Raw genomic sequence first — 144179 nt, 5'->3', positions numbered from 1 at the left:
TAACATTTATGCTCTGTTTAAGCACTCTGCTGTTCTTTTAGTTATGGTGTTGTTATAGGAAGGATGGAAGGAAGTTTACTGGAATAAACAATAATTATTACAACGATATTGTGCAGTATTCAGGCCAGAGCCTGTGAATGTGATTCCGAAAATGTGCACTTGTTTTCTGATACTATCCATCTGTGTTCTAGAAAGTGCTGGTTGCACAGCTGGCTTCAGCCATTAGGGTCACAAATGTCAATGTTAATTTGTATAATCCAAATTTTTGTCTGTGTATATGAGTGTGTGTCCTTATTGCAGAGAATGTTAAAACAGTTTAAAGTTTGAAAAGGATATGTTTATTTAAATTATATTTAAAACATACTGGATTATAATCCTGTTGCATGGAACATTTGTTGTCATCATTTATTACATACACTTCTCACTTTAAACACTATTAATTGTTATGAATAATGATAATGATAAAAAAAACAGGAATGATAAAAATACTGGATAGTATTATCATTTTATTCATTCAGAGTTTCTGTCTGAGCTCCCTGTCTGAGATCTGGTACACATAGTAGAGAGATTAACAGTCTTTTCAAAGCATTTTGGTTCTGGCACCTGGTTGTTGAGAGCAAACATATGTCTGTTGCTTTTCTTCCACAAGATGTCACATCATTTGGTTAACAATGTTAAGATTTAACCATATGAGAATGCTTACTTGTCATTGTTCAGTCAAAGTGTAAATACCATTCACCCACACCAGGTTAGCAATTTTGGATTCCTAGGTGTTCTTCTAGAGTGTGAGTGTGAGCCAACCTTTTCTGAAGCATTCTAATCCAACATTACATAAAAATTGGAACTTTCTAATCCCATACTCTGTAACCAGAAAAGTGTGTTTGGTTAGAGGAATCACACACACATGCACAAACACACACACACACACACACACACACACACACACACACATATACACAAACACAAGTGTGGGCACACATGCACACACACGCTGTTTAGACTATTCAGTTGTGTAGAACTAGATAAAGGGAGTGACAATACACAGACACATGGCCATGGTGTTCTCTGGGTGTCTGGCTATGGGTTTGTGTTGTCTGGCTCTCTGGCTTGGGGTTTGATGTGGGAAAGAGACCAAAAAAAGCTTTTCTGACCTCCAGTGTCAACATCATCTTTATAGACACAGACTTTGCATTTAGAGGGTGATGGAGTTAAAAATAGGAATGTCAGTATCAAATTAATTCCTCCATACCTGAGTAAAGCACACAGTTGTAGAGAGAAAAGAGGAAGTTGTTGACAGACTTCACCTGTAACAGAATGGAAACGAGCAGTTTGTGCACAGTGGAAACACAGATGTGTGCAAGAGGACGATACAAGCCTGGACCCCTCCGCCACAGTCGATACCTGATCCAGGATTTTGCCTTGTAGGTGGAACAGGTGAGTGGTGAAACTCAAGTCAAGTCAAATGTATTTATATAGCACGTTTTTTAGAACAATTGTCACAAAATAGCTTTACAAATGTCAGAGTCCAAGCCCCCAGTGAGCAAACTAAGGGTGGTAAGGAAAACATCCTACAGCATGAGGAAGAAACCTTGAGAGGAACCAAAACTTAAAAGGGGCCCATCCTCCTCTGGCCGACAACAGACATCACAACAGTAACAATATATACTATTTGTGTTCATATTATTAGTGTCAACTATCATATTGCACTTTTGGGAACTGGTTCTGCATTTGATGACATTTTCCATTGACCTGGATTAGGCAAACCTGTACTTCACATTATTTTATTTATCTAGTTTAGTTTTGTTTCTCTTCACACCTGGATGACACAAAATCCCAAAACAAATAAAAGAATTGACGGAATTTAACGAACAGTGAACAGAGGCAGGACGCAAACACTGAGGAAAGCGACTTTTATCAGGGGGAAATCCGTTATCCGTGGTCTTAATCCAGTCCGGGGTTGAATAAACTGAGGAATCAGTCAAGGACACAAAACCAGAATACATAATAAAAAAAGAACAGTATACGGAAATTAAACACAAACACGGAGAAGGCGAACTAGAAAAGCAATGGCTACAGATACAGGATAACCAGTAGATAGACCTGTTCTAGTTCTGATCCCTCTACAAGTGCACAGATCAGTTTTGCAACAAGTCTACTGAGGTGGTGCAAACGTCAAGGCGGCCACATTTGAAGCTGTCCTGTCGTGTTCAAGAAGTTGCGATCTTGAATTTTTGTTGTAGAGCCAAAAAAGAATTCGTGTACATTTCGTATTTATCTTGACCATTGAGAATTGAAATGAAGACATTTATGAAAATACAATTACCAACAGCGTTGTCATGGAGAAACATAAGAAGCTGGACAACCAAGCGAAACAGCTGAAGAGAAGCATGCAAGTACATCTGGTGGATCACTCCTGACCTCATACTGTCATCTGGTGGATCACTCCTGACCTCATACTGTCATCTGGTGGATCACTCCTGACCTCATACTGTCATCTGGTGGATCACTCCTGACCTCATACTGTCATCTGGTGGATCACTTCACATGATGCTTTGGGTGGAGAAAATGCTCACTGTACACAGATAAAAATCTAGAAAAAAAGAACCTGATTTCAATGGTTAAATTATGCAGCCTGCAAATTTAAATTTAAGATCGAGCTTCTCCTAAATAAAATGAAACAATATATGAGCTTCTCCTGTAACTATTGAGTCATCTGATTTTCCTTTCTGCTCTATGTACACAGAAACCTCAAAATTATTGTCTGTGACAATGTAACCATGTTGTACATTAGTTAAATAATAGTTAAAGTAATAATTGTTTAACTAACTAAAATAGTTAATAACAGCTAAAAGTTAATGACACACACGTACACACGTACACACACACACACACACACACACACACACACAGACACACAGACACACGCACACACACACATGCACACACACACTGTTTAGACTATGCAGTTGTGAAGAACTAGATAAAGGGAGTGACAAATGTCCACATTTTGGAAGGGCACCATGCTCCATACAGTTTGGCTTTTGTGTGGGTAATATGACAGGCAAGGCTGTGTATAAACAGTTTAGAACATCCCACCAAAACATATTGATGAATGCTAGGCCTTTCCTATTTCAGTTGCAAGCAAATGCCATTTTAAATTGGCAAACATTTTTTGTTGCTGGAATCAACTAGAGTCTGTGAATAGACATATCGGAAAAACATGTATACATAATCCCGAACTGTACATCAATTCTATAGAACAGATATTTACAAGATTCCACAGTATTTTGGACTTTTCTTTTTGGACTCTGACTTTTCAGGGTCCTTGTTTGTAAAGTTTTCCATAAAAAGGACTTTCACCAGGTCTTTTCTTTCATATTATATATTATACAGTGTCTAATATATAATATGACGCAGGTGTCTCCTTCAGTGACCTCTGATATTCATTAGACAATTTCTTTATGTATAGTAGGCATCCTGTAATGATTACAAAACAATTACCTAGTACAATCCTACAGCTACTTAAGCCCTTACTGTACTATTTCACAGTAACATAGTATAGCAAATGATAGTATTTAAGATAGTATCAGATAAGGCATATATACCTGTTTCTGAAAAAAAAAATAGCCTAATCTCTGCACACTAGCTAGGTAGCTGACTATACTGCCACACCTCAGATGCTTTAGACTTTGGCAGAATTAGAGAGCTAGAGACCTAGTGAGCTAAGTAACAAGATACATTTACCAGCTAACAATACTGGAAAGCCAGCTCATCTAAGTTAAACTGTACACAAATAACCCAAACCCTAACTCAAACTACCCCTAACCTTAACCCAAACTACCTCTAACCCTAACCCAAACTATCCCTAACTTTAACTACATAAATGAACCTCTCATTTGAAAGCTCAATACAGGAAAGTAGTGGAATATTAGATTTGTGCTCAGTAGCAATCATTGCTGATTTGTAGTTGATATACTCTTGCCATGCAAAGTTAATTACAAGCCTAAATTTAAGTGACCACCAATCTCAGGATTGTTGATTATCCATGGTGGATAACGCAGGTATTGTTTTCAAGGCAAGTCTAGCCATCTACATTATACTGTTTTGCAGCCAGTACACATTACATTACTTACAATCCAGGTGACATTGGACAGAAGAAAGGAATGAATCATTGGCAGTAGCCAGGCAAACCCAGAAACCGTCACAATCCTTCCTCAAGCTCACTGTCAGGGAATTTTTTGACTGCTTTGTTTTTTGGTCTTTTCCATCAGAAACTCTGTTCTGGAGACGAGATGAGACTGTGGAGGCAGACAGAGTGTGAGAGCAGATTAGAGTTTTTCAGAGTGAGTCCCTCAGTTTCCAGATTTCCAAACAACTGTTGAACATCATGGTTGATTAATGATATGTAAGCCACAATGTAACTGATTTAACAAAAGCAATGCTTTTTTTTTTTTTTTTTTACACAAAAGACTATGCAGATTTGTTGTACCTGTAGCATAGGGAAATTGTCTAAATGGGATATTTGTATTCAAATATAATTACTTTGTACAGGTATGTACAAAAACCCAACAAGCTAACAAAAAGAAGCACACAATGACTACACTGACTATAGTGATACAAACAGAGATAAATCCACACCCAAACAAAATGACAGCCACTCCCTACCACCAGTGTGTAAATACTGTATACAGGACAATATATACAAGATACATATATTAACCAGCATCCAAACCAATGCCTTTCTTCCCGTCTCTTGCTTTTATTTGGTCCTCAGCTCACTGGAAAACCTGGAAAACCAGATCAGGATGGGGAACACTGGAGTGTCAGAGGCAGAACCCAGAAACAGGAAAGATAGATGTGCATGGAAGGCAAAAATTGTTTTTATGATAAACATTGCACAGATATTTACAGAATACATATTGCAGAGATAGAATATGTATTGCACATATAGAATACATATTGCACAGATAGAATGAGGATTGCACAGTTATTCTACGGGATGTGTTGCATAGATGTTGTATAAGGGTAGCACTGTAAGATGGCAGAGCACATACATCCAGTGGCTTAGGACTCCTCAGACTGGCGCTCTTTAACTAGCATTAGTATATTTTATAGCAGTGAATGCCATGTAAGTAAATTCCTAATTACTGTGTGTTCTCTTCTCTTTTATTCTTATCTTCCCATTGTGGAACAGTTGCACTTGATCAGCTTTGACACCCGGCTAAATCAGCCTGGACTCTCCATTGATTTAACAGTGCGACTAAAACACACTGTCCCATACACTTTTCCAAGTACACAATTATTCCGCTAGACTTTTAAGTCTACTCTCTGTAGCTGACACTGCAAAGTCATGGATGTCCACAGCAGTCAGTTCAATCGGGTACTGAATCCTGCTTCACTATCCCACCTTGTGGCCCTGCCTACATAGTTCTGACATGCTCCAACTGCTGGGGTTGTTGCCTTCTACCTGCGTGAACTTTCCAACTTTTTTTAGTTGACTCAGTTCTTTATAAACACTGCTATCTTGTGTCATCCAAAGGAGGAGGAGTTCCCCTCTTCAGTCTGGCTCCTCTCAAGGTTTCTTCATTCATGGTTCCTAACCTGGATTTTAAAGTTGAATTTAATTCATTTCAACTGTATTGCTTACCTTGTACTGAATGCATGTTCTTGTGTTTTAAACCCAGACTACTTCACTTCTTGTGGTGTTACCCCACTCGGCTGTTCTCTGGTATAACACGCACTGCACTGAATGTCAGCTAGAAGATATTTTCCACTAGTTAGTGCTGTGTACTATATTCATTGCTTCATGTAAACTGTTTTCACTCTCATTTAGCAAGCTTTAACAGTTTTTTTCTGTTTTATATAACTTGAAAGATAACAAATAAGATGATGTTTTGAAATTCATTAAAACTACTAAATAAAAAATTTTATTTTCAGATCCCGACATTTTTCCTGAACCCTCCTCCAGTAACCTGGGGGAAACTGGTTGAGTTTTTGAGCTGGCAGTTTTCATATTTTACTAAGAGAGGCCTCAACGCAGGCTGAGCATGCTGACAGGCAGACTTCTGGGTAACCTCACGTACTTTATTTCACTGATAAATATAATATGTGTCACGGGACACATGCTGGAAAAATGCTGGAAATGTGAATGTAAATGCTGGCAATTTGGTTTGCAAAGAATACCAAGAAGTGGTATTCTCACATTTAACTCACAACGTGTGATATGATTATTTATTTTAGAGTTTAGATAAATATTTAGAGTATAAAGAGTAAAATTCATTCCTGATAAATGAATGAACTGAATGGACAAGATTCAGAAACCATGTTAACTCACGTCTTTTTAATAGGTGTACTGGATTCTGATAGTTTGTCTTTACTCCTATGTGACTGCAGGTCTTGAAACTCAAGGAAGTCCTTAAGAACTTGTGTCATGGAGTAAATTTACTAATTTGAAAAGTTAATCTCTTAAGTGCAGTTTATTGAGAATTACAGAAATGATGTCTTCTGCTTTCATTAAAACACATTTTAGTTTCATTTCTAATAAAACAACTGATGAAATGAAACTTGGTGAACTAAAAGAACTTTTGATACTTCTGCCAACTAAACTTTAGACTACTACAGTGCCCTGATCTTATAAAATGAGAGATACATTGAGGAGAGAAAACTGCTGGGTATATTTGTGTAGGGTTGAACCCTCTTTCTATTTCCTTTATGAGGAACAACGGGTCGCTCAAGATGCACTGGAGACAGACTGAAAGATCATGTTGCATGGGGTGGATCATGTAATAATCGGTTTTACAAGACTGGAAGAGGCATCTTTGCCTGATTTACCTCATCTCAACTGTTGAGTATATCAGTTGTGTAAGAACAGAGGAAACTCTAACATGTTCAGTGCTCTGGCTCTGTATGAAGACGGATGCAATCTGAGATTCTGTCTTTGTGTTTGCCTTTAGCCTAATGCCAATAGATTTTGTTTCTGGCCATGAATAGTCAACACACAAACCTTCATTAAACGATACTTGCTCAACATCTGGAATCATGGGGAAGACTAAAGGCTATGGAGAAAAAAAAATTATTTAAAAAGCCAGTTATTTAAAAAAGTTATTTTTGTGTGATATATATGAATACTGTGCTGTTACATTATATTGAAAAAATGGCATCCTAGTTTTTTTTTTAATAATCCTACTAGACTATTTTAACAGAAATAAATATGTGTAGTACTTTTTCTGTGACTGCTTGAGATAAATGTCATAGCATTTCATATCGGAAATACGCCTTCTGTGTCCAGTTGTAGTATGTAACCAGAATGAGAATTATTGTCAGTCAGGAAATACTTTATTTAGAGTAACCTCTTTACAATAGTTGTTATCCACAACTCTCTACAATAGAGTGCTTTACAGCAGAAACAAAAATAAATGTAAATAAACTATTATTTAAATGTATTATTTATTATTTACTAATATTGGGCAATGGTAGCTCAGTGGTTACGGTACTTGACTTGTAAATGGAAGGTTGCTGGTTACACTAAAATAGTTTAACCTTTCAGAATATGAGAGGATAATGGGTTAATGCATTTAATGAGGTCCACAAACTGCCAGAGATGCTCATGGATACTGCCGGACTTTAGTAGAAAAAACACTTTATTCTGAACGATTTTGTTGTGTTGGTAATGTAACATGCTGTGCTCAAAGCTTAAGGAATGATTTAAAATCAAACCTAGATTTTTCACTTGAGATTTATTATTAGATGTGAAAGATTCTACGTGCCAGTACAATTACCTTTGGTTAATTCTGGACAGAAATAAATGTGACATTGACCTTTGGTTTCTATCAAGTAGTGCAGTTAGAAATGTGTTCAACAGAGCTTCCGCACAATTAATTAAAAAACAAATGCAAATCTAATACAAATCCCCAGAGTTAATTTCAAAATGGTCTGAACATATTTATAGTGTGGTATTTTTCTATTCCTTAAAACCTTTTTTTTTTTTTTTAAAAAAAACCCAACAACAATCATTTTTCCAGTGATTCTTCTTTATGTCATGAAACAGGCATTATACTGACACCTAGTGACCTGAATGTTTCAGAGATTCTGTAGTAAATCTATTATAAACATGATAATTTGAGAACTACAAAGCAATTTGATTATTCATCTCATGTGAGATGCACTTTATAGAAAAAAGTAAACATCATAAAGACTCACTTTCAGAAATACTGTTAGCTAATTTTTGGCAGTAAAACTTACTTATTGCTCCTTTATGGGTTTGTTTTAGAAGTGTCTGACTGAGAGAAGTTATGTTAAATGCTTACCCCAAAACAGTGGCATTGACTTTTGTAATGGCTGGTACTAAAATCCTGCAAAGTCATTTTAATGGCTGTTTCCAGCTTGTTTAGGGGTGTGTGTGAGAACTCGGGTGAGGGGTAGAGGGAACTTGAGAAAGAATGTTGCAACTCAAGTTTTAGAAGTCTGAAGGCTGAGAGAAAAAGGAGACCCAAGAGACAGCCCTTGAGGTCCGCACCTGAAACATCTGCCTTGTCTTTTTCCAGAACACTGAGCAAAGACCGAGCACCAAGGAGCCCGCAAGCTGCTCTCAAGTAGGCAGAAGAACAGGTGTGCCCTGCCTACAGAGGCCTCCCTGTGCCTCCTCCAGCAGACAGCCCAGCTCTGGTCTTTACACAGTCCAATTGTACAAATGGGAAAAGTAAACAACAAACAAAAAAAACAACAAAAAAGCAAGTAATTCTGCTACAATATCCTTTATGCAATGACAAGGAAAAACAATCTCACTTTACATGAAAACCATAGCTTTATTTAATATAGTACATCAAAATAAATATACAGATTTTATTTTCATTGCATGGAGTATTTGCACATATACTCACACTCCTCTCACCATGAACTCAGGAAGGTACTATCTAGATAATTAAATTAAAATAAAGTCACCAGATACTGTCATTCTGCTATTCATTCTGTACCATATGCCTCATCTTACTGGTACAAATAGTGGTTTTTTAAAAAGGAGCATGGGACCTTCTTGACAGTATTTTTTGTTATTAGGGTTAGTTGTTCAAAATGAGCAAATTTCTTTGAACTTTCCTTTCATTTTGTCTATCCTTCCTGAAACCATTCATGTTTTTATCACATTTTTTAGATTTACCATTTCTTAAACATGACATTTCTTTTGCGAATTGCAATAGAATATTCACCCAGACTCCAAAAAAAGATAAATTAAAATTAGAATTAAGTGTATTAAAGTGTTGCCTTTAATTTTAAAAAGTGGTTAGGTTACCCTGGCCCATCTACTGTGGAACCACTGAAAAAACTGGAGATTGCATCTGTTTACATCTCAACGCCACTGAAACCTACAATTCCCTTTGTGCTAAAAGACGTTGTCTCATTTGTCAGTGAAACATCACCTGGAGACTTTCACTCTCCAAAGGGGGAGGATGGTGTGATGGAGATGGTCATTTAAGAAGTTTAAATGGGTACTGGGGCTGCTATGCCAGAGAGCTGGCTCTTTGGTCTGGTGGTCAGAGCTTATGTCCTGTCAGACCTGGGTTTGACTTCACACACACACACACACACACACACACACACACACACACACACACACACACACACACACACACACACACACACACACACACACACACACACACACACACACACACACATTCTCTGGCATATTTGGAATCTGACCTGTTGCTTGTCTTTAGTTCACTTTTTCCATATGTGTGCTTGTTCATCTGCCTGGGTGCTGTCTCCATAGTCCATGTTATGACTACGCTCTATTGACTGACCACATAAATAATGATTGCCCACACTTCTAGCCTGCACAGGATTCTGAAGTCAAGGCTAACTTTGTCTTATGTGAAGCGACAGGTAAGTCTATTAAGTTACTAAATGCGGCGCACTGTATCACATCACTCGATAATTGATCCCAGTGGGCAGGGCTGTTTCTAGCTATATATAAGCATACTATGTATAAGCAGCCATAAATACATAACTAGCTAGCTAGTTTGCATTCAAGATACACAAAAGCAGAAAAAAATGTATACACAGAAAGAGCCACTTAAAGCACTTTTTTTTTTTACTGTTAACAAGAGTGCTTATTTTGACTTACTGAAATAACATGAAACAAAGGGCAGAATAAACACTCAAAGGAAGCAGCATTAAAGGAAGCATTCTGTATGTCCAAGTAACCTCAGGTTTATAGGGATCATAATGGAGAAAAACCTTCGAGCTACCTGTCCTCCCCTCAAACACCATCAGATCCAGGTACTTTTCATGATGGGCCATCTTTAAGAGATAGCAAAAGAGCATTGGCAAGATGTGATCATGAGGATGACTGGCATTGTCCAATCATTAGCAGAGATTAACCTTTCCTTGAAGGTTCAGACAACAGGAATTTCCAAAAGGAGGTTGACCCTCCTGCTGCATTTGACCCAGTGATAAAGCCACATATTGATAAAGTTCATAGTGGACAGGTCAGTATTTCTGCTAACCATGGCAACATTATTCAAAATGAAATGATTGGTCCCATCAGTGCAAAAATACTGCATACTGTGGTGACAGAGGTTCAAAAGTCAGAAAAGTCTTCTCTCAACTTAAACTGTACCATAGACAGCGGATGTCACTCATTATCAGATCTGTGAAAATGGAAGAAATGCCAAAAGTTCAAGAGTATTTTCTTCAATTTCTTTCAGTTTCACAAATGGTGGCTCTTGCATTGTCTTAATATTTTGTGAAACTGAAAAGAGGAATAGAATGTCCTACTTGAATATTGCAGGGAATAACCACCTGAAAATGGAGCAAAGATTAAAGGAAAAAATAGGTTTTCAGGCAGGGCTACTGGGGAAAAATAAATAATTTTTAAAAATCGCTGCACCTTGTATGTTCCCTGCTCTGGCCGATGAAGCAAAATCATCTGTAGATGCCTACGGTTATTTTGCTAATGTGTAGAAACTTTTCAACATGTTCTCAGCAGCACTATAGAGGTGTTGGATTCTGACAGACATAACCCTGAAGGCATGGAGTGAGACCAGGGATAAGAGAAGGCTGGGTACCAAAGTCCAAAGGTCCACGAGGCACTCGTAGAGGTCAGGGACAAAGCCACAGATGCCCCTGCATGGGTTGAGGCCCAGTTACTGGCAGGGGAGACTAGGTTCCAGATTTGCACTGAGATTTCCTTTTGGTTGCAGATTTGCACTGTGATTTGCACTTTTTCCTTTAACATTCTTCAACAGGTGCATAATGTGAGCAAGCTCCCAAAATGCAAGTAGATGTGGCTCTTGATATGCTGATAAAAACAAAGGCAGAACTCGAAAAATACAGGCTTTGCTGCAGAACAAAGTTTGGCTAAAGTGTATAACAAGATGAATGTGTGGCTCTATTACAGCACAAGAGGTTTAGGTCAACTCGACCACATTTTGCCTATGAAGCTCCAAATGAGCCAGTTGCAGATGCACTTGCTGTGAAATCCAGTCCACTGAAGATTCAAAGCAGTGGGAGATGTCAAAGCTAAGTTTCACCAACATGGAGACTGAGACAGTAGCCAACAAATATGGTGTGCTCTGTAAAGCTCTGAGAGTGACACTGATGGAAAAGAACTGGTTTATGAAAGCAGAAATCTACCATCCTCACCATCACATAACACTGGTTTACACTGGAGCTTTTTACTTTCATCCAAGATGATCCAGCAAGCCTACCCCAAAATCTCTGGACTGAACTTCAAATTGCATGTACCCTGCCTGTGCCTGCCACCTCAGAACTCCGGTCTCAGGTCCACAACGTGGCAGGAACATTTGAACAGAGCGGTATAAGTGTGAATCAGAATACTGGCAGAAAAAATATCTTAAGAAATTATCTACCTTTGCTTTAAAAATTTTGAAGTGGAGGATGCACATTAACATTGGAATTAAATTTTGTAATGTATTATTTATTTATTTATTTTTATACCAGTTTAATTTTTTATGTTTCCCAGTACAGTTTTGTATTTTTTTGATTATAGTTACATTTATGAAACTTTACACTTCATTATTCTTAAAGGTTTAGTATTATTATTATTTTTGATTACTTAAGATCATATGGGGTGTGAGAAGAGGGTGTTTATGGACCCTAAATGTAGAGAAACAGCACTGCCCCTGGGATTATAGTGCTTTTCATTTATAACACTTTCTTGACACCTGCCAATCAACCACTTTAAAAGACAATAGCTATACACCACTGATATAACTATAAATTGTATATCTATGGCATCTGTATAATAGTTTTTCATAGATTCATATAGAGATACTTTCTCACAAACAGAGAATGCACACAAAAAAAACTTACACATGAATATATGAAACTTCTTAAAAGCAAAGCAAAAAAAAAAAATTATATATATATATAATTTTTTTTTTTTTTTTGAGAAAGTGCACATTTGTAGGTTCACTCTAACAACAACATACCCCACTGACATTAAAACAGGAAATAATCTGTGGGCATGTGCATAAGCAGTGCCCTCTCCTGGTGTGTAGGTCTATGTCTCCAGCATCCCATCCAGGTTCTTGGCAGCTTTCTCTTTATCTGCAGCAGTTTTCTCTGAGGGACTGTATTTATTAAGGTACCCCTCGAGAAGTGCTACCACCTCATGGTGGCCAAAGTGTCTGGCTTCATCCAGTGGTGTGTTGCCCCACCTATGGTCCAACAATTCATTAAGGCAGTGTTGTTGCTGATCAGTTTAAAGCTGCACTGCACTTCGTTGTCTATCATTTCAGTTCAAATGCAATCAGATCAGAGTGCCTAGTCAAGCTATATCCCACTATAAACTATGAACTCTATTTACCAGATAACATCAGGTTAGCAAGTGTAGATACCCCTGGAGTTCTGAAACATTCTTTTTAGGAACACGAACATGAGCTTACCTGTCCTTTGGAACAGGGTTCATCTTGCAGGCCTCCAGGAGAAATCGCACAACATCTATATGTCCTACAACCCCAGAGCAGAGTTCAATTAGGTATAAAACAAACACACACACACACACACACACACACACACACACACACACACACACACACACACACACAGAACAGGGGCCCTGTGAGTGCTGACAGCAAAGTAGGTACCCTCTGCAGCAGCCACATGCAGAGCTGTCCTGGAGTCATAGTCCCTCTGCTCCATGTCCATAGAGGACAGCGCAAACCTGCACAAATGATGAGACATCAGAGCCACAGGTAGTGCAGTGGACTACAGAGAATGCACAAATGCACAGATAATTTACTTCCAAAGGATGCATGGTGCAGCACAGGGAACATGTGGCCATACTGAATACCCTTTCACAAAGCATGAACTACCAAAATGACCCCAGCGCAGCAAAGAACATTCGGTCCCGTCCCATGCAAGTGCACAGCCACACAAGGGACAAGGGCGGTGTGAACCAGGTTAAAAATGCAGCTTTCCTTTCCATTAAGCTCGAAGTCCCTGTTTTCATGCACGAAAGGCCATGTATTCTGCAAGTCCGGACTTGGGAGTCACTGTAGGTATGCTGTTGACAAGTAAACGCCTCCATACCTTCTGAGTGCGGATACATCGCCGGTGTAGGCAGCAAAGAGGAGATTGATGACAGATTTCACCTGTAATGGGATGAAAAAAGGCTGTTTGTGAACACTGGAATTCAGGTCCACACCTCTTACCACCTACTGTAACCTACTGTACTGGATAGGAAACATTCTGTGAGTAAATGACAAAACATTTTTCGAAGTCGCTCTGGATAGGAGCATCTGCCAAATGCCGTAAATGTAAATGTTACCACCCGATTTAGGTAAATTTAGCTTTTTTTGTCTAGTTAATTCAAATGTATTCTGCCAAAAAAAAAACAAACAAAAAAAAACATAGCTGTACAAGGACTGGCAGGGGAAAAGGAATAAGTTAGGAGCCATGCTGCACTGCACACACTTAGGAACCTAGACCTCAGAGCAGGGAAAAAGCTGCCACAAGATGGCGTCAGGCAGCGGTTGTGTTTTTATTGTAATTGCTCTGTTATCACTCTGTTACAGTGCATCACAACAGCAACTATAGAGCACTTGTCATCATTCATTGGCCCATACTTAAAAACTTTTAATATATTGCCTAATAATAAATATAGACTGAATGTTCAAAATAACAGGAGCTTATTATAATTTATTGCAACTATCTTGCTGGAAACCATTCAAAAACAAATGCGCAGCACTTTCTCTTAGTGTCACACGAAGACATACAGAGACACCCCACTTCCCACCCCCCTGGCAATGTAATTTCTGAGAGGGGAAAAAAAAAATCACTGATAAGCCTTAAATGTGGCTAAATATCAATCCCATAACTGGTCCTTTTTATACATTATAAATACCCTTATTGCACTTAATACAAACCATGACCTAAGAGTAAATATAAAACCCATCTTAAGTCTAATAATATGCAATTACCCTTATGAATGATACAAACAAATCTGGATAAGTAAATGTATCGAGTAAATTCTGTGATATTTGATTAAATAACATCTTCACATCAGTGCTTAAACATTATCGAGCCTATTGTACAAAGCTTGATTTTATGAGTTTGCTAATCAATTTATAAAGTTGCTTTATGTTTAATCCATTCCTGTGAGTAGTGGTAGATCAATTGTTAAGGTATTTGACTTCAGAGGTTCAAGTCAAACCGCTGCTAAGTTATCACTGTTGGGTACCTCTGAGCAAGACCCTTAACCCTCAATTGCTCAAAGTTGTACTCAACCATGATTGTAAGTCGCTTTGGATAAAAGCACCAGCTAAATGCCATAAATGTAAATGATCAAAGTGGTTACAGTCACTTTGTCTTGGATTCAAAGTCGTGTATCCCTGCACAGTCATATCGCAACAATCCTCACACACACACACACACAACGAAAGAATTAGACCATCAGAAAAAGACCACACATAGAATGTGAATAGCATGGGATGAGATGTGAGTTATAGGTGTGGACCTTTATAATGATGAATTCTCTATGGCAGGGAACATCCTGGAACATCCTGCAACGTTGTGCAAATTGAGAAACATCGCAAGGTTTTCAACCCTCTTCCTTGTTTAAGATTATATAGGTAGCAAAGGAAAACTAAAAGTGTCATCAGTATGCAGTCTCATGGAATGCAGTCCTATAAAGTGCCAAAATGTTAGTTTACTTCTTAAATTGAATCTTTTGAGTCAACATAAATTATTATAAATAATTAACATAACTGATCATATGTAAAAACATAAATGTGTCATTTAAATTTACTTTTCCATTTAGTCAATGGTAAATACCACTATGGCCAGTTTACCAAACTTAAGCTTAAACCTAGACTTAAACTTACCAATTAACATTACAATTTAGTGCAAGACTAGACTTAATACCTGGATTGGCAAAAATGGTCAGAAAAGCTCTCAAATTTAAAGGTAGAAAAAATGCAGTAGTGTTAGAAGTACATACAAATGTACATATTAGAATTCAGTGAAATAGCAGTATACAGGTCGAGGACCTTTTAAAGGGAGCCTTTTCTGTAAATGTTGATAGATAATGCTAAACTTCTGTTATGCCAATTACACAAAATGAGACCATGCTCTCTGGATAGCCTTCATTCAAGGTGGCTTTGCTAACCTTTCTGGGTAAAGTATTTTAATCACACTTACTCTATATATGCACTCATAAAAGGCTGGCCGATTCGGACTTCTGCTTGTGTGCATGCTGTTCTCAAACACGGAAGCACAGACGCAGTCTGGTTCTGCTGGGGCTTTTAATGGCCCTGCCTTGAGCAACACAGTGTTGTTCATGGCCGTGAGATATACTCCACCAGTCACTCTGGTACTACCTGCTCTACCAGGCGAACACAAAACTGGGCATCATCAGCAGACAGGATCCACATAGTGCAAGATAAGCAAGCAAACACGCACACCCACACACACACACACCACACATACCTTTATTTATTCAGTTTGTTTGAGAAAAACAAGATGATGTATAGCAATGGGACACACAGTGTGTCTATATTGGCCCTGTGACAGTAAAACCTCAACGCCTTGTCATTAGGACAACAGTAAGATATATCACTGGAAGAAAACACATACTGTTAGTAGATGCTGATATTTAGAGGCTAGATGATTTTTTGTGGACGATTCAGAGATGAAACAAAAAGAAAGAAAAAAACATGACAAATGAAAAAAGGGGCCAACAATGGGATGGTATTAAATACATTTATTAAAACAATACAAAAAATGTAAATTATAAGCATGACACTGGAAGTGAAGGGGGGTAACTACTGAGAGCACTAGAGCATTCATTACATTCTTGCTCACTGACACGAATGAAAATTTTTATATAAAATACTACAAATGTATGTTACGGCCTCATAATCGTAGATACTGTTGTATAGTTCAAACAGGAGCAGTCACAATAGAAATACAGAAAAAGATTCAAATTCTCTTCATTATTCAAGTAGTCATTGTGTCCTGCCTTCGTTAATGTTTTCACAACCTGGTGTTCCTGTGGCTTTGTGCCATGCTGTTCTGCCAGAGTGACCATGAAAACACGCATAGCTGCAGGAGCACCAGTCAGGTGACACAGAACCTCCAGCAGCACAGCCAGATACACACCAACTTCCAATCCAGTCGGGTTACATGGACACAGAGCAAATGGGGCAAAACCCTGGTCCTACAAAGTTTGTAAATTTGTATAAAATTATGGAAAAACACAACATAACCAATACATAAAATATATCGCCAGTGAACATAAGCATACATGCACTATACATAACTTAAAAAGTGAGAAACAAGAAACTCAGAAACATGAAAGTAACAAAAAAGAAAAATAAAGTAACATTATCAATTGCCCATGCAGCCTTCAGGCTGCAGTTTGCTTAGGAAAAAACAGTAAAATAAACACTCTAACCAAAGCAATAAAAAATGTATTTTATCACTGCTGCAAGAATGTCCCATTTCCAGATCTCCTAAAATGAAGCGGTTTGAACTGGTATTCCTGCATCACCAGGGAATTGCAACTAAAGGTTCAAGTAGGAATTGCTTCCATGGTGATGACAGCATAGTTTGCAACAACCACAAAGGTTGCCCAGGGTTGTCCACCTTCAGGTAAACCCTAGAGTTTACCATGCTCCACGCTGGAAAACTCAGGGGCAGTCCTGCAGAAGCTGCTGTCCTGTTCCGGCAGTTCCTGATTGGGGCTTTAACTCACCAAACATGCTGAACCATGAACCAAGATGGCCTGGTGGTGTATGCCATTCACTGCTCAACAGTACACTATATAGCAGCTACTGCTCAACAGTACACTGTATAGCAGCAGCATGTTGGTACAGGATCTGGAAACAGCTAAGCGGTGCAAGGTGTAAGCGCACAGCTGAAATACAGAGATGTGTCACCAGGGATGTGTTGCTGTGAACGGAACACTGGAGTGAATGGAACATTGGTCATGGGCCGACTGCTGATCAGAGCCTCATCGCCTCTCTAATGCACACACAGCAGCCTGTAAAAGTGCACCAAGAACGTGGGGTAGAGACACTGAATAGTGCAACGTTCCAACAAGCTTGATGCCACATATAGCTGGTTAGTAAACTCCAAAAAGTCAGATCCTCAGGGCACTATATCTGGTGGTCAGGACCAGCACTGGTTTCTCTTCAGCATCATATTTGAACAGGAGCACCTTCAAAGTAATGCTCTCACCAGTACCCCACAAGATAAAAAAAGATTTTTAAAAAGTCTAGTTCCAAGAGATTTTAACAGCATTCTTACCGCACTAATTGTGAACCATTTTTCCTTGTCTTGGTGCAGTAGCGGCTTTAGCAGCAGGGGGTTATAGAGGCTTTAGGGAAAGCATGCTGAAGCATTTGTGGCGGTCGAACGCAGCACGGCTAGAGGTCATGCAAACCTGCGTCATCACATTTTCTACTGACACAGTGCACATCACGCTGATCAATACTCACTCTGTGGTGAGCCCCAGTGGAGTGTGTGCGTGTGTGTGTTTGTGTTTGCTTGTGTGTGTTTGTCTATTTGTTTGATGGCGAAATACCACTGACGTCACGGGGGACTTATAGGTGGGGACGAAATTTTTGTTCATCCTAACGCATGGACCAAAGTGGCTGGGCAAATCCTTGCAGCAAAAGGTGCAAGAGAGAGCTTTAGTCTCCATCCAGCAGCAGGTCAGGACTGACTTATCACTGTAACACTCACTGGCAGACAAGAGAGCGTACACACAAAAACACTTAATTAAATGCTTGGCCTGTCACTACACAGGTCAGTGCAATTGCAGCTCTCCGTCTTTAACACACTGTCTTATAGTTTTGCAACAAAGGTCTCCATTTGCTTTGGTTTTCTGCAACACCCAGAGGAAGAGGTACAGAGGCAGCACCGCTGTAGACAGCGACAGCTGCACCCATGTCTTCCTCACCTGGGGGCAGGGGATGGGTAAGCTCCCTCACAGAGAAAGACAGATACAATGCCACTGCTACACAATAACACAAACGAAACAAAAGGCTTCAAGCGTCTCAAAGAAAAAAAAAGAAACACTGACATGAAACACTGAAATGAAATAAATAAGCTGGTACAATAAGGGTACAGCCCTTTCCCCTGATGAAGCAGGTCCATTTAGCTGCGTTCTCCGACACTATCCATCCTATAGACTACAGTGGTGGAAGTGTCTTCGTTGGACTCAGTGGGTGAGACTTTTTTCCAGAGAGTGTCTTTGAGAGCCAGCTCTTGCTGAAGGCTCTCGTAATCCATTGGTCCAAAGGTGTGCTGCTGTGTTGAGCAACACGAAGAACACGTTAGTTTCGCTTGCTACCAGGGCATGCGTGTGTGTGTATATGTGTATAATATTTTTATATATATATATATATATATATATATATATATAGAGAGAGAGAGAGAGAGAGAGAGAGAGAGAGAGCGCGAGAGAGAGAGAGAGAGAGCGAGAGAGAGAGAGAGAGCGAGAGAGAGATATGCATGTGTCTGTGTTTGTATATGCGTGCTTAGAATATTCACAATATTAAATGCAATATACCAAAAACAAAACCAAAGGACACAGATAGTGCCCTTAAATCTAATCAAACATGGGAGTGGAGGATGTCTGTACTCACATTTGAAATTGTGAAACATACAAAAAGAATTGTAAAAAAGAATGAAAGTATTTCATCTTAGATGTATGAAAGATAACTAGAACAATTACACCTCTGCACAAAAAAAAACAAACAAAAAACCCCAACCCCTCCTCCCTGGCCTGTAAAGGGGTGCGGGGCACTAGACATGCTGCTAAAAAAGGCGTTCTGATTGGATATTGAGAAAGTTTAAAGACACTATGGTGTTTCCATAATAAATAACAGAAGGGGAATGTTGCTTATGAAACAGGGTCAGTTTTGTTTTATAGGCCATAATGACCAAGGCTGTATGCTCCAGTTTGAAGCTACATTCATGCATAAGCAAAATAACTCCAGCCTCATGTTAAGGTAGCAATGACTTAAGCTGAACAACATTACTTTCACTTCAGCGTAACAGCACCTTAAATTGAACAAGTTACTTGACTAACCAATGAATACAGCTTTGTAGGATATCCCCTCAATCAAGTGTGGACCGATTTACATGTGTGCCCAGAGGCTCTATGAACGCAACACAGACTGGGCCTCTGGCATTTCACAGTGTTCTGACTGGACCTCCAGCTCATCATGAGTACCTGTGAAGTCAGAAGACGGTTGCTGACAGCAGTTTGGAGTCACGGGTTCTCTAGGCAGCATACTGTAATGAACCACAACTGGCTTGCCACGTAGGAGCGCATGCAGAAGGGCGAGGCTCCCCACACGCACGCCTCCACTCTTACTGCTCAGTCCTCGGCGCGGGGGGAACTGCAGTCATTCGTACAGCACGCTGTGTAGCGCACTGATGGAGCATGCAGGCACGGGTAGGTGGTGAGGCAAAGGAAAGAGTGCACTCACCCGCTGGTCCCCGCCCTCCCGCCGAGGGTCCAGCTTCTTGGCAAAGTGCCGCAGGTTGTCATAATTGTGGAAGTTGAATAAAGACACAAGATCCTGCGCCGGAGAGAACACGACAAGACGTCACCAGGGAAACAAACCAACAGAAACACAAGCATGGGCACTTGCATGCAAACATTCTCACGCGCACACAAAAAGAAAGGTCAGACTTTAGAGGGTTTTTATCAGATTTTCATAGGCATACAATGGCAGTTTAAGTTTTTAATATTGTTGTGAACTTTACTCAAAAACTCGTAATAACCATATCATAAAGAAATTGTGATTCAGCAAAGGTTTCAGGAATCAGGAAGAAAACATTTGTTTTCACCATGCCAGTAAAAGTGAGGTCACAGTTCTTGGTTTGTCTCACGCATCATCTGACTCGCTTTTTATTATTACTGAGCCAAGAGGTTTGCTGTTCTGGAATCTCCCAAAACAGCCTCGATAATGAGGAAGTGTTTTTTACATATTTGCAAACTACTAAAACTCTGCACTGTGAGAGAAGGATAAGATGTTTATGTGAGCTCGCTTTTGGCATTTAGTTACTGGAGAAATATTTCCACATGAAAGCAGCCCTTCTGTTAGTGGTTAACATTACATTATGAAATGTGAACCACAGAGGAGAAATACCATCCCTTTATCCAGTTTTATAGCATTTTCTCTCTCTCTTTCTCCATTTCCCAGAGAGCACTGGAATTCTGTGAGACCATTCCTCTTTTTTTCCAACTTCCTCCCTCCCCTGGGCCCATAGCTGACACAGAATGATCAAACAATGCCACCGGTGTGCATATCTTTGTCCTGCAGTTGTGCCTGAGTCTGTACAATGAAAGAACTGAGGAGTAGCAAAGGAGAAAGGGAGAGCTCGTCTCTTCTCTCGCTGTGCTCAGAAAAATCACTGTAGCGCAATAAAACTCACAAAGTCTTGAGAAGGAAAAGTTCAGCTTGGCCCTAGTCTCCCACACATGCTCTGAATCAGACACATGTGACGTGTACATGCGTATGCAGATACACGCACAGATGCACGCACAAATGTGGCTCCCAAATGTTGAATGGAGTTGGGGATTAAGTCATGCAGGCATTTTAAATGGGTTTTCTAGCGTTGATAAATGGCTCCGACTTCTCTGTCTGAGAGACATTATATCTTATTAATCAGACTTCTATATGAAAGAGGATGGTCGACAGTTTTGTAAAGTATCATTATAAAAATCATGAGATAGGAAAGGCAGTAGCATGTTGTACACAACCACAAAAAAAACACATGAGGTGTGTGCTACACTTACAACATGTATGCACAATCCCTCATGACAATCAGCAGTATTTTGCCCACATCTCCTTATTCTCACATAAGATGAACTGGTGGATTTCCTGATTCAGAAGATAACTTAAGAATTTAGCAACCGGTCAAGGAAACAGACTGCTAGATAAATAAAAGCAAACTAGATTAGTGAATTAACAATAACAATAAATAAGGCATTTTGTGTTTATTTGTGTGTGTGAGAGAGAGTGTGTACAGAGGTGTTCACACACCGTGCAGAACTGGATGCCACGGACGCTGTTGCCCAGTTTATCCAGTGGAGGAGACCAGCACACGATGCCCATCACATTGGGCACGACCAGCAGGATGCACCCTGACACGCCTGACTTAGCTGGCAGGCCCACCTGAGACACACAACAACACACAGGGAATCAGAGTCAGTGGCCCAGTGGCTCCTTTGTGAGTAATGCTTTCTCAATAATAATAATAATAATAATAAATAATAATAATAATAAACATCTAAGTCATAGTTTATACATTTGCATATTCTGTAATGAAAGCATGGTCAGGGACATGTTGCTTTTGTTGACAGTAATGTGTACATCGTCACTGTCAGCGTGGGCTGACCTCTTCAAGGAATTCACTGAGTCTATTGGTAAATGCACTGAACAAGCAAAGATGGTTAATTAATTGCAGTTCATGGCATCTGCTGCCATCAGTATTCCTAATGGAAGGGAGAGAAATAGTCATTCTCTGTCTACTGGGAAGTGAATGAAGCTGTGTTTCAGAAATCAAGAACAGAAACCCCTTTAAGAGGGTGCAAAAGAAGCCTGCAACAGCAAAAACAGGTTTCTGAATGAAGTTTTACTTCTTGTCAGTTGAACCCAGTGGTTTAAAAGGGTACATCTTACCAACTAAAAAGGTTTCCGGCTGACGTTGGTGTGAAATGTATTGTTTTGTTCAGACTGCTGGTTTGTCAACAGTGTGCATGTTGTGTGTGAATGACACTGGGTGGGAGGGGAGGGGATGGGGAAAGGAACTGCAATGCAACACTGCCAAATCCTGACATCTGAGTCATTTATCAAAAACAAAAACATGAAAATATTTCAAAACCCTCCCAAGATTTTGCACTGTCATGTTACAGCTGACTGAAGGAACAATCTTGTTGCTGTGAATGAGAACTATAGGGTTTTTATACGAACTGTGCAATTTTCCATGCAATTAGTTACTATTGTTGTTGTCAATGTCGTTATACTACTTGTGCTTATTTGTGCTTTTGTCTTTGTGATGGAATTAATTTCCCTTTCTTAAATAAAAGTTAACCTTGACTTTGACCTCAGAGAATCTCCAACATCAATGACATCAATCAACATCACCTGTTTTGCGTTGGAGGGTGGATGTATGATTTTACGTGTGTGTGTTTGTGTGTGGGTTTGTTTTCCTCAGGCAACCATCATGAAAGCAAGGCAAATGAAAACAAAAGGAGACATAATACAATAAAAGAAAGAAAGCAAAAGAAAGAAAGAAATACAAAAAGAGAGAATAAGAGAGGAAGGGAAAAGAGACCGAGAGAAATAGAGGGAGGGAGGGTGAGAGATAGTGATGGAGAGAGAGAGAGAGAGAGAGAGGCAGATAACAGTAAGAATATACTACACTGTGCTAATGTGAGAGCCATGTGTGTTGCTGGGGGACATACATGGAAGGCGAACTGGCCGGAGAAGTCATACATGCCACAGGAATGCATCAGGCTCAGCGTGTCCCGCACGGACTCAGGACTCAGCACACGTTCGCCCGTGATTGGACAGAATCCGCCATTAGCCAGGGTGGCTGCCATGACACTGGCACTCTCACACGTCACCTCAATGGAGCACAGCTACACACACACACACACACACACACACACACACACACACACACACACACACACACACACACACACACACACACACACACACACACACACACACACACACACACACACACCACCTCAGAAACAGAAACCTCAGTACTATAGCAGCATCTATTGCCAAAGCATTAACCTTCAGACTTAAAGTGCATTATGTATCATGAGCAGACCTTGTGGTGGTTTCCGTTGGAGCTTTGGCCACTAACAACTAAATCTCAGAGGACACTATTTACAAGCTGGATGACTGGTCTAAACTCAGTCATCCAGCATTCCTGTCATGCACACCAGGGGCCAATGAAGCAACAGCACCCCATGTGAGTGTGTGTGATCAGTGTGGCTATCCCGTTACGCATTCCCATCGGGGCACAGGACAGAGAGGAGTCAGGATGTTGTCAGCACGCTGTGTCAAGTCTAACTGATCCAGAGCCACTGCATTAAAGATACAAATCCCAGGACACCAGCAGGGCCATGGAGATTGGATGTCACAGAGGACAGGTTCTGATGATGGATTATCTCCCTACTACCTGTATACCCACATCAATAAGGCCAAAAACTGACACTGAATCAGCAGTTTTATGCTGCTGTGGAGTTTAATAGGCCTGACCTCTCAGTTATTTCCAAGGCCGAATATTACATTTAGGTTAACTTCTGACACAACTCGTATATGAAATCTGAGCTGTATCGTTCTACTGTGGCAACTGTGGCATTGTGAGAAATAGAATATCTTGAAGGTAAAGCACACAGTGGAGGGAGATGTGATGGCTCTCACCTGAAAGTAAAAGTCCAGGATGGAGGTCATATCGGTGCCCTCGGGAAAACACTGTACACACACAAAGACAATTATTTACTGGGACTGAATGCAAGACTATATAACAATGTTTAAAAAGTAAATTGCAGACCAATGACAGATTATATACCAGGGCTTTTTAATATAAAGAGAAAATCAAAAAAGAGGATAAAAGAGCCACACACTAGCCCCATACTCACCTTCTTTTCCTTCAGGTAGTAGCCAATAGCAAAGTTCCTGTCACCCGACTCACGCTCAGACTGGAACCTAGGTAAGAAACAGGTGTGAAAGTGCACATTTTAAAATAAAGGTTGTGCCATGATTTGGTACTATCCAGATAGTTTCACTAATTCTACATGCTGGCTTGAGCTCAGTGTTGCTTGAGTAATCTGTTGAAAATGACAAATTATTCAATAAGTCACACTTATTACTGTACATCTAAGTTACATTTAAAAATCTTAGAAAATAAGAAGAGGACAACCAGTAACCCTTTTGGTAGTAATTAAGTAGTAATTTCATAAAACTAGCCAATCACAGTAAACATTATCAAAAAGGCACAGTCAGTTTAGCCATTAGCTTTACAGCATGACTAAATGGTGTGAAAAACTGTTTTGTTTAAAATGGAGAACTGGTAGTGTAACTGGTAGTGTAGGTATACATAAATTATCTTAAAGGAAAGGCACAGTATTAGCCTTCACACACAGAATGCATGTTGTAAATAGCCTACAATATAATCTATAATATAGTTTATATTAGCAAGTCAGTAACTATAAGGTAAATACAAGAATTCAAAATATAATGTATTACACTACTTAATGCAGTTACAGGTAAAAGTTAAGTAATTGATTACTTTGTACTGTGTTATCCCAGTACTCCTCTCTTGCAGTAATCCTGTCTCCACCATTCACATCATTACATCAGCCATACAACCTCACTGAATATGTATGTCAGACTCATTGTGCATTTTACGTATGAAGCCTCGTCTTGATCTAAATTATAACGCCAGGGGTGTTTCAAGATTGAAGGACTTTTTAGTCTAGGTGTAGGACTAATCTAGGAAACCAACACATTAAATATTAACAGAACCTAAGCAGTTGGATCCCACAGGCTTAGTGAATAATGAAGGTGGTGCTGGGACCTTATGCAACTTCACTTACGTGGCATTGCTGAAACCCACATACTCATTGCCCGACATCGCTTTAAGGAAGTTCATCACCTATGCAATCACACACCAGATAACAAACAAACAAACAAAGGAAGTCAGAACCCAGCTTTCAATTAGCCCATTACCCTTTCAATTAGCCTTTAAGCCTTGGTGTATCTTAGGACTGTAATTGTGTTAGACTCACGTAGTCAAACTTCTCAGCGTTGCTCACCTTTTGCTGAAAGGATGAGAAAAGGAAATCAGTAAACCATGTGACAGAGCAGCTCGTAGCAACAAGACTCATCTTAACCATGTGTGGACAAAAATGTTTATTAGCCAATACTAATTATTACCATATACATACAAAATCACATAACATCTATAAAAAATGCATTTTTTTTCTTATACTGTTATAATACAAATCAAAATGCATTCGAAAATATAACTATATCTGCAGATCACAGGGAATTCTAACAAAAAAATAAATAAAGCAATAAAACACATTGTTATTTTGTTAGGCATAAAGGTGGGAGGAGGCTATAGTAAGATGAACCATATTTGGAATCTTATTAGCTACAATAAGGTACTGTTATTCAAATATTATTAGCTATAGTAATGCACTGCTGTTTTTAAATGAGCTACATGGATGCGCTGTTATTCTCTACAAAGACTACAGATGAACTGCTACAGGTAAATTGCTTCAGTTAGATTCCTACATGATCATCTGGATGACAAACCAGGAGGTCAGTTTAAATAAAGTGCATGATGTCAAAAAGAGCTTTTTGCAGCTGATGTGCAAGTCGTGTGTGTGTGTGTGTTTTTGTGTCTTGTGTGCATGTGTGCTGCACTTGGTCTTGAAGATGGCTGACTCAATGCACACATAGATTGGTGCTAATGTGTGACATTTGTCATTACAACACTCTGTGGGATGGTATCTGGTGGCCTACGTCCTGTGCCACAGTCATATTGCTCATAATCTTGGGTGGGTAACAGGGCTGCACCATATGAATGATAATATTTTATTGTTTTATCATTATGTATTGAGATAAGCCAAGACACAGAAGGAGAATGTCTGAGAATTCATGGCTTTAAGATATAATAGAATTTTATATCTTAATAGAAAGTTATAATAAAAATATAAAATGCCATTTGTCAGACCTCAGCATAAATGCCTATGATTCCTCAAAGTGATCACACAACATTACCTGAGACTGATCAGTGCACCTTCACAGTACACAATGGACATTTTATTTTGGTTTCATTAACTTTTTCAAGTTTTTCTTTGTTTTTTGAGTACTCACTTCCATGCTGTGACATTCATGTGATATCATACTTGAACATAGCAGGGAAATGCAATTAACAACAGTATACTGTGAAACCCACTTAGGACAGTGGCGGGGTGGGAAGTAGGAGTGTTCTTCAGGACTGGGAGATGTTTGGAGTTGGAGGGAGGAGTTGCTGCTGAAGGACAGTAAGGAGGTGGACTTGGTGTGAGAAGAACAGCTACAGTCTACATGAAAAGCAGTGCAGTGCTGTGACCTTTTAGGGCTACAGGAGCACTCCCATTGTCTAGACCTTAGAAGAGGTGTTCACCTCTTGGCTTTCTGTTCTAGTGTTATATTAAGTGCTTAAGTAATATTTCTTTCATTCTTATGTTCTACACCTAAAGTGAAACAAAGTGTAATAGACTGTGTGTTTTTCTTCTTCACATTTATAAGCATTATGGCAAAAAGGCTGACAGAGGTATTGTATTTTGTCATTTGTGACAAGTTAACCAGCACATGAGAGCTCAGTGTGTCCCGGCTTGTTTCAATGAGAGGGGAGGGAGGAAAAATGGAAAGGAAAAATTACCAACGTCATTGACCTGCTGCAGCGGTCAAAAAATCCCACAGTTCCTACGTCTGTAAAATATGCAACAACATAAAGAAAAAAAGCATACAGAGAAAGCCTTCATCACCATATTGCACACGGCAGCCTGCAAGAACCCTCACGGCAGAAAGGGGAAAATCTCATGCGTTAACTTGGTAGAAAAGGATCCTACAGAAACAACAGCAGCAGTTGCTACAGAAGTTCTATGTGAGCAAATACACACGTGCACACACACACACACACAGATGATACAATGTGTCTGTGTGTGCAGGCATGTGTGTGAGATGGGGAGAGAGAGAGAGAGAGAGAGAGAGAGAGAGAGAGAGAGTCAACATTCATTCATTCACAAGTGAGCAATGTAAAACAATGCCCGCATTTTACAAATGAAGAATGATATGAGTGGGTGAGTTTGAAATGATTTAAACCCAGTATGCAGAGGTCACATTCAATCAGGCTGAGGTGGAATTGCTGGTTGAAGACCAAATGTACACAAAACAAAATTAAATTGTGATTTTACTTTTCCAGCGTAAGTCCATTGTTACAATGGATGAAAAAACTTCCTGTTGGCCTAAAATGAATGAGCAAATGGGAGGAGGCAGAAGGAGTGTGTGTGTGTATTCAGGCAGTAGGAGTGGGTATTCAGAGAGTCGATGGACTTTGCGTGTATTCAGAGGATACTTGAGGACAGACTAATGTTTTACTCACTCCTGACTCATTTTCATTCACTTACGTTTAGTCAGCTGGCTACAAACACACATTTATATACCACTATATAAAGTGGTATATCTGGCAGACAAATTCTTTTCCTGTTATCTACTTCAGTAACTAAATTAAAATTTATCCAATGTCACTTCTGGAAGACTACACACAACTCACGTACTCGCACATGTGCACGCACACACCCCCACACCCCCACACACACAGACGTAAGCAATGCACACCACATACATACATGTACACTCATACCCATACCCACCTATTCTGACCCCTGCATGCACACATACACACACACCCAAAATCCCAGTCCGGTACTTAAACATTTCAAATATTTAAGTGTTATCATTCAGCTACTGGCTACCCTGAAATGTAAAATTCACCCAAACCTGCTCAACCAGTACTATAGTGAGTGGAGTCGGCAGAGATGGTGAAAAGGAAGAACAGGCAGGGACAGGAAGTTCAAATGAATTTCACTTAAGAATTCATTGCAGACAGTCATAGGAATGGTCTGTTCTATGTGACTTCCACATTTGTTTTGTTTAGTATGGGAGTGGAGGCCTTTAGTGACAATGTTATAGTGTGGAGAGTGCACAGTTACAAAAAAAAAACAAAAAAAACACAAGGGAATCACTTTGTGATGCATATAAGTGAGCTTAGATAACTTAATCTTCATTTACATGCATCGAGGGTCAAGCTACACCAGGCCAACACCCCAAAAATCTAAATACTTTCACATGACTCACACAAAACACACACAACATAAAACACTTTAAAGCTCATCTTTTCTAACACCCCGCAAATGGCTATAAGTTATAATACACTGCCCTGGTACAGTGTTTGAATCACCGGACTGATTAAATGCAGAGTGACTCTCTGGCAGAACTCACTCAGCGATGGATAATTTTCTACAAAAACACTGCATCATATCAATGTAATTCCAGTTCAATAAGGTCCAATGACTTAATTGATATTTCACTCCAAAAATATTCTGACACTTCAGCGTCTAAATTGTGAGTACAGTTAGGACAAGCCACTGCCAAGCCTTAGCCCAAAACACAGGTAAAAACAGAAACCAGGTGTATGCTTACCTTTATCAGAGAGGTACACACAATCGCACCCGCGTTCACCATTGGATTATGGGGTTTATCTGTAGACAAACAGTGTTGCCTGTTATAGCAATAATCTGTATAAACCCAGGATGACAAAAAACTGCATCATAAAAACAGAAAGTAGTGAGAGGATTTATTGATAATGGGCAAGACACTGCCAACAAAGATTACTGATTAGCTCAATATAATTTCTGTAGTAAATGAATGCATTTATCTCCATTTTTACTCTTCTCAGCTATGGTCGTTTCATTTGCTTTTTTGAATGAACAAAAAGGCCCTGCAAATGCTATAGGTGACTCTAATCAGTTATGTTCACATGTAATGTAATTGATAACGGCCAATAGTATGACCAATAATGGGCATCTCTCAGAAGACTTAAATGACAAGGCCAAAGTCAAAGAAAGCAGGTCAGCCATAAGTGTGGAATTACTGATCACAAAAGCATTCTTTCTTTGCTGATAGTATCACAATTTCTTAGCCACTGCATCACTTCCTGTCACTAATGGTTTCTATTTTCTCGGAAGCAGACCCTTCTTTTTCTTGTCAGTTCAGCGGTTGACCAACCAGACCACTACATTTGTATGGTAATAACATGGGTAAAGAAAAATGTTTTTGGGACTTGGATGAAGAAAAAAATTACAGATCATGTCTTCTGTGGGGAAAAGTTTTAAAAGAAGGGTTTTTATCTTAAAAATGAACAAATTCATCTTGACTTGAGCTTTTAAACCTTCAAAGCCATTGCTGATTTGCGCTAACAGTGCAATAATAATGGAGCATCTTGTAGAACAAGAAGTAGCATTATCATCATCATCATCATCATCATCATGTCTGCTGTCAGGACCTGATATACCCAATCCCTTTTCTGAGCAGCTTCCTAACTCTTAAGCTGAGTCATCACAGACCAGCTTGGTATTCCAGCACTCCCTGTCCGTCATAAAAACACAGCCAAAACACAGCATTGTTATAGGCTGGCTCTCCAGGAGAATTAAAGTTTCACTGGGTCTCCGCAGCACCAGGAACAGCAGGCAGCATGGACAACGGAGCGGCAAAGGCCCCAGAGCTTGTTTCATGCCCATCACGGAACATTTTGGTACGAAAACAGATGAAAGAAAGCAAATCACTCACGTGATCAAAAAGGCTACAGGAAGGTGATGACCTGTTTTAGGAACACTATGGTGTGTGCAGACTCTTGGGTAGGTGAAGTACAACAGCAGAAAAATGATAAAAGCAGAGAGCACTAATGCTTGGAGAGTCACAGTGTATGTGATTATTAACAGAAGGCCGTTGAGTCTGATCCCACTGAGCCAGCTGGGCCTGCTTCAGCTCTATGCAATGTGGTTCACTATAAACTGTCATCAGCCAGTGGAGATATTATTCTTTCATTTTAAATTATTAAACGATGACCCACTGAGTTAGATTGAACTTTTAAGTCATAAGCACAATTGAAAAAAGACTTAAGTAAGAAGACCTAAGCTTAAGTGTCCATATACACAACAAGGTACCTCAGATATTAGCACTACTATATGAAATGCATTTTGACATCAACATTTTGAACAGAATACACAGAAATACCCAATCAGGGGCATCAGCAGAAGAACAAAGATCGTGTTCAAAGAATGAAAGAATGAATCATGTGATACCAATGTCTACATGTACTACACTTGAACACTTCTTTTTCCATAATACAGCTGATGCCAATAGATATAGGGCAAATGAAATCATAACCTGGAACAGAGGTTAATTGAGATATTAGGTGGCTAGCCAATGAGTTAACAGCTAATGTTAATTCCCCACCCAGTGGGGGGTGGGTGACGTGAAGGCTCAGCCTGGCTAATCCTCACCGTCCTCATCCAGGAAGAGCTTGTTGAAACGTAAGCCGCTGGGCTCTTTGCCGATAAAGCGGTGCACGTACTCCGTGCCGTGGTCATGCACGGCGATGGCGTACTTCAGAGGCTTTACGCATGACTGCAGGCACAATGGCACTTTAGTGTCACCCACTGTGTGTCTGTGAGGACATAGAGAGATAGTTCACAGAGCGCTGTTACACATTACACATGCGGTTAGTTCATTTACAAAACTGCAATCAAACCACACAACATGGGGCATTCTGAAGTTTTTAACTGAATAAGGCATAAACCAGTATATTGCAGCTATATCAACTTTTCTTACATTAATAACTCCCCTAAAATATTTTGAATAAAAACTTCTAATTACTTAGACACAGAATATACTCTATTCTAAACTGCTGAGGAATACAAAAGCCTAATCTTTTTGACACAATCACAATGACCAACAAACCTTAATTGTACAGTCATCAAATTGATACAGATTAAGAGCACCCAATAACATACTGTTTAATTTATAAGAATGTGTTATCCAGCGCAAAGTTCAAAGTATACATGACCGTGAATAACAGTAAGTAGATAATAGACCTATTAAAGATGCTGGACAAACTGATACATATTAACATCATAGGTATAAACAGACATTAGCAACATGCCAACAGCACCTTGAGCAACAGAAGTGGAGCACTGGGATCACTACCAGACTAATCTCATCTCTTCTTATGCCCAGGTCACCATGCACCAGTTGGGGCCCACTAAACCCATATAGACCCCAAGCCATAAACCATCACCTTCCTGGCATGTTGTCAGATAGCTGTGAAATCTGGTTCATGTTGTATGTCCATATGGTCAGAGATGGAAATAATTCTCCATTACACCATTACACAATCAGGTGTTGAAACAGGTGCCGACACCCCCACCGTACCAGTTCAGCAGGATCCAGTCAATGGCAAGGAAGCCCATGTTTTTGTTTTGTTGTTTGTTTTTGTATCAGACAATGTTACTCATGATCAAATCGTGCTTAACATGTCAATATGACTAAGAGTACCTCTCCAGTAAAGAGAGAGAGACAAAAAATGCTTACAGCTGTTGGTATAATACGCATCTGAACTGTTTCCCCTTTTATTTGTTTTGCTTTTCTTTTTTTTAAATATGTATCTGAACAAGTGGAACAGTGGTATTTGACACAGAAGTTAGAAGGTTGGCCAAGGAGACAGTTGTAGTAGAAGTTAGTGAATGATCAACTCAACAAAGAAAAACAATTAAGGCTGTGTTTTTTGTTTTGTTTTTTTTAGCTTAGTTTACTAATCAATAACTTGAATTCACTGGAAGAATTAATTTTCTTCCAGTTATAAAGCAGTTAGCTGTGATAGTGTTTATTTTTAAGATTACTGGCTATCTTTATTACTTCATGTGACTGAAAAAATAGAATCTAGGTGTGGCATGGAGTACCATGTAAAATCAGAGTCCTTAAGGTTTTATGGTCCTGTTATCAAATACTCACAGTAGAAACTAGACACCATTTCGCAACCATAACCCCAAGGGCTTGTCTAACCAAGAGAGGAGTGGAACACTTATCTAATCTTTATCCATTAGTCCCATGACAGTTCTATGAAAGATAACTCAAAACATCAATCAACAACTGCTTTCAGTATGAAGTGTCACATTTCCCTGGATGGCTGCCTTGATTTAAGAACAGGCAAGAAAATTTAAGCTCCAGAGCTAGATGGACTTTCCAGGATGCAGGCAGTCACTTAAGCAGGTCCTAGCTGTGAGAATATTTCTGGGAGAACTCCAGGGCCTGTAATATCCCATTGTGACATGGCTTTGTTTCCAGATGTCGATGCACAACAGGAGCAATGAGCTAGCCGGCTAAATCTGCAGATGCTGACATAATCTGACAGCAGCAACAGTCCTCCCTCCAAGTGTGGCTAAGACTGCAGACACAAATTGGACATTACTAGTGCAGATGTATGCCAGTTGAGAAGCATTGAGAAAGGAACTGAGCTCTCACCTTTGTCCGTCCACTGTGCACAGGGCTACACCCCACAGGTCTGGGCTAAACTTAGCAAGCTGAGGAATATAGTCAGCAACCTGAGAAAAACGGTACAAGGCATGTCATGTTCATGTCACAGCACAAGTCATGTCACGTGCGCCATCACAGCCACTACCACTGTGCAAGGCGGAGAGGACAGGCGCACAGGAGTGGCGTGCGCGGTAGACGAGCTCAAAGTGAATCTCTTACCTGACCTCCAGACATATTTTTGGCTTTCTCATAAAGTTTGTCAATGTGGGCAGCAAAAGGCATGAAATCGGGGATGACAAACTTCTTGCGGAAGGCTTGGGTCAACAGCACTATGTTGCTCTGGACGCACCTGCGGAAGACCAAGAGGTGAGAAGACGGTGAGAAGACTGCACGATAGCAAAGTCTTATCCTCCTTGAATTATTTACTCATATCTCAGAAAGCAAGCCTCAATATGAGTGCAAATAAACCTGAGAATTTTCTTTGGTCTAAAAAATACATGATGGATTGGAAGTCTGCATCAGTGTCAAAAGCTCCATGCACATCACTCCCATCCCTCTACTCTGGACAGAGGAATGCAAACTGGCCCACAGGTATTTTTAGTGTTTTTTAAATTCCCAGCTGCAAATATTTGCGTTCTTCCTGGAACAGGAGCCACACGTCATCCTAAGTAAACCAGCATTTCAGAGCTTGTCCAAATGAAAACAGGAGCACAAATGAAGGCCTATATATCAGCTTCTATATATAGTCCATATTCAACTTGGAACAAACTTGAAAATGATAAAGGGTTCTGCTTTGGTAGAACCCCAATGTAACCTGAAAGAATTCCTTATCACCGTGTAGGAGATGCCAGAGATGAGCCGGGACTAGCCTCTGCCTTTGTCGGTGCTAATGAATGTGTTAAAAATAGGCAGGTGTGGTCATCCCGTGTGCTCTCAGGGAGAGTAGAATCTACAGAGTGGGTAGGGAGGAAATGGCCAGCCTAGCAATGTACTAGTCTGTGTACACGTGCTTGCAATCACGTACAACCCCCAACCCCCCCCGCCCCAACACCCATACACATACATGGGCGTGCACATATACACACACCCACAGCCACAGCTACACACCCACACATAAACTTGCATAATAAATCATGGACTGGTTACAAAAAAAAAAGTAAATTTACTGTCCTTGCTCAGCACAAGGCAACAAATATCCCAGCTTCTCTTGGAAGCTGAGCACATGGTCAGCTATTGCACCCATGGATCTGAGAGAGTTCAGGGCCTTGCACAAGGATTCAACAGTGGCTGTATGGCAGAAGTGGGATTTTAACCCACAACCATCCAACTGAGAGCCCAAAGTCCTATATGCCAGGCTACAACTGCCTAGAGGGAACAACCTTGAAAAGGTACTAGTCCAACTTGAGGATTTATGAGTCTTGATCCTCCCAGGGTTTCTTCCTTAATTCCATTCAGCGAGTTTTTTCTTGCCACTATCATCTTTGATTTGCTCATTAGGGACCTAGCCCCATAAATTTGCAAAGCTACCTGTCACAATGTGCATTATATAAATAAATTTGACTTTGACACACACACATGCACACACATGCACACACATGCCGGCACACACGCACGCAAGGCATTCTTTCTCTCTCTTCCCCTTTCTCCTTCTCTCTGCCTGTCTCTAATTTTCGACCTTGGCATCGAACCATACCCCATCACACTTTTTCGCCTCCTCCCCTTGCCCTCTATCTTGACACTTTACACTCTCTTCTCCTAGAATTTCACCCTCCTCTTTCCATCCCCCCCATTCGTCTCTCAAGGTCGCCTAAACCTCTACCCTATAAATGATCAATCCCAGAGGCTGCTCCAAAAAACACAGGCCATAACATTTCAGCACAGAGACCCACAGGCAAGTACGTGGTATATGAGCAACAGCACCTTAGCTGAGATGAAGCACCAAGCTTGGTCATGCTGAACTAATCGATCCTGTGGACAGGAACACAGACTATAAATAAGGCACAGAATGCTGGCCAGTAATCGCAGCTCTCACGCTGCATGTGTGTGCGTGTGTAATGTTTATGTACTGTTTACTACAGCATGCACAAACGGCCACGTTTCCATGTTTCACCTAATGCTCAAACTAGCACGCTCCAACACTCTGCACTCCAGGGGTGCTCACTCATAGAATCCGTTGTACGTGATGAAACTCTGAGCTCTAGTTTGTCACAGTGATACAGCATATTGCAAACAAACTGACTACAGGTTAGCATAGCTAAGCACAAAACAGCTAGGCTTGCTTTACTAAATTAAGATTCACCTTCTTTAATCACAAATAATCTTATATTGCTAGCATTATAGTCTGCAGTATTCATGTGAGGTAAATCTTCCCTTGCATCACTATGTTAACTACATCTTCTCTAGCAAACATAACAGGAAAGCCAGACTGTACTTCCTGCTGCACATTTAAGTCTATGATGAGTCCACACAATAGCGTGAGCAGCTGTATATTATGACTCTGTTCACACGCTGGCAGCTTACTTCTTGAACAGGTGTCGGTCCAACATCACCCCGTCCGATGTGGACTTGAGGGTCACTTTCAGCATGTCCATACATTCCTTCAGTCGGGGGTCTCCTGTTCTCAGTCCAGTGGACTTTAGAGCCTACACACACACACACACACACACACACACACACACACACACACACACACACACACACACAGGTAAAATCATACATCCGTCCTCCAAGGCAAAGCAGGTAATGCTTTAATGGATATAGGAGATTCTATCTATCTGAGTTCAAAGTCAAGATTAACTCTATTATCTAAGAAAGGAAAATTTATTCCATCACAAAGACAAAAGCACAAATAAGCACAAATAATTCTAAAAAACAGTCTAAAATGTCCTCGCAATAAGGAATATAATAAGGTACACAAATATGGCTGCTTTTACAGTATTCTGGGCTGGCCTTTTGCACTGGGGGGTCAGGGTCTGATGCAATGCTGTGTACACAGCTTTAAATGAGACAACCTGTTAAGATAGCACCCACAAGTTAAACCATGGATCTGACCTGTACTGCTAATGCTGAAACCACTGATATGAAGCTGTTTCAACAGCAAAACTGTTGCTTTGGTCCCCGACTTGTGCAGTCCAAACGTACTTTGTACTGTCCGACACTTGACTCAGTACAATTCAGTCGAGACGGCAGAAGAGATATGATATACACAGAACAGCCTCCTGTTTATTTGATCCTGGCCAGGGTGGGTGGGAAATGTGATCTATGTGTTTGTGTGTGTGTGTGTTTACATTATGAGAAGGACTGCAGCTTACTGTTATAAATTTGTGGGCGGGAATCTTCTCCTGGCCTTCAGCAATGGTGTAGAAGAGCAGGTCTTCCAGGCTAGGCATCATACCTGCCTTTCTTCTCCTGTAACACACACACACACACACACACACACACACACACACACACACACACACACACACACACAGTAGTGAGTCATGTGCTCCTTTAAGGCACCTTTATTGGTCTCCAACATGCCCAGTTGAGTGGGGTGCATAGAGGTGCGTTACAGTGCCAGGATGAACAATAACAGGATATTGGCAAGTAGGATTGGTCAGCTATAAATAAAGCATCTCAACAGCAGGAAGGTACTGCCCTGACGTGCTAGTGTGCTTCTGAAGAGCCTCCCCCCCCCCACCACTATGAGCTTAATATCTTAATCTCACGCAGGTGGGGATTCTTCATGATCATGTCTTTGTTTAAAGGAATTGTTACTTCATTTAAACTTTTTCAGAATCAACCACAATTCCTTTATAAATCATTTGCAAGCACCAAATATATGTCATTAGTTTTACTGTAATTAATATAAATTAATTTCTGAAAAATCCAGGCTGGTGCAAGCCCAGTCTGGGAGCTCTCTGGCACTGTGCTGTTCCACGCTCATACATACCCTACACGGCCTCATTACATAGCTGTTATGATTTGAGGACACTGAATATAACAACACATTAGTGTAGGAGCAGGGGCTGGTAGCACACAGCTACTCCTACACAACTATTGGTATCAAGAGCACAGAGCAGATGGTTAAAGGGCCGACATTATGGCTCAAACCTCTTTATGCATGGTGCTAAGAGAAAGGTTAGTCAGGCAGAGGGGAGAATCAGTGTGCAAGGTTAGTTCAGAACAGAGACCCTGCCCAGCATAGAGGATGCATGCAACATGGAATTGAAAATGAGTTCTGAAGAGGTTAGGTACAGAGGGAATGTGGAGGGAGTTGTTTACTGTTGGTGTAGTGCAACGGTGAACGCACATTTCTCATTTTAATGCACGGCTGAAAAGTGTTGAGACAGTCATTCAGTAATTAAAAACAATGAACGAAACACACAGCAAAAATATTTGCTGCTGAGTGAGATTTTTAGGCCCTAATCTAAAGAGCCATCTCTAAGCAACAGGACACAATTTTTGGTTCTGTACTCCAGCATACTGGATTTGAAGCGAAACAGACTGATATTAAATGCAGTCTGTCAGGTTTAACTGGATGGCATTTGCAACCATATGCAGTGAACTATATAAGAATAAAAGGAGCTGTAATTCCAATGTGATAACCCAAATATATGTGAATAACCTCAAATTAGCTGAAAGCTGAAATTCTGCATGCTATGCTCACAGTCATTGTTTTATACTAGTGTGCCAGTGTACAGACATAAAACAATAAAAAATTGGATTACTTTCTGGCTGCACTGTACACAGATGTATATATACACTGATAGTTAATAAAGACAGAACGTCACCTAACTGTGAGTTATCACATTTGGATGGCTTAGGCTATGTTGTTTGCCAAGCCATGGGTAAGCTTCTCTGTCACAGATCCAGGGGATAGCCTGGGGACCAGTTGCTGGAGGAGGCTGCCACTCTCAGAGCTATCCAAAACACACTCTATTCAAACGCTCCATTCAAAGGCACTCTGTTCAAATGCCCTAACCAAACACAGGCCATCAGAGCAGCAGGTGTCTAGCATTCCCCATAGCAAGCATGCAGAGCACAAGTCTGCAGGTATTACTGCCCTGTTCTAGCACGGTTTATAAAAGCAAACTCTCTGAATGCTGGTAAGTAGTGTTGAAATGCACAATTAATGGGATTTTTCCCGTTGTGTGATAATATTGATGAACATAAACGGAAAAGAATCTAGACAAGGAATGTAAAAAATAGGTCGATTGAGAGAGAAGGATTTCAGCAAGAAGTAAATAAAATAAAATGATACTTACACAAAATATACACAGCCAAGTTGTGCAATGGGGAAAACACAAGAAGAACAGATGAGAGATTTTAAACACAAGCTAAAATGCAGAAGTAGTTTTTACTATGCAATACACAGACATGAGCAGTACTATAATTCAAAAAATGATTATGAAAGAAAGTAAAAAAAAAAAAGACAGACAAGTCATTCATACACTACAATGTTTTGTGGTGATTTGAGCTTTTATTTATGCATTCATCTGTAAAATGATCCCAGCAAGAAAGCTGAAAACCGATAAAGAAAAATATTTTTAAAACATTAACAAACACAGGATTCAAAAGTCGAATTTCACCATTCACTCACAAATAGACAATGTTAGTGTGTAAAAATAATTGATTAACAACATTTTGCAGTGTGTTGCAACCTATACCATGTGTTGCAACCTATACATAGCCCTTGGCTGCTGTTCAGTTTGGCTACGATGTCACTCTTTCAGTGTGGCAATTGCAGTGAGGAAGCTGTAGGCCTGCAATTAGAACAAGTAATACCCTCCGCACAGACATAGACAGACTTGCAGGCAAAGACTCACAGGCAAACACACATATGCACATGCACAGACGCACGTGCACACTCACTCGGACAGTAACAGAAGGCAGAGTGGCTTGCTGCCTTTCCACAGGGTTGTGGAACAGCAGTCTGTCAAGCCTACAGTTTAGCTTCCCTCTCACTTGCACATACACAAATACACACAATTTTGTATATGCAACAGCCTTTCACCATTCCTCTCTCTCTTTCTGTCTGTGTATATTCCTTTCTCGTTCTTTTTTTCCTGTCTCTCCCATTTGCCTCTGTCTCTCAAACTCTCTCCACTATTCTCTGTGAGAGTCAGGAAAGGCAAGAGACATTAAGCCCTGAACAGTGTGAGGACTGCATCAGCACAGCTAGCTAGCACTGTGTCCAGACATAAAACATGCACAAATGTACAGGGCCTCTAATCTTACCAAATTGAAGGTAAACAGAAATGAACTCTGAGAAGGTCTGACCATCAGACATGAGCCAGCAAAGGTTACACAGCAAAATGAAGCTGCTAAAAAACATAAAGAATTCAAAATTCACTAATCAATCCTGCTGCACAGTCCTTCTTGTGGAAGAATCGTAACTGAAGGGACACTAGTGCAAGAATGAAACCTCCACCAACATCTTAGTGCGAGGACAAAACTCTGCTACTGTGCACAGAATAACCTTCTCTACATGGTGAAAAAAATATTTAATCTCGAGTAAAAATATTCTTCTTTAAACAAAATACAGTCTTCTGTGACACCTCTGAATGCTCTGAACAGTGTAACTGTAGGTCTGAATCCAGCACATTGATGATTCAGCTATAATCTCTCAGTCAAAGAGGACGGAACATAGGATGTCTTACCGATATGGTGTTTTTTCATGCATGGGGAATTATTTAGCCAAAAGGCTACTAAATGCAAACAGAGTCGCTGCCATTTGTTTTAATATTAGATTAGCTAGTGGGGCAGTGGTGGCTCAGTGGTTAGGGTTCTTAGGAGGTTGCTAGTTCAAGCCCTGCTGCTGCTGAGTTGTTGCTTTTGGGCCCTTGAGCAAGGCCCTTAACCCTCAGTTGCTCATGTCTAGGTTTGGGCTGTCTGGCATCATCCTAGCCCACACCTGTTGATGGCATGGCAGTGGTATTCTGTGTTTTGTTTGGCAGTCCTCTTCGGGCCTGTACGGGTCAAATGAAACACAGAATGTGTCCTTGACTTCATGCTTTGTGCACATCATAGAGCAGGACTTGATAGGTGGGGGACTAATGGCCCTTAAGTGAACATTAATAGCACCAAACTGCAGCGACTGTTCCAGGAAACGGGCCCTAATTTTGCAGGTTAGCTGGAGCAGGTATGGTTGTTTTATGGTTGATGTAGTCTGGATCGGTGCAGTCATGACCATGCTAGAGCTGCTCTGGACCAGCTGGTCTCTCCCCTCTAAATGACCTCCTGCTGGGCAACACAAAACACTCATAGCTTCCCGGCAACCAAACACTGTCAATATCACTCTGTTTTCTGTGGTTAATTTTCCTCTACCTGTTGTCTGTATTTGAGATGTTACCTGATAATACATATGGACTGAAGGCTGTACATAATTGGAGATACTCAATATACTCAAGGTAGGCTTTAGGGAATAGTAGTCTGTACTCTAGGTTAATGGCTTTCAGTGCCATATACCTGATCCATATGTTCAATGTATGCAGGACAAATCTGAGTGCTCGCATGTGCAGAATCAAACAAGTCCAGAATCAATGCCAGAATCAAACAAGTCCAGGTGAAAGCAGTTTACATTTGAAGGCACAGGTACATATCTTCAGGAGGGCAAAGGAAATATGTGTAAGAGATTAAACAATTGTGAGCTTACATTAAATGTTTGTCCTCTCAAACCTCTGGCAACAAAATGGAGCAATTACAGGGTTACGATTAATCATTACCTCTATAAAAAGAAACAAAACAAACATTGGATCTCTAATTTATGCACAATACTTTTCCTATTCTGCTGGCTTGCTGCTAGTACCCAGAACAATGCCTAACTGAGTTGCAGGAGCCCTCTTTGAGAGGAAAAGTACACAGGATTCCCCTCCCATGCTGGTAGAGCTGTCATATCTAAAGCTTAATATGCATTATAAGTGGTTTAAACAATTCTCATAAGCCTGGACATGGATGCACACTGTAATTTACATTTGTACAGATTTCAAGTGTCACTAATAGATTTTGCAGAGCCTTTTGCTGCAGTCTAGCTTATGTAAATGTGAAATCTCCAATCACACCTGCTGAGGTTACACAAGGCATGCAGCATTAGCCTGAGTGCAGGCACCTTTGAGTTGCCTGGAGTTAAGTGTTTATTCTTCTGAGCTCAAAAGCTGCCAAGAATCTGGGATACATTTTTGACAGTAGTGCTAAATAAAAATATTGATTCTCTGAATTGTCCCTATTATCATTTGGTTGATCCAAAATATATTTTTGAAATCCAAATATCTAGCTCATAAATTTCCCATATATTTTTCTTATTCATGTATATAGCACCTCAAAAAGTGGCAGTTCTGTCGATATAATCTTGTGTGCAATGTATATTTATTTTGGCCTCTACAGTGTTCAGCGTTTTTGTTTCTGCTGCACTCTGGCCTTGAAAATATATGTCCACAGGTACATCCTTACAAAGAAGTAATTATGTAGAAATGGATAATGATGACATCTTGCAATTCATTTTATAAGTAGCTACCCTCACGGTAATTTTTGTCTACGTAATATCGGTAAGGTCCAAGACATTTTCTCCATTGCTCAGAGCGAGAAATTTATACATATTTTTGTGTCAATTATGGTCTCTTTACCACTTTGTGTAAACTTGTTTAAAAAAGGTGATACAAAAATAAAATGATTCTTAGCCTATTTATTTGCCGTTGATCACGGCAATGATGTAACCACAGTTATGACCGTCTTTACCTTCATTACATGGGAATGTAATTTTCTTAGGTATATTTTATGTGTCAGAACAACAAAAACAGAATTTGTTTATGAAAGGATCCCCCACCCCCACCCCCACCCCCGGCTTTTTTTCCTCTTTCTGCTACTCTCATATTACAGTCCTTTGTCCGCATGGTGGAGGCCACGTGGTTCTTTTCTTGCACATCTCTCCAGAGAACTACCACTCTGTGTATGTGTGTGCGTTTGAGAAAGAGACCTGGACGCAGATCCCACCATGTAGTAGCATCTGAGGAGAGCAGCCACAACCAGCAGAACTCTCAGGTGGAGCACAAGGAAAAGCTGGGAAGAAATCTCCCCTGCAACTAATGCCGTAACAGCCACATCCATGTGCCTGTAGTCATCACATCCATGTGCCCATAGTCATCATATCTATGCACCTTTCTTTTTTCCATGTGTACTGCAAAAATGTATCCTCCGGCTCTTTGTGATCAAGTGATTAGGCGTAAATACAAGTGCTATTTTGAGAGACATCCACCATGCTGTAGTGGCCCACGTCAGAGTACAGGCTTTGTTGCATATCACCAGGCTGATTCAGACACACACACACACACACACACATACACACACACACACATACACACACACACATATACACACACGTGTACAGACAGCATACTGCACATATGTTATCCAGGAAGCACATTTAGCTCAGAACTATATACTGTGTCTCTGGAAACCATAGTAGTAGTAGCATCAATGCTGGGAACGTATCTCTACATGCTTCATACAATACTAACTCCCTGCCATCAGACATATATCTCCTCTCAACCTGCTTAATCTCTCCTATATGCAGGATTCTGATCCATCCAATGAAGACGTGGATGAAACGTATGGCCATGAGCGCTTTCAAACCGTTATTTAAAGGAAACTCTTTGAAACGTCATCAGATGAAGGGATAAACCAGCCAAACTTAGAATCAATTCCATTTTGCATATGTTAGATTTAACTGAGTTCAAAAACTATTCCATATACTTACCAGATAAGTGAAATTCACAAAACATCAATGCTAACCTGTGCTGGTGTTTGACCCCACATTAAACTGTGCCTCGTTGTGCTCATTTTGTTACATTTGCTAAATAAATATCTGCATGTGCAACAGTTTGTCTCTACATACTGCCTCGCCTCCCTCATCACATGCATATTTGTGTACTGCTGACAGAGAGAGTAAACATTTGGAAGGGGCATCATTACAAAAATAGGAAGACAAAGACAAGAACAAATAGACAAACAAATGAAAAGGGCCTGCCAGCTGTGTCACAGAGCCCCATAAGCAAGTCAATCATGACTTTTGGAAGACCTGTGGGATGAATAAGCTATACTGGTGTCCGGTAGTTGCAGGGTTATTTTGCTTATTTGATTATACTTTCAATATATCTTCAGGTGTGAGGGTTTGATTAAAACACATCAAAGTAGGAACATATGCTGAGTGGTATGTCATTCTAAAGTAATAGCAGGCAACTTTGCTCAAAGATGGAATCATTGAGCAGGAAAATCTCCTTCTGTTGCTCGCGCACACACACACACACACACACACACACACACACACACACACACACACACACACACACACAAATGTATTTTTATGTACAATAGTTTTCCTTAATTAGTTTTGTTTAAAGCTTCATAGCAGAGCTTCTGGAGATTTTTTTTCTGAAAAAAGACAAAACACCAGAAGAATGCATTATTCTTTTAACCCTCAAAGCAATGCATAACCCTTGTTATCTGAGCACACATGCACCTTTCATATCTAGCACTAGCATGTTGCAAGCCTAGACACTGTAGTGCTGCGAGTATGGCTCATTGATGAAATGGTATCAGTGGAGTTTTTTCGTTACTCATTATGTTCTCTCTCTCACCTCTCCTCAGTACCCACAGTGCAGTGAAAATGGAAGTCACCACTACGCATGCATTATTCACGTTCACATTCATAAACAAAGCCACAGGGTGAACAGGCAGTCTGTCGAATAATGGAGACTAACTGCATCAAGTGAATCTGTGTCACTGGTTCGCACACCACTCAATCTGCCCTGAACACACCACCATACACTTTCAGATTATGGACAGGAACAAGACTGCCGAACAGTGATTCCACTTCTCAAAACCTTGAGGGAGTTTCTTACAAGCTAATGTGATCTAAACATGGTGATTGACTGTTGGCTACTGCCCAGCTCCCTTCCTGGTCACTGTTATGGTATGTTTTACAGCACACATTATACAGGCATTCATGCTGTTGCCACAACTCAACCTGTTCTCTGTCTTAGTAGTCCTGCTTTAGCCCCCATGCTTACAACTTCTTTCGTACACACTGACAAGTTCAATTCAGCTCAGCTTTCAATGGTTGACTGGCTTTCAGGAATGATGTCACACCAGGGAATTGGCATTCACTCCACAATATAGGATACTGAGTTGCAAATATTGAACATTTTAATATTTACAATTCACAATGTAGCCCCGACTGGACTGGGAGTACACTGGAGGAGTAAAGATTGAATTATAGACACCCAACACCACAGAATAATATGGGAAGTTCATCACTTAAGATCACATTGATATCGGGAGACCTTCTGCGATTGTCGAGAGGAGCAGATCGGCCTCAAAATTGATGCGATTATCCTGTAGTGTGTGAGGTATAAGTACAGGAAGTGTATACTACAATCTGTGAAAGTGCTTAATGCTTATCAGTTTGTCTGCAAGTGGACAAACACTCCAAAGCTGATAAGATGAAAATACCTCAGGTACATTGACAAGATATAGTTCTGCTCAATCACTATATTAAAACAGCCAGGATCTATGCTATACATCTAAAGGATAATCAGAACCAATTAAATAATTTAATACAGCTGAACAGATGACTACACTAGGCTTGTGTGACAAGTTCAATGTTTCTCAAAAAGCAGTCCACAGACTTTCTGACAGCAACAGCCATTTAGAATAAATATCTTCTGAAAACCTGTTCTAAGAGTCTCTTCCTGCAATGCCAAACACTAAGGCCCTGATGAATAAGTACTGAAGGACAATAAAGTGATTCGGAGAAACTCACAAGAAAGTAAACAGAACACCTAGATGAGAGCAGATTGTCTCTGGGCTCTAGAACAAACTCACCAATCTGGATCTATTTCCAGACTGCAAAGCAGGGGGAATGGTGGCTTTAGCAGCCTTGAATATATCTGCACCACTGACCAAACTTACTTGGCATGTCACTTGGCCACTAAAAAGCAAACAGACTTTGTTAGAGGAAATTTTTAGAAGAACAGAAACATTAATAAAGAGGGCCAAGAGGTATGTCATTATTATATCAGCAGATAAATTGCTGAATACACCTTCCAGATGGTGCTTGCATGGAGATAAACTCAGGGTAAAGGATATTATCACCTGGGAATTAATCCATCACCTTACAGTTTAAAGACAGTGGTTTAAACTGGTGTGCTAGAATCAAAAACATTTAGAAATGTCACTAAACGTTAACCTGGGACAGACTACAAAGCAGAGATAGCAGGATTATAAGCTGCTTCTTTTAGGTTATCTCTGAATTTTCCAGGTGACTAAAAAAATATGAACAACTAGGATAACAGAACAATTTTATAAAACTGATGGTAATACAAATGAAAAAAATGTATGAACAGTCACCACCTCCTTCCTCTGCTAGAAATCTTTCTGGAGAGTGGATGTTTAAAATGACACACAAACTTAGGTGTGTGTGTGTATGTATGTATATTTATATTTCACCTAAACTGTTCCTCTTCTCATCCTTTCCTAGGCTCTCTCACAAATGGTGTTAAACAGTTCATCTCTTCTCCAAAAGATTTTACAGATACAATGGTTTCAGAAAGCAGTGTCAAAATATGGTATCAACAGACTTAGCACCAAGTTTAATTTCTAATAGTATGTTTTTATGGAAGCAGCAGTTCAGAGCAAAACATACAAAAGTAAAAAATTAAAAGTTGGGAATGTTTTGGCCCATTGGGAGCAGTAAAGTTTTGCTTCACCCATTAGTAAAGAGGTCTGTGTCCTCATACAACACATCTAACCCCAGAGTAAATGTCAGAGCCAAAAAAGAGGCCTGCCCTGGCACTGCCCCCATGAAACAACACCCTGAACTACTCTGTCTGTGCATTTTCATGTGAACACTCTGCACAATTATGTTCCAAATGAGGCTAATTTTAAAACTAAATTACAACTGACTGAACCAATCAGCCTACACAATTTATCCTACTTAGTTTATATATAAACCTTATCAACAAAATGCTGCAAGGATTGCATTCACTTTTAGAAGCTATGTAGGCAATGTGAAAAAATTGCCTAAGCAGCCTGGACAGCTAAAAAAAAAAAATCTCCAAATTGTCTAGCATTTGGTTTGACACAGAGGAAATCTTCCATAGTACTCACTGCAGCATTTCTGCCTATGATGACTCAACCTAACCAGTGCTGGCAAGAACCCATGGCAACGTCAGTCTGTTTGTTATGGCAATAGCTGTGCAAAACTGGGACTGTGTGTCAGCATCTCAGCTCTTTGATTATCCTGCTGTCCTTGCTATGCCTGCATTCCAGTATGAGTCTGCACCATCATACTGGGAAACTAACTTTTCTCCACTGAAACTAAATTCTTTGTTACACAATCATGATGGATGAAAATTACCCCATCTATATAGCAATGTCAATACATTATTGAGAACGGATTACACGCAACAAAGCAAGCACAAATTTCTCCTCTTCCTGGAAATGACGTTAAACTACCTCCTAAAACAATTAAAGATCCAAGTTATTCATTAATGTGATGCATGTTATTCAGGTCATGTAACAAAGCAGACCTCACTTAAAATGTCATGTGCCCTTGTTTCATCATTGTGTCATAGCCCAAGGTCAAACCCAGGTAATGCACCATTTCAATATCAGTAGGATGTGAAACTGTTAGGGGATGAGATAAAAAAAAAAAATTGTGTGAAGCTCACCCCTTCTTACACTTCTAAAAAATAATTCCTAAGATTTATGTCAATTGCATATGACATAATAGCGACTGCTTAAAATGAATTATGAAAAAATGAATTAAGAATATCAGCAACTCAAAAAACTTACGTGCTTGATCACGTGTTACATTTTAATCAAACGTAGACTGTTCAGGAGCACAGAGGTCCTGTGTCTTATCCTTACACATACACAACCGACTGATGACTCAGTTACTTCTTGTAAAGAAGGAGTGCGCGAATGATATATTAGCACGTCGGTATTTCACACCAATGCTGCAGTAGACCAACCTAGGTTGTAGCTAAGTGGAGCAAAGCCAGTCTCGGTAAGTACCACCACTCCCCCTGATGCTTCCCCAAAGGAAACGCAGGCGCGTTGCCCAAAGAGGGCAAAAAGGCATCTACTACTATAGCTTACTATACTAACTATACAGTTATAAGTTTATACGATGATTTAGGACATCTAGCTAAGATAGATACAGACACGTTTTCTTTTGGCTAACTAACCTAGCTACGCTAGCTAGCAACTTAGTTATCACTAACCTAACCTAGCTGTCTTATTTCCATGATACCTGTTAGCCCCAATAAGCCATAACGTTATATAACGGTACAAATCAAACGCTTGGTTGTTTCTATATTTGTATAACATGGATAGCTAGAATGGATTAAAGGATTTACTCTTGGCATACTGATAGCTCAGTGCTGAAGGTACTTGACTTCTAATCGGAAGGTTGCTGGTTCAAACCCCACCGCTGCTGGGCCCCTGGACAAGGCCCTCAAGTTGTACTTAGTCATAAGTGTAAGTCGCTTTGGATAAAAGCGCCAGCTAAATGACATAAATGGTATGAAGTCGAGTAGAGCCAAATTGTCGGCTCATGCTCAAATGTTTCTGAAGCTCTTGTGACCCTCTTTTTGAATTAGTTACTAATGTAAACCAGTTATCTCTAGCTAAATCTGAATTTTAAAAAAGCAATCAAAAAGCCAGTTATCTATCCTTAAATAAACTACGTGTATCCAGTCCATTTTCTCACACATAACGTTGGTCTATTCGTTAGCTCCGTAATCTAGCTAGGTTGTATTTCTTAACCTACTTGTCTGCCGGGGCTTCTTGGATATCATCTTTCTTAAGCGGTTCGGTCTGGTTTATCGCTCCTTCAGTCTTTGTACAGAGGGGTCTTTTCCAGAGTGATGTTTGTGATAAAGGTCGGAGTCCTCCAGGATTCATAAACTTCAGTTTAGATGTGGCACGGACATCAGGGCAGACGGAACTGAAGCAGTATGAACTCAATAAAGACGTTTTATGCCTCGCGATATCTGATAACGGACGCTTAAGGCTCGTTTGAATCAACTCCTTCAGAACAGATGACAACCTAAACTGTAACATTTCAATCTTGTCGAGCTAAATTAGTGGAATTTCACCTTAAATATGCTTAAAAAATTAATTTTGTTTCAACTAGCCACTGTGCAATATATATCACGCTCTACCAAGCACGCCTTCTCGAGACTGTAACGCACTGGCGTTACATGAAGAACAGAATCTCCATAGTCCCGTCCCTCTAAAGCCCCATTGGTTCAAATTTAAATTCTTTAAAGTGATCCTTCTTTTCATTGGCTGGATTAGATATTTTTCATAAATTACATATGCATCATATCCTGATCAGAAAGGATTAATTTTATATCCCGCTTACTGATCAGAAGTGAAAACGGAGAATCTGAATCTTGTCTTGTAGCCGGAATTTTGTCCGTACCTTTGTTCTGTTTTAAGAGAATGTCTATCCAATAAACGACAGTGTAACATACTGTATATACAGTGTATGGTCAGTAACCACATGGACAAGTAGGTCTGAGATTATTTAACAACTCGAAGCAGATTGAGGCCTTTGTTTGTGTTCGACATGCAGTTTATCATGTTTGTTCATTTTCCCACGTGTATTTTTGTTTATTTATTGGTCTGTGTATTCAAACCTTTAGAGCCATAACACAGATATATGACCTGTTTAAAATGATCCAGTCTAAAACAGCGATTTTCAGAGCTGCGGTCATGTTTACTTTTATGTCTCTAACGTTACCCCTTCTGTCCAAACCTGTAGCTCATTCATACTGTTTCTCATGGCATATAAACATTTAGATTACAATGATTCAATTCTTTGAAATAACCCAGCAAGGGGCAAAAATACAAATTCCAAAAATAAGACCCATAAGGGAACATATGGGTTGCATATGGGATGCACACGATCTTACTTAAATTATTAGGCTTAGCCTACCTGATATCAGAGTAGATTGTCCTGGAAATTTACAGAAACTTACTCATCACATTCGAAAGGTTGACATCCATAGGCCGCAGGCTATTAATTCAACAAACACGCGAGTGTGCAAAAAAGAAAAATAAATGTCAAACGGTTGGTTACGACTTGCCGCAATTTAATGAGAAGGTGCTATAGAAGTTAATTGAAAGACGGTTAAATAATAAGACAATACTGGAAATAAGAGAGACTGTACTGTAAGACAAAAACATTTGTACTGATCATGAGTGAAGAGTATGTCTATTCAGTAACCTACTAAACAATTTTGCAGAAAACTCCAGTATTGCGTATCATGACACCAGTTTTAACAAATTTTAAAAATGCTAATTGTTTATAGAGGTAATCTACTTTACGTACTACTCAGAATACAATAGTGAAGCAACTTATTATTTTGGCAGAATTTCTATTTATATGTGCTTGCTATGCATTCTGCAGATTAATGGCTGTTTAGGGTACTCCAAGATGGTATTTCAATATGGTAAACCATTTGAATAACACTTCTACTTTTATAGAAGAGAATCCGTTGTACAGGATTTTTTTTTCTGAAGAAAATGTTTGCAGACCACGTTTTCCCACAAACATATAAGACCAACACAGTTATGCTATGAGTCACGAGTCATAACCCAGCGTTCCTTTTCCAGAAACTTCTCATTCTTCAGTTAACGTCAGTACATTCGTGAGCTGCTGTACAATGTGAGTGCATACTGCCCCCTGTCCTACGATTGGACTATTACACAGCACTTATATTTAGAAAAATTTTATTTCTTTGGCATAGGTGTGTCAAACTCTATTGTACTCAGTCCATTGTCATGTGGGCCAAAACCAAAAACGCAGTTAGGTATTCACCAATAACACATCAGCAACTGACCTTGTATCATATACAAAACAGATGAACTGACTAATTATCACAAGCAAATAAATCATACACACATCGATATTCTTATTTTGCTAACCGATGTTTTTATCTCTATCCTATAGCCTGGCCCTGAATTCACTGGTAAATATTGGAATAACAGAGAATAGCTCTTTTCCATGGTGTATAATGCAGGATCTTTAGATTCATTTGTGGTCGACAAGACTGTTTTAACAATATATTCCATATATAAACAGGCCGGATTAGAACCATTATCTGGCCGGTTCGATCCATGCGCGACAGCCCTGTTTTAAATTGCACTCGCATTTTGTATTTGGTGTTGTACTGACATCTTGTGGAGATCATACATAATGCAGGGCATGGAGTATGTTTGTTATAAATTTAACATTTAAATTAGGTCCCAGGCACAAAATTGCCAAACTGCCTATATTTTCATGCCAGTGCATAAGACCAGAACTGCATATTTATGCCTTTAGTTAGTCTAAAATATTTTAGGTAGGCTAAGTATATACTGACACCACACAAAAATATGCTGACTTTGCAATGTATTTGGTATTCATTACAGATTCATTACAGATATACGCATTAAATTCTTATTAAATCGTCTGTACATGAAATGTGTTTGTTAAATACGTTAAATGGATTATATATTTGTCATAAAATATTTGCTTGTACTATTACTGTGTACTATTCTGAAGTAGAAAACTTAGATGTGTAGAACAATACACACATATCTCATTGGTTTATGTTTAATACCCAGGTACTATGCAGGGAAATTAGTTAGGACTGGTTTCATATTCGAGTTCCTATGCAGATTTCAATCTAAACATGTTAATGTCAAGTCCAGGTATTCCTGAACCAGATGTCAAGCAACAAGCGGCCACTAGAGGGGAGTATATGGAAAGGGTCCTGCAAAAGAAACACAAGGAAAATATGTGAACAATGTAGCTGTATTACATTCTTTAGGACTTTAAATATTTGTAGTGTACACTTATTGATCATACACCCTGTAGACATAAGGTATTTGAAAATTTGCAAAAAGTACATGTGTCCCTGAACTCATTTCAATGTTATGGTCTGGAGTTTGGAAATGTGCTTTAAATGTACAATTTATATTTATATGATACCGTTTCTCTGGAAAGCTTGTGTAGTACACTAAAAAAAATTATTTAAACAATATGTACAATTCAGGCTGTTGATTACATACTCATTCTGTCTTCAAGAATTCTACATTTCATGGGCCTCAGACTGATAATGTTTATTCTAGCTGGGTTTCGCTGAACATTATCTTCTAAGAGTAGGCCACTGTTCTGCTGCTGTTTAGGGGCCGCCTAGGTATGGGCCTGAAACAACATCTCTGCTTAGCTGTCCCTACTGGAAGTGATGCTGAGATCACTTTCAGTTTGATTCTACAAAACAGGCTTACTGCACACATGCTTTCAGGCTTTATGAGACAGTAAATGACTGTGTTGTTATAGGTATTGGGTACACACTGATTCAGTGAGGTTTAAAATTCTGTTTTAAGTATATTGCCATTTCTTTTTTAGTGTTATCTACTGCCTAAACTAATTAACATATTTTTATAACTTCCATGTCAATTGCAGGCCATCATTTTCTTCAGCTGTTGTTGACAGACATATTGTAACCAGACATTTCCCTTTATGTGGTGTGAGATGTTTGCCTGGAGCCAGACTGGTGTCAGACTCCTGCCCACAAAAATCCTGCTTACAGTCTGGAATTGTCCTATACAAGCTTCCTGTCTGGCTGTGTCATAATGAAGTTGAACCATCTAGACATAAACTTCACAGGCTAGGTTAGTGAATCCCACTGTAAAGCAATTGCAGCAGGCAGCATAACACTGTTGAACAGCTGTGCAACTGCAAGCACATAAGCACAGTCAGAAGCATGAAAATGAATGGCTGAATGAGGTCAGAAACAGTGCTTATCATTTGTGTTGAAATTGTTACAGATTGCATCTACTATTGCCATCAGGCAGCAAAACCTCTTTAGTGACACTTTTTATTTAAAACTCATTAATGTTACTTTGCGTATTACACACACACACACACACACACAAAGGTAAAATCATACACAAAGAGATTTAGCCCACCTGCCACCCACACAAAAACTGCCGAATACTCTAGTGACAGACCTCAAAGTGAAGCAAACTGCTGCAGAAAAAGAGTCTCGTTTTCAGATGAGGTGACATATTCTGTGCACAGACCGTCTGTTATTAGGAGCAAGAACTGTTAATAGGAGAACCATGGAGAGCGAAGACATGTGGGAGTCGCGCTTGCGGGTACCCTAACGGGCGCAATTAAAACAGGCTCTCGCAGTTTCCAACGAGCGCGCGCCGACTTCTCTGCGGCTCAGGTTTATTTGTCACACGGATTATACAAATTCAAAGTCCTTTATCCTACAGAAATAGAGGACAAGATAATTCGCAGCCACCCACACGCTCGCGAAAGCTGTCGGTCTCACACGCAGTTAAAACGAGGATGACTACTCTCACGCCTTGTTCGTTGCTGTTTGTCTCAGCGCCACGTCCCTCCCACCGCCTCTGAAGCTGCCCACGGATAGGCGCGCAATGGCGACCTATGTATGACATACCCGGGGGAAGACGTCATGTCGGGCCTAGGCTGCGGGATCCTGTGGGCGGTATGCGGGGGCGCTTATCTGCGCAGGGTTTAGACCCAGGGAAGTGCAGCTTACGTGCAACAAAATGAAGAAAAAAAAAACCGATGAAAGTACGCATATGTGAGTCATTTTAGCACTTTCGATATGTGTAAATATGATATACACGCAAATGATTAGAGGTGAAGACACTACGACCCACACACCGTCCGCCTCGTCATCCCAAGTCACCGAGCACATTCGAACGACGGACATGTGTCAAAAAGGGGGGCCCCAAGTTTCGGGGGCCGCGAGATGCACAGATCCACAGATGTTGATTTGTTTCGCATTACATCTAAGAGACTAATACAACTAGAAGTACATGCAAACGCATGGCACATAGTACGATTGTACGCTATCAAATGTAGAAGAATTGCAACATTTATATTGTGTAGTTGATTTACAAATGTTTTAAGGACATCAAGATTGCACGCTCGTATTGTTTCCGTCCTTCTCTTCTGAAACTGTTCATAAGGGAGCTAAAAGGCCGTTTTTCCTACAAATTCAACGAAACTACAAAGTCTGAATTTAACTGATAAAAAGGCAAGAGGGAATTAAGTTCTAAGCTGTTGAACCATTCTGGTCCAACTAAACATAATGACATAAATGCAAGTTTAAACCTTTTTTTTTTTTTTTTTTACTATAAGTCAGGAAAGTAGCACCACAGTCACATCTCAAAAAAATAGAGTTTAATGTTTGTGTGCTGTATAACAAATTAAATATATTAGTGTTTACAAAACAAGAGGTGCATGACTACTGCATATCCTAATAATGTATTCTTTACTCAGACAGTGATGAGAACAAAGCCTATTGAAACACCGTTTCATCCCACAGTCCAAAATGCATTATTCTATTCTACAAAGCACAAACAAAGATTAAAGAGATCATTGTCTTAAATGACAGAAACAAGCAAGGGACAAATGTAGGAGTCTAGATATGTTCTGACATATAGGTCATTGCATGTTGGTGTCAGTGATAACCAATCTGATCAAAACTGTTCTTTCCCCCAAACTAGGAAAATGTCTCTAGTGCTCTGAAATCCGAAAATCTGACATATGCCTCACAGTTTACACAAAACCACCAGGTTTGTCACATTTCATTAATGAAAAAACACAGAGAGAGAGAGAGAGAGAGAGAGAGAGAGAGAGAGAGAGAAGAAGAAGAAGAAGAAGAAGAAGAAGAAGAAGCTACCACTGCTGGGAAAGCAGGCTCAGCTTTATGAAGATTTTATGCTGGGCCCATATGTATCAAGCATCTCTCTGTAAGAATACTGATCCAGGATCAGCTAACTGCTGTCTACACCATGATAGTCATGTCATTAATCGCAAAACTAATCCTAGATCAGCATTGAGTTACTATTACACTTGACCCATGGAATGTTGTTAAACTAAGGCAAAACCAGTTGAAACATTAAAACACCTTAATAATATCAAAATGCAGGTAAATTACACAATAATTAAAACTTTAATAATTTACAATTGTAACCTTTTGCCATTAACCATTTGCAGAGCTGTATCATCCTCTGACAAATCAGGCTTACCACATATTTAAAAACTATATTTAAAATGGCACTTAAATTAACAAAGATTTTGCATACTTAGGTCTTCAGTTTCTGAAAGGAATCATACAAAAATAAGAGTACAGACAACTTCTCCACTTTGCCCTTCAAAACACTGAAGTGTAGGATTTGGACGTGAGGATCAATCGGTTGTTCTCACAGAGGTATTCATCAACAACACAAACACAGCTCATATGTTAGCTTGACACCACGTTACATACCCATATGACTGTGGGAAACCTGATTGTTTGTTTGTTTCTACTGCACGTCACGTGGGAGCTGGAAACTACATAAAGAATGGTACTAAAGGCAAAATGAAGGGCATTCAGCCGATTCACACAGTACAACCTCTAACAGAAAATAAAAGGTTTCACCATTGGAAAAACACGGGAAATGTTAAGTAAGGATGCAAATTGTAAAAACACATTTAGAATAAAACACTAGTGCATATCAGTGACAAACATTTGTACATCAGCTGAATCTAAGACTATTTTTACACTACTAAACACAGAGTACAAATACAGTACTGTACAGTAAACAGCCCAAGGACTGGGACAACTAGACACTTTCACTGGGTTTAGTAACAACAGCTATTCGGTATTGCTCTACTACTAGATACTTGGTATTACGTTTTATAATAGATTATGTAAGACGACGGTTTGGATGATGCGGTGATGCCGCCCTGAAGTTTCAGTCCTAAAAAGATTCTGTTCCTCTTTTTTTATGTCCTTGGAACATTTTGCACATATGGCAACTATGTGAGCTAACAAGCTGCAAAACACCTTGAAGTTTTGAAAAGATTAATAGTCAAAACACTGTAAAAGTAAACATGTCTCTCTACTGAATGTTTGTTTCATAAGCAGAAAGGTTTTTAGGGTGGGGGGCAATAAAATAAACATTAATACTATTTATTATTATAAAAAGTATTTACACAACTATTTGTTAGCTGCGCACAAGATGGGAATATTGTTACTGTTTTGTTTTTTTTTTAAAACACCCCTAGCAAAGTAGTCAATCAGCTGGATGCTTGTGCTTATTGTTGACTACAATAATTAAATATTACACTGCATTACAGACAGATGCGAAAGCTGTAAAGGTTTTCACTACTTTTATGTTTGTGTAAAGCTAACATATTTTATTTTAAGCATTATACTTCTTCTGTGTGGGTCAACTCAACCATAGCACCAAAGACATAAAACCAGATAATTTCAGTTGCTATAGTGGCCTCTGACAGAAGATGCATTGAACTAGAGTAGTTAAGGTCCTTTACAGTGAAATTCCACAAAAGGGATCATTGGAATGAATAACAGCAAGTTGCTGTGTTCTTGCAAAAACTGCCACCCTCGTTTTCAATGGAACAATAATATTTGACATGCATTCATATATACACATCACACAAACTGTATTTAAATAACATCATCTTAACATTTTCCATGTATGAACAAATGTATGTACAAGTAGCGGACACTGTGGTCCATGCCAATCAGAAAGTGAGAGAAAATGAGTTTAAAAAAAAAAAGCGAGTGAGGAAAAGACAGGGAGCGAGTGAGAGAAGCAGTTTGCGTGTACAGTCAGTGACAACACACATTCTGTGAGTCTATCTGGGGTGAAAATAAGGGCTCTAGGTGCTTTGGCAAAACAAAAGGTTTGAACTAAAGAAAAGAAAATCTATTTTGAGGCAACATCGGTTATTAAGGCTCTACTGTAGTTGTGCTCCTTTTAGTATTCAACTGACAGACAACAGAGTTCATTACGGAATCCAAAGAAATAACTTCTGGTCTGCTATCTGGAATCTTCAGGTTCTGATTTGATGGTCTTCTTTTCTGACAGATTGAGGGCACGCAGAGTTGTGTCTGCTCCACCACCGTTTTCTGGAAATGGAGATAATTAAACATTAGATAACATTCAAAATATGGCCGCGATCATTTCTGAAAGAGCATTCAGCTATTCTTCTTGATTGAACATGACATTCATGTTAGAAACATAGAAAGGTTTTGAAAATACTCCAAAATGTATATATCTCATATATTATTGCCATATTTGGAGGATCAAAGAAACAAGGAGAATAAACCAGAAACTGGCATACAGCCCTGACCACCAATCATCCTATATGACTAAGTAAAGGTTGTAAAGATTTGGTAGATGACTGTGTGTGTGTGTGTGTGTGTGTGTGTCTGTGTGAGAGAGAGAGAGAGTAAGAGAGAGAGAGAGTGTTGAAGTGACATGCATCATGTAATTCTTGGGGAAGACTAATTTATGCGCGAGACCACACACAAACACTCACATGCACACACAAACACACCTGTGGCAGCTGCTGCCTTGCTCTCAGCATTAGCTTGATGATGATGTCTCTTCAGCTCATTGGCCAGCTGTTTTCCCAGTGGCGTATCTCCCTCTGACATCCCTGACCTCTGACCTGTCACCCGCAGGTTCAGTGGCCTCTCACCTACACACATACACAAACACTCTTATTTCTTAGTAAACTTTCTGTGCTCCAGCAATGCAGCATTGTATTATTATTATTATTATTATTATTATTATTATGTGTCTTATTACTGTAGAATGCAATCTGTCTCTGCAACAAAGTTGGCTAACATCTAAAACACAAACTGCCTACCACCAAGAAAAGAAACAAAAAGAATCCTTACTTAAACACACTTATATACACACACATTTATACACACACACACACACACACACACACACACACACACACACACACTTACAGATGCTGCTGATCTCAACATAATCTGAGTGCACCTATTTCTGCCATTACAAACAGCCAACGCAGACGGCACAATGACCTGAGAACACTGCCTCCAGATCCCCACGGTAGCACAAGCACACATCCGATCAGTCAGCCGCCACCGTGCCTCCCCATGACTCCCTCCCCCGTTTACGCATGGCGTGTTAACCTGTTCTGCCTGAGTTCACGGCTGTCTTCTGAGTGCGCACGTTACTGCGTACTGCTCTCTGACTAATGGCTTTCAGCTGATGTTAACACACAGCTCTTTAATCACGGATGGCACCGATTCAGTTCAACCTGCCGAGAGACAAACAAGGCCTGAGGACAAAGCCAAAACTCTCCCTCACCCTGCCTCTCCTCCATCTGTCTACCCACTCAAACTCCCCTCTTTCCTTTCTCACTCATTCTCACCCCACCCCTCTCTCTCTCTCCCCAACCTCTCCCTTTATCTCACTTCCTCCCTAATCTCCCTCTCCTTTTTTTCTTTTCCTCTCTCTCTCTCTCTCTCTCTCTCTCTCTCTGACGCCCACTCAGAGTGCATGCTGGGATATGAAGAGGTCGCGTAGCAGAGTTCATGAAGGAGGTATTTATTGGAATGGGGAGGAAGGCCGGCCTGTTCACACAGTGGGAAACTCCCTAGACAAACACCATAAATACTGCAAGACAGTTTCATTCAACTTTAACACTCACACATTTTGTCCACACATATCTTCTGCAGTTTAAATACCAAAGGAATATAAATTATAAAATACACAGCAAAAGCACAGCTCTAGGTTGTCACAAACTGTTTAAAGAGTTTAACGTCTCATTAGGAGCATAAACCTATTCGTTTTCTAGTTTAAGATATTTTCAGGTCAAGTGCAGATAATATAATCTCTATCCCACTGCAACCCACGTCCACCTGCACCTCATCTAACCAGACCCTGACCCAACCCCACTACTCTGCTTCCGGAGCATCTGAAATGAAATACCTGCCACGAATCAGAAAAAAAAGAACACAGAAACAGTGAAGAGTGAAGAGACAGAGAGGGGAAGAAAGATAAACAGGGCGTGTGAAGAGGAGAGAAAGTGAGAGGATGACCCAGAGGGACATGGAGCAGGTGATGCAAGCTACCGCATCATCTGAGCAACAACAACTACTTAACACATCATGCCCTGGCCAGTGCAATGTGTCCACTCAATCCTCTGAATGGTCAGTCCAGGTTAACTCAGTTTCCTCTTTCAGTTTACAGAGCAGAAATAACTGTTTTCTTTTCCCTCCAATGTGCTCTTTTGTAGCAGATGACCCTTTTTTTTAATACAATTTTGATTTTAGCTCTCTCTCTCTCTCTCTCTCTCTCTCTCTCTCTCTCTCTCTATATATATATATATATATATATATATATATAGAGAGAGAGAGAGAGAGAGAGAGAGAGAGAGAGAGAGAGAGGGAGAAACTAACTTCCCCCTTATGCCATGTGAGCATTTGTAGTTCAGGAAGCGAAATAAAATCAAATCAGTTCGCCTTGCTTTCGGTTTCTATATGACTTGCTTGAAACAGCATGATATTTATACAAAGCATCAGCATTTCAGAACGTTTCAGCATTCTGAAACGCTGATGCTTTGGACAGTTTTGAGACCATCGGAAAAACAACAATCACCAGCACCATAACAACCGCCATTGTTTGTGTAAAATTTTAACTGCCCTAAAGCCAGGGCAGTGGCTCAACCTCCAGCAGGGGTCACTCAGCTCACCATGCTGCTCAGCTGCTTTCTCACTGCTGCTGGACACACCGTTGGCACTCTGTCTCTCTGCGCTGTGCTTGAGGGTTGGCACCCTCCACTCCAGGGTCTGCAGACGGTCCTGTGTTGCCGCATCATGCAGGATCTCCATCTGCTTGGCCAGCAGACGCTCCAGCTGAGCCTACATTTACATTAATGGCATTTAGCTGACACTTTGGATAAAAGCAACTTACAATTATGACTGAGTACAACTTGAGCAATTGAGGGTTAAGAGCCTTGCTCAGGGGCCCAACAGTGGCACCTTGGCAGTGGTGCGGCTTGAACCAGCAACCTTACAAGTCAAGTACCTTAACCACTGAGCTACTTCTGCCCTACCACAGTGTATCAGAGGACAGTGCATCAGGAAGAGCACACTGTGTTTTAGTGGACTGGGGACAGAGTAATTTGTAATGGACATCTGAAGAGTGCACACACTGAATAGCAATGGCAAAGCAGCTGCAGCAATTTACCAGGCCCAAACACATGCACAAGAAGGGTTTTTTGTTTTTTTCTGACAATTCCTAATTTATTAAGATGATTCATACTAGCTTTCTGATAACATCTGCAATTTCACATTGACAAGCAACATGGCCTTCAATTTTGAGCAACAGAATGACAATCCTACTAGGCAAACACCATCTTTAAGCACTGACTGCAGCCCCACTCCTAGCTGATAACCTGCAAGGTAGTTAGATGTTGAAGGAGTCATCAAATCTCATTGCTCCCTTACAATGCTGATTTACAGTTATTACTGACTCATGATTCCTGTACAATTTGAATTAATGTCTACTTAACCATGTTTTGCAGTGATGAAGTATATATATAATCTATTTTAGACTATAAAATTAAGCCTTCCTCCTCTCATAAGTTAACATAAAAGAGTTTATGTATTCACAAAAGATAATTAGCTAATGTATTCCCAACAAAGCTAACATCAATTTAACGAGTGACTATGTTCTGAAACCCTGCTAGACAAATCGACGTTGAGATGACTGCAGGGACAGGGTTTTGCTGGCCATGAGCACAGAGTCATGTAGATTAGTGTTGTTTGTTTCAGAGAAGTTCAGAGAGATCCCAAATTAGGAACTTCTTCAAACTGATTACTGTTAGTCATCTTAAAATCAAAGTGGAATGGTGCTTTTTAAACAGTGGAATGGAATCATCTTTGAATTGTTCCCTATTCATATATCCAGACTATACAGATCAGTACTGGTTAATGTACATACAAGTTTTTATTTTAAATGTACTTAAAATAATAATAAAAATATGCATTTAAAAAATAACTTATTTGGGGGTTTAATAGACCCTTAAAAGTATTTGATCCATAAACAGTGACTGTTTTGTCATGTGATACCATAGCCTCTCTCATCTGCTGTGTGAAGACAGAACTAATATTGTAATGCTGACTTGTAGTTTGAATCGCTGCACAGTTTACCCCAACCCTGCACTCGGTCACAGAGCCCTGCCCAAAGACCCCAAGAACATATGAAACTCAGGATGTCTAGATGATTCATATGTGGCAGACACACACACACACACACACACACACACACACACACACACACACACACACACACACACACACACACACACACACACACACACACACACACACACACAGAGCGTCAGAAAGCTGCCTATGAGTATTAGCGTCCCACAAACACACACACCATGATCTTGCATCAGTCACCTGGATGTTTCGCGAAACTGTCTCTTCTCCTTTGGATCTAGCTTGGGCCAGCTGCTCTCTGAGTGTCTCCTGACGCATGTGGATTGCTTGCAGTGCCTCCTGCAGGTCAAAGAATCCTTCCTGCAGGACAAGAACATGCACAGACACCACCTCATTACACTCATCCACCATTTTGTTTCCCAGTGTATACCACTGCACAGTTGGGGATTTCCCTTATTTAACATACCTGCCACAGCCATCTGCTAATTATTGAGTCCTTCATGAGCTGAATTGGGTGCATCAAAGTGGAAAAAGTACTAAACTCTGTAGTACTTTAAACTTTTGGCACTTGAGTTTAACACACCAACTCTAAAGGTTCACCAAAAATGTATCAATGTTGTGAAGACTATATTAATCCATATTAATCATATATTAATCCATTCTGAGTGGAAGCAGCAGTCAGTGAGCAACAGGTAAGCTCCAAGAGATAGCGCTGAAGCTTTTTCAGGCATTTGGCATTTTACCAAATCCTGCACGATGCCATGATGTTAGTTAATCACATGAGAATAAACTTAGAATTCATTAGCAGTAAAAAGGTCAAGTCTTCTAAAAGATTTCCTACACACAGAATCTCAAACAAGAGGAGAGGAAGGTGTGACCATAAATGCACTGCTGACTGACTGAGGGAGTTTTGTACGACATGTTCTGTTACTCAATCCAAATTGCTCTGACGCTGAGGTTGAACTTGTCTAATGTTGATATTCGAGTGTGCTTCGGTTGCCATGGCTGCTGATCACAAAAGACACCCTCTGTGTGTGGGTTGTGTGTGTACAGATTACGGGGGTGGGGTTACTGTCTTTAACTCATAACTAGTGTTCTGACGCAGGTTCTCCAGTGTTCAGGAGGCAGCAATGACGTAATATAACCACACCTCAGAAGCTCAATTCTGGCTTTTCCACAGTCAAAAAAGGTTTTTCTAAACTGTTTTCTAAACTGCATTCTGAGATGACACTAAATTCACATGACTTTAAATGAAGTGCTTGGTGGGTTCTGGGTTTTGTTTTGTTTTCTGTACAGCTTACACATTTGATAGTGTTATGAAAGTCATCATGAAAGTCACATGTGTTGTGATATGAAATATGTAACTCCATCTTTAAAAAAATACCTGGGGAATTGCAATTTCTAAATGAAGTGTTAAACAATATAAATACTTTACATGTAAATTTCATGCAAAATGAATTTTTGATGAGATGTCAGTGAAAAGACCAATCCCTGAAAATGAAATATTTCCTATTACAAAAATTTTGTTTTTCTACAGTATATTTTTTTCTATTACCTAACTGTGTTTAATTGTACTTTAGTTGAGAAACACGTTTAATGGGGTTTCAGGGGTTTATGCAGCTTCTCGCATTATAACAGTGTTTTTTCCCCTTCTCTGCTATCAGTACATGACAAAACAGATACCCCTCACCCACCTAACAAAGGAGTGTGTGTGTTTGTGCGTGCGTGCGCGCGCGCACATGTGTCTGTCAGTGAGTTTGCATGTGGTGCATACATGTATAGTCAGGTTTGGCTCTTAAAAAAAAACAAAAACAAAAAAAAAACATGCTATCTGAGCAAATGCATGGGTGTGGGTGATTCCAAGTGCGCCTACGTAATGATGTCACATCTACCTCAAGACCGTTGGGTAGGCGCGGAGCTGAGCTCACTCAAACCTGGCCTGCGCACATGTGTGGGCGAGAGGCCTATTCTCACTGGCGTGGCTGGGCGGGTGGTGTGGGTAGTGCTGAGGCCAGACAGGGACAGGGCCAGGGGGGGGGGGTCAATCATTTGAGACACAACACCATCTACTGTAAAAATGCTGTGAGAAGCAAACATGGAAAACCCATTCCCGTGTGAGCTCTGAGCTGCTCAAATTCCTGCAGTATTAAAAATTTTACGAACATGAAGCTGTTTCAAATTCACTGTTTACTTGTAGAGTTCTGAATGGTGTACGTCTCTGTCCTGATGTGCAGTACTTTTGTGTGACATCATAAGAAGGTGAAAATAAAGAGGAAAGTGACAAATCATTCTAGTTAAGGGAAGGCGATGGCCTTTGAACACTGAACACTACTCAACAGCAAGAAAACCCAAAACTAAAGCCTAAAACACTAACAATTACAACAATGAAAGAGGGCTAGTACATTCCTGTTGCTGTTACACAAGTGAATTCACACCAACTGATCCACATTGTCTTTCATTTACTTTTAGCCATGCTAGCATGTCAGCGTGGCCTAATTCTTGAAAAGTGTAGTCAGCGGTTTTGTTCGAAGTTAGTAAAGCTAACTGTTTTTTAACTCACCCCTTTTAATGTTCCCAAATCTATGAATGCACATCATGACATCCTGGTTGGGTGTTAGCGTTCCACATCATATTTTTCCATGCCATAACAGAGCCAGGGCAGCCACAGAGACTGGGCGACTTCTTTCATTAATATTTTATTGACAAAAAATGTATTAACATTTTATTTGATTAATATTAAGGTATTTGACTAGTAATCAGAAGGTTGCCAGTTCAAGCCCAACCACCACCAGTTTGCCACTGTTGGGCCCCTGAGCAAGGCCCTTAGCCCTCAATTGCTCAAGTTGTATTCAGTCCTAATTGTAAGACACTTTGGATAAAAGTGTCAGCTAAATTCCGTAAATGCAAGGAGAGGCTTTCTTATGGTAAAGTAGCTCAAAACCCCAGCTGGTGCTGGTGCCAGTGTCAGGTTTCCCTGCTGGTCATGCCCAAGTACATGTTTAAAGGAAAGCGTGCGATAAAAGTGGCCCGTTTGGACGCCCAACCCAAGCCTGTACGTCTGGGGAGGTCACAACATATGCTTCCAAGCGATTGGCCACTTGGATCGCAGCCAATCGTGTCACCAGAGAGCCATGAATGGACAGCTGCCATTAGCACAAAGGCCTCTTCAGCACTCTGTGGCAGGCAGGGAGCTCCACTTCACCCAGGCTCCGCTTCGCCCAGGAGCACACATGGGCTGAGGGAGCATGGCTTTAAGGTGTGAATGAAGGAGTGGATAACATTCCCACTCTGTTCCATTCTTACAAAGCTTAACCTTTCCCCCATATCATCACACGCAATCCTAAAGGAGGCACCCCCCCTCCCCCCTCCCCGATCCATGCGAACCCTTCCCACACAGTTCAGCACACCGACAGGCAGCTATGCAAACAAAAGCCACAGGCCCCACCCAGTGTCAATCTTACCTCCTACGACAATCTCCTTGCATTTTAGTGTGAGGGGGTTAACAGTTCGGGGGGCCAGGGGCTAGCACTGTAACCCACATTAGCAAACCAACTGATGAACCAAATGCTGGGTGAACCATAAACAAATCAATCTTCCACAGATTTTCAGTATATAGATGATAGCACAGATAATGGTCCAAAATTCAAACTCTTCAATCAGTATGAGGGGTAAGAATTCTAGCCTCTTTAATTTATGATCAGCAGTCATACCAAAAGATGCCTGGTGCTTATCCAAAACATAATGAAGTTAGTGAAAATGGCACATTATCTCACCTCTGTTTTAATCCTCTTTGGAGAGGGCTCATCTCTGTCACCACACCGAGATCTGTCAAGACAGAATACAGCACTCTTTACAAGGCTCTCCAAAGCAGTAAAAGCTCATTTAAATATTCATAAACAAAACTGTAATTAATAATATATTATGAGCTGTTGTCAAAGACAAACTCTGGTTAGTACAAACACTGTTAGAACAAGCATTGTTAGCAAAAGTTTCTCTATTGTCCTCAGGTATGACAGTTGTCCACAGTAAATGCTTTTAGGTTGGATGTAACCTGACTCACTAACCAAAGCACTTGTACAAAAAACCTTTTAGGAATGTCATATCAAAATACTTTAACATGCATGATTTGATTTAGGTCATACATACATTCACCTCCTAAGGTGTAATTAGATGTCTCTGATAAGAAAGGTGCGAGTGAACTTCTAAGCATTGAGACACACACAAAAAATGATGCAACGCCAAAGTGGAATTTTCCATCCCTTGGTATGACACGTTTGCAGCACAGGAAACACCTGGACATGGCTTCAGTGAGGCCTGTTTTTCAGAGTCGTTGATTAAGCTCAAATGTGTCACATCTGACAAAGTGCCATACTCCACACGCCCACACATGCACACACCCACATGCTAACACCCCCACGCTCACACAACCACGCTCACACACTGGCTCTACACTTTAACCCTTTAACTCCAGGCTATTTATTATAATTTTAAGGTCTAATATACAGTAGCTCCTTTTAATTATTCCGTAGACTGATGTAGTTTCAAGCAGAAAGAACAACATTGTGCACTCACTAGCTCTTTCGAGAGTAAGGGGTTAAATTACCTGTGGTTCTTACAACTCTTTCACTGGCCATCTCCATCTCAGAGTAATGCCTGAACAACAGGACTAATTGGTACAAGGGAAAGTGCTTAACTAAGGACTCAACATCAACTATTACTAATAAAAATACATTGCCACTAATATCTGTCACAGAAGTCAAAAAAGCAGTAAACCACAATGCTGGAGATGTTTGCTGAGATATGTGTACTACATTAGAAATTTGTGCCTCAGTAACCACAAAAGAACACAACAAACATGATGACGTATGCATTAGTGTGCGAATATGATAGTTCAAGTACTAGAGACACTCTAGTCAGATGTTATTAGCACTAGGCTGCTTTTCTAAAAATCAGACCCCAAGAACTCGTACCAGTGCTGATGGAGCCACTTACTTGCTGGTTCTATAGGTGTACTTGTAGGTGACCTCTCTGGACACCTGACGGGCGAGTCCGAATAATTCGTCTCTGCGTGTTAGCAGTGCCACGTCCTTCATACACAGCTGTGCTGCGGCCTCATTTACCGTCAACTGTGGACAAACATGTTAGAAGCCATTTGTAATCATGTTATGAACAAGAATAAAACATCATAATACAAAACAACAAATGTGCTTAGACCTGTACAAAATGAGACACGTTGCAGCTGCTCCAGTAAAAAGCAAACAGCACAGCCCAGTATCATTCAGTGTGAAAAACTATACACAAATTATGCATAAGTTGCCACATTTAAGGTGCTGAGAAAGCACTGCGCTAACGCGTTATTACACACAAATGACTGACACATTTCTTTGTACAACCTCATGTAGCGTGAGATGTTTGCCATCTTTCCTCTTGGAGTCGAATCGGCCATAGATGGCGCTGTACTTGCGGATCTCCTCCTCCCTGTGTGGGTCCTCTTCGTTCATGTCAAAGATGTGGCTGATCATCTTGGCCAGCTTCTTGTTGCCCTTGAGCTGCTCTTTGACCTCAGCGGGGTCGCTCTTGGGCAGAGCCTGCGCTATCCGCTCCACACACTCTGTTACGGACTGCACGGCGGCAGCGTCCAGCGCCTCCAGCGCATCGCGCGGGGACGAGGGTGAGCCAAGGTCAGCAGGAGACAGGCTGTGCTCACTCTCTGTGCCATGGCCGGCCCAGAAGCGAGGCTCGCTGCCACTCTGCAGTGGCGATACGGTGGCTGACGAGCTGCCGTTGCCTGCCTCACCCTTGCCCGGATCCACACAGGCAGCCGCCACGCATTTAGGCACCTTGACGTGCGTCTCTCCTCGGGCACCGCTTCCAGGCAGCAGTGTGGGCGAGCCCTCGGGCAGCTTGTAGACGGGGATGCTGCAGACGGGCAGTGAGGTCAGTGGCTGGTTGAAGAGGGCCGGGTTGGTGACCCAGTCTCGCAGGGCCTTCTGCAGGCGTCTGACATGCAGGGGCTTGCTGGCCATGCCCACCAGCGCCATGATCTCCAGGAACTCGTCCTCACCAGCCTCGCACAGCTGCTGTACGTCGTCGCCGCCCTGCTGGATGAAGGCGTCATAGTAGCACAGCAGGTTGGCCCTCTGCAGAATACGGTAGAGCTGCAACTCCCCGAGGGTTCTGGGTAAAGTCGCCGCCATACCTGAGGGAGGAGAGCACGGAATGTGAAGGAGGGAGACGAAAACAAGATGAGGAGTAATGTGTAGGAGGGAAGAAGAAGAAAGGGACAGAAAAGAGAGAGAGAGAGAGAGAGAGAGAGAGAGAGAGAGAGAGAGAGAGAGACAGGACGCCGCAGCGGGGGATGGCAAAAATATGTGGCCGTACCCACGAGAGGCAACTATAAGAGCGTGCCTGTCAGGCTCCTGGGCCGTCGGGAGACTCACATACCACACTCCACCTCTGCAGGCCGCGTAGGCGGCCTGGCCCTCACAGAGCAGCACAGGCCGCGTTTGTTCCCACTTGCTGGGATCCTAGCTGTGCGGCCATCCCTAGCCCAGCAGAGCCCAGCCGGCCTCTGGCAGGGCCGGGGTGGGGCACAGAATGTGGGGAGAGCAGTGGTGTGGGAGAGCAGTGATAGGTAAGCACAGTTTAGTTTGTAACCATGGGAAAGTCCTAGTAGGGTTATGGAATCACATAGTCCTTACAGAGTCAGCTTCAAAACATACACCTCATGTTTAAGTTTGCCAGATATGGACCGAAACTGAATCATACTGCAACCACAGACAATGCGTCTGGTGGTGTTAGACAATTCCATGAATCATGCAACATCAGGATGTGATAGTGCAGCGTTGTCTTATCCGATTGTCCGACGTAATAACATTTCAACAACTACTCATGTTTTAGAAGCAAAAAAATAAAGGTACTGAGGGCTAACACAGATTCTCTGCTTTTCTGTCTTAAACTTGTGCCATCAGTGCTGTTGAGATGGACAGCCTTAAATCCTCTCTGTTTCATAGTGCATTTATGTTTCCTTTCATTTCATGGATAATACCAAGATAGTCTCATGTGCAAAGAAGCACCATACAAAAAAACAATTTGGAGCCTATAATGAAACAGGTAGGACGTCATGCACAGAGATTTCCCTGCTGTACCCAGAACCAATGACTGACATTAATGCTGTCTAGACAGTTTTAGTCCTCCTTTCCTTCTAAAAACTACAAGCTCCATTAGTGATGGTGGATCCTCTCTCTCTCTCTCTCTCTCTCTCTCTCTCTCTCTCTCTCATGGAGAGAAAGATAGCAATATCCACTCCACCAGTTACAATAATTAAAAAACTCAACAAATGCACTTACTTCAAATGCTTGCTGGATATACAACAATATATAAAACAATAAGACACAGGCAACTTCCTGCTTCGTAACTGGACATCTTAACTAACACATGAAACAGAAGAAAATAGCACATTTTTTCAAAGCAGTGGCTCTCTGGAAGCGAGTTACAATGAGAACACACACACACATACATGCGAGCACCCTGTTTATACAGCTCAAAGTCTAGTAAGAATGCTCTGGAAGCATTCAGTACTCCTACTTCTCTATCGGAGGACGAAGGCCAAGGCGCCAAGAGCAGGGGGCCTTGTTGAAACCAATTCACCATGAGCATGGATGGCCACTCCAGTCATGGAGCTCTTGTGCTCTGCCTTTCTCTCCCTACAGTGCGAGCTCTCTATGAGATGTGAGGAGTGGGCTTCACACCACCGCCTGAGCACTCTCAGCATGCGTTCCCAGTGCCCCACAGCAGACTCTCATCACTCAGAATAAATAACGCGCTCGCTGAATGCAGTGACGCTGCTAGTGAGAAACGACAGTCAAAGAGGAGCTTCTTTTTCTTTATGCAGTCTGGCTATAAGCACTGCATGGGTCTGTTGGTTGGATCAGATGCCTGAGAATATGGAGTCACCCAGCACACTGAGGATGACAACACTATGTTGTCTACAGGGTCAGACTGCTAAAGAAAGGCTGCATAGTTTTAAGGGAGATACTACAACACTATGGTGTTTAACAATTCAATCTAAATAAAATGTTCAAATTACCTGTGTGATTTCTTTAAAATAATAAGTTTTCAAATGGCTAAAATGCTACCCTTTTAGTTTGATTTACACCATTTGGTTATGCCTAGCACTGTGTCATCTTCTTTGAGAAAGCTTCAACTACACTATGAAAACCATACATTTAAGAAATGACTCAGGTCTATACACAAGTCACCGAGAATTGAATGACACATGATGGAGAGTAACAAGCATTATCATCTTATTAGCAAACTTTAAAATCTCCGTAAATATAAAGTTTACTTCCTTTGTCTTTTAAAGACTGCAAAAATGTAGGCAAATGAAATGGAGAAAATTAAGGAAGGAAGAGAGGCCTGTCTTTCAGACATATACAGTAAGTGCAGCATACTCATCATGAAGGAGAGTGAGGGGAGCATCCAACAGTCTCGATACTATTCAAATCTGACCACATGACTTAGAAAACACAAGGCACAAATTTCCTGTTACATCATGCAAAAACATTGTTCAAAGAATAACGCGATGGCAGACAATCTCACCTGTCCCAAAGCAGAATGAATGTTTACTTAGGGGAATGAATATTTGCTTGTGGGAATTTTTATTGTCTCTGACAGAAACAGCAACAAACACAAACTCTCAGCACGTACTCACGTAAGCATCATCTTACTCATCTTCCTAGTAATGACAACAACAACAACAACAACAATAATAATAAGATAAACCCTCGAGATTGGACACAAATCTTTGGCGTCACATTAAACTCTCCTGTGTCAGAGGCTTTGTTACTACAAGACGAGCATTATGGAAACTAGAATTAGAGAGATGTCGAAAGCTGGGGACGCTTGTTTTTACACCGCTACCGAATGACGCCCATCGCGTGCTGCCACCGTTTCTGCCTCCTGCCTTAACAATGGCACAGGTACGCTCGCACACTCCACACAGGTGCCGCGCACATGGATTACTGTAGGCGACCAACGCCAGGACGGCGAAGTTGCAGCAAAATATGCGGACATAAACGAAGAGCCAGCATTTAAGTGTGAAAGCCATTTTATAGATTGTCTGCAATATAGCATTACCTCTGGCTTCTCTGTCGCTTCCCAAAGATGTCTCTTGCTCACGACGGGCTTCTTTTTTTCACGATTCTAATGAAAAGTTGAAAATAATCGTCCAGTCAATATCGCGAAGCCTCACCTGACGTCGAACTGACAGGGGGAGAGCGTGTTTACGTGCGCTAGCCTGCCAGACCAAGTTGAAACTCTCACCGGCATGTAGTCCCGCTCTGTGTTAATAAATCCCCTCTCACACTCTATAGTTAAACGCGGGAGCTCAGAGGTACACAAAAGCAGCGCACACGAACTATTTGGTTTCCGCGTACTCCCCTACTGCCAGAATTAGGATATTCCGCGCTTGCTACATCGCTCTCTCTCACTCCCACGCGCCTGCGTGACGCAGGTCCTCGCGTGGGCGGCTGTGGCGCGTGGGAGGCTGCTGCATGGAATACCAACCATCACATCACACCAGTGGCTGCAGCTAGCGGGGAGGCGATCGCGTGCGTGCCGCCTCACGTACGCGGACATTTATGCTCGTTGACCTCGCTGAAAATACACCCATCTAAATTAGTTGCAGCATTATATAGATGTATGTTTGGCGGTCTCAGTACACCCACACTTGTGCTATTCTTGCCCCCCTCTCCTCCTCTGCTGCGAATTCACCTGCAGCCTACGGTCTATCACAACGTTCACTCCGTACATTAACGCCTATAACTTAATTTGGAAATCTTTTAGCAATTTCGCGGCCGCTAGCAAATAGGCTACGTCTGTATTTGTATTTTTAATTCAATGCAATTCAGTTCACTGCATGATAATTTTATATTTTTATACAAAACCTTTTAAAGAACGTACGTTGAATATGCTTATATTACAGGATGACATAAGATCCCAAGGTAGTATTTAGTGTGAAGATAAGAGTCATTAAAACAACCACATCTGGGACATCCTCATTTTTGAACTTGCGCAGATGTGCATGCTTGTGTTGAGTGTGGTCTTATAATGTGGCCTTTCACTAAACACCCATTGGGAGGCAGAGCCTAAAATGGGGTTTGTTTCTGTGAATATTTTATTGTAACAATGAGTCAAGGAAAACAAACCTCTCCCCTCTGCACATTTACAGTGTTCTCCCCGCAGAGTGCTGCTGAGACACTGTGCTGTTGTGCCCCCTCTCTGTGAGTGAGGAGACATGATTGGGGTCCACAGTAACCAGTTAGCAGAGTTGGATATGGGAGGGGCTGGGCTCCCGCACACAACACACACTCCTCTTCTAGGATATTTGCACTCCCACGCACAGTGATTCAGCTGCCACTGAGTGTCTTTGCATACACACACACACACACACACACACACACACACACACACACACACACACACACACACACACACACACACAAATCATTAATTCCACATGTACACATACATATAGGTACAAACACACAACTATTTATGCATTCATGCAGACACACTGATATACACACACAAGTATGCACAAACACACAAAGAAATGCACACACCCCATCCACACATATACACACAAACACACCCACTCAGGCAGCCACTGGATTAGACTACATTGTTGTGGCCAAGAGATTTAACCTTCTCCACAACATATCATGGGTGTACAGGTTCCTAATAATCTTAAAGTGCAAAAGTACATTTTCACAGTCTGACCAGACAATACATCCTGTTTTCTTCATTTTCTACACAATTTGAGTTACAGATATAAATAACTAAACCTGACCCTAATGACCTCTGTAAATCAACAATGTCCACAGAATAGGCTGGTCATAATCACTGTCAGAGATGAAGAGGAGCAACACACACAGACAATACTGAGGTTAAAATCACCATGAGCAGATGACAGAGAGAAAGAGAGAGAGAGAGAGACGGAGAGAGAGAGAGAGAGAGAGAGAGAGACGAGCAGTACAGTAAAAAAAAAAAAAAAAACGCAGAATCTTCTTCAATATGAGATGCTATTTTTAGGAAGTAGGGCAGCACCAGCCAGGAGCCCAAAGAACACTCCATGAACGCTTTGTTTTGCATATCCCTGTGAAATAGAGAGGAACTGGAATGATTTCAGGGGATGATAAAGCAACAATGGGGTTCCAAAAGTAAATGAATGATACCAGGAGAAAAACACAAAACAAAACAAACCCTCCTGTTTTGGCTACAGGCTGTCCTTTATTTGCATGATTGCAGTAGTAGTCATTATTTTTTTTAACCAAAACAACAACATCAACAGTAATTGCAATATTAATTTCAGCTCCTGAACATGTGGATAGAATTGAAGTCTGTCATGACATGCTTTACTGTTTCATGTGACAAGTACAATCAAACATACAGAAGGAAAGAAAAAAGATATGAGGTATAAAAATTGCCTGACTCGGTCACCTTTAAAACAAGTTATCTTTCAGCATTAACCAAACTAAAAATATTGATATGGGAGAAATCATTCATGTTCACCTCACTATTAGAAGCTTTTGTAACAGTACTCACATGGATTGTGTAAAATAAATGCCTGAATGCGTCATGGTGTAATTAGATGTACTACATGCTACATTCAATACTGCACTACACAAAATCTAGTAATGACAACTCAAATGAGTCAAGACAGGAATTTTCCATAAAGTCAGTTGTTAGGTTTTATAGCACCCCACATTTACATATGAGGTGTGGTGTTCAAACAACATGCATCCAAATGAAGTGTCATGTGTCAGTTGAAAAAGCAGAATCGTGGATATCACATTTACAATCTTTGGAAGGTGCTCTTATCCAGAGCAACTTATCAATATTACAGTATTTGTGCTTCCTGGGAATCAAATCCTTAAACTCAGAGTTGCTATCAACTCACTCCACCTGTTCTACCAGTTGAACTAAGTTCCCAAAATGTGGTATCATGTTTACTAATGCCCTGATATGTATATATTTACCCTGGATATTCTTTTCTGTTGTAAGGTTTTATAGTGCTTTATTATGTACATCATTTGAATAAAGCCAGCTTTGGGGTTTTTTTGGTGTATGAAGATATTGCACTCAAAGATAACTGGTAAATGTGACTCATCCGTACAAGCTCAGCCATACCTTTATAAAGAAGAATGTCATTGACATCTAAAACCATGCTGAAATTGAGGGACATTGGTGTGCAGTCGAGCTGTTGTGTGTGGTGAATCTAGAGGTTTGTCTCTGCTTTTCTCTTCAGGGCTTAGGCTAAAATGACATAGTCTTCTTCCTTCCTCTCTGCTTTACACAATCATAATCCACTTTTATTCAGCGTGCCATCATTTCTATGATGGCAACCAGCAGTGAATTCACACACATGGGTTTATTCATTTTCTGCCAATTTGAATAAAGATTTGCACATTAATGGTGATGTATGTTTTCTTGTTTTCACATGATAGATTTTTCCTGTGTGATTTAAGCTCATCACTTATAATACAGCAATTGTTCACAGTTCTTAGCATTGATTTGCTGCTGATGGCTCAGCTTTAGGTGCAGGTGCCATTTTCACAATTTAAAAATGAAAGAAAATGATATTTTAAAACAAAGCTGAAGGAGATGGTCATTTCTGTACTGGTGTACTTGGCCTGGCAAGATATCAATCCACAAAGTGAATATTAATACATTTTATTGTTGTTTTTTTTGTTTTTGTTTTTACCACCAGCACATTACTGTAAAAGAATGAGGTTTCAGAGGTTTTACCTAAATGTGGTTTTTACCTATTTGATTTTACATTTTAAAGCACTCTTATTATTATAGGTCATTACAAAAGACGGTAATAACCGTATCTTGCATAGATGGGTTAAGAAACTATTAACATTATTGCTATCAAGTATGTGTGAAGCTGTGTTTCATTGCCTTAAGAGCCTTTCTCACATTTAATGACAGTGTTATCTAATGACTTAATAACAAAAGTCTCAAAAGGATTATAATGCTCAAGACTCACACACTCATATTTTTGTAACTACATGGACCCTAAAGAAATGCCAGTCACAAAATGTGTTAATATTTGCTCTTCCTCTTTTCCTATGGGTAACTTTTAAAATACTTTTAATAAAGTGCCTCTGCTATATTATTTCAGAGCGTCCATCTGTTCAGTTATGTTTGAATCACTGCAAAGCAAAATCCAGTACCCATAAACAGTGTTTTACATTTCTTGGATATAAAGGAAATACAACTAGCTCAAACAAAGCTGAGCTGATGGCAGCTTCCTGTAGCAGCTTGAGCTCCCTGGAGAAGGTGGAGGTGGGGTGTGGGCTCTTTCCTGCTCCTGCATCTGGGGGCATGGGGGGGGGGGTGGCCGAGGGAGGTGCTCGCTAATCTCTGCATTTGAAATGCAAATACATCTGTACTGATGTGCAAATGGTAATGCCCTTGTGTATCTTGCCAAAATGCTGTGCCTCCAACTCACTGAGGGAGGAATGTTTACCAAATTTACACGCCAGTGAAGCAGCCATCACTCTTAAAAGTGCATATGTGATCAAAGTTACAATGTATTCAATAGGCAAACTTCCATCATCTGGAAAAATCTCTCATAAGTAAAATACGGACTTTAAACATGTTTTAGATAATAAAGACAGTCATGATGTGCACTATGCATGCACTTTGTGATGGGTCTCTGGGTAGTCTGAAGTTTAATCAGCTCTTAGGTCAGCATGTTTTCTTGTCAGAGCATAATGACCCTGGTTCCTTCAGAGCAGAACAGGTAGCCCACTCACTCTTAACACCCACACCTACTGCCTCATTTCCCTTGAGCTCAGGGCTGACCTCATTCTGCCCTCAATGTTTCTCTCTCTTCCTTTCTCTTCCCCTCTTCTCTTCTACATGTCTCTCTGTGTTTGGCACTCACTCTTTCTCTCTGTCTCTCAATCTCACTTTCTTACACTTTCTAATTTCTTCACTTTCATTCACTCTCCTTTGCTCTGCACATTTGCCCCTTTTCTTTCTGTTTTACTTGGCACTCTCTCTCTCTTTCTCTCTCTCTTTCTCTCTCTCTCGCTCTCTTTCATACACACACACACACACACACACACACACACACACACACACACACACACACACACACACACACACACACCTTGCTCCTACAGGAGAGCACAGAGGACAGGTGATCTATTTATCCTCCCATCTGATTCCAACTGCACTTGCTCACTAGACTGTTACCAAGATAATTCAATCAGTGCCTCCTCTGACTATCTAAATTAGAAAAGCTAAAAAGCTCAAGTAGAATACATGGACATTTTCATTCATAATTTTTCAGTGTGGAAATTGTATTGCTTTTGTCATTTATTTTACCATAAGGGTATAAGTTATTGTGACTTTGAAGTTTATCCATGTTAGCCAATTAAGACCTAAGGCTGTAGAAGTGGCATGGACCTACTAATAAAGTAATTTATGTCTTTTAATTCATGAGGGAAAAAAGAACTGCCCTTTTAATTCTTCCACGATTTAGACTTACAGTTGAAAAGCTTGATGCTACGACAAAAAACAGTGCGAATTCAAAGAATTACACAGCAGATGCCACAAAAGCAGCAACTCCACCTGAAAGCTGATTAACCCAAATTGATACCCAGAAGGGCTGTGATACAGACAAGCTGCTGCCTGCTACCTGCGTGATAGTGCTCTCTGCCAGCTGCAGCCGTGGCTACTTCTTTGCAGTAGCGGCAGCGTGGGTATTTTGGGCCTGTGGAAAGCGCACACTTCAGCTCTCCTAATTACAGCAGTGGCTAAGCCACAAACAAGGCCTTGGTCTGAGCCTGACAGGCAACCCCCCTCCCCGCTTCCTCCTCCCCCCACGGCTGCGGAACTGAAGACGCCCACGCGGCTCCGCGCCCATCCCTCTCCATCTGACACAGCTGCCAGAGATGGAGCGCTATTCAGCAGCCAAGCCCTCCCCCTCCGCACCACTACGCCCCCGCACACTCACACTCGCGCACAAACACACACGCACACACACACGCACACACACACACACACACACACACACACACACAGAGCACTGTGCTCTGCTCCCCGCAGGGTGCGGGTGTGTGTGATTGAGTGAGTGAGTGAGTGAGTGAGTGAGTGAGTGTGGGAGAGAAAAAAGTGAGAGAGGGAGAGAGAGAGAGAGAGAGAGAGAGAGAGAGAGAGAGAGAGAAGGCTGGTGAGAATGAGCAAAACAGAGGAAGCACAGTAAATGTGTGTTAGAGGCTGAGAGAAAGAATTAGGGAAAAAAGAGTTTTAAGGGAGTTTGTGTTAGAAGTCCTGTATATGTGTTAGAAATCCTGTATATTACATAGGAGACAAAGGGAGAAAGTAGGGCCAACCTACAAAGGGATTAGACATATTTAGGCAGGCACTGTAACAGTGTGCTAGTGCTCTGTGCTTACTGCATGTGGAAATTTGTGCGTGTGGATTCACAGGGCGTGGGCGTATGTGTCTTTGTGTATCTACGCAAGAGTGTGTGCGTGTGGGCAGGTATTTACGCGTTAGTGTATTTCTGTGTAAGTGTGTTTAGGGGTGTGTGGGCGGGTGAGCTGCTCACATCTGTGTTTTTGTGTTCATTAAAGTGTGTGAACATATCTACGAGAGCTTTTGTGTGTGTGTGTGTGCGCGCTCAGACCATGGGCTGGGTTCTTATGTCTGGGTGTGTTTTGGGTGTGTGGGGGTGTGTGTGTGTGATAGGGGCTATGGCCATGTCATTCCTAGTTTTCCCAGCTATCTTTCCCATGCCTTTAGTGCAGAGTGTAGAGGTCATTCCATGCTTTGCTAAACTCAAGTTTCCATTGATTTTACTGAACATGAAAATCTGACAGAATACTGAAACTACAGTTTCTTGATACTTGCTCCACCAGGAAAAAATTATTCACTTCAATAAATATGATGATATGTCACTATAATAATTCTATGGGACTGATGTTTGATGGATAAGCTGGTCTTTTGAGATTTTGGAGACTTTTGAAGGACATGTCTACAGAATGAACACTTAAAAGTATAAACAGGACAGACTTCCTGTACTCGAGGGTAAATGTTTATTGTGTGTGTGTGTGTGTGTGTGTGTGTGTAAAGGGAACTGGCTTAGGGGTGTTTTAAACACCCAAGGCTAGTGTGGGAGGTAGAGTAGAGAGACATGACCCCAGCTCACCACACAAACACACAAACATGCAACACACACACACACACACACACACACACACACACACACACACACACACGTCTACTGGAAATGAATGCACTACAGTTTACAAAGAGAAAGTAAAAGAATGTACTGGTATCTTTCAGAGTACATCTATTCATTGACAGTACACACTGCAGAAAAGCTGAGCCAATTAAAAACATTTATTTTCTACACATCTACAGCACTTGAAAAAGCTTGAGTTGACTCATTTTCATTGAACCAAACTTCAAAGATGACAAAGCTTCAAAAAATACAAAAGTATTGAAATAGCCCATTTGACTCATTAGACCTATTTGGCATGTGTGCTAAAGAATACCAATAATAAAACACACAAACTGTATGTTTTATCATTTAATTTTGTCGAGATCAGTGGTTCTCAAACTGTTGACAAACGAAATATGTTTTTTCATACTTTTAAAAAATCACCCATTTATCAAACCAAACCAATAATATTTTATTCTTTATGTCAAAAACAGTACAATTATTTTTATACAGGAGAACTGACATTTGACTGAATCCTCTGACTCCAGAAGGGTTTTAAATATGGGACAGTAGTGCTGTCAGGTGTATTGTTAGATGTGATTTTCGACATTTACAATAATCAATTACCAAAATATACAAAACAAAATACAAAACAGGGCACCATGCTGTGTATAATATCTAAACCTTCACAATTCAAAAACACAAATGATTGCCTTTTCATCATTTACTTACATTTAATGACAAGGTTTTTATATTAGGGCTGTAACATCAAAAAAACAGTGGCAAGCTGATGTACAGAAGAAAGGCCAAATCAAAGCTATACTTTGATTACTTCATACTGAATAGAGAGCATGCTCTCTACAGAGGTTACAAGGTTTGCTGATATTATACTAGTGAAGGATATGTACGAGGACCTATGGACAACATGCAGTGTATTCATATAGCTCACTCTGCATCAGAGGAAAGCACATGTAGTTAAGTGTTAAGTTAAGTGAAGTGTAAAAATCTACTAGCACTCTTGATGAGCTCAAGCAGGCATGTTAGAGCAGGGTAGACATAGCTTTCAAAGTTGGCCATACATCTTCTATATAGGCAGAACATGTTCCAATACAAAATGTCTCAGTAATAAATATGTAAAAGAATTGTGCAATTTTGCAAAGACAAAGTGCAAAAGAAAACTCATGTGTAATAAAAGAGAGCAATAATAACAAACAAAAGGGCATAAAGGAGTTGATTACAACACAGTCAAATTAACTTAACAGTAAGCACTTTATAGCAAATATGTCAAAGCACATAGAATGTCTAGCAAAATGAAGGCTCATCACTTGTTAAATGTATAGAGCTCATACATAATAATTGTTAACAAATCTGTTTTGAGTTCAAAAGCTTTTGTACCTCTTTTCTGACTAGGGAGGACAAACATTTCATAACAATATATTTAAGGTTCTTTATGCTATAATGAAGTTTGACATGGCCACAATTCCAGTGAAGCTGTTTAATCAGTAGTAGGTCCTAAGTGATCTTTTCTGAATTTGCTGAGATTCTATTTGATGCACTACTCTGGCCCTGGCTTGAGCCCTAGCCAAGATCTTCTTGATTTCTTTAATTTCTCCTTGATCTCCTTAATTTCAGGTGAAAGAATAAAAACCAAAACAATCAACGATGCACTTCTTTAACTAGCATCTGACAGCAGAATAAAAACAACCCCACTAAGTTCTCTTTAAGATCAATAACTCACATTAGACAGATTGAATGGCATGCTTGAACACCACACTAGGCTTAATAACAGCCAAAGGAGGTCGGCATAGCACACAAAAGCATCTCAGCCCACGCACCTCATCTTACCTGTTAATGCCTGGATATAAAGCTGGCGGCATTCTCATAATTATAGCAGTTCATTGCAGTGAAGTAACCATAAACACTCGAGACCTGGAAGCATGTAGACAAGATGTCAAGTGGGAATCTAACACAGATTAGATTGAGTAAGCAGATTAAGGTCATTAGCCTGAGCCTCATTCACTCAGCACTCTCAGGAGCCTGTATGAACATGTCATTTGGTGCAAGCTGGCAGATGATTCAGTTTCAGCATAATTCCCTTATTTGCTATGGAGATTGAAGAGTGTAATCTCTGCAGTCTGAAGATGGTGGCTCCTTCATGTGCTGAGCCCTAGGGGACTCGTGTCATGTGTTAAGGTGCCTTTGCCCGCATGACAGCTCCAAAGTACTACACTGCACACTCTGCAGGCAAGCGCAGTATAAACAGACTGACTGACTGCAGTCTCTATCACTCCACTGTGATAAAGCAACAATCACAGAGTTATAGGAGATGGACGTCAGGACTAGAGCTCAACTGTCAACATAAAGTTGGCACCCTGTTCCAACAAGGTTACACAGAGAAACATTTGAATCAGTCACACCAGTGAATTATATCTGGTAAAATCCACCTTGCAGACCCTTTATTTCAATTCACTTTGGTCTACATTGAAATGAACAACTCAAATGTGTATTTTCACATCGCTAAACTGATCAGGAGCACTGAGGGGAAATTACATTAATTCCATAAAGGTTAAAGACAATTTACTGTGTAGAGATTTAGATGGCACTGGCTAGTTTTAGAACAAGAATTGCCTGATAATCAAATGCAAGGTGCCACTGCAATGAGTATAAAACCCTGCATGCAAGTTCAAGTAATTATGCACTACCAACTCCCCAGAGTGGAACCCTGCATCCAATATTCCTGCTAAAGGACTTCAGGGTTGCAGTTTAGGCGTATGTGCTGCCCACAGCTTCCTGCATGTTTCAGGGCACCACCTACCTCTGAGCACCATAATGACCAGCGTCCCGCCCACCTCCTGCGCACGCACCACCATAATGAGCTGTAATCACATCTCCGGGTCCCTGGTGGAGCTCAGTGCGTGGGTGGGTCTCCCACCACTGGCAGACTCTGATTGCCGCCCACCCCATTTCCTGCATGGTGTGGCTAATGAGGAACCGTCAGCCCACCAATCATTGTGGGTCTATAGTTTGGGAAACAATGTTGAAGGGATTAATTAAGAGCTATCCACTTCTGAAGTCCTCTTTTGACCGAATTAGTGTGTGAGAGAGCGACAATCATTAGCTGACTTTAGATAGGATGTTCTATCACTTAGTGTGCGCTGGGCTGGTTCCAACAATGCTACAAGCAGAGCCTGATGACAATGTGTAAAAGTTTTACTTCCATATGTTCATTTGTAAGCATAACTTTGGCTCCAGACTTTTGTCTAGACATTGTTTAACCAACATAAATGGGAAGGCACCAGGGGAGTTATGGTTTTTAAACTGTCAAGTTATAAAATAAAACATGCAAGGTTTAGTATACAGGAGTACATGCAAAACTGAGTATTATTCTTCAAAATAATCCACTCTTCCTTAGGTTTCTGCTGTGCTGCTAAACTAGTCACGACGAAGGTGCGAACAGATTCTTTGAGTGGTAAAAAAAAAAAGACAGAGGAGAGTGCTGTATGACCTTATCAAAAATGAACACCTCAAGAATATATCTCTCAAAATGTTCATCGCAGGGCAAAGTGTAAAATCACACGCAGTTTGATTTTTCTTAAACACTCAGTATCTTAAGAAAGAATCAAGTATTTCATGTTTGATGTTTAGCAGACAGCAATTATAAACAGGCTCTGCTGAGGATCGGTCCCCCACTCACCCGCCTACCTACAGAGAGATTCAGCTTCCACTGGGTTTTTTCAGCTCATTGCTCATGTCAATCAACAGGCTGCCTCTCTCTCTCTCTCTCTCTCTCTCTCTCTCTTTCTCTCTCTCTCTGTCTGTCTTTCTATCTAACTCATACTGTTCGTATTTTAGCTGCCTTCCTTTCGTAAAAGAACAATAATTTAACAAAACTTTATAAACAACTCATAAACACAAAAACTCAAAAGAATCTTATTTCTATTCTAATAAGAAGATGCAATCAAAGTATTAAACATATGCATAAGAAATATGATCTTATGCATGGTATGTGTAGTACAACTGAGTGGAATTGGCGGCGAACTGTAAGGTGGTCACTGGACCCTGACCCCCACAGGCAGGTCAGGTCTCAGCAGTAGGGCCTATGACCTGAAGCTTCACTCTCTGCTGAGTCTGTAGAAGTGTGCTGGGTGTGGGATGATCTTTAGAGGATTGGCTCTGAGGGTGTCAGATTTGAGCCCACTGATCATAGCAAGCACAAATGTCCCTCTCTGTTCTGTAGAGGTGTCTGTCCACTGAGCCAACTTTACAATTTTCCATGTCCCACATCTGATGGACTGTTTCAAAGTTACAGCTGTACTATAATGCAAAACTGATTTGTCCAAATATGTCCAAATTCAGTGAATGTGGTTGGGCTTTTGTTTCAAACACCAATCACCTACAGAATAAACTGGAAAGAGGAGATCAATAAGGCTAAAACTTCCACCTACAAATTTTAGCCTGCATTTTTAAAAAATACCCATAACCAATGGAGGTTTTACCACTGTTTTGATGTTAGATTTCTTTCAAGACATAGGGTTCTGTTCTATGTCTATCACAACAGATCATATCATAACAGCCAAACAAATAATCACTTTTAGATTAATAGGACTTTTTGTACCTTAAAAGAAACCACAAAGCCTTCCTCTAACTGTCATATGGCTGTGTGGAAATGTTTTCCCTAATCTCGCCCCCCCCCGGCCTTGTTTCTGCACTCCTTGCATCCACTTGAAACAAAACACTTAGGCTGTACAAACTTCGAGTTGTTTCTTTGGTTTGTTAGTTTATTAGTTTAAAAGGTCTAAGATAAGCGAGGAAGACGGAAATCCTGTGAGGCTAATTCAATCCAGTTTAAGATGAACAACAGTTGTACGATTTCAGATGTTTATTTTATTGACCCTAATGAGTTTGACTTCAGATTAAACAAAACCAAAGACCAAACAAAGAAGTGTCAGTCTTTTCATGAAACATTGAACACAGCATACCTTCCTTTAGCAGTAAGAGCAGCACTCCATCATTACACCAATAATGCATTTATATCTTTAAAACTTAATCTGCAGGATGTGCAGCACCATGAGCTTTGCAGCATGCGAGGCAGCATGCGAGAGAGCATGTGTGACAGTAGGCCTCAGCCTGGCGTGGGCGTGCCTGTCAGGAAAAGCCGCTGTCGTTTCAGCATCCTAGAGAAATGAGAAAGCAGCCGCCTGGCGTGCATACGCCCACCACAAAAATCCCCCTTCCATTTCAAAGAGCGAGCGCCGCAGTGAAATGACATTTCATCAGGCGTTTGCGAAGTTTTTGGTTTTACATTTTCCCCCAGCTTAACTGTCTGTGCCTCAGTATGTTAAGGATGAGAGAGAGAGAGAGAGAGAGAGAGAGAGAGAGAGAGAGAGAGAGAGAGAGAGAGAGAGAGAGAGAATGAGAATGAATATGAATAAATGAGAGGAAAAGAAAGTCAGGCAGACACAGAGGGTTTCAAGATGAGATAAAAAAATGTTTGATACAATGCCTTATACTGCACTTTCTTTGATGTTTTACCACTGCAAAACAATGGGAGATATTTGGAGGGCACTGATTAATAGTGCAACATTGAGAAAAGAAACCCCTCATCATGTGAGGTCTTTCAGACTGAACTAGTAGATGAAAAGAAAAACAGAAATTTATATGAAGGATAATATTAAAATGGTTTTTTTTAATTTAAAATATCTGAAATATATATTTTGAAAATTTACTTAAATGTACTACTATATACACCAAATACATTTATTTAAAAGGTATATGCTTTTCTCGTTATATAAACTCTCTTAAATATTCAGATGAAGTTATGTAAAATGATGCTGCTGTAAACACGGCTGGTGTGCATGATCTACATGAGAACGTGGAAAAGTTATTTATTTTTAAACAAGCAACAAAAAGACTTTGTGGTCATTTTCGCTTGAGACCAGACTAGTTGATTGTACCATTAAATTTACCGTCGTGGCGCTACATGCATCGGTTTACAAAGTTAAACACAATCTTTTTTGGAAGGCGTTATTTCGTGGAGTAGTTTGAAATCAGCTATAGGTACCCTGCTTGATAATTTATTAGGTAGTATGGCAAGGCAAGCGCTCTCGTTTTGTTAGTTTTGTCTACGACAACACAGCGCACTGAATTTGAAACGGAACCTTCGCAAGCCTGATAACGTATGCTAAGTACCGTTAGCAACACCCATCAGCTAGCTAGCTAAATATAACATTAAGTGCTGCTGAGGTTATCTAGTTCACATATTAGCTAGATATCATGAAGAAGGTAGTTGTCACTGTATCTTTCTTAGTTTTAATTATTTTCATTTCACACGTTGAAGGAAACGGAGGTTTCTCCCATGCAGGTAAATGGACATTTCCTAGTAACTAGCTACCCTGGTTAGCTCGCTATCCATCTATCTTAGCTTAGCTAAGATAGCTAACTCTCATAGACATCTAGTTCGGAAACAGCTAGGTTAGGCTAGTTAGCGTTAGCTGTATCAGCTAAGTTAACGTTAAATTGTTTATTTAGCTAAAGTAGCTAACTAGTTTACGTACCCAGATACCTATACACCTCTAGCCCTAGATTAGTACCTACTTACGTTAGTTAGCTAGTTAGTGCTAACTATTGTTATTCGGTTATCTAACCTAGGAGGGTAAATCTAAACGATGTTTACTAGGTTCGTTAACCCAAGTTTCTGCTATTCAACTAGCTATGCTAGCTAGTTAACTTATCCATAGCTGGTTACAGATGCTAGCTGCAACGTAACGCATGGATGATTAACTAAATAGCTAGCTCGTACAACCCACACTTTCGATTCTCTTTCCGTCAGACTGTACCCATGTGAAGGGAGACTACGACGCTACATATTATGGCAGTCGGTGCTTTTGTTATGGTGGATCAGGAATCAAATTGATAGACTACTGGTCCACCTTCCAGGTAAATGAGCTTTGTTAACCAAGCAGGCAGTTTCTCTGTTATCAAGCAAATCGTTCTTGGAGTGTTACCGTTTGCTGCTGTTGTACTACCATTACTGTTATTACTAGTAGTAGCTGTTGGAAGAGGGGTAGTGTTGCCACACAGTTATTTAATTTCCCTTATGACCTCCATCAGGAAAAAAAATTGCAAATGCCCTTCTTAGATTAACAAGTTATTTATATACTTTTTTTCATATGTTGCATATACCTGACACCGAAATAGATTTCATGTGGATACCTTTGTCTTTAACTTATAGGTCCGTGTGAGAAGTGACGAAGATGTCTTTATTGTGTACCCAGTGGAGGACAAAAATTGTCATGATCCTGGAAATCTACTAGCGCTACTAACATGTCTGATGGAACACTATTGGCCCTCCAGGATACAGAAAGAGAAGGTCCTGGACATTCCACTTGTAGACGAGGATGTTTTCTTCATGACAAAGTCTCCCAGGGCTAGCGCAGAGTATACACTCCATGTTACAAAACAGCGTGAGTTTGACTATCTCTAGCATCAGACCATGATAGGATCCAGTTTTTGCTCTTTGGCCACTTCTGTTTTATTGTGTGTGTGTGTGTGTGCGCACGTGCGCGCTTGTGCGTGCGTGCGCACACGCACACACATGCTTCCTGATATTTAGTACTCTTATATTTCCTGTTTGCAATTTGCCCCACTAATGATGAGGTCGGATCCTGCCCTGTATAAGTACAGATCAACCTGTCTCATAAGAATAGTTCAAACATATGAAAGAGATTAACCTTTGTTCTTTAGGAAAAGGAAATCAAATTAAATTCATTATATACAGTGTTCTTCAATTTCCTGCCTGGAAATTGAAAGGGATAAAGTTCTATTTAAGGTTTAATGGAAAAATGTCTTGTTAAGACAAAAATGAAACACCTGAGTGAAAGAATCTTTAATCCCACTGCAAAGTTCTGCAAAGTGTGTGAAACCTTCAACAGTCATAAAGACCACTTAACCCAGTTTTGTGTGATTCAATCAAGAAAGAATTTCATATTGATTTATTTTTAAATTTCAGGGTTTAATAGGATGCGCTTTTTCCTCTTTCTCTGTGGACTCATGCTGTTCTCTTTTGCTGGAACCATATGTAGGTAAGCAGCAGGAGGCTTTTGCTTTTTCAATTTAGATTTTGTGATCATGTTTTGGAGTGATGTCTTTTAAAGTAGTTGTTCAGCCTGAGGATGTTGACCAATCGTAACCTCATCAAGCCATTAATTAATACACTCTCTTGGTACCTGTGGTTTGTCTATGGAAGGTGACGTTTGAGTTGGATGCTTTAATCAGTCTGTTTTCACCTTTCTCCTTCTAGGAGTTCTTTGTTTTTCTACATCTCAGGGATCTCTCTGGGAATAGTTTCAATTTCAGTCTTTCTGCTTTTGGTCCTGAAAAGATTTGTGCCAAAGGTAAATAGTGTGTATATTTAACATTGATTAGAGTCCTATCAGATCAGCTTTACAGAAATATCAGAAAGGAGTTTGTGACTGACATGTCCTGCACCAAGTACTTGTCATGTTACAGTCAGCTAACTTCTGCATAAAACAGTAGTGGCAAAGTAACAGTAATGGTTAAGTGAAATATATTATTAGACTTAGAAGAAAGTTTTATCTAACTATGTAGCTACAATTGTAGGACTCAGATCTTGTTAAATCCATTCTTCTCTTATCACTAATTATAGAGAGGACTTTATCTTGTATTGTTTGGTGCTGGCTCCAGCCTGTCCTACCTGGGTATCAAGAAGGTGATAAACGATTGGGATGAGATCACAAGGCTCTACTGGAAGGAAGTCCTGGGTATGTGATACTTTAAAATTTGTGCGTGTGTATTATATACATATATGCACACCATACACATCAATTTCACATTTCGCCTACTTCCTGTAGCTTGACAGATGATCTTTATAGGCAACAATAGACAGTGTATTCATTAACAGTAGGTCAGTAGTGTACCACGTGTGTCATGGTTTGGGTGTGTATGCTGCTGTAAGTGCAGGAAGAATGACTGTGTAGAGTAAGACCGACTGCTATAGGGAAAGCTTATTCTAAAGGAAGAAGGCAGGAGAAGTAATGGGATCAGAGCCTATGGGATCACACACTAGTGCCTGTGCAGAACCTGTTGCGCATGGGTCACTCCCAAAACATGCACAGAACTAAGGCCACTATTCCAGTATTACATGTGGATACATAGGGATCAGCCAGCAGTTTCAGTTGTAAGATTGAGGTGAAGAAGTAGGTGAACTAGTCCAGGACGAAAAGGTGTTTCACCGCACCCCATATAAAACACTCTTTCCACAGTCTTCTGTACTTGACATAACGAGGACACATTAAAGCTTTAAGCTTTATTAGTAATGATTAATTCAGAGTGCTCAGGTAAGTGAGAATCTTGCCATTTAAAATATGTCTAAACAGAAATGACACCCTCAGATAAAATTTATTTCAGTGTCCTGCGTGTGAGCAGTGCCACTATAAGAGTAATCCACTGGATTTGTTTGAAGATTCTTCAATTTAGATTCCAGTTATTTTAATAATCAATAATCCAACACTTGCCAATGTTACCCATCAAATGGTCTCTGAGAGTCGTATGCATCTCTGAATTTTATATATGCGTTTGCTGATTTTAGGTTGTAAATTTGCTGATTTAGTTATTACATAGCATTATTTAGAAGACACATTTACCCAGATTAAATTGTTGGTGTGTCATTCTGTAAATTTCGACATCTTTTAGATATTGTCCATGCTAAGTCTGCATAATCTGTCAGGCAAAATATCCACTATCTGACATTACACATGCATTGTAGGATTAAGGGGGAAACAGAGCAGTGCTGTCACACCACTGATTTCTTCTTCATTCATACTGCACTGGAGACACACGTTCACAGAGCAGCACCCTGTCCCGTCACACATGAAAAGGTTAAAGGTTGATGCCCAAAGCAGATTGATGATACGGGTTAGGCTGGGAATGTTAGGATGTTGCTATATGTTGCTATAGCAACATTACACAAACCTCTGGTGTGCACGTCAGCACTCCAACTGTAGATGTGCCTTAAGAAAAAAAATTGATGTGCACACCCTAATAAATCACCCTATTTTGATTGACATACAGTACCCAGGGCAGTTAAACCTGTAATAGGTAAAGGCTATGAGCTGACCTGACCTTACATGCACCCTCTTTTTCCCCGCAGGCTACCTGCTGATCTCTGGCTTTGTCAGTTTTGCTCTGTGCTACAGACTTGGGCCCATCACCAGCAGGAGCACGCTGAACCTGATGACCTGGGCTCTGCAGGCTGGGGCATTGATGATGGTGTGGCTCGGAGTCACCTACGCACCTGCATCTTGGTCATGTCTGACTTTGCTACTGATCATTAAAGTCCTGCCTCTGGTGTATGCCATCCTGCTCGGGACATGGAGGTGATGGGGCTATGGCCTTTTGTCATACTGTAAGAACGTCCTGAAACTGGATAAAATGAGCCCATTGACTTTGCAGAAATTGTCAAAACAGCCCTTGTGTACCACTAGCCAATCCGTGGTATTGTTTTATTGCGGTTCCCAACATGCCTCATTCATGTAATTAAGGGTTTAGAACAACAAGCTTCTGTGTAAGGGAAAAAATCCAAAACCTTTATCTTCTTTTTTTCCTCTACAGGTTGAAACCTGATAGCATACTCACAAGTGCTTTCTAGTATTCTAAGTATGGGCAGGGTGTTTAGCAGAAAGGGGCATAGGTGAGTAGAGGCCTTTTAGTAAGAATGGAGGCAGCTGCAGTTTACTTGGGCTAGATGGAGAAAACCTGGAGTATGTGTAGAAAGCAGAGTACTTAGCAGATGTGTGCTGAACGCAGGAAAAGAGCAAAAAATGCATACTGTCCCTGAGACTGGGCACCTCTCCTCTTTTAAACCTTTAAAATATAAATAAAAGTAGATTTAACAGAAATGTAATTAACAATGACATGACACTAAAATGATTTTCTAAATAAAGACGTTTTAATTTTAGTCTAATTTAGTTAATTTAAACTAATTTCAGCTATCTTCGGTTTTTAACATAACCCTAATCACCTGTCCAATAACCAAATGTGTTAATATCCTCAGACACATGTGCTGGCTGCTGTGCTGTCTTCTGGGCCTCTTCCGGAGGAGGAGCCCCTCCAGACGCAGGCTGCTGACAGAGGACGAGTACCGTCAGCAGGGTGAGAGACACACTAAGGCTTCCCTGGAAGAACTCAGGAAGCACTGCACCAAACCTGGCTTCCCTGCATGGGAAACTGTTCTAAAACTCCACTCACCACAAAGGTAATGTGTTGTGCTTTTAAAAATTCAAAAATTCTTAAATCTTAAGTTCTAGAATTGGAGTAATGACTTGTGACTTGTTGTACGATTGGCTATTCAAAGAATCCAGAGTTGGGTCATGTTTTGTGACTGGAATTAGACTCCATTGATGATGACTTGAACTTTGACTTTGAACTTTGATTGCTCACAAAACTGGACTTGCCCTTTGAGGTCAGATTCCAGAGGTCTTGATTCTGACACTGCATTGTAAAAGGAAAAGGTGACCTCTGAAGCAGCTACCAATCATCCCTACCTTCCCTAGGTTTGCCACATTCCTGCATGGTGGTTCTCACATTAGCACATTGGAGCAACAGAACCACGAGCAGTGCTACAGGCCTGGAACAGAGTGGGCTGACAACGGGCTCCTGGACTCAGGCCAGATGACACCCACCTCTGAGGACCTCAGCAAAGATGAACTTGATTCATACTCACACAACCAAGCAAGACTTGTCCCCTCCCACCTCACCCCTGCCCTACCGAGTTCTGCCCCACCCACCTGCCCCAACCCTCTTGTCTCCTTTACTCCACTGCTAGAGTCACCCTTCACAGACAACGACGATGATCCTTTCTGATGGAAAGCAGGTGGTCTCCATCACTGATTGAAGAGTGTAGCTCTCAGAAACACAGATATAGTATCCTCAGTACTGTATATCTAGCGGGTGTTTTTCTGCACCTATTTTAAAATCATTTACACTGAAATACTCTGGGATGTTGGCTTTTCAGCAACATTTTTGAGCTTGAGTTCTCAGTCTTGGCCTGAGGCGTTATTTATATTTAGCACTGAGTATACTGCTGTTTTGTATAAATATTAACACTGGCTCTGAATGGCATGTTTAATGTACTCTCAGGTATATCAGAATCATGAGCCTGTTTTTGGTATTCAGGCAAATACTGCCCTCCAGTGTTTGGTTGTGGAATAATCGCCCAGACTCCAATCAAATGGGAGTGGACTGAAACTGCCTGCTATCCTTAACGTGCTATAGTCCACGTCATGTCACATTTGATGTAAAGCCATACATATCCATTTTAAAACGTTTTTGAGTAGATACTTTTATATATTTTTTATGCTTTTAAATGTTCACTTTTTAAATGTTATAAATAAATGAATCTAATTTTTGATGTCATATGAAGTGAATTATTCTTGTTACATTATATGTTAAACTCTCTAAAAACAGGAATGAAATGTTTAAGGTTTGTTTGCTGTTTGTTAGTGTGGTAACTGTTGACTTTTTGAAATTTAATAGTTCATCTTGTATGGGCATGCACTGCCCAATCATATTTACATAGTTGATTTACAGTTTATAATGGAAAACTGCATTGCCTCTACCTGAAACCACTACATTTTATTGGAGCATTTGTGTTATACATTCAAGATGGATGTGTGTAGTTTCAGTATGCACAGAACCTTCATGAGCATGTATAAACTCAGGTCATACCATACTGGTTTTTATACTGTGAAACAGTTTTGGAGTCTGCTCCTGAAATTCTGCTATAACCATCCTTAAAATATGATTATATATAATGAATATTATGGGCACCTCATCAAAAACATTACCAGAGAATATAATTAGTGAGCAGTCATTGTACAGGAGTTTGTCTTCTCCTTTGTTAAAGCCAAGAAACAGTACTAAGGAGTCAATCTGTAAGTCAAGTCAGAGCTGCACTACACAGTTGAAGTAACTGGGATCAGGGGGCCACTCATCTTATAGATTTCACTATTGAGTGAAGCAAGGGTCTAATCCAGAGCACACTGATCTTACATTTGCTAAAAATATGCTCAAAGAGCCCAAATACTGGACAGACTATCTGTACTTGTGTATTACTGCAGGAACTGTCCTCCCTGTTCAGGCTGGTTAATATGACTTGTCAGTTATTTTAATGAACATTCTAAAGATATCTACCACCAGCAGAATGCAGGTGTGTGCTGGGTTGGTGTGCTCTGAGCCTCACTCTTCTGTTACAGCAAATACAGGCTCAAATCACAGTGTGTTCCAAGCTGCACTTTGGGACTTGAGCACTCCAGACGAGGTTACAGTTAAGGGGCTAGTGCTATAAAACCATTGGCAGTGCAAAGCATAAACACCCAAGCCCTTGCACAGATAAACCTGGCATTACTTCTTTGATCCAAAAGTTCATAACTTCATACTGTATCCAGTGTTTATATTATAAATCCATTTCCATTATGGACAAATAGATTTGACCCTCAATCTGAGAGTTCATTTTTTAAAGGGGTTATTTTGGGATAGTGGTATAGGACACTCTTGTGATTGATCTGTGGTTTCTACAGTCTGCTCATTTGGGAGAGGTGGGTCTTCAGCCAAACTGCCAGGGTCCACAGTGGGCTCAGAAACAGGCTGATCAAGATCCTCCGATGCAGAAGACTGCACTTGTGGGCTGGTAGACTCACTGGAATGTGATGAGGACTCCCCACAAGATGTCGCTGTGGACTCCTGTTCACAGCTCACCTACAAGCACAGGAGATGTCAGAAAATCAGAAAATCTCTTCACCCCATTGTAATAGCCATGCACAAATGAATAGGGTGTAGTGCTAGGCTTTGAATTTGCCATATAAATAATGATATAATAATTAATTATGAAATAATAATATATAATATATAAATAATGATAAATGGCAATACTCTGTTATAAAAGTACCGTACTCGGCTGGTTGTACTTTTGGCTTGAAGTCTGTGTTAAATTATAAGTATTGTATTATACACTTAAATGTGGAACTGTTGGGATTATGATGTGAATAAGTGATGCAACCACTTTTGTGACCAACATTTATGTCATGCTATTCTACACTACACATCTTTGTATACAAATAATTTAATTAGTGGACCACATTTTAAGTGATGATCATTTTGATTTTGGTTCTGGACACAACACAAATTTACACAGACAAAACTCTCTGAGTCAAACACTTTGAAACAATAAAAAATTTCAAGTGAGAAAATGAATCATATGCAGAGCAACACTGAATGTACTCAGGTTAAGAGACTCCTTATTAAAGTGTCTCCAACAAAATCAATATAACATGCTGTTTTAGTGAAGATATTCTAACATTTTTAGTTTTATGTTGATATACTGTCATTTTTAATTATATTTGCAGTGCTGAAGAAATTCAAAAAGGGAGGGATTTCTCACCTATCTTCTGAGCACAGAGAAAGCATGAACATAAAAAGAAAAAAGTTGAAAATTCAAGCCCATATTTCTCAAAACTGACTAACAAACAGAACATATAACAGCCACAGTTAATGAGTTCATATCGGCCAAGTAAAAAATATGCATATTGGAGACAGAAAAATAGTAGAAACATCGCACTGGAATTTCTGTACAAAAGAAATTCTGAAATGTCTCGATGGCTACCTCTGCTTCAGGTGCACTGCTCCTATTTCTGTGGGCACCAGCCTACCTGTGTGGTCTCTTCTCCTGCGGTGGGGTTGTCCTTTGTCTTGGCCACAATATCTCTGATCTGGTAGAGGGCAAAGGCAATGCTGACCCAGGGGGAAGTGGACACCACCCAACCAGGCCTGCTCACATCCTCCTGTTGTTCCTGATACCCAGTCTTCTGTGCAGGGGCCTTAGTTTCCGTCCTCGGCACGGATTCCTCCTGGTTCTGCGCTAAGCTGATAGTAGCGATGGGCACAGGACTGGAAGGCACTGGAATGTTCTCAGCCAGCATCGATTGTCCTGTGGGTGATCTCGCCAGTTACACTGGTGTGTGCTTTTGTGAACTGAGTGTCATTTTGTATTGTTAAAATCCGGTAAAGAATAAGATTAAAAAACCCAGTCACAGGGCACATACTTCTATCATTCTGGCCAATAAGACTCTGAATAAGGGCAAAGATGAGCAGAATGACGAGGGAAGCCATCCCTAAGCCCCTGAAAGTTTCAGCAGCACCTTCACAGGAAAACAGTGAAAAAAGAAACGAAAAGAAACCATGAATGTTTCCATATAAAACCATTGTATTTTATATTTTCTTTTAATTTATGCATGATTTTTCATAATTTATGCCTAAATGGTGCTTTTAAAGTCAATTACATTACAAATTGTTATTTTATAAGTGACTTTTAAAGTTTAGTATCATTAACAATTACCATAAAAACGTATTCAACAGGCAGCATTCTCTCAAAATGACAACACTCTTCGCATTTTTTTCTAAATGTCCTTTCTGTCTGACTCAGGGGTGGCGTGTTTGCTTTTTCATGCCATACCAAAGCAGTTCACGAAGACCCCTCCCACCATGGCTCCACAGCCCCGCCCTAGGCCCAGGTGCAGGCCTTGCAGTATGCCCTGTGCCGATGTACGAAGCGCTGGAGGAACCGCTGCACTCAGGTACGAGATGCACCCTGCCCATACTGATGCGTGTGTCAAACCTGCAAGACAGGAAACGTCAAAGCATATAATCCATTAGGTCACAAGCTGTTCTTACATAGAGGTGTACAGTAAAGCGACTTTAGACAGATATATACTGTAAAAATACAAATGTTGGATTTTTTTTGGTGTGTGTGTGTGTGTATTTATTTTTTAAATACAAAAATATAAAATCCACAGATTTTCCACAGTGTCATGTGTTAGTGTCATGAATTGAGTTTGAAGAGGGAGATTTTTATTGAATGGGGACTGAGAGGACATTTTAGGTCACAGACTCATTTGTCTCTGTCAGCTCTTGATGAACAGGGAAGGCCCCAAGACCTTGGATATGAGATCCAGACACACCTGCTGGTTTCAACATATTTTTGAAGACAATGGAAGCCAAGCAACCAAACAACTTGGGCTTAACTTAAGCTCCATTATGGGTTGGTTATCCCACAGGCCTGACAGACTGGAAAAGCTGCTGCAGTGGAATGTAATAGTAGCATTACTGACAAACGTGTACTGAGGGGTGTAATGACTAAAATTAGTCAAATGAGATGTGAGACTCAGAGTCACACCACTGATGCCTTTGTTGAATTTAGATCTGCAGCCAGGCCTCAACTTCCTGATTGTTATGTCAACAGAGGTCCTAATAGAACCAGGGGACACGCCTCAAATCATTCACCTTGAAGGACTTCCATGGGTAGAACGACCCAAGCATTCTGCAGGTATGAGATGTACAAGTACCGGGCGGTGTTGCATGCCAGGCCGATGTACAGTACTCTGCAGGGTGTGAAAAGGAATGAGACGAGAGGGCATGAGGACACAGTAACCATGAAATAAATACAACTCTTCCTGTCTCTCTTTGTGGTCCTGTGAAAAAAGAACACAATGGTAGTCAAGAGAGAACTGTCATATAGGGTGCAGCTAATGAAACTAAGCCCATTTCTTCTCACAGTGATATTGTCAGATTCAGACACAGTGCAGTTGGGCAGTGATGATGTCATGTTCTTTCTCTATAACACAATGAGTCACACTCTCTTAGGGAGGGACTGCGATTCATAGAGCACAGGACCCAGCTAACATGTACAGGGCAACTGCTGAGTCTGTACTAACACACACCTGTTTCTCTTCAACCTCTGTATCAGCTCTGCACAGCTCTATTTCTGACATCTATAAGTAGTTTTAAAGGAGACCATAGACAGAGTTCCTTGATACAGCAATAAAAATGTATTAACACACACACACACACACACACACACACACACACACACACACACACACACACATTCCCCAAAATATTAAAAAACTACTAATAAATATTATACACAGAGAACTATAAATACCCATGACAATGTCAATCTATGATACATTTGTAAGTTACTTTGATGCATTAGTTATAACAATAATGAAGTTATCAAAAGTTCCTTAGACATCTTGCTCTGCTAATAGTGTCACATGACCTCTCATACAGCATGCAACTATAGTGTCAATGTGACAAGCACCAGAGATATGCATGCACATCAGGATAATCCACTTTCTGCTACATGTGGCCTTGGCCTGGTCCTTTTTTAACACAGGAGGTTTGCTTCTGAAGTGATCTATAAGATTGGGAAGCCTGCTAGATCAATGGCTGAATGCACAGATAAAGTGTGCTGAACTGATGGGAGGATTGAGTTACAGTCTCATGGGTCACTCGGCAGGCAGGACTGAATCAGGCCACCAGCTTCAGGAAGGAGAGCTAAATGTGGCCAAAATGACCCTTACCTTCCCACTACAACAGTGATGCTCAATGTCAGCATGGATATTGCAAATTGAAGCTATATTTGAAATACAGCAATATTTTTGCATTTGAATAATGAATCTCCCATGTTAAAGTAAAATGCAATGGTTCACAGAGTTTAACTTGCGGCAAAAATGTTCACATATTGTCGTCCAGATGATTGGTAATGCTGCATAAGGTTAAATAAAAACCCTTAGTAATCACCACAGTTAAAACAACCTTACTGAAAGATTAGCACTAAACAAAGAATAGTCATCAAAATGCATGATAACCCTAATATCGCGGCCTTTTCACTCTAATAAAGCTAATATCTTGTGATATTTGTATGTCGAGATTGATTTATTACAAAAACAGAGCTTGTGCTTTCTGCATCATCAGAACATATGGCCCAGTCCAAAAAAAAAAAAGTACATTAAAACCCACCTCAAATAAGCTCTAAATAGCAGACATTACATGATGAACCAATACACAGAAAGAGAAGTCTGTCTCGCTCGTGGCAGTTGGCCCCTTCTGCCAGAGTGCAGGGTGCTTGGGCAAACACACTCACTTGAGAAATGCCACAGAGCAGATGGAGGATATACTAGTTTCAGAATGCACTCTGAACACACGCTCTTCACTTTGTTTGGTCATGGCATTGTTTGCCTGGGCCATTTTTTGTTCAGCTGGTAAACACCCATCAGAAGGCAGCCAGTGGTGTCCATTTTGTGCTAAAGTCAACAAACCAGTAGGCAGCAAAGGCTTTCCTCCACTCCCAAAGCACTGCAAGCACAGGGAGGCAAACCTTTGCACTTGTCTGCTTAACATATGAATCCTTAATACAGGAACCATATCTGAAAGAAACAGAGCTGAACTTATTATTTGTAATTTTTATCAATAGTGCACACACACACACACACACTCGCACATGCACACTTGCATGCATGCACACGCACACATGCACACACGCACGCATGCACACACGCACGCATGCACACACGCACGCACGCATGCACATGCAGAGAGAGGCTCATGCATTAGCAGATGCAAAATTTCTTATGAAGACATAACAGGATGAGGTGACACTCTCATGGTGAGCTGAAGATGACTTTCAAAACACAATCTGCTTATCATCTTACTATGCTGAGATATCACAAAAAGGAACAAGAAAATGGTGGAGGTTGTACACAGCTTCCTTGCACTAGTTAACGCATGCATGGGGCATGCATTTTACAGCTGTAAAATGGAGTAACTTTTGTTTAATTGTTTTACCACTGTTCATGTAAGATGCTTCAGGAGCAACATGCACAGGACCAATGACAAATCAGCCATCCCAGGCCTACAAACAGATGAGGTGTAATGCTCACGCCAAACTCTATTTCCTTCCTTTAATTAGAGAGCTAGAGAATTTACACAATTAGAGAATTTGCTGTATAGGACTATGGTCCTTGTCAAAACTGAAAAGGTTTGTTTGCATAGTTTTTTAGCTGTTAAATATTCAAAGAATCAAAGATCAGAAATAGAAACATAATGAACAGAAAAATCAGACCTGAACGCTGAAACCTTGAAACCTTAAAACTCAATGCTCATAAACTCAATGCTCCTCTGCTCCAGAGAAGGAACACCCTACCTGATGTGCCCAACCAGCTCAATGAGCTTGTGACTGATGAAGTAGGCAGTGAGCTCTGAGACATGGCTGAGCACAGCGCAGACTCCAAACAGCGTGGTGGTCCCCTTCAGGTCTTCCAGGTGCCAGTAGAGGAAGGTGAACACGAAGCCGTAACCGAAGCCCATGAACCAGGCCACGAAGAGCACAGAGCCATAATGGATCCCACACAGCAGCCGGATCAGGTCCCTGTAGGGGAACGTCGGGCCAGGGCGTGGTTCCGGGCACACCGGGGCTTCCTCCAAGCTGGACTCGGCCACGTTCTGGACCACGTGGGGAATTTCTACCTCCTCTGGCTTCACCTGCCCATTGGCTGTCTTGACCCCTGGCTGCTGGTCCCTGCCATCGAAATGGAACTGCATAGAGACGATGAGGGCCAGGGTCATTAGCACCCCAAAAACGATGAAAGCGATCTGGTAGTTTTTGTAGTCTGGAGAGTCACACCCGGACCCTTCGATGGTGAGGGTGATGTGCGTGTGGTCAATGGAGATGCCCACCAACAGCATGGCAATGCCCCAGCCCAGAGAGCCCCACATCCTCTGGAGGCCATAGCGGTCGCGGTGTGTGCCCAGGTACTGCAAGGTCACCGTGTCCACAATGGTCACTGCTGGAGCGCTGAAGAACTCCCCAATGATGATGACCAGTAGAATCACGAGGAAGATGGCGTCTACCTGTTTTTTGTTGTAAACGGTGGTGAACATTTCAGACCTGGTAGTGGAGGACAGAGAGGTAGAGGAGGTCGTTGAAGTGGTGGTGGTGGAGGTAGCTGAAGTGGAGGTGGCAGAGGTGGATTCTCTCATTGAACTGATAGGCCGCGCGGTGCTGCCACCATATGTAATGTTAGTGTTTGCATAATTTGTACCCATGACACTTCCATTTTCACTTCTTACATACCTCCTGTGGATGTCATAAGCCCCAGACAGACCCTGAATTGGCTGGGGCAGCAAAAACAAATCCCCAATCAAATATCTGCGTTTCCTGGTTAGGTTTCTAGATGGGCCAAGCTGTGTAGTGTTTGCTGATGGAGTAATGTATGGTTTGTTCTCTACGCAGGTCATGGCTGCCGGCTTCACAAAGCCAATGCCGCAGTTGAACACCACCCAGCAGAACACAGAGAAGAGCAGGACTGCCTTGCCCTTATTAAAGCGGTCGGCCACAACTCCCCAGAAGGGTGCGCTGCAGAACTCGATGAAGTAGCGGATGCCAACCAGCAGGCCGCTCTGGCTGGGAGACATGCCCAATTGCTTGTAGTACACAGCCAGAAGTGGTTGCAAGGACCCGTATGCGGCATAGAAGAAGAAGTAGAAGACCTTTGAGATTAAGAGGCGCCTATTGATCCTTAGGCATATTCGCTCCAGGCAGTCCGTGGACTGAGAGGACTGTGGGGGTGGAGTCTCGGAGGAGGCAGGGGGCAGGGGGTCGCTGGGGGGAGTGCTGTTTCCTGCTTGCCCCAGAGACAGAGTATTGAATGGTTCTGCCAGTACATATCTCCTCTTCTGCTCCTCCTCATCCTCTGACAGAATGGCTATGCGATCACTTGCCATCTCTGAGAGGCAGAAAAACTTTATTATTTTTGTTGTTAGGTCAACATTTTTGCATGTGAAGTCACAGTTAAAATAAACTTATTAGTATCATTACTTACAACTCTTCAAGTTCCTAATATGGAACTAAAAACACCTGATATTGTGTTTTTTTATTATTATTATTTGTATTAAGGGATTTTACTACACTACACTTATAGTATTATTAATTTTTGCTATTGAAGCCAAATATTTCTCTAAGAAATGTTTAACATCATTTTGTAAACTATACTGGAAATACGTTTAATATTGCCCTTAAATAGCCATACTTTTAGTAAACAGTCAAGAACCCGGTCAGTTTCCGACAGACCGGCAGACCGACGTACATCATCAAACATCAGCTGGAACTTGACTAAGGCGTTACTGGATAAGAGAACGACGCAAGTAACGAATGTAAAATGTACTGACTGAATATAAACCGAAGTACTCTTAAAATTCGTGTTCAATCGCAGCTGTAGATATTAAAACTGCCAGACATTTGTCGATTATGAAATCATTTGAAGGCAAAATACCATCGACATAAACCACTGGAAACAGTAGCTACAAATTCAACCCATGACCACTGGGATACCGACAATAATAACAGGATAATAAAAAAATATACATGCCATGCATTAGCATCTAACTTACCAAAATGATTTCTCAAAGTTTGCTGTTTTACTGACTCGCTTCGTACAAGGAAGATCTCTGCTGATAAGACAAATTATATATTTTTTGATCTATCATTTGGCGTCCATTCTCCAGTAATCTATACATACTAAGAATAACTGGTTTAGCTTGGCATAAGTACTTAAAGTCAACTGCTTAGTATGCTACATGCAATTTAGATGTTTTGGACCGCTGGTAGCATTTTTACAGCGCAGCTGACAGCGCACTCTTAACCACTCGTTTGAACTGACGTCAATCTTCCACCTGCGTCGCTGGCGATTTGTGCAGCAGACTGGAGATGGGGTGGGCTTGTTTGTGGTAAACTCGGAAAGAGATTGATGAAGAGCAATATACCACCTTTCAGAGAAACTAAAGGAAAGGTTTTGTTCTGATCAATTTGGCGGGAGACACATTTATCTCTCTTGTGGTAGAATAATTGTGAGCCTGATCTATTTTATATATAATTTATAACCGGCTTTCTAGAAATTATGGTGGGGGAAAAGATCCTGTACAAATAAGAAATAGTTACCAAATTTTCTCGTGAAAATGACTATGGATAGTATTCTGATTACTTATTTAATAAGCCAAGCACTCATAGGTCGCATTTATTTATCAGAGATAGAACCTGGGGGTGTCACTAAGTTTAACTCCTTTTGTGGGTCATTTTTGTGTTTATGTCGTAGGGTTTTCATCTGCGCACACAGCGACAATAGCCTAATGAAAATACAGTAACAGAAGATAAGTCCGCCATCTACAGGCCAAAATAAAATACTGACATTTTCAAAACTATTAATAATAATTAGGGTGTCATGGATTGTAGAATAATTTTTGCCCCTAGTACCAAGAATGTCTAAGTATTCTACTCTTTTAAACATTACATAATGAAAGCTATTTTGTAAATATTCTAAATATTTCTCCTATTTCGTCGAGTAAGTTTTTCAATAAATTCCACACTAGGTGACAGTATTGAGGCAAAGGATGTCTTGTGTTTTAAATTTTTATTTATTTATTTATTTTATGTGCATCCCTATATATGTGAGTGGATATACTGTTTGTTCAGTCATGTTTTCTCTGAAAGCCGTATATTTATTTATTTTTGAAATTGGAAGAACTAAAAGATGCATAACTAGCTACAAGCTGCTATTGTTTTGTTTTTTTTTGGTGCGTGTGTTTTTCACCAGATAATGCTTATACTCCATATACAGCATGTTAACTGAGCTCATAGGAAGATGGCTGCAGTCTTCTTCACTTTACAGTATAATACATTTTGTTTTGTGTAACAAAGGCCGAAGGCAGCCACCATACCTAGGACTCAAGCCAAGGGCCAACAGGAGGTAAACATCAGTTCTGACCACTGGACAAATGAGCCAGCTCTCTAGCAAAGCAGCCAGAGCACCCATTTAACCTTCCTAAGTGAACGTCTCCATCACACCATCCGCCCCTTCAGAAAGTGATGGTCTCCGTCACAGTGCCTTCAACTCCGGGGAGCATCCCTATGCATGACACCATCCACAAGTCCCTCCATACACAACTGCCTCGCCACCATCCTTCTTCTGACACCATGTGTAACGAAGGCTGAAGGCAAGCACTCTACTTGGGACTCAAGCCCAGGTCTGACAGCCAGAGCACCTATTTAACATTCTTAAGTGATAGTCTCCAGCAGTGTGTGTTTAAAATAAAAATATTATTTTATTCTTTCAACATTCCCCCCCCCCTCTCTCCCTCTCTCTCTCTCTCTCTCTCTATATATATATATATATATATATATATATATATATATATATATCTCCATTCAATGGCAGATGTCAAGGGATATATTAGGCAATAAGTGAAAAGTCAGGTCTTATGGGGTGTTCCTGGTATGCAGTGATTAGTACAGTGGTGTGAAAAAGTGTTTCCTTCCTGCCCCCTTCCTGATATCTTATTATTTTTTGCATGTTTGTCACACTTAAATGTTTCAGATCATCAATCAAATTTAAATATTAGACAGATAACACAAGTGAACACAAAATGCAGTTTTTAAATTAAAAAAAAATCCAACCCTACATGGCCCTGTTTGAAAAAGTGATTGCCCCCCCTTGTTAAAACATAAATTAACTGTGGTTTATCACATCTTTGGAAAGCTAAGTTCAATTTCTCTAGCCACAACTGTTCTCAATCAAGAAATCACTTAAATAGGACCTGCTTGACAACGTGAGGTAGACAAAAAGGATCCTCAAAAGCTAGACAGCATGCTGTGATCCAAAGAAATTCATGAACAAATGAGATACAAAGTAACTGAGATCTATCAGTCTGGAAATGGTTATAAAGCCATTTCTAAAGCTTTGGGACTCCTGTGAACCACAGTGAGAGCCATTATCCACAAATGGCAAAAACATGGAACAGTGATGAAACTTCCCGGGAGTGGGCAGCCGCCCAAAATTACCCCAAGAGTGCAGTGGTGACTCATCCAAGAGGTCACAAAAGACCCCACAACAACATCCAAAGAACTGCAGGCCTCAGTTAAGGTCAGTGTTCATGACTCCACCATAAGAAAGAGACTGGGTGGAGAAAATGGCCTGCATGGCAGAGTTCCAGGACGAAAACTACTGCTGAGCAAAAATAACATAAAGGCTTGTTTTAGTTTTGCCAGAAAACATCTTGGTGATCCCCAAGACTTTTGGGGAAAATGCTGTGGACTGGGAAGACAAAAGTTGAACTTTTTGGAAGGTGTATGTGTACATCTGGCATAAAAGTAACACAGCATTTCAGAAAGGGAACATCATACCAACAGTAAAATATGGTGATGGTAGTGTGATGGTCTGGGGCTGTTTTGCTGCTTCAGGACCTGGAAGATTTGCTGTGGTAAATGGAACCATGAATTCTGCTGTCTACCAAAAAATCCTGAAGGAGAATGTCCAGCCATCTGTTCGTGACCTCAAGCTGAAGCGCACTTGAGTTCTGCAGCAGGACGATGATCCAAAACACACCAGCAAGTCCACCTCTGAATGGCTTAAACAAAATGAAGACTTGAGTGGCCTGGTCAAAGTCCTGACCTGAATACGACTGAGATGCTGTGCATGACCTTCATGCTGGAAAATCCTCCAATGTGGCCAAATTACAACAATTCTGTAAAGATGAGTGGGTCAGAATTCCTCCACAGCGCTGTAAAAGACTCATTGCCAGTTATTGCAAACGCTTGACTGCAGTTGTTGCTGCTAAGGATGGCCCAACCAGTTATTAGGTTTAGGGGGCAATCACTTTTTCACACAGGATCATGTACGTTTAGATTTTCTTTCCTCCCTTAATTTAAAATCTGCATTTTGTGTTTGTGTTATCTTTGTCTAATATTTAAATTTAAAAATATTTAAAGTGTCACAAACATAGAAAAAAAAAAAAAAATTAAAAAAAAATAATTATATATATATATATATATATATATATATATATATATATATTCAGGAAGGGGGCAGACACTCTCACAACACTGTATCTATTACAAATGGCCATGGGCTTTCACTGTATTTATGAATGCCATGTAATAGGACAATAAAAGCCAATCGTGAATCTTTAATCAAATAATAATCCATTCCACGTTTTGCCCATTACACACACACACAAACCCCAATCCGAATCCTTTTCAGGTTTTAAGTCTTCCGTGTCATGTTTCGTCTTGCGTTTCATTTTTAAGTTCTGTATGCGCTTTGTTTGGAGCGAGATCGTGCATCAGCCTCATAGTCAGTTTTAAAAAAGGTCATTTCTAGTGTGTTCTGGTACAATTTGGATTATTCTATACCAATTCTGTCAGATTTCATACGCGTGCACTAATGTCGGTAGGAACTGAGTCTGGGTTTTCGAGCGAAGAGGTGCTGAATATTCGTTTTCCTCTTCATCGGGCGTGCAGGGATGGAGATGTGGGTGCCTTGTGCTCGCTCCTCCAATGCACCACGAACCACGCAGATCTCGCTGTCGAAGACTCCTTCTATGGATGGACCCCATTACACTGGGCTGCACATTTTGGAACGGTATAACTATCCACTGTTCTGTTACGGTACTTTTTAGAAAATCTAAGTTAGCTAATCATTGTGGTCAGATAATGATGGCTAGCTAGCTATTACATGAATTTGCCTATAGAGCAAAATAGCTAACTCAGAAGATAACTGGCTAGCTAGTTAACATTGCTGGTTAAGTGCTCTTCGTGTTATATTTAGGTAGAAAATGCCATCATGGCCTAATAGCGTTCATTTCACAATCCCTAAGCATATTTTGTTCATAAATGTGATTTAAATAAGCCATTCGACGATTGGTATGTATTATATGGAAGGAACACGGCTGCATTGTACGTGGAAAAATGTAGGTTTGTCGAGACCGAGCTACACAGCTAGTGAATTTGTAGTCTGATAAGTAACAATCGACCGCTGCTAATAATAGAATCATAACCAAGCATACTAGCAAGCTTAGCCATCAAGGCCAGCAGACGAGGAAACGACACGCCTCCGCATATCAGCGCAGTATGGAACAGCCCCCGCCCTCGAATGGCGCAGAAGCGATAGCTACTTTCCTTTAGAATAGTTTAAATAGATACAGTAAATAAAATGGTTTCTCCCGCCAAATCCCAGTACCACATCTCCGCCCCTTCCGAGTAGTGAAAACCCTATTGTAAGCCATGGCCATAAAGTCGTTCATTAACTAAGGGATATTTGAAGTTAAACAAGCGTTCAGTATTTCCATTCCGTGTGTGCCGATTTCTTACAGAATTCCAGTGACGTTTAGTGCTATTAGACTATATCTTATACGCTTGAAATTGCAGTAAATTTCACCAGTCCTTGATCGATTTGAGTTTGTGTAGCATCGTGCACTTATCTACATTTTTACCAGACCAGTTTATGAATTTTCAGGTTCTGAAGACTGTACTTAGGTTTTTAGTTATGTTGTCTGAAGCGTATTACTGCCTTGCAAGAGAAAAAAATATAGTTACGGATTGTTGACCTTGAAACGAATTCGTAAATGAAACAATGTATTATTCAAGATGTAAACTGCATGAATCATGTGCAGTGATGAAAGAGAATGGCAACACTAGAGTTATATTTGTGTGTGAGAGAGAGAGACCAAACTGTCAGTCATCGAAATGAGTTAAGACAACTTTCAAGCTCTGTCTACTGTGTCTGTGATCAGAGGGTGGGGGATGAGTATGTGCATGTAAAGCAGAAGTCAAGCCTGGGCAGAGTTTCAGATTACAAATTTAAATTAGACTCTTTCAACTCCTGTTATTTTTCTGACACAATGTCCTAGCTGTGTAAAAAAGCGATTTAAAAGTCTTAAAATTTAAGTACCTTTTCACATTTCACTTTTTAAGCTATATAACCCAATTCACAGGTAGCCCTCTTTTTTTGCACCCTGCTACAGAAATTTGTTCTAACCATAGTTTAAAATAACTTGTTCTACGATTTATGACTGAGATGCCAGGTGATGTTGAAGACCATGAAGACCAGCTCATCCATGTTACCTGATATGTATGGTAGATCCTCAGGTGCTGGGCTAAGTACTGTGTAAACCAGGTGCTGGTTTTCTCAGTTTCTGTGTTCATGCTGTCCTTTCCTAACCTCACATGTTTGTTTGCTCTATGTTCCTCTCTCTCTCTCATGTCACCCAGCTGGAGTGTGTCATGCAGCTGATACAGGTGGGCTGCAGCGTGAACTCCATAACCTCCCGATTTGCCCAGACACCTGCTCATATCGCTGCCTTTGGCGGCCATCCACAGTGTCTGCTCTGGCTGCTGCAGGCCGGGGCCGACATCAACAGACAGGTGGGTGTCACTGAAAACCTGTTGTGAGCATACATGGGATCAGCTGGCCCTTGTCAGACATGACCGTATCCAGTAGCAGGAGCTGTTCTGTCCACACACTTAGTCTGAGAAGTCTGATAACTGTGACCACTTGACTACTGTTCTGCTTGAGATCTATAATGCTTCTAAGCTGCCTATTTGGAAGTAGATGATAATAACAAAGAATATTTGAACATATCAGGTCAGACCCCATTGAATTATGTTGGAATCAGGTGTATTATAGCAGGAACAAACATTAAATCTTGCATTGCCATGGTCCTTCACAATTGGTATTTGAAAATTCTATCTTTTGCATATTAAATTGCTGACAGTTATAATTTGTACAATTGTACAATTTGTCTTCCCAATTTTTTCATCAGCCAGTAATTTTTTTTGTAATACATTCACATACAGACCAAGATTGAAATTGCTTGTGTTTAGTTTGCTGGAGTTGGTCTTGCACAGATGAAAACACCAGAGAGCCCGCAGAGTAGGATTGCTACCGAGTTTGTGGATATATTCCCAGCTCTGCGTACTTAGACACTCTGGCTCAGCCTCATCCCCTGATGCCTCTTCGACGAAGAGCACTGAAATCAGATTAGTGGGTCAACATTATGTAACTGTTAATGCTTTGCACCTTTTCCAAGTATAGTCTTATCCATTTGCCATTGTCCTTATGTGATATCCTTGTCCCACCTATGCAAAATGGATGATGATGGTTTAAGGAGGATGGCATGTGCTCATGTTTTCCTCCACCCTGTGGGTGTTCCTTGGCCTGGGTTAGGCTGACCTACATTCCTCTCCTATGAGTCATGCATGAGGCTACTTGGCTTCAGCAATGGTTGGCCAATCTTGCGCATGCTCGTGCTTCATCCCTGTGTAAACAGGTCAATTCGGGTCAACGGGAGAGTGTCAGTCAATATAGCCTATGGTTTACTGGCACTGAATGAAGAGTAATGTTGTTATAACTAGAGTAATTTGCCAGTGTTGATGAGATTTCAGTCACTTTGCAATTTGGCAGATGGAAGGAATATCATCAGGTCTGGTATCACCTGGTTTTCCAAGGAAGTTAATGCTTATCTCACTTTTTCCCTCTTTCCTTTTTTTCTTTTTATCTTGCACTCTTTCTTCTTCCACACCTTCCTCTGTTCTTTTCGATTTCTTTATATTTTCAGGACTATGTTGGGGAAACCCCCATCCACAAGGCAGCTCGTGCTGGGAGCATAGAGTGCATAAACACTCTCCTGGTTCAGGGGGCGAAAGCTGAGTAAGTCTCACCTCATAGCTGCTCACCAGGCTTTTTAACTGCAACTCTCTACCTTCAGCATCCCTGAAAGTACTCCACTGGCACTTTGTATTCAGTAAGGACTCTCATCAAAAACCCTTTCTAAGATACACTAGTTGGATGCTAAAGAATTGCAGCAGCTCCCTTTAGTTCTTTTTCCATTAGCCAAGGCCTCTTATCTGGAATTTTTGTTTTTGTTTACTGCAGTACACATTCTTATGCTTGATGTTTCAAACACAATCTTCCAATTCCAGAGTTGATATCATCTGTGGTTTAGCTTACTTTTAACATGACTCTGGCCCATCATAGACCTTCATCACTAAGACTCAAAGGAAAATGTATATGTAGAACTTTGAGTACCACTTTACAATAAGACTTAACAATAAAACTAGTTTATTGATAATTATTAATATGGTAATGAAGACCTTGAAAGCAATTCATAAGAAGTTATAACACAAATAAATTGTGTAGATTCTGTTTAGTAATTCCATTTGTTAATGTTTGCCAACTTATCATTTCTGGCTAATAAGACCTTCTGTTGGTGGTTAAGAAATAATTATTAATAAATCATTTTTGAAGTTCACGAGGATAATATTGACTGATGGAGATAAAATAGTAAACTAAGTAACCAACCAGATCTGAGGTTTTAAAAGTATAGAGCAATGTGGGCTCACTGTTTGGAAAGCAACTCTTGCTTCTATTATTTGTTTTGTAACTGATTATTTATTTTTAATGTGTTTATGACCTAATTTTTAACCATTAATAAACACATTTTAAACTATTCCTAAACCTGTTATAGGAGTAGTATTACTCTTAAATGGTACATAGATTTGTCCAAGCAGAATATTAGTAGTTATTTGTTTGTAGGTTAATATATCTGTAAAATATGAAACTGCGTCACGGTATGCATGGGTGTCCAAACTTTATGGCTCTCATTCAGAATTCGGCAAAAACAATAGCTGAGTTTAAGGCACATTTATTTTATTTGAAAACATATATTTAACATTCATGTTAAGTCTATTTTTGATGGGAGTCCTTCTTGAAAAATTGTCCAGATTTGGAAGAAATATTATTTCCACATATGACTTTGGTTTAATGTTTCATGTAATCTCTGAATCGGGTGGTTTGATCATTTTACATTGTCTGTTATGTCATCAGGCGCTGAGGTAATGTCCTTGTTTGTTTTCTTTCACTTTGTTTTTTTGGTAAGTTTGTTCTTATGACTAGGCTGCAAAGCTAAGTGCACATTTCCTCATAGTTTCAAAGCACAAATTCCTAACTGCTGCTGCAGTATTATGGGTGGCTTAAAGGGTCATTTCCCTTGTTAAGAGATGCAAAATAGGTAAGACACAGGTGGCTTATCAAAAGTAATTATTTACCACAATTAAGCTCTCTCTGAACTGCTGATATGAGACATTAGCATGATTCTTTATTCATCAAATAGAGACAGAATAATTGAAAGTCCTATAATTTATCAAGTTGTTATGAAAAATGGATTGTAACACATCAGACTGAACACACAGACTGAGTGTAATGATCAGAACAGTGCTCATTAAATCAGTAAATGAGTAACATGATTTAAGCATTGTTACATTTTATTCAATCTAAATCTACATGAATAGTGCAAATGTGAATCTAAATTTGGCTGTTGCTCACTGATAAATATGTATTTGTATTATGTATTATTTAGTCTACTTTGAGCTTTTTTGCCTTTTAAATATGCTATTTTCCTATGCATCAGGAAGGTGGGGTTAGCTGTTCAAGGAAGCTTGAATTTTCAGTACTGTATGTCAGTTTGTGGCATAACAGTTGAAAGCATAACAGAGAGAACTTTTTGTGGAACCTGATAGACTATTAATATGCATTGGTCTACTGATCTTCAGAATGTTGTGACAAGACACCCATTCTTTGACATTTGATACTGAATCATTGCAGCCACACCTGTTCTTTGTTCATGTTTTAGAATGTTTTACATAGCTCAGATGCAACAACCTCACAACTGGTGGTACTAAGATATGCTTAGCTAAGTTTCCAAATAAAACATTGACCTTTTACTTGGACAAACATCGTGGTGTCCTTGTTGGTCATCCTGAAGATACTAAACCAATAGGTAGTCTAACCATTTTATATCTCCTCACAATGAGAAATGACTTACTATAAAATGAGAAAAATCTTACTATAAAAAGAGCTACTCAGGTGATTTTGTTGGATGTTAACTGGGCATTATCTGCTGTTTCACAGAAGGACCTTTATGTTCGTCTTAAATTAGTGACTGGGCCATTAGTATACTTCAGATTGTAACTATCACATTTTTAGCTTCTGAATTTATATAGTTCTAAAGACCTGCTATTTTCCTTTGTAGTCTTCAGAATGGAATAGTACTTCTAACTAAAAATGATCATCAGATCAGTAGCTTAGCTTTGTCAGATATTTAAATTATATACTGTATCCTTTGTATTTGGTGTTTTTTTTCTGCTATAGATTTATATTTTAGATTTTGAGTAAAATATATACATACAGTATGCTAAAGTATCATTTCCTACATTTACCATTTCACACCCAATTAACTGAACAAATGAAAGAAAAACAGCATACGGTGCTTTGAACAAGTATTTGCATGCATCCGCCCCCGCCCCTTTTAAAATTGTAAAACAATTTAATAAATATTGTTCAAAATCTTATCAGTTAACTGAATTCCCAATTCCACTAATGCAAATCATAAGGTTCCACACCTGAGGAACTATTTTAGTAAGTACTCTAAATAATTAGAATTATTTAATTAGTTTTCACACAGAATGAAAGCAAAATGGTATAGATATGAAGCTCTCTTTTCCTCGTCAGGACAGCACGTTCTGGCTGCCATTACATCACAATAAAACATATAAATAATTTTTGATAAAATGTTTATAAGAGGAAAGTGTGAATAGTTGTTTATGGCACTGTGGGTAACTAAGGCACACTTTTATAAAATTGGGTCCTCTGTGGAATAGCAGATCTGTTTTTGCTTGGTCCTGTTGCTGGAGCAGGCTTCCCCCACCTCATTATTGAGATATAAAAGCCTGATGCGTACGGACCAAATCCTGTTCCATGCCCACTATTTTCTTTTAACTGCTTGAAATTCCAAAACTAGGAAATAGGTTCCTGGTGACTTTGAATGCCATTTGTTGTTGGTTTCCATTCATAGAATCAATAACGTCTTCACAATGGTGCTGTAGACTGTTTGCTACAATACCTCATTAGGCTTATTTAAGTTGTTTTTATGCAAAAAATTATAATAACTACATCTATATTGCATTTACCTGATGTTTTTATCCAAAGAGACTTACAATTATGACTGAATACAGCTTGAGGAACTGAGGGTTAAGGGTCTTGCTCAGATGCCCAACAGTGGCAGCTTGGTAGTGGTGGGGCTTGAACTGACAACCTTCCGATTACAAGTCAAGTACCTTAACCACTGCCTCAATATTCATTCATTGATTACTCATTACTTAAACAAGAATGCAGAATAAAATTACTGACCAGGAATAAACAATGTTTATTCATTACTTAAACAAGAATGCAGAAAAATAATTTACTGAGCAAGAAAAATTAGGGATATGATGCTGAAGTTAGAGATATGAACACAGAAAAGGTACCTGATTGTACTACTTTTAGCATTAGTTAAATATTCAGTGTTGTCTATCATCATGAGTAAGCTGTAAATCTTATGTGGCTGACCTAATATATTTTAAAGCTGATATTCTAAACTAGCCTTATAGGCATTGCTGCTTTTCTATAGAACTGTACTGATTATATAGAGTCAAATCAAAATTGTCCTTTAAGTATTTATAAAAAAGAACGATAAAAAAGCTAAACTTTAGAACAAGGGACAAATTATTTTCCAGAATCACGGTTTTTGAGACTTTATAGATTTTCAAACACTTGGGACAACATATGGCATTCAGACTCATTGAAATAATTTGTGTCAAGTATGTGCAGTGATATTCAATGTTTTTTCCACTTTCTCCTGATTTTACAGATGCTTTTGAGACAATGATGAAATGTGCAAGCTGCAGCCCATCAAACAGGATTTGTTGAGATTTGTTGTTTGTAATTGCTGTATGACACTATATTTTTCAAGTTCTTAGTAGTACTAGTAGTTTTGCTGTAGGTTATGGCAGAATTGAAGAATGTAAGTATGTTGTTTTCCCTTGACAGGTGTATTGAATTTCACAAGCAAGTAAGGGAGTACGATGAATAAATGTACAATAAGAGGTGGTGGAGGAAAAAAGGGCTCTTATTTTCTTATTAAGAGATACATTTGTAAAGATTCCAGGTAACAAGTTGTTAAAGATGTTAATGTAATAAATAATGTTTAATAAAATAATTTAGTGTAGTTAATTCAAAGACTAAATAGTTAATAAATATCTAAACAAATACTCATATACATCTAATACACAGTTTCTACACGTTTGTTCCATCTCTGATTGTGTAAGCAGACAATTGGGACTTTTATATGTAAGCTTATAGTCATACACAAAACAATTATTTAAAACTGCTGGATTAAGCATTGAAAAATCTATAAAGAAACTCTTGGCGACATGTCCCCTATTTAAAAACAGATTTAACAACCCTTTCAGTGGAATTTAAATAAAAATAATTAATACTTTTCACTGTAAATGAAATGTATATGAAATGGGTAGAATTCTTAAAATGTAATATAGTAAAGTATACACTAAAGCATTTATTGATTCTTGGCAGAATGCTATGTATCTCAAATGCATCTCAAGGATCTTTGTGAAAATGGGACAATAACAATCCTTATTTAAGAGTTTACTTACTCTGCGTATTCTCTTAATACATTTGTGAGGTGTTACCACCTCAGGCTGACTTAAAAGCCTCTTTTATCTTTCCTACAGGAAAGATAAAAGTATGTTGTATGGAAATAGTCTAGGATCATAGAATCAACATTCTAAAATCATAAAAAGGCATAACCTGACATTCACTGAAAAAGTAACCCCTTAAATTTTGCATTTAAATAGTTTTTCCTTGTAAATGTAAGTGTTGTAGCAATTTATACAAACACTTAAACGATACAAACAAATTGGAGTTTATAATGTTATTAAAAATAAAAACTGGATATTTGATCTGTAACTGTCTTGCATAGTGTAAGATGGCTCAAATCTACATGTTCTGCTAAATTTTGTCAGACAAGGACTTCATGTCATGGTCACAAATTCATCTAAATATGCTGACATGCTGGAACTCGAATCATGATCCTTCTCACAAGCTGGGCCTTTCAACAGGTGAGAAAGTGGAACTTTCATGGTAATTTCTTTGAGTGAAAGAAGAGAAGGTGCCATCTGTGTTTGACAGTCTTGTCCTCAGTTTTCAGTACTTGTAGATCTCACTGTGTGACCTTTAAATTTGATATTCAGCTTCAGCTTAAACATCAATGTGATCTATTTATTTATTTTTAAACGTTTTAATTATGGGGTGCCTGAATGATCTTTGTTGAAAACACAAATCACTTGTCCATATCAAATCCCTTGTTCATCGACATAAACAAATAAGGAAGCATATGGTTACTAAATAAACACGTGCTTCAAAGGGTAGCGTTGGGCAGTTATATGTGCTTCCCATTGTTCTTATGGTTCTCACATTTTCTGATTTGTCTCTCTTCATGTTTAGACTTCACTTATGTGCAACTTGTACAGTTCAAGGTACCTCAGGAGTGCAATTTTAAATTCTTGAACTTCATTCTTAATAGTTGTTTTCTACCTTTTGTCTTTCATGTGCTTTTGGGACTTCCACTAGATAGTGTGTTTCAGGAGGTTGACTTTCTTACCTCCAAATTCAAAAGCATCCTACTGTTTTGTGTATCTTGCCATTTTGGAAAGGATGGATAGAAGATATGTTCAGTCTTTTCGCTACATTAAGAAGACTTCATGACTTTCCTTTGCTGATCTGAAATGTATAAAGACCACATCTATTCAGTACAGTGCATATTCTTCATGTCCTTATTTAAACTGATGTGTTAAGCCATTACATCAACTTCCTTTCCAATCTTAATGGTTCTCTCAGTGGATGGTGGCTCTTAATGGCCATATCTAAATACTTTACAATGCAGATGTTCTAGATAAAATATCCAGTTACATTCACAAAACTGTTGTCTGTATTAGCCTAAACTAAAAGACATCTAACCAGATAATTTTCAAATATAAATATGCAAAAAAACAAAACTGTTCATATATAATACTTTTATATCAAGAGCCCTTAATCCTCCATGTAAAGATAACAGGGTTGAGTTGATTTAGGAGAGACATTAGGGTAAAGGAGCGGTTTAGATGAGTGTGCATTACTAGATCTGTACTTTGCCTTAACTCTTACTTAACCTGTCTTCATTCTTTATGCTGAGACCTTTTGCATAGAGGTTCATTGTCTTTGTTAAAATGTCATCTGCAGGGTTATTACTCATGATTTAATGATAAAACATGTTGTTTTATTAATCCTGTCACCTTTATCCTTATGAAAGTGACACAATTACGAAAAAAAACCTGCAGATCTAATTTCATCATGTTAATTGTTGCCGCAAAATATTAGAGAAAATCTACACATCTCAATGTTTTTGCAGCCATTGAATTCGAAATGACTTGACTTTTTTAAGTAATCCTAGAAAAGGGGGAGAGCATTCCAAATAGACACTGCTGACTCACTCCAAGTTCCCTCAACGAAACTGCACTGTTGTGGCATTAGGAGTGTTCTCACTATCGCTCCCTTCAGTATCTACACACTGGCAAACTGTTGAGGTATTTCTTGCGGTGATTGGTTTTACTGATAGGAAGTTTTGTACTTAGAGAAGTTTCGAAAGAGAAGGTTGTTGAATTTAGATGTAGATTTTGTTTTTGTATATATTTGTTTTTAGATCTGCATGCTTTGCTAAAATATGCCTTTAAATCAATGCTGTTTTTTGTATTTATTTTGTTTCATTTGTTTTTTGTAAACTAACCATAGGATCTTTATGCATAGGACAGGTCTAATCAGTTCCACTTGTCACATCCAGAATACGCATGGTTTAAAAGATGACGTTGAGAACGTTATGTTAGGTTGAGAGAGAAAAAACACAGGGAGTTTGTGTGCTCAGAAAAGTGAAGCAAAGCATATTAGGACAGAAAGAAAAATGAATGCATCCATCTAGCCATTTTGCCTAAATAGTTGCAATTATGTCAATTGATTTTCATAATAATTGTAGATATTTTACTTCATTGACATGCTTGGAGCTTGGTGGGTCTCTTGTAATACTGTTCAATAGTTGACTTGGACTGTGTTAAGCTTTTTTGTTTGTTTTTATAGAAGCCAGCAAGTTTAAAATATGTTATCATGTCCATTCACATATTTTTTTAAACCAATTTTTCTCCTAGTCATAAGCGTAAAGAGCACTGCAAAAAAAAAACAAACCCAAAACTTGAACCAGTCTGATTTAAAATATCATTCATATATTTTAAGATAATTAGTATGTTATGTTAACCTATTGCCATAATTTAGTTCTGAAGTCATGTGAAATAATGTGATGCAAAGACATCCATATATAAAAGAGTAATGCAGAACATACTTGATAGAGATGATGGCCTTGGTGACGCTGATACAAAAGGCTGCAATATCCAAGTGGCCCCTCTAATAAATCACTACTGTTCATTGTGCATTCTGAACAATATCAAATATTGCAAAAGAGTGTCCAGGTGATGAATTGTGAAAAATTTATGGCATTCACATAATACAAAAATATTTTTATTTCTTTTCTGTATGCTTGTTCACACAGTAACCAAAATCAAAGTTTTCAAATTCTATTGCTTGATACACAGCTCTTTTGATGTCGTGGGCAGCAAAATTAATCTAGCCTAAATTCCTGCCACAAATTTATGGCATCAGTCAAAATGAAAAACATTTTCATCTTCACAATTACACTGCCTGGCCAAAAAAAAGGTCACCACCTGGATTTAACTAAGCAAATAGGTAAGAGCCTCCCATTGGATAATTACTACATGGGTGATTGTTTCAGCTGGCAACAAGTTATTTAACCCTAACTGATGCAGTGAGTAGCTTCATTTGTTAAACAACCATGTCAAAAGACACATCCTGTAATCATGGAAAAGATGTTAATCTTGTTTCAGAAAGGTCAATTTATTGGCATGCATCAAGCAGAGAAAACTTCTAAGGAGTTGCTGACACTACTAAAATTGGGTTAAGAACTGTCCAACGCATTAAAAAGTGGAAGGACAGTGGGGAAACATCATCTTTGAGGAAGGAATGTGGTCGGAAAAAAATCTTGAATGATCGTGATTGACGATCACTTAAACGTGTGGTGAAATCAAATTGTAGAAAAACAACAGTAGAACTCAGGGATATGTTTAATAGTGAATGTAAGAACATTTCTACACGCACAATGCGAAGGGAACTCAAGGGATTGGGACTAAACAGCTGTGTAGCCTTAAGAAAACCACTTGTCAGTGAGGCTAACTGTCAAAAACGGCTTCAATTTGCTAGGGAGCATAAAGATTGGACTGGAAGAAGGTCATGTGGTCTGAGGAGTCCAGATTTACCCTGTTCCAGAGTGATGGGTGCATCAGGTTAAGAAGAGAGGTGGCTGAAGTGATGCACCCATCATGCCTAGTGCCTATCGTACAAGCCTGTGGGGGCACTGCTATAATCTGGGGTTGCTGCAGTTGTTCAGGTCTAGGTTCAGCAACCTTATGTGCCCAAAGAATGAGCTCAGCGGACTACCTGAATACACTGAATGACCAGGTTATTCCATCAATGGATTTTTTCTTCCCTGATGGCACGGGCATATTCCAAGATGACAATGCCAGGATTCATCGGGCTCAAATTGTGAAAAAGTGGTTCAGGGAGCACGAGACATCATTTTCACACATGGATTGGCCACCACAGAGTCCAGACCTGAACCCCATTGAGAATCTTTGGGATGTGGTGGAGAAGGCTTTGCGCAGTGGTCCAAATCTCCCATCAATACAAGAGCTTGGGAGGAAAATTAATGCAACTCTGGACAGAAATAAATGTTGTGACATTGCAGAAGCTTGTGGAAACGATGCCACGGCGAATGTGTGCTGGAATCAAAGCTAAAGGCAGTCCAACGAAATATTAGTGTGTGTGACCTTTTTTTTTGGCCAGACAGTGTATGTAGAAATAGATTTTAAATGACAACATTTTAATAGAAATGCAGAATAAGTATCTCTGGTAGTTGATGGAGAGGAATCACCACCCTAAATATGTCATGAATATTTGTACTTAAAATTAATAAAGGGTTTGTTGGATATTTAAATTTGTTTATGGCCTTCCAAAGACCACAAGTCTTGACATGAAAAAATAAAATAAAAGTAAAAAATTATATATATATATATATATATTAGTTTAATTCCAGGCTAGATCATTTGGATTCGTTTGAAGTTGTAGGTAAAAGGCTAAAAACAAGGAATAAGAATTGTTTTCCATAAAACGTGTGCTAGGAATATGTACATTAAAAATATTAAAAAGCTGGTCATAAACTAGTCAAGTGACTTCAGTGTTAGTAGTTAATGACTATATACCAAAATGAAAACATGTCTTGTAAATAGCTGTTTTCAAACATTTCCTTAAGTTTCAAAATCTGCACTAAATATATTGAATGTTTATAAAGTAATGTGGCATAAATATTTTATAATGATTCTCTATATTAAATAAATCAATATAATCTAGTGAAAGGTGCCAGAAATCTGAGGCAAGTTCATCTTGAGGACAGGATGTGTGCCAAACAAAAGAACAAGGCAACCATTTTGTTGGACAATTTGGTGTGATGCCATTTTCATTACATATGCATGTGCAAGATGATGGCCTTTAGTTATATTTATCTACAAGTTCTTTAATATATAAGGTTAAATAATTGTCAGTATTTCGATTATAGATAAAGCTGGTCAGTTTATTATAGGTAGCCTTCTCAAATGTTAGATGCTAATTGACCCTACAGTCACTAATAAAGAATTGCATGTTGATGTGCATAAATAATACTTTGAATAGATTTTACTGATTTAATTACATTGAGTAGATTTTAAGTTCTTCTTGACCATTCAGATTTTTTTTTTTAGCTAATTTTGAGACAAAAAGATGTTTATTTTTAATTACTTTAGAGATTAGAGAATATTTAATGGTCATTTATGATCATTTACTGCGATATATGAGATTACATGTATTACAGAGTTCATGCTTAATGAATTGGGCACATCTTGCACTGCAATCTTTGGCATTAAAATATTAATATATAAAATGTATGTAAGAAAAAGTATTTTCCTTTGTGCACATTTTCCGTCACTTTATTTCAGATTCCTTGCATCTAAGAGCCCGATTACAATTTGAGACCCACCTCCTTGCTGTCAGCCATAGTTTTAAAAAGTCCGTATTGATTCCTCATGAATTCAAAACTGCTTGGAAGCATTCATTTTTTATTAAATACTTTGGTAGGAATTGAGTGTAAGAGGTCTGATGAAATGAACAGTGTCTGAATTTTAATTTTCATTCAGCATAACTTTTTTTTTTGTTTGTTTTAGATATGTTTTGGAAATGACTTTATTGTATGTTGATGAATGTGTCTGTCACGCTGATATAGCAAGTCAGATATTTTATGAAAGTTTAAAGAAGTAGGCTGTCTGTGGATGATGAATTCATGAGTGAGCAAACTTTATTTGGGCTTGAGAAATTGCACTTAATGAATGGCAATCACAGGTTGTGCTTCACAGTTGAAAAATACCACATGAAGTAAGGAAGTCACTTTGTTTCAGCAGTAAGAGTAGTCCGAAAATCCTTAATAATCAGAGAGTAAATGTTAAATCAATAAACTAATATATTTAATATACTGTTTAGAATATTGAAAATTAAATATAATAAAATAAATAGTTAGTCCCTAGTAACTTGAGCATGTTTTGGGCATAGAGGCTGTCCACATATACATTCATGCTGCTACTCCTCCTCCAGTTAAAATGTTGACATGACCAGTCTGTCACAATGAACCACTTGTTTCTCTCTCAGAAAATTCTTTGACACAGAATCCACTGTGATGCATAATTGCAGAGAAAGAAATGCAAGCCTGTTCTCCTCTAGGAGTCGCAACATAAATGTTTGACATTTTCTACCCAAGTGGTTATGCTCTCAGCATTTCCACTTGTTTAGAAATGCAAGAACCCACTTTAGTGCATAGAATTCTGAGTTTACATCGTTATTGCATATGGCTGTACAAACAGTAAGGTCTTAAGTTAAATCAAGACACTTAATCTGTGATAACTGATAAACCTATGCCTTGGATTTTCACCTCCTGTCTTCTCTTCCACAATACTTTTTTTATCATGCAATAGCAGGTACTATTATTACAAATGGAGAAAATTTCTTTTAGAATTTATTAGAAACTTGTGAATTGTATTCATTTGTACATTAGTTTGACCAATTTAACAACTAATTTTAAAAAGCTTTATTTTATATACACAATGTCTGAATGTGGTTAAACTGTGATGCGCTACCTACAGTGATGTTTGAGCTTTTGGCTATTTGGGATGGGAAAGGGAAATAACCAGGATTTGTGGCCGCTTGGGGTAGGTGCAGAAATTGAAACATTACTCTTGCCTTTCAGTTTGTTCATCCATGTATTCTTATTTTTTTTAAAGACTGCAATAGAATATGTTAAATATATTGTAATGCACAACCCTGAACCATGTTTTGTTCTCATGTTCTTGTGCCAAAAATACTTTTCACATTGTTCATCGGACAGCAAGGGAAAGCTTCATGCAGTAATAAATGCTTAAACATTTATCTTTTAAATCTTTTTCTTGCCAGTCTAGTAGTGGCTGGAGCTGGTAAATGGTGTAAAGGTCCTTGCTCAGCTCACAGATTGCTTTGACCTCTTATGCCCCATCCTTTTGACTCCTTTTTAGGAATATTAATTTAAAGTCTTTGTGAAGATTTATCAGATAATCCTTAAGTCATTTGAACTGCTTGATCCTTTCAACATTCTTTTAGAATCTGAAAGATTAGTATCCTTGTTTTACACTGTGCTTTGTTACGATTTCATCATTTGCTGTGTTTCGCTCAATATTTGTACACGGTCTTCATTCAGTTATTACATTCAGTGCATTCATTGTGAGAAAGTGCCTCTCATTTCTCAACTGTTACAAGACTATTCCCTCTCTTTCATTGATTCATTGACACCAACTCATTGCGGAATACTTTTACAACCAAATAATATTTGGTTATATAATTAATAATAATAAATAATTATTGTTCTTCAAAACAGTTATGTATACTTGCAAGTGAGGCCCCTTGCTTGTCAAGAGGAACCTTATCACACTATTCCCGTTTCTGCTTCTTTTTTCCCCTCTGTGATGTATTGCTGTCTGGGATCCACCTTGGTTTTTAAAGCTCCTCCATTTTGATCCTCCTTTTTATGTACCTTCGTTCCCTTTGAGCACTGGAGGGCTTTATTCCTTCATCTTTCTTTTCAGTGTTTTCTGATGTCTGATTCTTCATCAGTCCATCAATCATGGGTTGCCCTCCCATCTTTTTTCTATTATTCAAATTTGATTCTTTCATCCTCAGTAAACTGGCTAGAATGTCTTTTCAGTGGACTGATTTCATTATTTACTTCATGGGTCAGTTTCATCTGTGTTTGCTTTTTACATGTTTGCAGTTGTTATAACTGCCATTTGTGCTCTTTTGACTCCTTACTTTACATAACTTCAATATCATGTCATATGGAGTCCTTATACATTTTTGTAACTTCTTCATTGTTCAGTCAACATTTAACTGGTGCTCTCTGTGTTCAGTGTTGCTTTAATCTCAGTCAGGCTACATGAGTGCATATTAAAATTTATCATATTCTATTGCAGTCAAAATCTCACTGTTCCAAAACATCTTTATTTTATTTTTTTTCAATGTTGATGTCAAAAATTACTTTCAGTGTCAGGTTATGAAAGATAGAAAGGAACTTTGTGTGAGAGTGAGTGAGTGAGTGAGAGTGAGTGAGTGAGAGAGAGCGAGAGCGAGAGTGAGTGTTGTCTGATTGGGTCACCTTTACATTAGACCAGAAATGCTAACACAATGATTTTATCATTGCGCAGCTTAAAGAATGCTAGTGGACTGACTGCAGCTGACCTAGCCCACGCCCAGGGCTTCCACCAGTGTGCCCAACTGTTGTCCAATACGCAGAACCATCAGCTCAGCCGGCTTAACGGCTTTGTCACCAGTGATTCTGTGCTCAATGGGGGCCGCCAACTAAGCCAGGGGCGGGGCTTCCATAACGGGGTGCCCAGTAGAAAGAGGTCCCTTGATTTCATTGAGCCCAATCATTTTAAAAAGGCCAGAACCAATGGTAGGTTGAGATTTTAATTCCAAAATAATAAATAATGGGATATAAGAATATGGGATATTTGGATCATAATGTTAACTTTTAAATCTCATGTTCTTTGGTTTTACATTTAATAATAATGCATTTCAATACATCTGTCTACACTAGAGATGCACATTTTACACTTACTAGTCACTTTATTGGTGACTTGATAATATTTGTGTAGCAGGCCAGCCTCAGCACAGCAGTGATACATATATATTGGCATGGTAGTGGGTGTTGTATTCAAGCTTTTACATGTAATCATCCATATCCTAGACTAAATAATGCATAATTTATATCATCTCTGAATATTAAATGCATATTATATCAGCTCAGTTATATTAAAGAACTTTCTGGTCATATCTCTATGGTACTTATGCACCCCTAATATTTTGTGAACCAAGATATATTAACCTAATCATCTTTCGTGTCCCATGATGTGTAATTGCAGGCCTAGATCTACAAATTAAAATGATGAATGGGATGAATGGATCTGGTGGAGAGGACCTGATGGAGACCATGCACATGGAACTTGGTCCCATACTAAGCACCACAGGTGGGAATGGATCCTTAAATGGATCCTTTCCTTTGGAGTGCAGTGTAGACACCAACCTAGTAGAGCAGGAGCAGGGGTGCAGAATAGAGGACCCCCCCTCCCCGGTCCCCAAAGACCATGAGATCTTCACAGTGGCTTCCATGCAGATACCATGTCGCTGTACTAACTCCTATGCCTACTTGTAGTGGCCTTAGCTGCATTTGTATAGGAGAGTGTGTATTACTCTATGTATATACAAGGTAGACCTAACAGATTTTTTTTCTTTGTATGCAGTAAATCCACGTTTTTTTTAAATGTATATTCACAGCTCTATATAAACATTTTGCATTGTCTGTAATTCCCATGTTATATAATGGTGTACTTTGTTTTGCACAATAAATTCCATAAATTGATGTGTAAATTTGATTGTAACATTCAAGAATATAAACATATAATGGTTAAATCAGCACTGATGCCCATTAACACTTTCAGAATATTAATTGAATTTTTTGTCTATCAACCTGGACCTGTACTTTAGTAATCAGCTAATACTGGTTGTGCACTTGACTCTTGCGGATTTGTGTGAAGATTTGGTTCAGCTTTGTGGAAGCGATTCCTCCACAACCGGAGACTGATCATTTTCTGAGAAACAAAGACTAGGGATAATTTCTAGTCTGTCTTGTCAAATCCTCCAAGAACTGTGTAATTTTCTGTTTTTGTTTGTTCCTTCTGTTGTAACGTTTCACTATGAAGTGTCATATGCTAATACATGTCTGTTTCTGTACTCTACATGGATGTATGAGACCTTATCTGTGCAGTTTTTAAGCGCGTGTGTCTTGTCTGTCCATCTATAGGTAACTTCCCGGTGCTGTTTTTTCTGGTTTTCTAAATTTCAAACTTTTAGATGAACAGTTAGTCTGCCTCTGCTTGTAGCTTTCTGTGGAAGTTCTGGAAGTTTCTTTGTATTAAAGATTTAGCTTCTATATCTTTTTGTAAGGAAAAGTTGCCCTTGGATTTTTTTATTGTTTCATTTTGATGTACTAACGTATTTGGCTAATGGAACAGTCATATTTATAGCTAGGGCAGCTATTCAAACAAAAAGTGGTACCAGGTTGTATTGTAAAATTCACCTGAGATCATAATTCCATAATACATCTTAAGAAATATTAGTTGTATGAACATATACTTAATATATTTTTAACTGCAAGCTCAGAACCTTACCCATGATGGCATGAAATAGTTGGCCTCTGTCAAAAAGGCCAGTTAAAGAAAAAATGTAATCTAAATCAGTATTTGGATTTGGACATTGTTGTGCAATCCAGGACCAGTTATCCATCTTACCTTTTTGCCTTTTTTCTGCATTACCAGTACTCTAAATGGGACTGTATCACAGTATAGGCTATTATCAATGTAGAAAAATGACAAGTAGAATAGCCAGCATGGGGTCACTTTTAAGTGTTTCTATTTGAAGAGTCAGAAAACAGCACAATAAAACAACACAAGCATCCCCTTCCAGTTCTTTTTTTTTTTTTTGAACAATCAGATCCCTCATTTGACCTACAATTAAAAATAAACAAATATATGCTCAAAAAAGTGCCAAACCACAAGTTAAATATAGTGGGCCTAACAACAAATAATTGGTCAGAAAATTAAATGGAACTAAAAGACCTGTGCCACCATTTGCTCATCAAGACTAGATTATGTGATCTAATCTGATGCCAAATCTTTTTTTCTTTTGAACAACCCATTTTCAAGATTTGATCCAATCCAATAGACAAAACCATCTGGGCTTAAGTTATAAATCATGGCTGAATTTTTTTGCTTTGTAGGTTACATGTAAACCACTGTAGCAAGCTGTTTGAAATTGCTGCATTTGTACTGCTAATTAAATAATTTACGATTTAATTATAAGCCTGATGGCAACAGTGTGCTGGTTTTGATTTTTAGATCTGTTGTGGTAGTTCTCCCTCTAGTGGCAGTCATACAGAACAACAGCTGCGGTGACTTTGTTATTGGTAAACTATAGTGAAGAAGAAATAGAAGAGCTTATCTCATATCCCTTTATTCCTCATCCCATGCTTGACAGAAGGTTCGCGGTTCATTACTGCTACCACTGATAACCTCTCTTCTCACTTTCTCAGTAAAGGTCATATCACACCTGAGCGTTTGCGTTTCTGGTGTTTTGACCTGACTTGCCTTAAATAGGTAGATGGGGTTAATGTTTAGCAAATGTTGAGCACTGTGCTGATTTTTCCTTTGTGTGTGCTATGGTACAACCTATTGCAACATGAATCAGAACTTTGCCCACTGCTACCAAATTGTTCCAATGTGACACTTGAAGTAGTTTTGCAATTTGATGACTGAATAAATTGAGTTTAAGTTCCCCCCAATATCTCTGATAGGTTTTTCATTTAACTCCAATAGTCAATAATACACAAACTGGAAACTGTGCAAAACAAACAAAAAATATTATCAGTCGAAAGTCTACTAGTTTTCAATTAGGAAAAACTGAGGTTGATTTCTTTTCTCCAGCACCAGGGATCACTTTAAGTGTCTTTCACCAGTCAGAGCAGCCCATGGCCCATGTTGAGCAGACACAAGGGAGTGGAAATGGAAATGCAGCCTTAATGCCAGAAGCTGCGAAGATGGATGTCTCCTTGGTTCTTGATAACCTTGGCAATGGCCTTCATTTCAGCCACCATAATGGCTTCGGTGACACAGCTGAAAACATCGAGGACACCAGCAGACCATTAGAGCGCCAAAAGTCAGTCAGTGCTGAGGATCAGTATGATCACTCTCCCTTCACTGCCATGCATCTTTTTCATGGGTCTTAAGAAAAAAAGACACCTGCTTGATTTCACATGTATTTAATTAGATCTCGTTTCAGAGTAGCCTACATGATATATTTGATCTCCATTGCAAACAAAAAATTGTTTAAACATGAACAAGTGCAAGTATTGCGTTGTCTATTACAAACTAATTGGAGTAAAGTTGGAATGTGAATAATGTGAATGTCTTCTTAGGTCTGAGATACTTGCTTCATGTATTTAGGAGCCCTTGGCTTCTATGTGGTTTGTGCTACATACTGCTAAAAGAGTGTACTGTTCCTAGATGTAATGTCTCTGGATTTTAACCATAAACTGGTGCTTTGTGGCAGGCATTTAATCTGTCTTGTCTTAATAAAATTATACCACCAAAATTATCAGCCCTCACTAAATGTGACTTGATAAAATGAACTTTGCAGTATTTATGTTTATTTTATTGGACCGACCTATATGAATTAACAGCCACATCATCTGCCACAATGAGCACATGCTTTGCTATGATACAGAGAGTGGCATTTACACAAATTTGGCATCTACTGACAACCTAAGCCCAGCGTATATATATCAAAGACATGCTTGTCAAGAGTGAGATAAATGATTATTCAAATAATGGCTGTGGTACTATAGCCTGCAACCGCTCTAGACACGTGTGTGTGTCTGTATGTGTGTGTGTATACACACACACACACACACACACACACACTGCCCTCGATCACAGGATGTACGTCACCCTTTCCCGTCATACGTTCGTATTACCAAAAACGTCAGCGGCGCAACTCCAATACAGACGGTACCAAAATAGAGAGTGTGTAGGGGATATTTTATACTACGGCAGTGTTATTTTTCGACGTTACATTCGATTTTACTTGTTTCAACTTTGTATAAACTTTGGATCATTAAAAAGTGTGCATTTCATGAAAACAATAAAAATACAAACTTCAAAATTATTTTGTCAATTTTATTGGCAGTGTTGTCGATAGCTCTGACATATAGACATACAGTGGTATAGACTGTCCTCAGTACACCGTACCAATACGATCGTAGGTTAAAATAGGTGTTTTCTTAAAGGCGTAACTAGAAAGGGAAACGCTCGTCGTTTTGTGTTGTGAATAGTTACTAGTTAGTTAGCTGTAGCCTAGTTTAGTTTATAAATCGTTTATATATATATATATATATATATATATATATATATATATATACATATATATATATATATATATATACATATATATATATATTCATAGTAAACACTTACCCTTTAACCTAATTAGCTGCCTAACTATGTCAACTCCTGCAAGAAGACGGCTTATGAGAGATTTTAAAAGGTGAGTATTTAGTAAAGCCGGTGTGCTTCGTGTATTTTAGATGGGCAACCCAAGTAAGCTAGCTAGTAGCTGTTGGCTAGTTATTTGGGAATAAATATATTAACTTATCTTAGCTAACAAGGTACACCGTTAACTGTCTGTTAGTTAGCTAACCTAGATAGCAAAGTAGGCAAGCTTGTTTATTAGTCGTACTGTTCGTCAACATCTGACGTGCTGTATTAAATTATAGTGTTATGTGATGTGTGGTGACGACAACACGAGATCTCATGTTACCTAGCTGGTTAGGTTAGCATTCCCAGAGCTGACTAGCTAGCTAGGTAGCTAAGGGAGGCGGCTCGGCTCTTTTTGTCAAAGCAAATTCGATAACTAACCAAATCACCAACAACCAGCCAACAGCGCTATACGGTTCCTCTTGTTCATGTCAAAAATAGGCAAAGATGTTCATAAATCTAAAACGATTACTTCCAAGTGCTGTAACGTTGGATACATTCTGTCTCGACAGAACACTTGATATGGCTAGCTTTTTGTTTTTTAAAGTTTTGTTGACTTTGTTTTATGTCGTTATTTTTGTGTCATACCGGTATTTCCGTGTTCTCTAGGCTCCAGGAGGACCCGCCGGCTGGCGTCAGTGGAGCCCCATCCGAGAACAACATCATGGTCTGGAACGCTGTCATTTTTGGGTAAGAGTGGGAAGACTTCCACTCAAAGTCTAAGCAATTTTTAACTAGCTAACTCTAGCTGCCTGACTTGGTTGGTAGAATTGAATGTACAGTCTCAAAGGTGACGCCGTGAAATGTGAATTTGTGCTTATATGTGATGTCGGTTTGCTAATACAGTAACCTAGCGTTAGGTGTTGTGTGGCGACACCTATTTGTCATAAATAAAATGGGCATAAATAGTTTAACTTAGTAGTGACTAAATTACTTCATCTAATAATTTCTTATTGTATATGTTTTTTTTATATATATATAAACAGTCCAGAGGGTACACCTTTTGAAGATGGTGAGTGTAATAAATACTGTTTATGCATAATTCATGCACTGTAACTGCTATCCAGGGAAAGTAAGCATGTCTCATATTTGTGTGTGCCAGGTACATTCAAGCTAACGGTGGAGTTTACAGAAGAATACCCAAATAAGCCTCCAACTGTACGATTTGTCTCAAAGATGTTTCATCCAAATGGTGAGTGACCATTCTCTCTTGGATAAGGGCCAGGGATGATCAAGATCATTTTGTATCTTTTAATTAATTTTGTATGACCCTTGAATAATTATTATATGTTGTAAAATCACAAGATGCCTTTTCTTGACATCCTCTTAAGCAATGTCCACTTCGATAAGGATCAGTATGTTTGAGTGAATTTCTTGGTTCTTCAACATCAGTGACTTTCTATACTTAAAGCTGATATCTGAAGAAAAGAATAGGTAGGCTCAGTATTTAAAGAAACCAAGTTATGGTATCTCACTGGAGTCATAAGTAGTCAGTAAGGTGTCCCATTTGTTTCTCAAATACAGTACATTAAGTGAAAATGTTATTGTTCAGCTGTTAATAAAACTATATTGAATTTATTATTTGTGTTTGTCATCAGTATATGCAGATGGAAGTATCTGCCTGGATATTCTTCAGAATCGTTGGAGTCCAACATATGATGTTTCATCTATCCTGACATCAATACAGGTCTGTAATCAGGTCATAACCAAATAAGTCACTTAAGTCATCATTGTATATAGATGGATAGAAAATATTTTAAATGGTAATTTGTTGTTGATTAATGATCTGACTTAGTGTTTGCATTTAAATATAAGTGACTGTCTCAATTGTCTCAATTTAAGACAACTGCAAAGTGGGATTTCGGCATGGACTTGTTTTGTAAAACCTTCGGTTTTGGGAGTACTATACCTTTTTGTGAAGTGACTGAGATATACAATATTTCAGTTGTTTGTTCAAAATAAGTGTCATTATATCTACATCCAGGAATTCATTTTTATGCTTGCATGGCATGGCAGCATGTCTTGGTAATATCTGTGAGGAATAAGTATAAAATGTTTCAGTAAGAAATTTACTTCAAATTTTCATCCAGCTAAAATGTTCTTTTTGTTGATATGCATTCCAATATATTAACTTTTTTCCTTTTCTTCTTGTTCTTTCCCCACAGTCCCTTCTTGATGAACCAAATCCCAACAGTCCTGCAAACAGCCAGGCAGCACAGCTCTATCAGGAGAATAAACGCGAATATGAGAAACGCGTGTCAGCTATTGTTGAGCAGAGTTGGAGAGACAGTTGACTGGACACTTGCACTTCACATTTTTCTTTTTTTGTGGCTGTTAGTGGAGTAATATCATTTTAGTTTGTTTTTAAGTTTTTATGCACTTTACATACTTTTTTGATTGCATTGACATTCTCTCTTGCATGACTAAATTGGTTAAAGTATGGCGAGAATATTCAATTAGCTACAAACCCATCCTGGCTTTAGCAAGTTAAATTTTTAAAGTCAATATCTATTAGTCTATTTGCTTTTAAAGCAAGTTTACTGGAATACAAGCCCAGCCCAGTTTAACATCTATCAATTATATCTGGAATACACTACACATTTTATTTTCCTTTGCTTATCAGATTGCCCACATACACCACCCCCCAGTTGTGGGTTTAAAAAAAAAACTTGGATCTGCATACTTCTATTGTGAACAGGTGAAAGACTGTGGCTATGTTTGTTCCAGTCTTCAAATGTTGAGTGTTGCAACATGATATCCATATGTTGAGGATGGGATGAGATTGTAAACTGGAATACAAGACTGAAATGTTGGAATGTGAAGCAAGGGCACCCAACTTATTCAATACAATGAAAAGCTCACAGCAGTTCCTGGATATGGTGCAGTGTTTGCTCAGTTCTGTATTATGAAGTAACACTGATCACAATATGTTTAAGTTAAAATGCCTTTGGGCATTTACCTGGAAACAATAATCACCCTCTAGTTTTTTGCTATATTTTTATTTCCTTTTGCCAGTCCTTTGCTTCCGTGTGGTATACTGTTACATGCATGAATGCCTGAGTGTGTGCCCATAGTTAGTTCAGTAATCTTGTATATAAGAGACAACTGAATATATGTACAGATTTTGCACTGGTTGAGAGCACTTGTAAATACTGAGAATAAAAAATTAGATTCCCCCAGGCTTGAGCTGCAGTACTGTACTAATGACACTTGGTATCAGAATTAATTTTATTTCTAGTGGTCTGATGTAGCTTATCAACAGCTGTAGCATCTGTGCTTTCTTCTGTACATTCTAATGGAGAAACGATACCTTCAAAGTGTAGTAGATCTGAATTAAGTGCATACTCTGGTCAACAACAGGACAAGTTGCCAAAATGGAAACTGTATGCACAATGTCTTTAAATGTAGAATTTTATGTTGGTGGTTTTTGCACTAAATACTGCAAGGAATGACATAAAACCTTCAAATTGGTTTTATTGCAGTGCTGACAATGAGATGAAAAGTAGGAATATAAAACTGGTAAAAGTCAGGTCTACAAGACGTGTACAAGTATTTAGATTTATGTAATGAACCCTTTTGCAGTCCTATAAACCCATGTAACCATTAGCAAAATACTCCTGTATAACTGAGTAGAACCAGATACAAATCACAGTGAACAGTGAAAACCTTGAATGGTTCTCTTACAAAACACTGAATGAACTGAATGTAACTCTCGTCCATTTTGAACAGACTGTATAAAGAATATCACATACTCAAAATAGGTAAGATGACTGGCACTAACTTAAGAGACTACCGATTGTATGCCCGTTCCTTTTTGGACCTTTCTAGGGCTTTGTCCATGGTCTTCTCATTCTCTCCTCTGCACTTTGGGCAATACCATTTTCCCTTGGGCTTATGGTGAAGGCCCACACAGGAAAAGTGAAACCACTCTATTGGGCATTTATCATTATCGCAGCAGATCATTTCTCCATAAGATACTTGCTCACACAGGCAGTAAGTGGGTTCGTTTGGATCAATGGGAAGGTCAGCTGGAGATGCCTCTTGCTCCTGTTTGGCTTTAGACCTCTTTTTCTTTTTTGATGATGATGATGATGAGGATGAAGTCTTGGGTTTTTTCTCTTTTGGTGTTCCTATGCTGAGGTCTTCACTGTGGTCCAAGCCATAGCTGGAGTTTTCCCGGTTCTCTGATCCACTTTTTTGCCTTCGTGAGCGTTTCCCTCCTGCCTTTTCCACTGACCCTAGTGTCTCATCTCGCTTTCTGTCTGCGCTTGGTTTGGCCAGTGGCAACAGTGGAGTGGAAAGTGGTGTCATGTTTACTGTCGTTATAGCAGCAGAAGATGCGCTGCCCACAGACACAGCACTCTCAGGTGAGCTCTGGCAGGCCTGGACAAGCTCCACTTGCCACTCAAACTGTCGACTGCGGTTCTCCACCAGTTCCACCATCTGACCTGCAATCTGGATCTTCTCATCTCCTAGTTCTTCAGTGCGGATCAAAGACCGTTGAATGCAGTGGAGAAGACGGCGTCTCTGAACTGGGTCTGATTCTTGCCGGTGTTTCTCATAAGCATCATTCAGCTCCTTCAGGATCTCTGTAAAATTAGCAATTACATTAAACATATTAATCAATATAATTTGATAATTAATTCATACAATCAATATTGGTAAATCAATATCAACCAAGCAATAAATATACTAGTTATGTATACAGTGGCAAATTACAGGATACCGATAGGTTAAATTGAAACAAAACAGGCTGCTGCCAACTGTGATTTAGTTTAGCTAGCTAACCATCTTGTCTAAGCGCTGGGAATAATCAGAATAAGCCTGTATATAACTTATCTTACGTTTATTTATCTACATCTTGTATTTGTTTTTGAGAAAGTCAACTTGCACTAATTTGTAAATGACGGGAACCTGCACAAAACAAAATACACTACTTAACTAGCGTTAGCATCAAACCTCACCACTAGCAAGGTTTCTAGCTAGCTTGTTAACTACCAAGTTGTAACACACAACTTTCATGCCTAATCAGAGCTAGTATGTGCTAGTTCAATAGGTGAAATTACTGTAGTTAACTACGATAGGTAGTTCGCTATGCAATAAATACTAGCTAATTTATCTAGCTCGTTAGGCTGGCAACCCAGCTAGTTTTGCTTTCTCTGGCAACGTTACAAACAAGTTGTCATGAGACACCGAGTGATTTGCCATTCTTAAAAAATACAATAAATTATTGTCTTCGATTCTTAGTTGATTTCTTGAGCTAGTATCCCAACGGAAAACGGAAACTGTCAAATAACATTCACTATATTTAAAAGCTGACTGACGTTCAAGAATGAAAATATAACGCTAGTAGTTGTGGCGCGTCAACTAGCTTAGCAAGGATAGCTTGTTTATATTAGCTGGCTAGCATAGTTAGCTTTTTTGCAAGTCTGAACTACCCAGCGTTAGATGTAAACACCAGTGACAATGTTCTATGTAGTCAGAGTTCGGTTTCAATCAATTTAACGTCATGTACTAACCAACCTTGATATTTTCCGTCTATTTCCCTCATCAAAGAAACACATCTTTGAAGGTCCAATGGTAGCGATTCGACAAGATCCAAATATTCCTGGACGTACTTTGAGACAACATGTAGTGATTCCCCGTTTGCAGGGTTCAGCATGTTGTTTTCACAACTACCACTTAGTTCCACAATAGTGTAGTTTAGTTAGCTAATCGGCCACCTAACTAAGCCAGACTGTCGTACTAAAAAGTTGCACTGCTCGTCCTGCTGCGTACTTCAGTAGGACTCATGCAGAGCGAATGTCGTTTTGGGTGTTGCATCAAATAGGTGGCGCTCGATAGCCTGTGCAAGAATTAATTGCATGCTTTTATGCTTTGTATGCAGTTCCTTAAGCAATTAAGCAGTCAATCAGTACTTTTTTGGGGTATTAAATGTGGAAGAAGATATGACTGAATCTAATTGTACCGTATTTTCTCTTTGGGTTTTTGCTTCTATTCCATTAGGCTACTTTTTGAAAACCTTTCTCAATTTTATGGAGTTTTATAAGCCAAAAATAAACTGCTGGATGTTCTATAGAGATTCTAAGGTGGAGGTAAAATATAGGCATTTCAGCACTGGAACCTCATTCTCACTTCAAGCAAAAATGCTCTATTTTATCTACAAGTAGGGAGCATCATGCCTGTGTTATATTGTTGGATACCCATCTGCACCAGCAATTCAGCATTTGGAAAGTTATGCTACATTTAGGCCTATAAATTGTATGGATGAGTGACTTGTTCCTTATCTAACACTTCTCTTCTACTCTCATGCAAATTGCCCTAACCTTTAGTCTTAAAACCTAGGAAGTGCTGAAGAAACTGGCCAGAAAGAGGAAATGTATTAATGATCAAATTTTAGAAATTCACTTTGGTATCATGAAGTTTAAAGGACAGTTTTAACAATCTTGTAGATGCACACATTGGTAGTGAAATGCCAAAACCTCTGGGGATAATTTTTCAGAAAAGTAGAGTGTATTTGTGTGTGTGTGTGTGTGTGTGTTTGTGCCCTAGCGCACATGCATGTGTATGTTTAATAGCAGTGTTCCTTAAATAAAGAAAGTGCTGATGTCTGATTATATGCATTGCCATTTCTGTCCTAAGGATGTCACCCTTGCAGTTAGAATGAGATTCCAGTGCAAAAGTTCCTATATTCTGTCCATAATTACAGACCCTATAGAGCTCAGCTTTGAGTTCTAAAAATACAGAAACAACAGCATGTGACCAGAAACAAATACAAAATGCTGACCATGCTCTCTTTTAGTGTACTGTAGGGAAATTGGACAGTTCTCTCTACTAACAATAGATGTCTTTGCTATAACCAGTGTAGTGTGTAAGTATTTGTAAAGTCTCACAGGCAGCCAAAACTGGATGAATGAACAGGTTTCTGCAATGAAGAGGCACGCATAGGGACAAGAGATATTCTTCATGCTCCACTTTCCATCACTGAGGTACAGGTTTACCTTTGTCTCATCTAGCTTTCAGACTTTGCTGTGTAATGCTAGAAGCCTTTTAATATCTGTTAATATATCTGTAACTGTAACCTGGCCTGTCTGTTCTTGAGGCTTTCCAGTAGCTTGGATCTTTTGATGTATCCTCTGGCATATTTCCTTTTACACATTGCTGTCTGTGTCCTGAAGAGTGAGTATTCAGTGTTTGGTGTTCAGTGTTCATGTTTTCTTCATGATTTCAAGTACTATTCAAATACTATTTGCTGCTGTTGTCTTTCACAGGCTGCCAGGTCATTTGCAATCAGTATGCTCTTGCCGCTTAACAATGTACCAAGTAGTTCATTTTCACTCTAATATTTAGCCATATCTCATGATTTGGTCTTTGGGTTATAAAAGAACATCAGTAGACTCTAAAGGCAAATCTCATCGCCCCTGTGACGAATAGTTATGTTGGTATTTCAGCAGTTGCTGTATTTTTATCAAAGTGGGAGTGGTGCTATCCAGTAAGACCACGCCATACAGTGTGTGAATATACAGCATGAAAATTATGTAAAGCATAGTCTACATAATTTTCTTCTCAGAGAGCTGAACTTATCTGAGAGGTTTATGGTAGAATATAGAATGGAGAGTGGTGTCCACCATAACCAACAGGAGAAAAAACGATAGAATGTCTTCTGGAAGAATGTTGGTGCCAGGTTTGGTCAAAGTAGAGCTCTAGACATGTGTAGAATGTATGTCCAGGTAAATTCCATCATTTAATCTCACCATGCTGTGAAAAACACTGGTGTTTGAATAACTAATTTCCTCATATATTTCCATTATTTTACCAATGCAGGCTAACTATTAGTCTTTGTCTCAATCTATTATATACATATATTTAAATAGCATTTTTGAGTGTTTACTATAATACATGTGTATATTTTTATTTGTACAATAGCTTTCAGTTCATTCCATAATATGAAAGCAGGGAATGTTCATAAAGCTGAAATGCAGCACTGTGCCATCGGGAGAGGAAATTGAGTGTAATCGTAGTGGACAAGTTCCCCTAGAGACCTGCATCGCCTCTTACGCACGTCTGACGGGCTGTTGCTCAAAAAAAAAAAAAAAAAAAACCCAACGAAACCCCCCAAAATCCCTCTTCTTGCGCCTTGCTCTATGAATGGATAATTCAGAGCTGTGGAGTAAATGAGGTTAGTTTCCACATTAACGGCAGTCTAATGACTGGACATGCTGGGGTGTAATAGCGCAAGCATTCTGTCCAGAGTGAAGAATATCAGCGTTTCAGAGTGGCACTTTGAAACAGGGTTCTCTCCTCCTTAATTATACTCTGTAAAGTAATGTATTGTATGAATGACAAATGTTGGAGTTGCGAGTTAGTTGCAGTGGAACCGGTCCTTGCATCAGAGAAGTGCTGTCTGTAGAAGTAAAGTGATCTGCACGTCTCCCTATGTACCCCTCCTGGGTGACACTCAGTTATATAAGGTGGCTAGGTCATAGCATTGCCTCTGATGGTGACGTTAGAGCCACATTCTGTAAACTGACCAATGCCCTGTTATCTGATACAATACCTCCAACACCTCCCCCAAACACTTTCATATTCTACTATAATGCTTGAAAACCCCAGTGTGTCCGGTGGGCTGTAAAATGCAGCCCTGCACAGTAGTGCGCTGTTTGTCCACAGGATAGCTCTCGTTTGCATGTGAGCATTCATGTTGCTTCTGGCGGTCTGTTATGCGTGTCTGCCATCCAAGCCATCAACTACTCTTTGGAGAGGTGCTAAACTGGGACAGCTTGTGTTGTTACTGATCCACATTCCAATGATACAATTTATTAGTGCTGATATTTCACCATAGCAATTCCACACTATTTAATCCACTATGTGAACAAACCTCAAAATTCCAGATTCAAAATATATGGGTTTTTTTTTGTATCCATTGTCAAAAAGGCCCTCTCTGAGCAAATTATCTGTGCTCTCAAGGAGCTGGGGTGGCATACTCACTCCCCTGTCAATTACAGCAACACTGGTCAATCTCGGGCGTCTGTGAGCTCATACATCATAAAGGGGTAGACAGTGCTATCCTCAGAATGTGTTACTCTGCCCAATGACGTTGCATGAGTCACAACTCAAAAAAGATGCTGTGATTGGCTGCATGTGCCTTGGTGGAAGCATGTGACAGCCCTCCCCCTTCCTGGTTGGCAGTTGTTATGTGACAAGGGAGTTTTACCTGATGGGTGGGAATTGGAGATGACTAAATTAAGGTGAAGAATTTGGGGGGGAATCCAAAAATATACAAAAAATGTCATGTTTGAGAGCCTGCTCAAGCTCCACATAATTATAAATCTCTCACTGTATTAGTATTTTAATTACAATGCACAACTGCAGCTGTCTTGAGACACTTGATATACTTTCAGTTCTATGCCACATGTCCAATGTGCAAACCCTTGAACCATTTTCTTCATGATGTATGTTTTGTATAATGCCTGTGTCATATAAAGTTTTTTTTCTGGTGGGTGTTGGTAATTTATTGTATTTTGCACATCTGCTCTCTCACAGTGTGCAGTGAGTGGGTGTTTGCAAACAGAGACTTTCCCCCAGGTGTGTCCCTGATATCCATATTAATTTAGGATGATGTTCTGCACAGCGGCCCAGTCCGTGCGGCCTGCCAGGATGACAGGCTGCATGACTGCTCCCTTCACTGTGCATACCCTCTGTAGGTCAGAGTTGTACAGAGCATGCTCTCTGGTGGTATGGAGTCCCATTCCCGAGGTCGGATCAAGATGCAGCCACAGGATTCAGCTTGCAACCATTGAGCTATGGGCAGGAGGCCTGGGAATGTCAGGAATGTTTGGTAGTTGTCTTCCCGTGTGTCAGTGCAAGCTGAATAAGTGTTTGGGGTGATGTAATAGTCTAAAAATCTAATTGCTGCTCAGCTACCAGAGCCCTCTGAGGACAATTAAACACAAACAAATATGATTACTTACACACATGGACACTCACACACACACACAATGTTTTTCAATTAACATATGTAAACATATATAAAGAGTAATTAAGTCATAAAAAAGGAAACTGAAATCCTAGGTATCTTACATATGCAGCAGTTCTTTCACCCAACAGAAAGCTCAGTGTGCATGCATGTGTAAATGCTTGCAATGCGCTCCTTATGTCCACTCTATGGGCACTACTATAATTAAAGCCCTGGGTCTGCATCTGATTAATATTCTAAGCTAACAGGGAAAAATGTGTGCTTTCTGTGAAGAACCTATTTGGTTACAGTTGTTTTCTTGTTGGAACTGCAACCAAATCTTTTGGGCTTTAGGTTTATGAGTTTTAATGGAATGTTTCTGAGGAGCTTTTGAAACACTGTGGTCAAAATGGGTTACTCAACTGAGTCTTTCTCTGGTTACTGCATTGAATCTGTCCTTGACTGATGGCTTTGACAGAGAACCACTGCAAATGTTTTCATCTAAGGGGAAGTGTCACTGGCCCTGACATTATCAGTTAGTGTGCTTCTACTTCCCTCACTGCATGGAGAAAGCTTCTTAGCATTACCATTACTCACTGCAATACTAATGCTAAAGCTAACTGAGTGACTAGTCCTTACTGCTCACTACATTACTGACGCTAAAGCTAACTGAGTGACTAGTCCTTACTGCTCACTACATTACTGACGCTAAAACTAACTGAGTGACTAGTCCTTACTGGTCACTACATTAATGACGCTAAAGATAACTGAGTGACTAGTCCTTACTGCTCACTACATTACTGACGCTAAAGATAACTGAGTCAGTGGTAAGGTGTTTTCCCCCCAAGATGGGCTCTGAATGTCATTGATAAGAAAAAAAAATGCATTCATCATAGAATTTATGTGTTTCTTCATTTATGAGCCTCTTTAATTACTTTACTACATAACATTATAACCCCAGTATTTAATATAATGACAGTAAAATGGACTTTGACTATGTTCTGTATGCATGCCGATGAACTACAAAAATGGTAATTTATTAATTCAACCATACCCAAAGAGAGCAGTTTATTTCATCAGTCTCAATATGTGAATATCTGATTATCTTCTAAATATCCATATTAAGGGATAAGAGGAAGACAAGAGCCGTCTGCCGTGCTCCACCTCACACACACACACACACACACACACACACACACACACACACACACACACACACACACACACACACACACACACACGTAGCTTTGCTTACTTAAACTCCCTCATCCATGCTGACATCAGAACTCTGTCCGTTCTGACATTTACGCAAACCATTGTTGCGAGATAATGAGATGTAAATATATTTGGATGAGTACCACTGCCACAAAAATGAAATTGAAAAGTGTGTGTGTGTATGTGTGTGGCCAAAAAGCTATGGAAATGAATTGCTCAATAAAGCTTCTTGCATTTGTCTTGAGGAAATGAATATATGAATATAATGTACGTGGAAATAGTTCTAAGATATATAAGATAGATATAAGTTGCTTCCATTAGACATTAGCTTTTTGGTTTAAATTAAGGTTTTGTTGAAATTGCTCAACTAACCAGCAATTTTCAACTGGATGTGCTTTGGAGCATCTGAGGTGTGTGTGTGTGTGTGTGTGTGTGTGTGTGTGTGTGTGTGTGTGTGTGTGTGTGTGTGGACAAAAAGCTATGGAAATGAATTACTCAGCACAGTATGGCTTCTTGCACTTGTCTTGAGGAAATCCAAGACAGTTATAATATACATAGAAATAGTTATAAGACATATAAGATATAGCTATAAGTTGCTTCCATTAGACATTAGCTTGAAATTTGGTTGGTCTGTTAAGGATCCGATGAAGTGTGTGTGTGGTTTTCATGCACAGGAGCACTTTATGCTGTATGAACCTGCTAAGAGCATTGGGTTCACCATGTAAGCTTACTCTAAAAATATTCAAAATACACTTCTGACACACTTCTGACACATACATCCATACATACATACCACATGAGGTGTGACACCCAGTGCTGGTATTGAAGGCTAGGGTTCTCTTTTTGTTTTCTGTGGCTTGGGTTTATTTGGGTTATTAGCATAGTGCACCCACATCAGGAATGCTGTGCTGCGTAAGTCTATTTGTCTGCCCTCCTACGTGAGAGAACAGGGAGGTTGATTTATGTTCATTGTACTTGGATCATACGATTTGTACTATTGTGGAATTGCTTCTGTTCTCTGCTTGCTCAGTGCATTTTTAAGCAAGGCCAGCTGAACAACATACTCCTAAGCGAATGTCTGGGAGTTTCTCGCCAGAAACACACCCAGTGCAGAAGCCCTGAGGGCCCAGAGGCCTCTTCACCCCACTCCCTGTCTCAGGACATGGTAACATTTTAGCAGAGTATCATGGTAGCAATGTAGCACTGTAACACTGTAGAATGGTAGCACTCTAGCGCACTGTAGCACTGTAGCACGGTAGAACTATAGCATTGTAACACTGTATAACTGTAGTGAGGCAGCACTGTATCACTGTAGCATTGTAACATTGTTGCACAGTAACCTGGTAAATGAATCAGAGAGAAGGTGTCCATCTTGTCCTGGGGCATGTTTAAGAATAACAGTGAGGGCCCTCTGAGTTAGAGAGAGAAATGAAGGACATATGACAAAACCTTACCCTGACTGCATGGCTGAGAAAGAGAGACAGAGAGAAACATTTTGGTGTATAGATTTCTAATTCAGCAAAAACAAGGGAATTAGTGAATTTATTTTCAAACTTACATCTAAATATTTGCACTTTTTTTGATTTTTAATCTCTCTCCTTCATCCTCCTCTGATCATTTTCTCTTTGTCCCTTTATCTCACTCTGTCTGTCTCTCTTCTCTCTCTCTCTCTCTCTCTCTCTCTCTCTCTCTCTCTCTCTCTCTCTACCTTATTTTCTTGTCTCTCTCTCTTTCTTGCCCTTTTTCTTATTGTCTTTTTACTCGTTTCTCACATCCGCTTCCTTTTTTTAATCTATTCTGAGCACCTCCTAGAGAATGACACGTGCCGACTGCAGTGGAATGAACCTTGTTTCTCCTTTTTTTTCTCACCCTCTACAAAAACACCCACACCCACAACCACACACACACAACCACACACACACACACACACACCCACACCCACACACACACACATACACTCAATCTGACATACCTCTCTCACACAAATTCCAATATATAAAAAGAGCAAGCACACAAAAGTGCATTCAAAGCACCAGCAGAAGGGAAGAAGCGCGTCAATGTGCAGCGTGAGCAATGACAGCGATGTAATTGGAGGGAAGGAGTGGGAGAGTAAGGAAGCAGACAGCAGCCTGGCCAATGATTTGCATTTCACCTCAGCTTTTACCAACCCTCAAAGGTACCATGACAGGTGTGTCATTAAGTCCAAATTGTTACTTTGCGTATACAAAAAGCTGTGACTTCAAGTAGAGAATCTAATTACTGAGAGTACTTCTAGCCATGCCTGCTTTATTGTTTGGGTCTGATGGCATGTTTTGTACCTCGCCTACAATTAGACTTTTGTGTTGGGAGTGGTTGAGTGTTCACTAATAAAATTAGAACAAAGGCAATCACTTTATTGTGCTAACTTTGGTGGTGGTTCATAACTTGAGATTCTGGCCTATATATTTTTTTAAAGAGTAGCAACAGGCAGGACCATTGAGACCCATGTATTCACTGAAGGCTGACCCAGCATGACCTGTGTCTGATGTTTACGAGGGCTGTTTGTCTTCATTGCTCATGTCTGTCCAATGCTCTTTGTCCAGTGCCGATATCTGTCCTCAGTCTCCAGTCTCCAGTGCTGATGTCTGTCCAGTGGTGATATCTGTTATGTGTCTTCAGTGCTGATGTCTGTCCCCTGTCTCCAGTGCTGATGTCTCTCCTCTGTCTTCAGTGCTGATTCCTGGCCGTACTGATGGTCTGTCCTCTGTGTCCAGTGTTAATGTCTGTCCAGTGCTGATGCTTGTCCTCTGTCTTTAGTGCTGATACCTGTCCTCTGTCTTCATTGCTGATGTCTGTCCTCTGTCTCCTGTGAAGAGCCATAGTTTGTAATGTTTAGCAGAATAGTGGAACAGTCTCCTGGTGTAGCTTGGATACATATGGGTGGGAGATACACCGTCAGGACAGCCGGATGTGTTTGTGAACATTACAAGTGAAATAATTAAACAAGTTAATAAAAGGCAGGAGTGTCTTCAATATGGTATCAGTGCCTTCTGGTGTACTTCACCAGGAAATTTTCTGTTCTGCTACTCACAAGAAATTAACTTTTCTCCCCTCCAAGCCACCAGAAATGAGTGTCAGTCTTCAGTACTGTGCAGCATTGTATTACAGTTCAGAGTTTTCCTAACCTTGACATAAATACTCTCCACAGTTAATCAAGCTGTTAATGAGTTGAGGGTAATTATATGTATGGGAAATATGTGATGCTGTCACCCTATAGGAATTGACCTGAAGATACATGATGGAGATCACATATTCAGGGGCTCTGGGAGGAGAATCCACAAACATTTGGTTTGGACTTGCTGACTGCTATTTTGGGGAGTTTGGACAGGTCTTGGAGTGCATGAGCCCAAAGCGATCCATGAATCATATCGAAGTGTGTGAAACATATGATTCATGCCTATTTGTAGAGGGAGAGAGTGGGTATCAGATCTATATTCACAGCCATGAGTCAGAGTCTAATTAGATTTCACCTTCACTGTGGCTGTTGACACAAGTACACGCGTGTGTGTGTGTCCTACCCTCTAAACCTGATTAGAAGATTTTATTTAAAATTACATTAAAAAAAAATTAAATATTGTATTCTGTATACACAAACACACACACATATGCACTGATCAGCCATAATATTAAAACCACTTGCTTAATATTGTGTAGGTCCCCCTTTGCCACCAGAGCAGGCATGGACTTCATGAAACCATGGAGACCTGAGTTCCATAAAATTTCTGAAGGTGTCCTGTGTCATCTCTTCCCCAGCTAAGTGATGTACCTGCACCTGGCAATCCACATGATGTAAAAGAAAATGTGATCAGACTGGGCCAGCTTCTTCCACTGCTCTGTGGTCCAGTACTGATGATTACGTGCCCTGTGGACAGGGGGCACCGCAGGCACTCTGACTGGTCTGCATTTACACAACCCCATACACATTAAGCTGTGATGCATTGTGTGTTCTGATACCTTTCTAACATAGTCAGCAATCTTTGCTACAATAGCGCTTCTGTGGGATTGGATCACATGGGCCAGCCTTCACACTCACTGGCTAACCAGTTGTCTTTCCTTGGAGCACTTTTGGTAGGTCTAATCACTGCATACTGGGAACACCCCACAAGTATTATTTGTATTTAGTTCAATTTGTTTCATAAATTATCATAAATCATTTAACACTTCTTCTCTGGCTGTGTCAGTATTTGGGTGTGCATGCACATGCCTCAGAGTTGATTATAAGCTGCTCTGATGTGTGTGAGGGTGTTTGCTAAGCCCTGTAATGCTATTGGTCCTGACTGGAAGATCACACAGTCTTAGCTGAGCAGGTTTGCTTACAGCTTTTTCTCTGTCCAGATGCAGTTATAGCAGTGTTTCCCAGTCCTGGTGCTGGAGAATCCCTTCACTACCCACACGTAATACTGATTTAGAGCACAACTGAGATTCACTGACATGCTCTTGTTTCATATTCAGTTTTTGTAACTAATTCCATAAGATTCCATAAGATTGTAGAAGTTAAACGGGGTCCCAGCTCCAAACTTGTCAAAAGGCTTTATGACTGACACTCTTCTTCTGCCATTTTACTATGGGAGAAAGGTGACATGAATGAATGAACCTTCTGGACAAAATATAGTCGCTGCTTTGTCCTTGGTTTTAGTGCTGATATAAAGCAGACATCAAATTATGAAAACTGTGTTATAAGCATAAATCATTTCAAGGTTAATTTAAGGCTAAAAACAAAGACACATTATCCAAATCTGGAGAAATTCTAAAATGCAGGTTGACCCAAATCAGTGTTTAGAGCTTACTATCAAAAGACGCAGCATATATGCATATATAACACTACCTGTGATGTGATGTGGTGTGTGTGTGTGTGTGTGTGTGTGTGTGTGTGTGTGTGTGGTCTCTTTGCTGCTTTTTTTCCCCTTACCTTTTGGCTAATGACTTGAACTGCTCGTGACCACACACAGCCCTTCTAATGAACCACAGCGCCGTATCCTGTGAATGCATGTAATGGGAATTTACTGGCCAAGTGGGCAGTGTAAACAGCATGGGTGTGTCCCAAAATGTTTTCCATGTCCCCTTTTCACTTTTCTTTTCTTTGTCATCCACTTCAAAGTTTACAAGTGAATAAGAGGAGGAGAGGACAAGCATACAAGTGGACACAAGTGAACTGGGACTCGCCTGTTGCCAAGCAACACAGATATTTTCCTGCACACTAGCTTGCTGCTTTTGTAGGTCTATGTTACTAGAGTCTGGCTACATGTGCATTTATCTATAGGTTTCCCTTTATTGTGCAACCAGTGAAATAAGATTCTTTTGTTGCTAAGGTGGAATGTGTAATTCTGATGAGTTATCAGCAAAGTTTGTTACAATCTAAGATAGATAACAATCATTAATGTAATTAATGGTCAAATAAATATGTGGTTAATAGAACACACCTGTAAAGCAGAGTGATTCATGTATAGTTAAAAGTCCAAGGGGTGTTATATTCGACATTAATTCTCATTGAATGTCTCTTGTCCAGTCAAATTATTTGGTTGGAACTAACTGTTGTACAATATCCCATTCAGAGCATATATTTGTGACTAAGAGTTGCCATCAAATCTGAGCTCCTTCTTCCTCCTTTTAGTATTGAGGAAAAGGCACATGTTTCCTATATTAGAACTCAATGGAACACATGCTACTCTCATGCTTTTCTCTTCTTCAAAACACATATTTGGAAATTTGTAAATATTTTTAGTTTGGGAGGACTGTGTGTTAAATCGGCCTGGCCTGGGCATCTGTGAGATGGTGCTGTGGATCAGGTGGTGCTTCCGCTCCCTCTGGCTGGGCAGTGTAGAACCAGATTGGCAGCTTTAAGTACCTCTAGGCTGTTCCATGTGACTAGGACTGTACATCTGCTCATATGTTTTACGGCCTCCTCTGACTCTCTGCTGTTTTCCTGCATATGTTTGTTCCACTGCTGACACACATATGTGATCTGTCTGGACATTTGTTCCTCTGTGTGTGTACGTGCATGTGTACGTGTGTGTGTCTATGTGTGTGTGTGTTTGTCTGTCCATGCTTATGTGTGTGCATGCTTGAGCAGGTTTGGTAACAGCAGGGTCTCTGACCTCACTGTGTTGACCTGATTTAATCTCATTACCACTAGTCTCTCTGCTACAATCCCTTTAAGACGATTATTCACAGCTAAGTGAGCAAAGTGGAAGCCTCTCCTTCACAGAACTGCAGGACAAGCTGCTCCAGTCCCCAGTCCAAAACACATGCACATCTGCTGCCTTGTGAGCTTTTGACTAGTGCAAGAAGGTGACACTTGGTGATACTTCTAATGTTGTCAAATGCTGAAGTCCCATGCTGATATAGGTTCTATTAGCAAGGTATCAAATGCATATAGCCAGATGAGTAGCAGGGACGGTGAGAATCGGCGTGACCACTTCCGAGGTAATTTGCCTAGGGTGCAGAACCTCAGGGAGGGGGTTGTGGGGGAGAGTTAAGAAGAAGGTTAAGCTGGACCCTGCTGGTGACATAAAGCTTTATCAGCTCAGAGTTCAGTGACGCCAGCACACCCGCACCTCACAGTGCAAGAAGAGCTGATGAGTAAGAGCAGCTGCTTTCTTCTCGCTGCTCACTCACTCGCTTACGCATTTGTGCACGCAATCACACACACACACACACACACACACACACACACACACACACACACACACACACACACACATGCACACATACACTCATACACATGTAGACACACAGCACCTCTTTATTTCATGAGGGAAGACACTGCTGATTTGATTAAACAGCTGAGCTGCTAAGCTCTAGTTCACTTGTCCTTAGCTCTTATGGGTTTCTTTACATGAATGAGACAAAAAGCCTCTTAAAGGCCAGAAAGCCACTTCATTCAGTGAGCAGTCAGGGTGTGACGTCAACGTGTGTGGTTTGCCAGGCAAAATGTGTGCAAAAAGGTGGATAGCTCTCTAACTTTCTGACTGCTGAGGTCATTGTGCCCTAATGAGTGACATCTGAGAAAACATATTTATGTCACCCTCTCCATCTCCTCCGCCCGTGTCAAGTCCCCCTTCTGAAGAGCCATGCGTTGTTAGAAGCTAGGTCATGCGGTCAGTGTGTGTGACTGTGTGGCGATCTGTCTATGGTGCTACAGGAAGGCTATGGGTGTGCACATGACCATGCTCTTTAGAGAAGCGCCATAGACGTCACCTATGTGTGCTTGGTTAGGTATGGTTTCCCGGGAGAACAAGTCTGATTGGTGAGGAAGGCCATAAATCCTACCCTATCCCTGCTCTGCAATTATGTGACTCATTAGAAGTACATACCTGGCTCATATTCGAAACACACAGTCTCTGCATATCCATAGTCAACTGGAAACTCAGGCTGGACAGATATGGATTGTGATTCTGTGGTTCAGGGCTCAGAAATCTCTCTCCCACACAACTTGGCCTTCATTCTTGGTGGAGGCTTGGCAGGAACTGCTGACCCACACTGAAACTTTAGAAAGTAGCCACGGGCCATAACGGAACAACGTGAACTGCCAGTACAAGCTCAGACCTCGCTTGCAATGGCTTGTGCTTCAGAGAAACATCCGGAATATCAGATCGAATTTCCCAGCCATATTTGTCCTTCCGGCTTGCCCTTGCGCAGTCATATATTAGAACACATTTGAAAGCGAGTCCTCTTTCAGTGCCCTAAAGGAAGATTGATTAGGAAGGGATATAATTATGATTCGTACCTGTAATAATACTCTGCTCCTTGTTTGAAGACCAGAGCTCTCTCACTTGCTGTCAGACCTATGTGTCAACCTGTCAGTCAGGGGATGAATATATCCTCAGTAATGCACTCACAAGATAACAAGACTTCCTTTCTATAGTAGATGTATAGGTCATCTGTTTAATATAGGGGATTTGGAATGAGGTAAAAGAAGTTGGAGCTGACATAATCTGGGTCCACATTTACAATATACAACCCTAGATGACCTCTATTACAAGTTTTCTGCAGACATTATACATAGATTTGGCAAAAAAATTATTATTATTTTTTTAAGGCATTTAATTTTTAATTTTTTAGTTTTACATCTTCCTGCTGGGTTTCATTACATGGAAATAACCTGCCACCATTTACTGCATTTTTGAGGTCATTATGTGGCATCTTATGTAACCAGAAATGACGCAGGGCAGTTGGTGTAAAACTGTTCAGTTTATGCTCAGTAGGTTAATGTAAAATCCACAAATGCAGCCCCCCCAAAACATATTGCCTCATTTTCTCTTTCCCCACTGATGCAGTGGCAGACATTCTTGAAGTGGAGCTCAGTGAAGCAGGTGCTTTCTGTAAGGATCTGAATCTTGATTACCCATGCTCAGCAGAAGTTCCCAGTGCAATCACTGGCAACCCCCCAAGACGGTATATATGTGCTGTCTTTTGGCACCAAATCCACCTGGGCCTGGTAGTCATGGGCTGTACAATAATGGTGTATGACTTAAATAGGATATGGAGTATATATCAGAAAGTAGAAGGTTTGAATATAGGGATACACGGGATTGAATACAGGGTCATACAATACTTTAGCTGTTGCTGTTCTCCATGTTTCCTGTGCATAACAGCTTGCTGTAAACAAAAGAGCCTCAGGCAATGATGATATTAATGAGACATTAATTTGTTGCTAAATTAAATGCTAAATTCTATATTAAATCACATCTTGTTATGTACTGTTTTTTACTTTCTTGAATATTATTTATAAAGCTGGCTTTGTGCTGTGAGGATTTACCCACTTTCAATGTCTTTATTTCTATGTTTATTTATTTATACACAAATGAATACATTAACTCAGTGACTAGAGGAGTAAAAAAGTCTCTGGGGAAACACTTCCATGGAATGAATGCAGCAGGGTAACAGAGTGTCTGACCTACTTTTGAAATGTCACTGTATCAGAGCCTGATTGTGTGTGTGTGTGTGTGTGTGTGTGTGTGTGTGTATGTGTGTGTGTGTGCATGCGTGCATGCATGCATGTTTGTTTCTATGTGCATGTGTGCCAGAGGTAACATTACAACTCAGTGCTGAAATCCCCGCGCAGACACCCAGGAGAGGCCCACCCTGTGATACCCATCAGCTCATTCCCCCAGGACTTGGGTTTGACGTCAGTCTTATTACATTTTCCTCACTTAATCACCTTATTTATATATTTTCAACATTTTCTCTTGTAGAAAAAAAGCAAAGAAAGCTTTGGTGCATTTATCCTAGCTGAGAGAAGGAGAGAGCGTGGTTTATTCTGCCTAGCAGTGCTGACCTCATCCCACAGTAGCTTCATTAAACTTATTTTCCACACGCTTGGCTCTCCATAAACATCTACTTTTTTTTTTTTTGCTTTGTATCACATCATTTCATTTTGTTTTGTTTCTTGCTTCTTGGCTTGAATCCATTGCTAAAATGCGACATCATGTCAATAGGGACTGACAGTAACTCATGCTCTGCTTTGACTCTGTCAGGCCATAGCGGGGTTAGGGTTAGGGCTAAGGCTTGGGCTAGGGCTAAGGTTAGTGTTAGGCTTAGGACTATGGCTAGGGTTAGGGCTTGGGTTATTTTTAGGGTAGGAATAGAAGGCTGTGGTCATACTCTATTCCAGAGCCACATCTGGGGTTCACTGCTACCTCAGCCTCACTGTCTGGGCTAAATCCATGTGTAGTGACTGTAATCTGACTGGGGCCTCTTACCTGTGCAAACTCATGTTTGTTCAGATTTCACAAATAGGTCAGGGTTCATCTGGGCCCATTGCTAGTTTTACTGACACTCTTATCAGTTTGGGCCAAAGGAATTTATTTGCACAGGAAATTCTGAGTGATGAAGTAACTGGAATATGGTCCAAAGAGCAATCAATCAACCCTTATATGTGCATTTGAAAGGATCTTTGGATGTCTGCTTCCTGTGAGCCTTTAGGGGGGATGTATCCATAACACCAAAAGTACATGTCAGCATTGCATAACAATTTTTGTACAACTTTAACAATTTGTATGAAATAGTAAAATATGTGTAAGCAAGTGTGGCTTATAAAGTCTTTGTGACAGTTAGTAGCCTTAGAGTCTTGTCCATCTCTGAAATTATTTTCTTGTCACTAGCAGAGCTGTTCGCTGTACTGCTGGGCTCAGACAGACAGCCTGAAGGATGGACCCTGTTTTATATCATTCTGATGGGAATTGAAAGGCACTAACACTGAGATTCATGTCAGATTCAAATGTTCAAATACTCGTCATAAATCTACATCTACCATGACTTCATGGTAATGCCCAAGCTGTGCCGATGCCTTTAAGGCCCTTTCAGTAGAACTGAGGTTTCGGTAAATCAAACCAAGGTTTAGATAAATCAATTTGCTTCTATTTCTGTTTCATTGAAGTTATACTTGTGCACCATAAGCAGGTATAGATTTGGTTAATGGCTGGAAAAGGCTTGCACACTGCTGGGAACAAACCTCTCAAGTCTCCGATCAAAATCAAACGTGATGCTTGGCTTTTTCTTT

General features: G+C 39.9%; 8 protein-coding genes and 1 long non-coding RNA gene across 20 annotated transcripts in view; 5 read left to right on the top strand and 4 right to left on the bottom strand.

Moving 5' to 3' along the window:
- stat1b (signal transducer and activator of transcription 1b) overlaps nt 1-389 on the top strand; it is a 14159-nt gene extending 13770 nt beyond the window's left edge. For both annotated transcript variants that reach the window (XM_027016441.3, XM_027016440.3), the window contains exon 23: nt 1-389. This exon is cut by the window's left edge and continues 375 nt beyond it. The gene's annotated coding sequence lies outside the window, so the exon portion shown is untranslated.
- An 8395-nt stretch (nt 390-8784) lies between these two features.
- glsb (glutaminase b) lies at nt 8785-47885 on the bottom strand. 10 transcript variants are annotated; one of them, XM_027016419.3, is made up of 18 exons: nt 47467-47885; nt 35966-36062; nt 35175-35296; nt 32874-33003; nt 32643-32722; nt 30626-30789; nt 28764-28822; nt 25295-25327; nt 25103-25161; nt 24146-24212; nt 23928-23978; nt 22949-23125; nt 21525-21656; nt 19962-20054; nt 13552-13613; nt 13107-13183; nt 12906-12969; nt 8785-12677 (listed from the first exon to the last, which is right to left on the bottom strand). In XM_027016419.3, exons 1-18 carry the CDS (start codon nt 47757-47759, stop codon nt 12521-12523), a joined length of 1917 nt encoding a protein of 638 aa, XP_026872220.1. In that variant the 5' UTR covers nt 47760-47885; the 3' UTR covers nt 8785-12520. The 10 variants fall into 10 exon arrangements, 9 of the variants coding, with proteins under 9 accessions (XP_026872220.1, XP_026872222.1, XP_081569319.1 ...); XM_027016421.3 differs by having other exon boundaries at nt 35966-36056; XM_081713193.1 differs by lacking the exon at nt 47467-47885 and adding an exon at nt 37904-41432.
- A 5014-nt stretch (nt 47886-52899) lies between these two features.
- nab1b (NGFI-A binding protein 1b (EGR1 binding protein 1)) lies at nt 52900-69198 on the bottom strand. Of its 2 annotated transcripts, XM_027016449.3 has the most exons (8): nt 68879-69195; nt 65134-65939; nt 64733-64866; nt 63514-63565; nt 59981-60100; nt 58264-58432; nt 56086-56229; nt 52900-55654 (listed from the first exon to the last, which is right to left on the bottom strand). In XM_027016449.3, the coding sequence occupies exons 2-8, from the start codon at nt 65935-65937 to the stop codon at nt 55566-55568; spliced, it is 1512 nt and encodes a 503-aa protein (XP_026872250.2). In that variant the 5' UTR covers nt 65938-65939; nt 68879-69195; the 3' UTR covers nt 52900-55565. The 2 variants fall into 2 exon arrangements, with proteins under 2 accessions (XP_026872250.2, XP_081569318.1); XM_081713192.1 differs by lacking the exon at nt 56086-56229 and having other exon boundaries at nt 68879-69198.
- Nucleotides 69199-81906: 12708 nt separating this feature from the next.
- Nucleotides 81907-88418, top strand: nemp2 (nuclear envelope integral membrane protein 2). The gene is made up of 9 exons (XM_027016465.3): nt 81907-82347; nt 82816-82922; nt 83218-83449; nt 83995-84067; nt 84286-84379; nt 84652-84766; nt 86155-86380; nt 87058-87258; nt 87557-88418. The coding sequence occupies exons 1-9, from the start codon at nt 82260-82262 to the stop codon at nt 87864-87866; spliced, it is 1446 nt and encodes a 481-aa protein (XP_026872266.2). The 5' UTR covers nt 81907-82259; the 3' UTR covers nt 87867-88418.
- Nucleotides 88419-88618: 200 nt separating this feature from the next.
- Nucleotides 88619-97576, bottom strand: mfsd6b (major facilitator superfamily domain containing 6b). Its single transcript, XM_027016457.3, has 7 exons — nt 97290-97576; nt 95044-96625; nt 92340-92437; nt 91513-91674; nt 91103-91198; nt 90710-90987; nt 88619-89759 (listed from the first exon to the last, which is right to left on the bottom strand). The coding sequence occupies exons 2-7, from the start codon at nt 96621-96623 to the stop codon at nt 89511-89513; spliced, it is 2463 nt and encodes an 820-aa protein (XP_026872258.2). The 5' UTR covers nt 96624-96625; nt 97290-97576; the 3' UTR covers nt 88619-89510.
- Nucleotides 97577-100953: 3377 nt separating this feature from the next.
- Nucleotides 100954-122389, top strand: ankrd10b (ankyrin repeat domain 10b). Its single transcript, XM_027016416.3, has 6 exons — nt 100954-101311; nt 102940-103092; nt 104286-104377; nt 117526-117776; nt 118246-118350; nt 120862-122389. The coding sequence occupies exons 1-6, from the start codon at nt 101114-101116 to the stop codon at nt 121161-121163; spliced, it is 1101 nt and encodes a 366-aa protein (XP_026872217.2). The 5' UTR covers nt 100954-101113; the 3' UTR covers nt 121164-122389.
- On the top strand, nt 122346-125650 carry LOC113581349 (ubiquitin-conjugating enzyme E2 A-like). The gene is made up of 6 exons (XM_035523594.2): nt 122346-122479; nt 123079-123159; nt 123456-123481; nt 123572-123661; nt 124068-124156; nt 124635-125650. Exons 1-6 carry the CDS (start codon nt 122436-122438, stop codon nt 124761-124763), a joined length of 459 nt encoding a protein of 152 aa, XP_035379487.1. The 5' UTR covers nt 122346-122435; the 3' UTR covers nt 124764-125650.
- A 276-nt stretch (nt 125651-125926) lies between these two features.
- On the bottom strand, nt 125927-128286 carry ing1 (inhibitor of growth family, member 1). Its single transcript, XM_027016435.3, has 2 exons — nt 127993-128286; nt 125927-127058 (listed from the first exon to the last, which is right to left on the bottom strand). The coding sequence occupies exons 1-2, from the start codon at nt 128129-128131 to the stop codon at nt 126259-126261; spliced, it is 939 nt and encodes a 312-aa protein (XP_026872236.2). The 5' UTR covers nt 128132-128286; the 3' UTR covers nt 125927-126258.
- Nucleotides 128287-129100: 814 nt separating this feature from the next.
- Nucleotides 129101-140390, top strand: LOC145657563 (uncharacterized). The gene is made up of 2 exons (XR_014123365.1): nt 129101-129458; nt 137432-140390. It is a non-coding gene; the product is annotated as an uncharacterized LOC145657563 (long non-coding RNA).
- Nucleotides 140391-144179: the final 3789 nt, after the last annotated feature.

Source organism: Electrophorus electricus, chromosome 4 (assembly GCF_041902795.1).
Source record: "Electrophorus electricus isolate QZ-2024a chromosome 4, ASM4190279v1, whole genome shotgun sequence".
Lineage (NCBI taxonomy): Eukaryota > Metazoa > Chordata > Actinopteri > Gymnotiformes > Gymnotidae > Electrophorus > Electrophorus electricus.
Note: the sequence above shows the minus strand (reverse complement) of the source record. Positions and strands in the feature narration are given on the sequence as shown.

Bases quoted from the DNA above. Each gene is read 5' to 3' on its own strand.
- nemp2 (XM_027016465.3), top strand. From the start codon at position 82,260: ATGAAGAAGGTAGTTGTCACTGTATCTTTCTTAGTTTTAATTATTTTC. The intron at 84,068-84,285 runs GTAAGCAGCAGG...TTCTCCTTCTAG, and splicing joins TTTGCTGGAACCATATGTAG to GAGTTCTTTGTTTTTCTACA. The intron at 87,259-87,556 runs GTAATGTGTTGT...TACCTTCCCTAG, and splicing joins AAACTCCACTCACCACAAAG to GTTTGCCACATTCCTGCATG.
- ing1 (XM_027016435.3), bottom strand. From the start codon at position 128,131: ATGCTGAACCCTGCAAACGGGGAATCACTACATGTTGTCTCAAAGTAC. The intron at 127,059-127,992 runs GTTGGTTAGTAC...CTAATTTTACAG, and splicing joins AATAGACGGAAAATATCAAG to AGATCCTGAAGGAGCTGAAT.
- ankrd10b (XM_027016416.3), top strand. From the start codon at position 101,114: ATGTCGGTAGGAACTGAGTCTGGGTTTTCGAGCGAAGAGGTGCTGAAT. The intron at 101,312-102,939 runs GTATAACTATCC...CATGTCACCCAG, and splicing joins GGGCTGCACATTTTGGAACG to CTGGAGTGTGTCATGCAGCT. The intron at 117,777-118,245 runs GTAGGTTGAGAT...GTGTAATTGCAG, and splicing joins TAAAAAGGCCAGAACCAATG to GCCTAGATCTACAAATTAAA.
- LOC113581349 (XM_035523594.2), top strand. From the start codon at position 122,436: ATGTCAACTCCTGCAAGAAGACGGCTTATGAGAGATTTTAAAAG. The intron at 123,482-123,571 runs GTGAGTGTAATA...TGTGTGTGCCAG, and splicing joins GGGTACACCTTTTGAAGATG to GTACATTCAAGCTAACGGTG. The intron at 123,662-124,067 runs GTGAGTGACCAT...GTTTGTCATCAG, and splicing joins AAAGATGTTTCATCCAAATG to TATATGCAGATGGAAGTATC.
- nab1b (XM_027016449.3), bottom strand. From the start codon at position 65,937: ATGGCGGCGACTTTACCCAGAACCCTCGGGGAGTTGCAGCTCTACCGT. The intron at 64,867-65,133 runs GTTGTACAAAGA...GTTTGTCCACAG, and splicing joins AACATCTCACGCTACATGAG to TTGACGGTAAATGAGGCCGC. The intron at 63,566-64,732 runs GTAAGTGGCTCC...CTGTCTTGACAG, and splicing joins TACACCTATAGAACCAGCAA to ATCTCGGTGTGGTGACAGAG.
- mfsd6b (XM_027016457.3), bottom strand. From the start codon at position 96,623: ATGGCAAGTGATCGCATAGCCATTCTGTCAGAGGATGAGGAGGAGCAG. The intron at 91,199-91,512 runs GTATGGCATGAA...TTTCCTGTGAAG, and splicing joins GGTCTTCGTGAACTGCTTTG to GTGCTGCTGAAACTTTCAGG. The intron at 90,988-91,102 runs GTATGTGCCCTG...GATCACCCACAG, and splicing joins TATTGGCCAGAATGATAGAA to GACAATCGATGCTGGCTGAG.
- glsb (XM_027016419.3), bottom strand. From the start codon at position 47,759: ATGTTACAGTTTAGGTTGTCATCTGTTCTGAAGGAGTTGATTCAAACG. The intron at 35,297-35,965 runs GTAAGCTGCAGT...GTGTGTGTGTAG, and splicing joins CCGCCCACAAATTTATAACA to GCTCTAAAGTCCACTGGACT. The intron at 32,723-32,873 runs GTAAGAGATTCA...CGTTTTTCTCAG, and splicing joins AAAATATGTCTGGAGGTCAG to GTTGCTGACTATATTCCTCA.